Below are 122,724 nucleotides of genomic sequence, written 5' to 3' on the forward strand. Positions count from 1 at the left end.
GTGTTCTTTTTCTTAGAGGGCTCAGTTCCCACAAAGTCCAGGTCTAACCCTGGTGCCATCATTTGTTTTCTGTGTGACCTTGGGCAATTTGAACCATTTCCTCTTGGGTAAAACGTAAATGACGGTTTGCACAGGTGAGGACTCAGAATGCCTCCTGCCCTTATTCCATTTCTGAAACCATTACTAGAGGAAGTAGCCCAGCCAAATAAAAATTAGACCAGAATATACAGATAGGGGAAGATGTAATACACAAGAAATATGGTGAGCAGTGAATCCAGTAAAACTTAAATCTAAATAATGGGAAATAATGCGGTTGTTGCAAATTCTAATGCAGTTTGTAAGAAAGGATTTTTGTAATAGGAGAGACATTGTGCAAGGACAAATTTAATAACAAGCTGTATCTATAATTCCAGGTTATTTTTGCAAAACCTGAGAAACAAGAGGGAAGGAGAAAGAATATAAACATACAAACAGCCTCATCTTGTTGGAGACTTTGAAATTCTTGACATTCATAAATACAGGCTCAGATATTTGTTAAACGTTTAAAAGTATCAACAAATAGTGGAATAAAATGGAAATCAGAACCTCTGATCTTCCCTCTTCTTTCACGTGAGATAGTCTCAAAGTCTGCTGCTGAGAGCTGCTCAGGGGCCCCAGCCAGTTGTGTTCCCTGTCCCCTCAGCTTCTCCCAGCCCCCAGCACGTGGCTGGACACAGCGCCTGGGAAGCCACTGCTGATGGCTCCCTGTCTCCTGCCTCTGGGGCAGCAGGTCCCAGCCAGGTCAGATAGGTGAAGGCAACAGAATGGGCTGGGAGCAGATCAGGAAACTCCCTCCTGATCCATCCCAGGAGGATAACCGGGCCTGGACATAAAATCAGAGAAGGCCTGGTGTGCACAGGCCCAGTTCATTTAGATCCAAGCATTCCATGTACTGACTCACTGCACGGAGCCGAGCGTCACTGCTCCCAGCATTACAGGCTGGGCATTACAAAGAGCTGGTCCTTATGCCAGCCCAGGCATCGCGGAACCAGGCATCCATAGAGCCCCAGGTGGCACAGACTCAAGCACCTAGGAGGAAATGGCAAAATTAGGATTCTAGTTGCAAAAGTCACAGTGACTTTGGGGGCTAGGGGGCTGGCCAAATGTGTGAAATCTCCGCAATGCACAGGGTACCAGTGAGTGTGCGTTGGGTGCTTTTGGTCTTTGAAGTTGGAAAATGCCCAAGTGAGGGGCCTAGTTCTCCCTCTCCACTGGAGCCCCTTGCCCAGACTGTGGCTACCTGAGGGCAAGGTCTGAGACTTCCAGAGTCCAGAGAGTGAGTCTCCCCACTAAGCTAAGACCTCTTGGGGCCCTCATACCAGATTTCCTAAAGTCCCTGCCCAGCCTGGATATCCTGAGTGTGAGGCCACTTCCCTCCCCGTGGATCTCTCCTCAGAGCTCAAAGCTCTGCCTCCAGGGGGCGCCAAATGGACACTTCTTGACGAGACTGTCCTGGCCCCACCCCTAGGCTGAGTGGCGCGGGGAGGAGACCTGAGTCCATCCTGACTGCACAGATGGACGCAGCTGGAAGGGGTCTGAAAGCTGGTAAACCCATTTCCACCTGATGGATGGTGGCTAAGGCTCAGAGAGGGTGCTCCAGGCAAGCGGCAGAGCAGGGCTAGGATCTGGTGTGCAGGGCAGCCTGGCTTACTGTTGTCCACTTCTCAACTCTAGGGCTCTGGGGAAAAGATGCAGCCCCTCCACCCCACCCAGGAAAGCCTGGTTTCAGGTGAGCCTCTCTGGCTGGGGGTGAAAGAGGGATGACCTTCTTGCTTCAGAAGTGGCCAACATAGCAAACCCCCAAGTAACTCCTTGGTTTAGATGAGCAAACCACACCCAGAGAGGGTCAATGACTTGCCTGAAGTCACACAGCAAGTTAGTGGAGGAGTCAGGATTGAAAAACATGGCTCCTGACAACCAATCTCAGGCTAAGGGCCTAGAGGAGGTACTTGCCGTGGCACCACTCTTGGCCAGGGTGGGGTCCTGGGACAGCTCACATTGTGGATTCGACAGACTTCTTCTCTGGTCTGGGAGTTAATAGCTGCTCCTGTAGGCCAGGGCATGTCACCACCTTGGTCTCCTCCTCTTTGTCCTGCTGCCTTAGGATAGCCAAAATCAAGGCGAAGCAGACCAGGGAGCCCATCTTGAAGAAGAACTGGAGGCCAATAAACCTGGGAAAGAGCAAGTGACCCTTGGGATCAGGACCTCCTCCTGTTCAGGGCTTGGATGTCCTTGGACTGGAAGCAGAACAGTGTCAGTAATCATCACCCATTATGCAGTTGAAGCCATTGAGGCCCTGAGGGGAGAAGAGGCCCCCAGCCCCAGTGGCATCGATGACACCTTAGCCTGGAAGAAAGGGATAGACTATGCAGGAGGAACCCTGGGTGGGGAGCAGAAGCCTGGGCACCCTCCCTGCCCTGTCCCTGACTGCTCTGTGGCCTGGGCCAGCCCTGCCTCTGTCTAGGTCTCTCTAAGGACCCAAGGGGGCCAACTTCGGATCATCCCCCTCCCCCCCACCACCACCAAAGGAAAAAGAGGAGTCCTTCCCCCCCATTTGTCTAACTCAGTGATGATTTTCAACCGGTCTGCCATAAGAAATTTTAAAACATGTAACACTTGACTGTTTAGTCAGGGGAACTGACCTCTTTTCCATTAGGTTGTCAATTGAACACATGACAGCAGCCAACACAGCAATAGCCATCTGGTGTGAATGAATCAAAATTATACCTATATTTTTGGTCAGCTCGGCAAAAAATATATTTTTTGGTGTGCCACAGAATTTTAGTAATTAGTTTATGTGTGCCATGGGATGAAAAAGGTTGAAAATCCCTCGTCTAACTCACCACGTCTCTCATTCGGCTTTTTCTGCCCTAGGAAGTCCCTGGACAGTCCCAGCCCACAGGAAACATGCCCTCCTTAGAGCTGGAAGTGACCAGCTCCATGCTCCCAATCCTGCCAGCAAGTGCCCCTTCCCCAACCTTCGCACCCATCCCAGGGCCAGCAGCCTCTCTGCCTTCAGGTCCCTTTGGGCTTCCCATTGTACAAGTGGGAAGACTGAGCCCTGAAAAGGCAGGTCTCACAATGAGGGAGAAAGAGCTGGGCCTGGATCCCAGGCCTCCGGTGTTACCGATAGGACCTTCTTCCTACCCCACCCCAATTTCCTTTCTCTTGCAACCGGGCTGCTCTGGTTCTCCTCACACTCAGCCATGACAACGCATGTTCCTGCACTGACTGCTGTCAGATGGCTTGGGTTCAAGGCCCAGCTTCGCCTGTTATCAGCTGTGTCTTTGAACCACTTTAACTCTCATTTTTCTCTTCCATAAAAGGGGGAGACAGTGTTGAGCTGGCAGTACTGGTGAGCACAACACTGGATATAGCATCTGTCACCAGCAGGACTTGCCCTCCCTTGCTGATGTCCTGCCTGGGACTCCTCTAGTACTTTCAGCACCCTTCCCACAGTCCCCTGGCAGCCCCCACCCTAGGTCTCACCGGTTTCGGAGCAGGTCATGGTCATAGTAGCGGCAGACGGCCCGACGCCCACAGCTCTGGGCCCAGTACACACAGGTGGTGTCGATGGCACTGCCGTGGATCACAGGGCTGGGCATCCAGGCTGGAGGAGGAGATGTTCAGGGGACAATAGACCTGGAATTCCTGCACCCCCACCCCCTTACTCCCTGCCATACATAAGCCCTTAGGGGCTCTGAGCCACTGGAGGCCTCTTGGCCTCTATGTCTTTGGCTCTCAAACCCACCCCTCACCCTGGTATCAGAGGCTGCCTCTGGATAGGCTGTCTAGCTGCTTACACACCCATCTCTGGGTACCTGGGTCGGATCTGTTTCCCCATGGGTCTGTGAACCCCAAGGTCAGGGACTGGGTCTCACTCATCCCTGTGCCCCCAGCCCTGGCACACAGTATCTGGACCAGTGGTCCCAAGTAGGTCCTTTACCCAAAACTCTCAGGAGCATGAACTGGATTCCCACAGCCAAAGTCTTGTCTTCTTTCTTCACTCCCCTAACAAGCAGGGATATAGGTGACATGAGGATCGAGAGGGTTCCAGCCCTCAAGAGGCTCTCACCATTCCTTTTCTCCCACCATCCAACACCAGCCTCCCCCCCCCAACCCCCCAAGGTCCTATGGCGGGATGGGACCAGGGCCTCAGGCTCCACACTCCATTTCTGATCAACCTACAGAGCTTGGTCCCCATGTACCAGGCACAGCCACTGACCATCAGGGCCCTGTGCTGACCTCCCTGCGTTTGTGGTCACAGGTGCCTCCCTTTTCCCCCCACCCATGGCTCCACCAAATTCTCCCTCCCTCTTACACTTGAAAAAACCTGGAGCTGGGCAGCCAGACATGACTTCTAACTTCCTCAACCACTGTAACGCTGTAGCCCAGACACTCTGAAAAGCTCTGGCTCCTCTCCTAAGTGATACCAGTGGCTGGCATTTACGGAGGGCTGACAGCGAGCTCAGTCATTATTGCAGCTCCCACCTCACCCTGTGAGGTAGGTGTATCATTAGCCTTGTTTTACTGATGAGACAGCTTCTTGGCCAAGTTAAGTGACTTAGTAAGGATTCCACGGCTGACCGACGCCAGGAGTTAGAATTTGTGCAGCACGTTGCCTGCCTGAACTCCTCTTAAGCAGAATGCCTGCTGGGGTGTCTGATTCCTCTACTTTCTTTCTGTGGCCAGACTCTTTAATGAATCTACATGTCTTCTAATATTTGTAAGGGGCTCCATCTCCATTCTAATTTTCTAGAAAACAAATAGGGAATAAAAGAATCCCAGCATAATGAAAAATTGATATTATCCTTCTATGAGGTCCCCTTATTGCAGCCCCCCATCCTGGGAGCTGCTGACTTTGGCCTCAGGTGACAATTTGTCGGTCCCAGCAGGCACCTTCAGGACAGTAGGCAGAAATATCTTGGACCAAGAGGCAGTGCTCAGCATAAACTGATTCCGCAGTGGGCACTTAATAAGTGGACCACACTGATAGGGTTCGGTTTTCTGGATGCACCTCCTATGGCTCGCCCCTGACAGATAGGGAGCAGAGAGTCAGGTGACACTCCTCTGCTTCCTCACCCTTGGGTCTGGGAGGCAAAGGCAGGACCTAGGGTGAGGCCTCCCCTCCCCTGGGGCAAATAGGGGCCTGGGCTCTGGGCTCTAGCACCAGTACTATTCCACTTGCTGCCCAACACATGCTACAGGACCTGGGGTTAGCTCCTGAATTGCTCTGAGCCTCAGCTTTCTTATCTGTAAGATGGGAGAAAACCTCATCTCAGTGGTTGCCATGAGGATGAAGACAAGACAGTGGGAGCCTGGTCTGTTGCGGGGCCCACCTATACACTTTCTTAAAACTCCTGCCTCAGGATTCCTTGTCCTGCCTGTGGTTAAGGACCTCTTGGAACCCACCAGCTCTGGCCCGCCCCTGCTTTCACCTTAGGATGAGCATGAAGGAGGGTGTGTGGGTGACACTGGCCATGGCTGCACCCATGCCAATCAGGAACATGAAGGGTAGCACCAGGTGGCTGCAGGTCGACTCGCAGGAGCCCGCAGGCACAGGGCCACCCCCCACCACGCAGCTGCAGTTGGTGTAGAAAACCTGGGGGGACGGGGGAAAGAGCTTTCAGGAACCTCCAGGAGCAAGCAGCTGGCCAAGGGCCTGAGGCCCCAGAAGGCTTGAGAGACCCAACCAGCTGGGGCAGAGCTGATGGGAGGCTGGGATTTCTGACCCTTTGGCCGTCAGGATGGCTGGAGCAGCCAGGCAGGGACCTGGGCTCAGGCTGTCCATCTGCACACAAATGGGGGAGCGTGCGCCGAGGCGGTGGGGAGAGAGGCAAGTGGAAAAGAGAAAAGGGAGAGGGGCCTAGGAGAGTGTTACCCCAACACATCACACATCCACAGACACACACACACATGTTCACACATACATGCCCACACACATCCACACATCCTCACATCGACGCTCACACATATACATTCACACACACCATACATACACACATTTTCACACACCATATACACACACACATAATTCACACACACCATACACACACCATATACACATATACACATGCATATTTGCACACACACACACACACACAAACTCATTCTTTTACCTGGTGATGTCAGAATGTTCCAAATTCCTGACCATATGTGCAAGGAATCAAAGCAACAAAGAGTTTTGGGGAAGGAACTATGATTTTTCAGCTCAGTGTCCTCCCTCCCCACTTTCCTGCATCTCCCAGGGTGCTGCGCCCTACAGTGGACTCTCAAGGACAGACTGAAGCAGGATGGAGATGGAGTCAGCCCTGCAGGAGGAAGGCTTTACCAAAGAAGGGTATTGGATTTGGGCTTTGTGGAATGAATAAGAGTTTGCCAAGAAGAAAATTGGAATGAGTAGAGGGAGGGTCACATGTAAAGTCACAGTGGCATGAAAGATCCAGCAAACCTGCCTGGAGCAGAGAGCGCAGCAGAAGGCGTTGGGGAAATGCTCGGAGGGTGCACTGGGGTGACGCTGTGAGAGAGGAACCTGGAGTGCTGTTTCCAGAGACACAGGCGACCAGGTGCCCTGCCAATCATACTGCTGACAAGTTAAAATACTGGATAAGGTATTGAATGTATTTTCCTGAATGCACTCACAAGCTGGCAGAATGTGAAAATACTGGGGTTCAGTACTAAGTGAGGCCAGCCCAGAAAGATGAGCAGAGTCCTAAAACAAGCTTTGGCAACGGAGTATAGCTTTCTGAGGTTTGGGGGACTACAGGGCCAGAGCACGAGTCCCAGCCCTCCCTCCTGCCAGGGTGAAAAGTCTAATAGGGGACCCCCAGAAAACTGGGACCCCTCTAAGGGCTGAAGTAGGAGTAAAAGCTGACTTCTTTCCAAACTGCAGGGAGCCATCCCAGTCTGGCTAAGGGTGCGTTTGATTGCAGCCCGCATTCCTACCCTCTAGTGGCCTGGAAAACCTTCAGCCAAAGATTCTTTCAGAAGTGGTCTAGACTGGCAGTGCCCTCAGGAACCCAGAAAAAGCAAAACTAAGCCAGGAATCCCAGGCTTTTCTTTTGTTCCCCATATACCAGAGTTTCCTGACCAGTGTGCCCCAGGGACCTACGGGCTGCAGCCGGTAGACAGGTGTGCAGGAATCGGTCCCAGTGTGGCCTGGCTGGCCTGGGGCAGCTGGAACGCTCTGGGCCTCTCACCTTCAGCCCTGGCAGCCTCAGTCACTTCCCAGTGTGAAAAGGGTTGGGAAGCCCTGAGGTGGATGCTGGGAGCCTTGGAAAGATTTTAAGCATGGAAGAGAAACGACCCAATGGTACAGAAGCTGCTCGGGCAGCTGCAAGGGGATGGGCATGGAGAAAAGGGTATTGATTTGAGGGGGGGGGGGGACACCCAGGATTCAAGCTTGGGGAAGTGGGTGCTCTGTCCTGCTCTTTCCATTGCTCTGCAGAGCTCCTATGCATGGTGAGGCTGTGGCACCACGTGTGTGTGACCCCCGGAGCACACATCCTGTTCCTCTAGTGTATCCACAACCCAGTGAGTCGCTTCACCTACAGGCTGAGCGACTCACTGGGTTGTGAACACACTAGCGGGACAGGAAAGTGGAGAAATCAGCCAGGACAATTTCACTGGAAGAGAAATACCCTGCCCTATTCTTTTTCTGAGAGGCTGGGGTGGACATAAAAGCTAGAGGCCTTTCTCTTGGGGATTTTCCCAGCCCCTCACTCACATTCATCTAATTCTATGGCAGAAAGTTATTCTTATAAATGACTTCAATCTCTCCATCTGCCTCTGATTCAGCCTTACTCCCTGAGCTCTAGATCCCACCAGCCACCACCATTCCGCATCTTTCCCCAGTCACTCATAAACAGTTACTGAGCACAGCTGTGCTGGACACAGACCCACCCACCCCTGGGCCCAGGAGCTCACAGTTGGCCAAGGAGGCAGGCTCACCAAGAGACGATTCCAGGCCCAAGTGACAGTTCCTGAGTGCCGACCAGGGCTGGGCTGCACCTTCCTCCAAGTACTATACCAAAACACAACCTCTGAGGGTGCTCTGGCAAGGGGCCTGGGCTGGGAGGTCAGAGCCCTGGGCTCTAGTCCCAGCTCTGGCACTAAGACTTTGAGTGATGCCTAGTCCTTTCCTGGGCCTCCATTTCCCATCTGTTTAATGGGCATAAATAAGAGTGGGTATCACTGAGTGCTTAAAATTCCCCAGGCACTGTGTTAAATGCTTTTCATGGATTATGTCACATAGCTCTTCACTTGTTATTTAATGAATGCATCTGGGGAAAGCATTTAGCACAGTGCCTGGCATATAGTAGGCAATCACTACTATCACTTCCATTTTATAGACCAGGAAACGGAGGCCCAGATGAGTTTGCCTAAGGTAACAGAGGCAGAGGCAGAGCAGGGATTCGAACCTTTGAACCATGTGGCTTGGCCTCAGTGCTCAGGGGCCCATATTCACAATTCACTGTCCCCTTGGGGATCCAGCCCCAGCCACTAGGGCCTGGAGTCTCTTGGAGTGACCTTGGGGAGGTCAAACCAGGTCAGGACAGTGAGTGATAGGAGTCTCCAAAGGGTTGTGTTGTGATTATTTCGAATGCAAACAGTTTACACAGCCCAGGTGCCACCTGTCTGGCTTCTGAAGCGCAATCAGCAGGTGCTTCACTCTGCACCAGCCAGTGCGGACCAGGCCTCTCCCCGGAGGAGCTGCAGGCTTAGATAGTGGTGCCAAGTAGGACACAACAGTAGCTGGGGGACTCTGGAGAGAGGGAAGTATTGTAACAACAAGCCTGACCCTACACACACATTCTTTACAACCTGGGGGCTGGATATTGTCCCCTTTGTCATTTGGTGAGACTGAGGAGAAAGGAGAAGAGGAGCCAGCTGGCCTCGGTGGCCTTTCCAAGGTTCACACAGAATGCACTACTGCAGGTGACACTGCCCCTTTCCCACCCTGAGAGTTCCTTGAGGGCAGGGCCCCTGGGGTCTGGGTCCCTGACCCAGAAGATGGCTGACTGTGCAGCCTCCCCTCTGGTCTTCTGTTTCTGGGCCTACACTCTGCTCACCTTCCTCCACACCATGGCCTCAGTGTGATCAAACACAGGTCTGACTGTCACTCCCCTGCTTAAAGGTCATCCAAGGCTCCTCATTGCTCTCTGGATAAAGTTCCCACTCATCGTCTGGCATTCAAGGCCTTTCTTGGTCTGGGCCTTGCTTTCTCTCTGTGAACCCTAGCTTCAGCTTCAAAAGCTCTTCGCAGTTTCATGAAACTGTGTGTGAGTGTGAGTGTGCACGCGCACGTGCGCACCATGTGAATGTGAATGGGCTTGCTTCCAGACTCGGCTTCTGCTCTTCCCCCTGCTTGGAAAGCCCTCCCCCAGTTTGCCTGCTCATCCTTGAATATCCAGCACAAATGCCACGTCCCGTGAAGCCTCTGGGACCCTCCCAGGTGGCTGAATCTCCTTCCATCCTTGTCTGTATTTGCGGGCACCACTTCTGCCCAGCAGCACCCCTGGCATTCCTGAGTTATTTCCTTTTGCATCTCTCCTGCATGGACAGCTGGAGCCAGATCTGGTTCCCCTGTGTTCTGGGCACTGGCACATGGCGGGGCCCAGGCTGGCAATGAAAGCTTATTGAGAGAATAAAGTTCTACATCTGCCAACAGAAGGAGACAGACTTAAGAGCCAGAGAGTGAGCACATTCAGAGTTAGGGAGTGTGACAGGCACACACAGAAATGGAAGGGCAGAGCCCATAAGAGGTAGAGGGAGCAGCCAGAGGTCTGACCTACCTGGCTTTTGTCCAGAGACTCCTGGACCACCCGGTTTGTGCAGCCTGCGTGGCAGGGTGTGAGGTACTCCACATGGGTGCTGGGGTCGCAGACCGGGTTAAAGTCATCTGAAGGGCAGGAGCAGGGCTCCATGCAGTCTGGAAAGAGCTCCAGCCTAGGCTGGACACTGGTGGGAGAGAAGACCAGAGGGTTGGTCTGGCTCTCCCTCCCTCAGGCCACTAGCTAGATACACCTCAGCCCTCAGCCTGGCTCCCCACCCCAGAGAGCAGTGGCTAGAGATTTCCACCCCATATGGGTTTTTCACTGTCAGAGCTGCTCTACGACTTGGTGGTGAGCTCCTTGCAGTGGAGGTGTGCAAGCAGGAAGGTGGCTGGAAACTTCGGCGACCTCTCGATGGGAGTGATGGGGCATAGAGTCTGTCTGCTCCAGAGGCCTCTGAGATCTCCTCCAGCCCCAAGAGCCTGTGAGTGTTTGAACTGCTTCAGTGAACATCTCTGCTTTTCAGTGGCCCTTCTTTAGGGAACATAAGATAAATTCCTTTCAGAATCTGGTCTTAGATGAAAACGTGCCTTATCTCGATGTAGCTGGATTACTTCATTTTCTTCGGAGAGATGTGTGTGGAACTCAGGATACCGACTAGCTGTGGGGGCTCTGACCTGCTCCTGCCTCTCTCTGGGCCTCAGTTTCTTGGCCTGCCACTTTGGCTGAGGATCCCCCGCCCCATCACCATCATTTGACTCATGACCTCTCACTCTCACTACCCTGTTCACTGTGTCGAAGGCACGTTTTTGTCCCAGGAGAGCCCGTACTTTAGTCAGCCAGGGCAAGATGGGGCAGGAGATCAGGAGAGAGGCTGAGTCCCAGGCGCAGGTCACGCTGGGAGGGGGGCAGAGGAGCCCGTGGGACAGCTTGGAGGGAGAAAACCTGCCAAGGAACCAATGGCCCAGCTGAGAGGAGGAGGCCAGAGGGGACAGCTGGAGGTCTTGCGGGCTTGGGGAGGGTGTGGGCAGAGGCCCAGGCAGCGTGGCAGGTCTGTTCAGCTTAGTGAAACCTCAGTTCCCTGGAGAGGAGTGTTAGCAGGGGCCGGGGAGGTGGGTGGGACAACAGTTGAAATGACCTGTCGCCAGAGTTGGTGGGGAGGTGGGACAAAGGTGAGCTCTGCTCTCCCTCTAAGGTGGGATCTCCATCTGAGGGGGCAGAAAATCATGGGCCAGCACAGTCCTCTCCTCCTTTCCCCCTGCGAGGTGGCGCTGTGAGTCTCACACAGTATGGCACTGTCTGAGCTGAGGGCCCATCAGGAGGCGGCACCAGGAGTCTCTGCCCAGGGGGAAGCACTTTTCAAAGCTTCCCTGCCAGCAGCTGTAAGGCTGAGCAGGTGAGAACTGGGCTGTTCCTCAGCCCCTTGCTCCTATGGGGAGAGCTCTGGCTCCAGGCCCTGTCCCCTCCCAGCCAGGCAACCCTGGGTGCACAACTTCACCTTTCTGAGACACACTGTCCTCATCTGTGAAGTGGGGATAATGGCAGGACCCATCTCAGAGATGCTGTGAGGGTGCAGTGAGATGGAAAACAGGGAGAGCTGGGCGGGGCGTTGGATGAGAGGCTGGCCTCTGTTCTTGGCAGCCATCAGTATCATTAGTTGGGCTGGAGTATGAGAAATTCCACTCAATTTGCTCAGTTGGTCCTGAAACGCTTTCTCAGTGAATTAGAACCCAAAGTTCAGTGAGTAAATTGCAAGAACACAGATGAGAACACAGGCAAGATGAGATGTCAGAGTCAAGGTGAGAGGGAGAAGAAGAGAGAAATAGGCTGGGATGTGGTACAGGCTGGCTTTTTTGTTTTAAATCCTCACCTGAGGACATGCTGTGAGAGAGAGGGGGGAACATGGATGTGAGAGAGAAACGTCACTTGGTTGGCTACCTTATGCTCCCCAACTGGGGACTGAACCTCCAACCCAGGTATATGCACCAACTGGAAATCGAACCAGCAACCTTTCAGTGTACAAGATGACACTCAACCAACTGAGCCACTCTGGCTGGTATAGGTTGATTTTTTTTTTTCCCAACTGTGGTAACATATTCATTTACTTTTTATTCCAAAAATCAAGTCAAGGCCCTGACTCCCTCCTCAGACCCAGGGCCTGGCTGAAGCACTGCTGCTGTGCCTAGAACAGGGCTCTGCACATAGAAGGCCCCACCCTGGACAGCAGAGATTCTTCATTGTTTGGGAAAAGAGAAGGAAAGGAAGGGGAGGGGGAGAGGCAAGGGGAGGGGGAAAGGAAAGGGACGGGGGGGGGGGGGGGGGAGGCAAGGGGAGGGGGACAGGTCAGTGAGGTGGGACCTGGGACAGAGAGGGCCAGGGCTGAGCATTTCTGCAGCCTGAGCCAAGCCCCCACCCCCACCCCTGTCACACCGAAGAAGCCCCAGGTGCAGAAAGCTGGCACCTGGGTGGAGGGAGGAGATGCCCAGGGAGAGGCAGGTACAGAGAAAGTTGGGGAATTCTAGCTGAGTGCAGGCCAGCTCAGGCCTGGAGCAGTTCCCAGAAAAAATGAAATCATTCTGGAGAAGAGTCAGCAATGTAACTTCCAACATCCTCTCCAAGATGCTCCCTACGGGGTATGTGTGGGGTGGGGAGCGGAGTGTGGGAGAGGGAAGGGAGATAGGCACCAGAGGATTTCCTCCTGGGGGGTGGATGCAGGTGCTCCCACAGATGTGGGAAAAGAATTCTGGAATTTTAGGGCCATGGAACAACAGAATTTAGCTCCCAGGCTCTAAGAACCAAGATCTCCAAGGTCTCCAGGCCAACCCCTTCCCAAAGCATAAGTCTCCTCTGCAGTGTCCCTGATAGGGGCCTCCCAGCCCCTGCTCACCCCTTCTTCCCCCCTCCCCACCCCAGGGATGGAGAGCCTGCTCCCTCCTGGGTAGGCCTTTCCTCTGCCTGAGAGCAAAGCCTTCCTTAGGCTGATCGAGGTCCTGCTCCTGAGATGCGCCCCACCTTCACTGGCACACAGCGCTCATCCATTCTGGAGATGCCATGCCCACAGGCGGCTTTGCCCTGACTCAGCCTCCCTCCCTCTGCAGGCCTGAGCTGTCCTGCTGGTGAAGTTCCTTCCATCCCTGCCCCTTCCAGTGCTGCCTGACACTTTCACTGGAGTCCCACTGCTCACAACTGAGGCCAGTGGGGAGGGGAGGAGACAGGGCTGCAAAGGAGGTGAGATTGAGGTACCCCACTGACCTGGCCTTGTCTGGGCACCCCCTTCCTTGTCCCACCCTCTTCCACACTTTTGCTTACACGCTCTCGCACATACTCACCGCGGCTGGTGGATGATGCCTGCGATCTGGTGGGTAGGGCAGCCCATGAAAAAGAGGGGCAGGTTGAAAAGCAGGCAGAGCAGCGCCCCCAGCAGGCAAAGGACACTGCAGCGCATGGGGCCCATGTGGAGACGCTTGACCAGGATGCCCCCCACTACGATGCCCACGATGGCTGAGGGGATGGTGAGGCAGCCAATGAGCATGTTGGCGTAGGGCGCTGTGACGGAAAACTGGCGCTCTAGGAACTTGGGCAGGAAGGTAGCCATGCCCGCCACCATAGACGACGTGCACACCTGGGACAGGACCACCAGCAGGAAGATGGGGTGGCGCAGGGTTCGCAGCAGCACCCTGGGGAAGACTGTTGGAGTGAATGGGGGGAAGGTCAGGGTGCGCAGCCAACCACGTCATTCGTTCCCGTCCCATCCTGCCCTGTTCGGTTGACACTGTCTCATTCCTTCCATCCCGTCTCATTCCATTTAATTCTGCTACATTCAGCTCTATCCTATTGCATATGATTCCTTCCCACTCAGTTCCAGTCCATTTTTGAAATGCTGTTTCATTCTATCCCATTGGGTGAGATTGTATTTTATTCAACTGTGTTTCTTTCCATTCAGTTCTGTTCACAATTCCAGTCCATGTGCTTGTGCTGCGCCGTCCCGTCCCAGTCTAGTTGTTCCCACCGCCCCATCTCATTCCTTTCGAGCTACTTCTCTTCGTCTCTTTCTTACACGGCCCTTTCATCCTGTCCTGCTCTAGCTCTTTCGAAGCCAACCAGGCCTTTGTCTTCCCCCTTCTGCGTCCCCAGCACAGGACAGCATCCCCTCCCCTGAGCTCCCCATCCGTAGTTTATGTTTCTCTTCTCCACGGCACTTTACCTAACATACTGCACATCGTACTCGTTGGCCACTTTTTCTGTCACCCCACCAGCAAGCAGGCTTCACTTAGAGCGGGGATTTTTGTCTGTTGGGTTAACTGCTGAATTTCCAGAGCCTGGGGCACAGTAAGCACTCAACAGATATTTATAGAATGAGTGAGGGAATGAATGAATGGACATACAGACTAATAGGTGATCAAATATCAAAATGTTGGGGCAGAAGCCGAGACCTCCAGATACGGTGAAACCTGAGCGGGCCGGGTGTGGGCGGCTTCCCGGAGGGGAGGCCTGAGGAATGGGAGGCTCGGAAGAGCTTGAGTGGGAAGGAAAAGGGATTCCTAATAGGGGCACAGCAGAGACAGATGCATGGAGGCAGAAATGGAAGTGAGGAGCTCCCCAGTCTCCTGCTGGCCCCTAAACTGGTGCCTGGGTACAGGTTTCCTCACTGCAAGCCTGTTAAACTGAAGGGCACATAACACTGGGTAAGTCCCAAGCTCTGGGCTTCAGGGCTTCATCAGCAGGGGCTGCCAAGGTCACAGCCAAGAATGCTTCTGTCTGACCTGTGTGACTCTCTCCCCACTAATAACAAAAGAGAAAGAGGTGTGTTTCTACCAGCAGGAGGTACGGTGGAGAGAGGAGGAAAGGCCTTTCTAAGAACAGGTATCAGATAGCAAGCCACTCTCCGGGCTGGGCTGGGCTGGGCTGGAAGGATGGCCATGGGGCTTCTCTGAGCCAAGTGGGTGGGGTGGGTTCTTTCTCTTCCTGCAGCAGCAAGACAGAGGGCTCTGTCATGGGAGATTTCTGCTTGTCCTCAGAGCATGGTCAGAGTCCAGCCAGCTGATTCCCCTAGCCCCCTGGGACGGGCCTGGAGCTGTCTTCTTGGGAGCCAAAAAATAAAGACTAAACAGTCCAGGCAGGGTAGGTGGGAACAGGGCCTGTGGAATTCCCCCTCCTTTATGTCCCAAGCCTGCCTCCTGTCCCTAGTTCCTTGTCACATACAGAGTGCATTTGGCCAGGATTCGAAGCAAGGAGATGTGACGCCAGGTCTTCACCTCCCGTAGCTGCTCCAGCCTCCCTCTCTCCATGACCTGCCCTGTCCAGGATTGGGCTGGGCTTGGCCCAAGCTGTACAGGTGGCAGGGACTCATCCAAGTTCACCTGTAGAGGCTGGGGCAAGGCCAGGAGTTGCCAGGAGGTTCCTAACTCTTAGTATAAGGGCCTTTCACCCTTCTACCCCCCACCCCAACCCACATTCCTCCATCTCTAGCTCCCTGACTCCACCTATTAATGGTCTCCGTCCTACTCTCCTGCACTAATCACTGTGGCCCCATTTGTACTTACTCCCTACCTCCAGCATCTGAGGCCTGTCCTTAAGACAGAGGGAAAATTCCTAGAGGGCAGGGCGGTGCCTTTCACTTGGATAGGTCGTACCTGAAGGGCAACTCCAGGGTCCATCTCTAGCTTAGAAGTGTGTCTTCTCTATTAGACTGGGGCTTCCCTTAGCTTAGCGCAATGTCTCTCCCATCAGACAAGCCAGGGCCTCCCTCAACTCAGACACTATGTCTCCCTTATGAGACAGGGGCCTCCCACAGCTCAGAGGCCAGGTACCCTCCCTCAAATAAAACAGGTCCCCCTCTGTTTAGGGACTATGTTCCACTTGTCAGGGACCTCCCTTAACTTAACGACCATGTTTCCCCCATCAGACAGGGGTCTCCTTCAGCACAGAGGTCAGGTCTCCTCCATTAGGTAAGGCAGGTAGGCTCTCCCTCATTCAGGGACTCCCATGTATCCTCCATTGGAGAGGGACCTGCCTCAGCATAGACACTTGTCTCTCCCCTCAACCAGAGCCTTTCCCAGCTCAGGAACTATGTCTCCCCTATCAGACAGGGGCTTTCCTTAGCTCAGGGACTGTCTCCCTAAGTCTTTAGGGCTCCTCCAGCTGAAGGACCATGTTTCCATCTCCCTCTGCTTTCCCCATGGTTCCAGATGGTCAAGGCCAAGCCTCAGGGTCAGACCTGTCCCTCTGGAGCTCAGCGGAAAGCCCAGAAGCCAGGTTGGCTGATCAGCCACAGATTTGTGGCCAGCCCTGCCTCGGCTTCCTCTAAGCTCATATGGAAGTTGAAACTACCAGAGACAGTCTGGCCCAGGACACCCACTCCAGGATTCAGTTTCAGTGACTGGCTCCAGTTTCTCTCTGGGCAGGAGCCAAAGCAATGATTAATAAGATCTTCCATGGAACAGTGGGCCAGCACCCTCCAGCAGCTGAGGGTGACTTGAGGTTAAGGACCAAGCTCTAGTCCCAGCTTTATGGGGTCTATGTCCCCTTTCCCTGTAGATGCTGGAGAACTGGGGCCTAGATTACCAGTATCCCAACATCATGTCTTAGGAAACGTTTCCCAAGAATTGCGCTTAATTAACTTCCTGTTGCAAAAGTCCTCAGTGGAAACATGATGCAAACCATGTGGTTATCACCCCTTAAACCACAGGCAGCTCAATTTACGGTCCCAAGACACAGTCAGAATAATAACTGTAGGGCAGGAGTAATAATTGAAATAATAATTGTACCTTATATAAGTACAGTTGTTTTTTTTAAAATAATACACAAAGGGCTTTCCATTCATCATCCCATTTGGTTTTTCTAATAGTCCTTGAGAAAGGCAGAGCAAGGATTACAGACCCAATCTTTCATGTGAAGAAACTCAGGTTAGGGGAGGAAAGGAACTTCCCTAACACTGTATACGGGTCCGTGTCGGGGCGGGCCTCTAATCCAGGTCTCTGACTTGCTGTTCAGGGCTGTACAAGAGCCTGGCTCACAGAAGGGAATCCATCAATGGTCAGAATATTTAGAAAGAACCTCCTGGTTACAACATGGACCCTGGTTACTGATCAATTGAGCTCATAGTCTCAGGATCAGAGTGACATGAATCTTAGATCATTGAGTCTACCCCTCACTGCACAGATGGGAAAACCGAGGCCCAAAGAGGAGCAATCACCCTGGACAAAAGTCCAGGTTTCTGCACTTTAGCCCAGAGCTCCCTCTACCCATACCACAGCCTAGGAATATAATCAATATTTACTGAGAGCCGCCTGTTTGCAGGCTTAGTGGTAGCTGGGAGAAGGATCACAGATGAGCCAGCACATGCCCTGGCCTTTAAGAGCTCACTGCTCAGGGGAAGGACTGGACAAGTATGCAACACAGGTCTAAGCTGATCTAGAAGCCCTAGGGTTCGGAGCCCTAGAGGAGGAAAACCAGGCTAGGTGAGCGAAGAAGAGAAGTGGCACTTGATTTTGACTTGGAAGGACAGGAAGATTTTGATGGATGGCAATGAAAAAAATGATGTTCCAAGCAGAGGAGATCATATGAGCAAAAACTCACAAGGAGTATGTATGGTGCTCATAAGGGACCTGTAGGTACGAAAGGTGGATCAAGAAAGGCAGGAATGGGCTAGATCTGGTACAGTCTCAAATGTCCCTCCAGCTGCACCTACCCATAGTCTAGCCTGAGCTCACCTACCTTTGATGAACTGGGTCACCGTCAGGTCTGGTGCAATCTGGGCTGGGCTGTCTTGCTTCTCTGGGGACCCCTCAGGGCTCTGCTCAGAGGAGAGATCTTCACACTGGGAAGACACAACCAAGGGAAGTCAACTGGATGAGACATTCTGCTCAGAGATGCTTGTGGGCTGGGGAAGGGAACTCGGAGAGAGGAGAGGGTGGGGTTCTGTCACTTCCTCGGGAGCAACAGGGGCCAGCAGTGTTCCATTTGTTCTTGACCTATAGGTACTTAACAAATGGGTTTTTTGTTGTTGTTGTTGTTGTTTTAAGAAATCAAATTTTATTGTCCAGCAATTAAAAGTATTCAAACATGTATTTTCTACATAATTTATTGTTAGGTGATCAATGTTAAATAAAATATTAATTTTCTTCATTTGCTTCAACTCACGGCTGCTTTGTTTTTTTCTTCCAAAATGTCACATGAAACACCTCTGAGGCAATGAAGACTTTTTAAACACCACAGCTAAGAACTTGATCATTCATTCATCTGTAGTTACTATATGCTTGTCACATGCAATTGTCTCCTAGTGGTTTAGTCATCCTCCATGATAAATTTGTGGAAAACATTCATCATGCCAAGTGGTTTTGAAAAAAATGGATATGGAATTCCTGTGGTTAAACTTTGTCATCACTGGCACTAACATCATAATAATCACCAACATTACCATGAAAATTACCACCATAGCTACCATCATCATCTCTATTCCCATCATCTTAAATATCACTCCATTCACATCACCAGTATCATTATGAATAAATGAGCAATATTATTCTTCTATTATCATGGTTTCTGTCATAGTCCACCCACCACCAGCCAGCACAATCATCATCATCATTGCTGTCACCTGATGCTTCAGAATCACTAATGAAATCATGGCTATAAGAATCACCAATACCACTATCATTGTCTCTAACATCATCGTTTTCCCTGCCACTGTCCTTACCGCCATCAGCATCAACAGCCTCTATCCGAGGTTAACGCCACACTGCTCTCCTCAGTTATTACGTCACTCATGGCTATCATCACTTGGAAAGCCACCCTAAGCGAGAGCCTCCAGTGAGCTATGCCTTCTTAGGGGCTGGAGTGTTTGGGGCCTATAGACTTATCTGTTCTGTACCGGCTGCTGTGACAGGAAGAGAACTGTGTCCTGTGTCGGGGGAGCAAGAGGCAACAGCTCCTGTCCTCCTCTTGGCTGAGTCAGGCCACACGCGGAGAGGATTGCTCAGCTCTACCTCCACGCTAGGAGGAAGCTCACGGACACCCTGGGGTGTGACCTTCCCTCTGCCTGAGGAGGGCCTGGAGTGTGACCTTCCCTCTGCCTGAGGATGGTCTTTTATCCTGCGAAGGAAAAGACTTCAGAGCCACAGCCACAGTCTTCTGATTGCCAGAAAGGAAGGAGGAAATAATGATAATGATGGATGGTTACTGAGCACCTATTCAAGCCCAGTGCTATTCTAACGACTGACTAACACATTAACCCATTGACACCTCATGGCAATCTTCTGAAGTCGGTGCCATTATCATCCCTATTTTTAGGGAGTAAAAGTGAGACGCAGAGAGATGAAATAACTTGCTTGGCTCCACAACTAGTAAGTGGCCTGGCTGTGATCTGAACTCAGATAGCTTGACTCTAGAGCCTCTATGCCTTGGCTGGTTCACCCTGAGGGAAGGGGAGACCAAGGTCACTGAGTGCTGGGTGTTCGACCTTCCTTGCTCTAATACAACATTTTCGTGCAGGTATTAGTATTGTGCACATTTTTATTTTATTTTATTTTATTTTATTTTATTTTATTTTATTTATTTATTTATTTATTTATTTATTTATTTATTTATTTATTTTTAAATATATCTTTATTGATTTCAGAGAGAGGAAGGGAGGGGGGAGAGAGAAATATCAATGATGAGAGAGTCGTTGATCGGCTGCCTCCTGCACAGCCCCCGCTGGGGATCGAGCCCGCAATCCGGGCATGTGCCCTGACAGGGAATCGAACCTGGACCATAGGTCGATGCTCAACTGCTGAGCCACGCCGGCTGGGCATTGTGCACATTTTTTAGATAAGGAAACTAAATCTTGGAGAAGTTGTTACTGGCACAGGATCACTGGAATATAAGTGATCTAGGGGGTCTGATTTTACTACATTTTTTTATGTAGTCTAAGACCAGAATTTGAAGAAATAAGTTCTTTGGAGGAAGACTAAAGCCTAACGTAAAAAGCACTCTGGATGAGACGACCCTGGGAGGGAGTGAGTTCCCCATACCTAGCAGCATGCAAGCAGACGCTGACTTCTTCCTGGTCATGGGGGAGGGCAGGCTGGGCTGTAAAACTTCTCTGGGGGTCCTCTGGTTCTGCCTCTTATGGGCAAAAAAAAAAAGGTTCTGTAATAAAACTGACAAGTCTAGTGATGTAAAGTAACCTCACAGGGTGATGTGATCATAAATTCCGAACTGGGCAGGTCATGTGGACATTCATGCCCAGGCCTATGACATTTTTAGTAAAAGATTTATCTCTGCCTTAAGCAAGCCCTGTCCATTGTTCTTGTGCAGCTAGGTTAACACACCTTTGAAATGCCAGAGTAATCCTCTTTTTCAGACCCCTCAGAGACATCCTCAAGAGAACACATAATCTTGTTAACTATCTTGTACCTTGCTTTCTCCCACCTTTATTGCTCCCTAATTCCAAATGTATAAAGAAAACCTCAGAACTGTTATTCTCTGGAGCATTTGAAATCTTGCTTCCCAGCAGTTGTCATCAGGTTGGCTCAAATAAATCTTATAAAGCTCTTCTGTTCCCATGGAGCCTCTTTCTCCACAGACTTCACCCTCTGGTCTGTGTCTAACACTTTCTCTTTCCTTTCTCACCTTTTTTATTTTTAAGGGAGCTTCTGGAGGCAAATACTGGATTTTCCCACATTTCAGAACCTCATGCCCGCCCCCACCCCAGGGGTACCCTGTTCCAACCTTCTTCCACCTGGCTCCCTGGTGCTGGCTGGCTCAAGGCTAGCCTTGCCCAGCAGGGAAATTCATTCAAACGTCAATTCCTGTGTGTTTTCCCCTTTTGGGCCTTTCCCTTTCTCCTCTCTTTTATTTCAGCAGCTAACAAGGGCTCTGGGTTTCCTGGCTTCAGGGGAGGTTTGTGGTAGGACAGAAAGCAGTGCTTTACTGCCAGATTTTCCTTCCCTGCGTTTGTTTCCAAAGCCTGATTCCATTGGAAAATTATGCTGGGTGTTGTGGGGGATGGGAGGAGAAAGGGAGACCTGGGGAATGGCCGGTGAAGGGGTGGGGCCTAGCAGTTGGTGGGTTCCACGAGCAGCAGAGCCACATAGCCTCTGAGACTGCCCAAGGAAGCAGTTCACCTCCAGGGGCAGTCTGCAGGTTGACCTAGGGAAGCTGAGTTCCCTTGTCCTCAGCTACATCAAACTCCTTTGCCCCAAGCATGCTGAGTGGACCACGTGGGCCAGGATGGATTTAAGCTGATGCCTGCTGAGTGGGGGTGGGTCTTCCCTCATGCCTGGGCACCCTGTAAGACTGCAGGACCTTTTTTTCGCCCTGGTGGAGGAGCCCTGAGAAAGGCCAAGGTTGAATTTCTTGCTGATCTGGCAGGATAGGTGTTCTGAGTGGAAGGTAATTGTCAGAGAAAATAAAGAACTGTCTATCTTACAAACACTTGAGTGTGAGTCACACTTTGTTTATTGTCTCTCCTCTGCTGGTCTCTGAGATCTGCAAGAGCCCGGACCATATTTACCTTGTTCTCTGTCAAAATGCTGGTGTTTAGCCGAGGGCCTGAGGCAAAATAGCAGATATCTGATAAATACAGAAAAGAAGGAATGCAAACAGACTCCTGGACTGCTACTGGTTGGGGGAGGGGCACAGAGGGTCCACACTGAGCACCCCAGGGGCCTAGCAGCATGGAGATTCCAGGCATGCCAGTAGGTTCTGCATGCGGGCTCCTGCTCAGTCCTCACCAGGACCTGCAAAGGAAGGAGACTGAAACATTCCACACACAGCAAACAAGCTGTGAGGTTAGGTAGCTTGCTCAACAACGCAGAACTGGAAAGTGGCAGAACTAAATTCTGAGCTCAAGCCTGCCTGAGTAGAAAACTCATGCTTTATCTGCTAAGCTCTGTGAGTCAGAGGCCCTGGTGCAGGACTGGCAGAATTAAGAGGCACCTTTGTGGTGTGATGTAAAGGGGCCTGAAATCCACCATTCTGTCTCAATGCTCCTGGTGAGGCACTGAGGGGTTATTACTCATTTATGCCTTAGAGCGGTACTGTCTGGTCCAGCACCGCCAGTCACGTGGCCACTGAGCACTGAAAACATTGCTAGGCCCAACTGGAATGTTCCGTAAGTATAAAATACATATTGAATGTCACAGACTTAGTATGAAAAAAAGAATGGATAATATCTCATCATTAATGTGGACAAAAAGGAAGCTCAGTAATAAAACTGGTAAGTCCAAGTAAACTTACAGGGTGATCTGATAAAAAATTGCTAACTGGGCAGGTCATAGTGCGCAATCATTCCCCAGGCATATAACTTCTTTAGTAAAAGTTTACCTTTGCCTTAAGCAAATTCTGTCCACTGTTTCTGTTCATCTAGGTTAACACACCTTTGAAAAGCCTTTTTTTTTTCAGACTCCCTGGGAAGCATAACCACCCTTAATGGAGCACATAACCTTTTTAAAAAATATATGTTTTTATTGATTTTAGAGAGAGAGGAAGGGAGAGGAGAGAGAGAGAGAGAGGAGAGAGAAACATCAATGTGAGCAGGAAATAGAAAACATTGATAGGTTACCTCCCACATGTGCCCTGGCTAGGGATGGGATCAAACCTGAAATCTGGGTATGTGACCTGACTCAGAATCAACCGGCGACCTTTCAGTGTAGGGGGCGGCACTCAACTGCCTGAGCGACGTGGGCCGGGGCAAAGGAGCACATGATCTTGTTAACCATCCTGTAATCCAGTGCCTGCCTTCCTACCACCTTCGTGTAATCTTCCTTACATTCCCTCTTTAATTCCAAATATATAAAAAACCACAAAACTGTCATTCTCTGGGCCTTTGAGATCTTGCTTCTGGGCATTGTCATCAGTTTGGCTCAAATAATCACATAAAAATTCTCTACAGGTTTGGAAGTTTCTTATGCTGACACTAATTTTTTATATTTATGATATGCTAAAAAAGAGAATATTTTAGATATAGTGGGCTAAATAAAATATATTATTGGGGAATTATTGATTCTCCAAGCAAATAACACCCACAGAAAAGCAGGTGTAGCCATGTTTATATCTAACAAAATAGATTTTAAGATAAAAAAAAGTAACAAGAGACAAAGATGGACATCTTATAATGAAACAAGGGACACTACATCAGGAAAACATAACACTTTTTAATATATTTGCACCCAATCAGGGAGCACCAAAATATATAAAACAACTACTCACAGAACTAAAGGGAGAAACTGATAAAAATACAATCATAGTTGGGAACCTTAATACTCCATTGACAGCTCTAGATAAATGATCCAAACAGGAAATCAATACAGAAATATCTGCACCTTAAATGACACATTAGACCAAGTGGACATAATTGACATTTACAGAGCCTTTCATCTCAGAACATCAGATTATACATTCTACTCCAGTGCACATGGAACATTCTCAAGGATAGACCATATGTTGGGTCACAGAACTAGCCTCAACAAATTCAAGAAGACTGACATTATACCAAGCATAATCTCTGACCACAGTGCTTTGAAATTAGAAATCAACTGCAAAAAAGGAATTAAGGAAACCCACAAATACATGGAGATTAAACAGCATATTACTAAAAAATAACTGGGTCAAAGACGAAATGAAAAGTGAGATCAAAAGATATAGAGAGACAAATGAGAATGACACCACGACAATTCAAAACTTCTGGGATGCAGGGAAAGCAATAATAAGAGGGAAGTTTATATCGCTACAGGCCTGTCTCAAGAAACAAGAGAAATCCCAAGTAAACATCCTAACATCACATCTTAAAGAACTAGAAAAAAAGCAAAAGCAACCCAAAGTCAACAGGAGAGATGAAATAATGAAAATTAGAGCAGAATTGAATGAAAGAGAGAACAAAAATACTATACAAAAAAAAATAATACAACAAAGAGCTGCTTCTTTGAAAAGATTTATAAGATTGACAAACCTCTGGCTGGACTCACTAAGGAAAAAAGGGAAAAGACTCATATAAACAAAATCAGAAATGAAAGAGAAGTTGCCACAGACATCACAGATACACAAAGGATCATACTAGAATATTATGAAAGACTCTATGCCACCAAATTCACTAACCTAGAAGAAATGGATAAGTTCCTAGGAATATATAACCTTTCTAGACTGAATCAGAAAGAACTGGAAAATCTAAGTAGACCTATCAGCAGTGAGGAAATTGAAAGAACCATTAAAAACCTCCTAAAATATAAAAGTCCAGGACCAGATGGCTTCGCCAGTGAATTCCACCAAACATTCAAAGAAGATTTAAAACCTGTCCTTCTCAAACTCTTCCAAAACCTTGAAGAAGACACAGTACTTCCTAACACACTTTATGAGGCCAACATAACCTTAATACCAAAACCTGGCAGGGACAACACACACACAAAAAAACTACAGACCAATATCTCTGATGAGTACAGATGCAAAAATCCTAAACAAAATACTAGCTTATCGAATACAATGATACATTAAAAAATGATACATCACGATCAAGTGGGGATCATTCCAGGGGCACAAAGACGGTTCAACATACGCAAATCAACCAGTGTAATACACCACATTAACAAAAAGGGTAAAAATCATATGATCTTATCAATAGATGCAGAAACAGCATTTGATAAGATACGATATTCATTTATGACCGAAACACTCAATAAAATAGGCAAAGAAGGAAAATATCTCAACATAATAAAGACCATACATGACAAACCCTCAGCCAATATCATACTCAATGGTGAAAAACTGAAAGCTTTTCCTCTAAGGTGAGGAACAAGACAAGGATGCCCACTCTCACCACTCTTAACATAGTTCTGGAAGTCCTAGCCAGAGCAGTCAGGCAAGAGAAATAAATAAAAGGCATCCAAACTGGGAAGGGAGAAGTAAAACTGTCACCTTTTGCAGATGACATGATTCTATATATAGAAAACCCTAAAGACTCCACCAAAATACTATTAAAAACAATAAACAAATACAGCAAAGTTGCAGGATACAAAACCAATGTAGGAAAATCCACTGCATTCCTATAGACTAACAATGAAACTTCAGGAAAAGAAATGAAAAATACAACTCTTTTTGCAATTGCAAAAGAATAAAATACCTAGGAATAAACTTAACAAAGGCTATGAAGGACCTATATACTGAAAACTACAAAACCTTATTAAAAGAGATTGAAAAAGCCCTGGCTGGTGTGGCTCATTTGGTTGGAGCACTGTCCCGTACACCAAAAGGTGGCAAATTTGATTCCCAGTCAGGGCATATATGCAGGTTGGGGTCAGATCCTGGTCAGGGCGTATAGGGAAAGCAACCAAAGGCAACTGATTGATGTTTCTCTCTCTTTCTCCCTTCCTCTTTCTCTAAAAATCAATAACAATATATCCTTGGGTGAGGATTTAAAAAGAGAGAGAGAGAGATTGAAAAAGACACAATCAAATGGAAAGATATTCCGTGAAAGACATTTGGTGTTCCTGGATTGGAAGAATCAACATAGTTAAAATGGCCATGTTACCCAAAGCAATATACAGATTTAATGCAATCCACACCAAAATCCCAATGTCATTTTAAAAAAGAAATTGAACAAAAAAATCATCAGATTTGTATGGAACCACAAAAGACCCCCAAAAGCCAAAACAATCCTGAGAAAAAAGAATGAAGCTGAAGGTATCACACTACATGACTTCAAATTATACTACAGAGCTCCGAGAATCAAAACAGCATGGTATTGCCTGGCCTGTATGGCTCAGCGGTTGAGCATCAACCTATGAATCAGGACATCACAGTTCAGTGCACATGCCCTGGTTGCAGGGGCATGCAGGAGGCAGCTAATCAATGACTCTCATCATGTTTCTATCTCCCTCTTTGTCTCCTTCCTTTCTCTGAAATCAATAAAAACATATTTAAAAACAAAACAAAAACAAAACAGCCCTGCCCGGCTTGGCTCAGCGGTTGAGCGTCAACCTGGGATCCAGGAGATTGGGGTTTGGTTCCTGGTCAGGGCACACGCCCGGGTTGTGGGCTCAATCGATGACTTTCTCATCATTGATGTTTCTATCTCTCTCCCTCTCCTTTCATCTCTCTGAAATCAATAAAGATATATTTAAAAAAAACAAAACAACAACAAAAAAAAACAAACAAAAATAACATGGTATTGGCAGAAAAACAGAACAATGGAACAGAACTGAGAGCCCAGAAATAAAACCACAGGTATGTGAGCAAATAATTTTTGACAAAGGAGCGAAAAACACACAATGGAGAAAGAAGGCCTCTTCAATAAATGGCGGCGTTGGGAAAATTGGAAAGCCACATGCAAAAGAATGAAACTAGATTACAGTTTGTCTCCATGTACAAAAACAAATTCTAAATGGATCAAAGACCTAAATATAAAACCTGAAACAATAAATTACATAGAAGAAAACATAGGTACTAAACTTATTGACCTTGGCCTTAGAAAACATTTTATGCATTTGACCCCAAAAGTATGGGAAGTAAAGGCAAAAATAAATGAATGGGACTATATCAAACTCAAAAGCTTCTGCACAGCAAAAGAAACTGCCAACAAAACAGAAAGGCCATCAGCTGAATGGGAGATGATATTTGCAAACAAGAGCTCCAACAAGGGGTTAATATCCAAAATATATAAAGAACTCATACACTCAACACCAAACAAACAAACAATCCAATTAAAAAATGGGCAGAGGACCTGCACAGACACCCCTTCCAAGAAGACACACAAATGGCCAACAGATATATGAAAAGATATTCAACTGCACTAGCTTTTAGGGAAATGAAAACTATAATGAGATACCACCTCACACTTGTTAGAATGGCTATTATCAACAAGACAAGGTTGTGGAGAAATTGTGGAGAAAAAGGAACCCTCATTCACTGCTGGGAATGTAAACTGGTACAGTCACTATGGAAAACAGTATGGAGTTTCCTCAAAAAACCAAGACTAGAGCTACCATATGGCCCAGCAACCCTTCTTATGGGTATCTACCTGAAGAACTTGAAAACATTTATTCACAAAGATATATGCACCCCTGTATTCATTGCAGCATTATCTATGGTGGCCAAGACATGGAGACAACCAAAGTGTCCTGTAGAGGACTGGATAAAGAACATGTGGTACATATATACTATGAAATACTACTCAGCCATAAGAAAAGATGAAATACTTCCATTTGTGACACGGATGGACCTATAGAATATTATGCTAAGTGAAATAAGTCAGAAAAAGCTAAGAACTATATGATTTCACTCATATGTGGGATGTAAAACTGTAACTCATAGACACAGACAATAGCATGGTGGTTACCAGAGGGCAGGGGGTGGGGGAGTAGTAAATGGTAAAGGGAGCCAAATATATGGCGACGGAAGATGATTTGACTGTGGGTGGTGGGCACACAATGCAATATACAGATCATGTATCATAGAATTGCACACTTGATCATCAGAGAGATGCAAATTAAAACCACAATGAGGTATCACCTCACACCTGTCAGAATGGCTCCATCAACAAATCAACAAACGACAGCTGCTGGCGAGGGTGTGGAGAAAGGGGAACCCTGGTACACTGCTGGTGGGAATGCAGACGGGTGCAGCCACCATGGAGGTTCCTCAAAAAATTAGAAATGGAGCTGCCTTTTGACCCAGTGATCTCACTTCTAGGAATATATCCTAAGAATCTTGAAACACTGATCAGAAAGACTATATGCACCCTGATGTTCATAGTGCAATTTACAATAGCTAAGATCTGGAAACAGCCCAGGTGCCCATCAGTAGCTGAGTGGATAAAAAAGCTGTGGGACATTTACACCATGGGATACTATGCAGCCGTAAAGAAGAAGGATCTTGTGCCCTTTAGGACATCATGGAGGGACCTGGAGAATATTATGCTAAGTGAAATAAGCCAGGCAGAGAAAGACAAACATCACATGATCTCACTTATATGTGGAATCTAAAGAACTTAATAAACCGATGAACAGAAGTGATTCAGTGACATGGAAGCATGGATCAGACTGATGAATCTCAGAGGGATAGAGGCGGGGGGGTGGAGGGGGAGAGAGTAACCAAAGAACTTATATGTATATATGCACAAATCAAGGACACAGACAATGGTGTGGAGAGGGATTGGGGAGGGGGGTGGAAAGGGTTGGAATGGGTTACTGGGGAGAAAAAGGGACATCTGTAATATTTTAAACAAAAATTAAAAAAAAAAAAGAATTGTATACTTGAAACCTATATGATCCTATTAACCAATGTCATCCCAATAAATTTAATAAAAAACATATATTATTAAAATTAATGTCGTTTACTTTTGAATGTAGCTACTAGAACATTTAGAATGAACAGATGTGGCCCACGTGATGTTTCTTTTGGACGTGCTGCCTAAAGAGAGTGAGAATCTCTGTCCTGTCTCAGTCCTGGCCGAGCTGTGGGAGAGCAGCGGGGGAGAGCCATCCCAGGTGCTAGGAAGGTCCTGGCACCTGAGGGAGAGGGTGCTGGGAGCGGGGTGCTGCCCCAGGAATGGAAGTAGGAAGGGCTGGGAGAGACTAATAACTTCCCAGCTTTTCTTAGCACGCAGGAGCAGGATTTCTCCTTAGAAAGGCAGAATCTTGTGAGTTCCTTGCCTGGCACTCCTCGCCCTCAAGTAAACAGTAAAAACAACACAACGTCATCTGCGGCCACATGTACAACCCTATATGGTCTACACTGCACTTTCACTTCCACCATGTCGGTTAATTCCCACAATAGTCTGGGGTAAGGGTTATTACTGCATCTATTTCACAGAAGAGGAAACTAAGACCCAAAAAGGGGAAGTGTCTCCCAGGGAGTACTTGGAAGAATGGGCTCTTGAACCCAGGTCCTCTAGGAGCCTCACCTCATTCCAGTCTCCTGCTGTGAAAAGGAACATGGGGACTGGAGATGGAAGGGGAGGGACAGACTTTCAGGGGCTGGGGGTTCAGGGAAGGCATCCAGGGAGAAGAGAGGTTTGAGATTTGGATAGACAGGGAGGGAGAGGTTATTCGAAGCAGGGGCACAGTGGGACAGGCTAGTAAGCCAGGACAAGTGGAATAGGGAAACTGAGACAGATAATGAAACATCCTAGCAGTTTACAGCCATCTAGTAAATTACAAAATCCTATCTTCCCTAACCAAGGACACTTAAGAGTAAATGGTTTAGCCCTGGCCAGTGTGGCTCAGTTGGTTGGAGCATCGTCCCATATACTGAAGGGTCTAGGGTTCAACTGTCAGTCAGGGCACATCCCCAGGTTTCCTTCGGTTCAATCCCCGGTTGAGGCTCGTGCAGGAGGCAACCAATCAATGTTTCACTCTCACATTGATGTTTCTCTCTCTTCCCCTCTCCCATCTTCTTTATCTAAAATTAATTTAAAAAGCATGTCCTTGGGGGAGGATTTAAAAAAAAAAGAGTAAATGGTTTACACATCTCCCCCTGGTAACCAGAGGGTAAATAGCTTAAATCACCCAGCTCAGGATGATAGATAATAAAAATCCAATTAGTGCCATTTGTGCCAACCCCACGCAAGGACGGATGAAATCAGGTGAATAAAGCTCATTTTGGCTCATCAGTATAAAGCTGAAGACTATTCTATTGAGATTCTCCCCTAAGAACCTCCCCTAAACCCCCAGCCTTTAAAACCCTCAAGACCAAGCACCCAGCATGTGCCTTCCCTTGCTGGAGCATGCCCGCCCACACCTTTCCTTCCCCCACTCTTCCTCCCCCAGGGGAGTTACCTTTGCCTTTCTCTCTGCTAAGCTCCAAAGGCCCTTTTGCTTCTGTAACTCGTTTCCTGAGCCTCTGCAGCTCAGCTGGCTCAACTCTACTACCTCCGTAACTTTCTAAGTAAACTTTCTCTTATAATTTGAGTTCCTGGCTCTGAATTCTTTCTTTGCTAAACTCATGAACTGAGGTCTGCCCTAGCTGGTTTGGCTCAGTGGTTAGAGAGCTGGCCCACGGACTGAAGGGCCCCGGGTTCGATTGAGGCCAAGGGCACATAGCTTGGTTGCAGGCTCAATCCCTGGCCTGGGTCAGGGTGCGTGCAGGAGGCAACCAATGGATGTGTCTCTCTCAGATCGATGTTTCCCTCCCCCTTCCACTCTCTCTGAAAAGCAATGGAAAAAATATCCACCAACATCTCCAGTAACAACTGTACCTGCAAAAGTGTGTGGGAGGTAGTAGGGAACTAATTTGACTCCGGCCACGAGTCTCTGAGGCAGGAGCTGAATGGTTTGGAGGGCCAGTTCTAAGGCACTTCGGCCTTATTTGTCCCTTGGGTAGCAGGAGCACTGTCTGTCCGTAGGTCCTGTCTCTGTGCTCTCCACAAATTTTCACCCCCCTCCCTGGAACTGTTTTGAAGACTCTTGACTAATAGTGGGCTCCAGAAAAGGAAACGAGCCTCTGCTCAGAGCAGGGCTTGGAGTATGACCCATCTGGCTGTGGTTTGCCCAGGTCAGCAGGCTGGGCTGAGGAAGCTGGTTAGAATTCCACCCCCCCCCCCCCCCCGGGCTATGTGCTGACTGCTGCAAGCCTGCAGGACACAGGACACTGTGGATTGGTGCATGGAAGGCCCCACTGTCTGCTGGGCCACCAGGGATCCAGGAGCTGTCCTCAGAGGAAGCTGAATTCCTAGAAGGCTTGGACCCAGAGCTGTGTCCCCAGCCCCAAGGAGCCAGGGCTGACCCTGGCGAGTGTTGTGGAGCTCTCTGCCAGCCCTCAGCTTCCATCACATGTGGCCACGGAAAGCAGCCACAGGGATGAGCTTCCTGTCCACTACAGGAGGGAGGTGGTGTTTTGTAGCAGAATGCCAGCGGATCTGAACTTCTGCAAGGAAGGTGACATGCTTCTGGCTCTCATATAATGAGATTCATGCCACTGGCCATGCCTCTCTTTCCCTTTGGCTGCCAGAAAGCTCTCAGAACTAAGTAAGAGGTTCAATGGTATCAACTGAATTTATCTTTACGGCACACGCTTTGATGCTTCTTTCATCCTGATAACATTTTTCTGTGATTTCTATTTTCCTGCTTCTTGGCCTTGATTGAGTGGTTCAGCACAGCTCTAGCAATGCACTTCCTGGGTCTGAATCCCAGCTCCAACATTCACTAGCCACTTGATCAGGTTATTTAATCCCTCTGTAACTCAGTCCCTTGGGTGTAAAATGGGAGTAATAACTAAACCTACTTCATAGGTGGGTTACAAAGATTAAATGAGGTGCTTCGTCAAGGGCTTAGAACTGCACATGGTGCAGAGTAAGCAATTCCCGTTAGCCTGATTTCCCACTCCTTTACTAGTACTGTACATGTGTTTGGTGTAACCGTCTTAAACCTTTTATGGAATATAGTGAAAGTAGAATATAGAAAAGCATATGAAAAGAAAATTTTTCCTCTTAAGAGTTGGCTTGATGAGAGAAAGATACGAAGAACAAGCACTCCTGGTTATTGAACCTGCGTGTGAGGCATTAAACCGCCTACCTCAGCACTTTGTCTCGTTTCATTCTTACAAAAAACTCAAGATGCAGATTTTATGATTATACCGATTTTACAGATTTCAGAATTAGTATGTGGTAGAGCCAAGATTCACACCCGGGCCAGTATGGTGCAGACACCGTGCATCTAACTTCTGCAGCTGTTGGTACCCCTTGGGCCACATCAGCTACCAATTACCTCTCTTCTTTCGCCTCAGTCTCTTCCTCTGTCAAATGGGGGTATTGGACTAGATAAGTGTTTTTAAAACTGTTTCTTTAAGTAACAGAACCCTTTTCTTAATTGAAATCTCACTCAAAAGACTGGAATAAAACCCATAAAAGTAGAACTTGTCTGACTGAAATGTATGTGTGTGTGTGTGTGTGTGTATGCTCACACATGCACTTGCACTAGTCTAGAGGGATAGATGGCCCTTAGCCTTGCTGGGGACCACCTTTACTCAGTCTCCCTACACTTGGGGTTCTGTGGGGAGCAGATCACCTCAAAGGGTCCTCCAGCCCCCCCGGAAGCTCTAACATGTACCAGGCTGGGGAGGAGTAGCCTCTCCTTAGCCCTTTGGGGCCAAAACCTGGCCTTGTACATACTGGTTGGTACGGGGGAGGGTGCTGGCCAAGCTCTGGGCACAGCCTTGACCCTCTCTGGATCTCAATCCCTCCATCTGTAGATGGAAGGGGGTTGAACTGAATGATCACACAAGACCTTTTATCTTAGAGAGTCGAGATGGGGTCAGGGTGGAGTCCCAAGGCCTAGAGGGCCAAGCATAGAGAAGAACACAGAGGTTCTTTCAGGCCAGCTGAGAGGGGGCTGGAGGGAGTGATACGAGGCACAGGAAAGACCTGAGTCATATCGGACTTCACAGGGCCTACAGAGGGAGCACAAAGTCTAAAGGGAACAGGAGCCTCCTGGCTGGGCAGACCTCAATAGACCAGTCATAGTCTTGGGTTTTAAGGGCCATTGTAACTGTCACTGCCCACTCCTGTTCCCATTCTTGACCATTCTTCCAAAGAAGCACATTGAGGTTAATGACTGGGAGACAGTGGATTTCACAAACTCTTTGGCCAAAATTCTAGTCATTTAGAAATGTGAATTTTGGGAATCACACACCATTTGAATCATAGAATCTTAGAATGATAGAACACAGGTACCTGAGAATCTTCAACTACTAGAAACAGAATTTTTAAAACATAGAATCCCAGCCCAGCCGGGCGTGGCTCAGCAGTTGAGCATCGACCTAGGATCCAGGCGATCAGGGTTCGAATCCCAGTCAGGGCACATGCCCAGTCAGGGACATGCGGGAGGCAGCCGATCAATGACCCTCTCATCATTGATGTTTCTATCTCCTTCTCTCTCCCTCTCCTTTCCTCTCTCTGAAATCAATAAAGATATATTTAAAAAATAAAAACAAAACAAAACAAAAGAACATAGAATCCCAGATTCTGGGAGATAGCCCAGAATAACAGACATGGAGACTCCCAAGAAATATAAACCACAGGAAGGTGGCAGAGACCAGTGGTGCTTAGAGGCTGGGCAGGGACAGGGAATCTCAACAGAGGAAGCCCTTCCCAGCCCCAGCCCAGCCCCAAGGGCAAGCAATCAGAAAGACCTGAGGGTGTGGAGGGCACAGGAGGGTTGCTGGCTGAATGGGGCCCTACCACCACAAAGCCAGATGGGGTCAGACGCCCTGCTGGGGAGCCCCTAAAAGACAGTCTTTATTCCACAGGTTCTGCAGAGCCATCTGCCAGGAGTCCTGGGGCTTGACAGGACCTTAGAGACTGGCTGATTGCACACAGGGAGACTGAGGCTTAGAGAGAGGTAAGACCTGTTCTGATTCACTCCTAGAAAGATGTCTGGTGGCCATCAGAGCTCTAAGGTAACAGATTCATGGACAAAGCCAAAGGCAGGAAAGCAGAGCTCCTGTCCCCTCCCATGCTCTGTATGCCCCGCTCCCCTCCCTCATCTCATAGTCTTCTCTGTGGAAACTAATGTTCCCCTTCCCCCAGGCAGAGAACCCTAAGCCCTGGTCATGGGAGAAACCGAGCTGTCATTCAGTCACACCCTGCTTGTCTGCACCTGGCCTTCCTTCACTACCTGAGAGCTCTTTGGGGCAGGGGCTGTGGGATGCACCCTTCTGTCCTGCTGTGAAAATGCTCTAGAGACAGGGAGCCATTTAGAGGAGACATCATTGAGCCTGGCAGGCCTTGTCCAATCTTCTGCCCACTGTACAGACACGGAAACTGAGGCCAGAGACCTTCTCTGGTCACACAATCCTTGTGTTACATACCACCATCTCCTGGATACCCTTAGAAACTGCATTGACTACTAGGAGGGTATTTAGGGGACCCCTGGGCCAGGGAGAGGGTGCTCAAAGGGATTTCAGGAGTAGTCCCTTCTTTCCTTTCTCCCCCTGCCTGTTCCCGCTCCCTGCAGAAGATAACACATCCCATGTCTGGGGACCTGCACTTTCTGGCAGCCGATTCCACCTCACTAGCCCTTCCTCCTGGTCCATCCACCCCCCCCATCAGTGGCCTGAGTGGACTGGGCCAGCCCGAGTAACTGTAAGCACACACCGTCAAGGCAGCCTCAGGAGGCAGGGGAACAATTCCTCCCACATCAATATTTATTGCCTGAGAGCTGCTGGAAGCAGATCATCACGTTCTTAGCCTTGGGTTCTTTTTTAAGAACCTCTCACCCCCTTCCCTCCCCACTCCCCATCCCCAATGTGCTGACAGAATGAAGCCAGCCAGCCAGACAAGTTCACAGCCCGAGAACCAGGGTTTCAAGGCATCACGGAGACACAGCTCTTAAAATCTGAATCTCTGCATCACAGCAGCTTCCACTCAAGGAATCACACATTCTCCAAATCCAGCTGCACAGAATATGCTCTAGAATCCAACCTCAGCATCTTACACAACAGAACAGAATACAGAAGTGACTTGCTCAGGGTCACATGACTCACATGTGACGGAGCCCAGCACAGACAAATCTCTTCCACCTACTCTACCCCAAGGCCCAAGTGCCTGTTCTTTCTGTTTCAATTTAAGACTCAACTTGGTAATTATCCATGACCAGCAACCCAGGCTCTCCCCTTCCTCTATGACTACCCTCACTTCTAAGAACTCTTCCCCAAGTTCTAGGAATTCTAGCTCATTCAGATTTTGGCCTGAGCTGGGCAGAACTGGGAAGGATCATCTGTGGTTCTAAGCTTTCTTTTCCCCTGAAACTGGTCCCTCTCCAGTGTGCCTCCCCCTATCTCTGATCCAGCATCACTCCAGCCCTTCTCTGTCTTTGGGATGTCCCATACCAGAGCAGCCCCAGGTCTGTGCAGTCCCCCTCTTGGGTGGTTCCTGGACTCATTCCCATGCCCCACCTCACTGCCAATCACTGGTTCCTCCCTGGACCAAGGCCATAGCTGCCACTCAGTCTCCCTGCCTCCAGCTGCTCTCTGCACACTCTACCATCTATTGCAGTCCAGTCTCTGCACCTGGTGATAGAGCTCAGGACCCCCTGCTTACCCTCCCTCCAGGGCCACCAGCTGCTGTTGGAGCTGGCGGGCAAGGCTTTTCCTGTTCTGGCCCCTGCTGGCTGTTTCAACATCATTTTTCTTTGATCCCTGCGTATACACCCTGTGTTCCAGCAGGGGGATAAAGCAGCCTAGTCTGGGGGCAGACAGACTTGGGCTCAAGTCTCAGCTTTTCTAGGCAGAGACCTTTTCAGTCCTTTCTCCTAGGCCCAAACTTGCTTGCTCTAAGAAGGAGGCCATATCATATATTACAGCAAACATATTTAAATGCACCAACCTGCCACATTGAATAGAATTATTCTTGCTGCAAAATATTCAACATGATTTTTATAAATGTCCCTTTGAAATTAGAACTACTTATCAACAACCAACTTAATTTATGCTTGTGATTTCTCAACAACGACTTTCCTGCAAAATAATTATATATCGTATATTGTATATAATATATTAAATATTATACATATGCAGGTCTCTGCACCCGGTTCCTGACAGAGAACTCCTAAAATTTTTTTAAATTGTTATTTATTGATTTGAGCGAGAAGGAGACATCAATTTGTTGTTCCACTTATTTATGCATTCCTTGATTGCTTCTTGTATGTGCCCTGACTAGGGATCAAACCCACAATCTTGGTGTATGGGGACGATGCTCTAACCAACTGTGCTACCGGGCCAGGGCCTAAAACTCTGGTAAACAGGTGTGCTAGGAGGATTTTTTGTTCTGGACACAGAGCTCCTAAGATCTCTGGAACTTCCTGAGTGATAGGAGCATCTTTTATTTTGAATAGGAGATTTTAGTGGACTCCTAGATGAGAGCTGGTTTCCAGAAAGACCAAGTTATGATGACAAACTTGGAACTTTCAGCCCCATCCTTCCATTCTTTAAAGAGGAGAGAGGAGCTAGAAATGGAGTTAATCACTGATTGTGCCTAGGTAATGAAGCCTCCCAACAATGTGGGACTTGGGAACTTCCAGGTCAGGGAAAACAGCCTGTAGGTGACCTGCCTGTAGGTGACACACCCCAACTCCACAGGGACAGAAGCTCCTGTGCTCGGGATCCTCCCACACCTTGCCTACGTATCTCTTTATCTGGCTGTTCATCTGTATCCTTTATCATATCCTTTATTATGTAATAAACTGGTAAACGTAAGTGTTTCCCTGAGTTCTATGAGCCATTCTAGCAAATCATCAAATCCAAGGAGGGCATTGTGGGAACCTCCGATTTGTAGCCAGCTGGACAGAAGTTGTGGGTAACCTGGGACCTACTCCTTGAGGTTGGCCTCTAAAGTAGGAGCAGTCTCATGGGACTGAGCCCTTACTTTGTGGGAGCTGATGCTATCTCCAGGTAGATAGTGTCAGAATGGAGTTAAGTTACAGGACACTCAGCAGATGTCAAGGAGAATCTGGTCATGGAAGTGTTGCGTGTGTGAGGTGAGGAGAAACACAGGAGTGCTATCCCTTTACACTCCCATACTTGGGGAAAGAAAACACCTAATGCACAAATTTTCAGAATATAATAAAATTTGTATGATTATTAAGGAAAAATGAATGAAATTGACATTCATGGTGTAATTGAGCATTTATAAAACATTTCTATTTTGCCATTTTCTTTTGTATTTTGGAGCCAATGTATTGTTTTTCAGGCCTTATGTTTTCGTGGGTATCTGGAAAATTTGAAGCCTCCTGGCCTGGAATCATCCTTTCTGCCCAGTGACACACATGGTCCTGCCCTCTCTTACCAGTTGTGACATTGGGCATATCCCTGTACCTGCTGGGCCTCAGTGTCCTCCTCTGAGGAAAGACCACCCACCCCCACAAGCCGAGCAGGGGCGTTCAGTGAGATACCCCTGGAGTACCCCACCTGTTGACCTGTTGCCACTTATCAGTGAGTCTTCGTCCTTACTAGGCTGTGCCTGTTTTAAGGGTGGAGACCACGTACTGAGCTCCAGTGTCCAGCCTAATGCCTGGCACAGGGGAGGCATTCAATACATGTTTATCCCCTCACTGTCTCTAAATCTGTCATTTCTATCGCAAGTCTTTTGCCCAAGCTGTTTTCACACCAGGAATGCCCCTCCGTCTCTTTCCATGCTTCCACATACCCTCCTCCCAGTTCTCCACATGGCTACAGTATGTTCAGAATTTACCAAAAAAATTGAAGTGACAGGCAGAGAGGAAGTAGCGTGGTAGTTAGAGCTAGAGCCATGGGCTCAGATGGGCTTGGGTTCTCGTCCCAGTGCTGCCTTTGCTGGACTTATGACCTTGGGCAGGTCACGTCCATGCCCGGCCCTTGATCTCAGCTGTGGGAGGGGCAGGAAACGCTCCCTGCACCGTGAGGCGCAGTGTCCAGGAGGGATGAAGTGTAATGCTACAGAGGTGGACACGGTGGGGGCTGGAGCCTGGACGAGGGTGGGAACAATGGGGGAGCTTACTTTGCTGACAACTGCCAAGACCTTTTGCCGGAAGTGAAGCTCATCTTTCTCCTTGGCCATCTCCCTGGGAAAGAAGAAGTAGGGGACAGCAGCCAGGGCCACGGCGGCAGCAGAAACGAGGAAGCCCAGCCACCAGGCACCCACCCATCGGGGGTCCTTTGAGGTCAGGCTGATACCACCTGGAAGAGAAGAGCATGGTGATGTTAGGTCCAGGATGCGCTGTCAGTTCTTGGCCACCCCCCTGGGATTGACCCTTGAGACATAAGGAAGCCTGAGTGGGGAGTCAGAAGACCTGGGTTATGATCCTGGCTCTGCCATTTATGTCCTGCATGACCTTGGGCAGGTCCCTGACCATTTGTGCACCTCGGCTTTTTCAACTAAGGCAGCGTGTGTAGTGATCAAGGTCATGGACTTTGGGAATGGACTGCTGGGTCTGAATTCCATTACTAACATAACTTTGAGCAAGTTATTTAACCTCTTTGTGCCTCAGTTTCTTCCTATGTAAAACACAGATATTAGTAGTACTTACATCAGAGGGTTGTTGTGAGAATCACAGAAAGGAATACATGTAAAAAGCACTTAGAATAGTACTGGAACATAGTATGTTCTATATAGGTGTTAGCTCTTCTCCATTTTACTGTTACTAGTGTGCCCACCTCCCCCATCAAACCTCTCGACCCCAAGGCTGAGTTAGGTACCTCCTCGGTCAATCGCTACAGTACCTGCAAACACTTTATAATAATATGGACGCATGATGACACCAGCCCCGTGGGACAGACCGGTTCCTAGGAAGTTGGTCCTAGCTCCTCCTGGGCAGAAGCCAGAGTGCACAGTCAGCACTCAATAAATGTATTTGTAAAGCTGGGGATGGAGTTGGCTTTAGCACTGATTCCCTCCTCCACTTATTCTTCCACTTCTGTGCCAGGCTGGTGACAGCATCGCCCCAACTCCTCCACTTCTCACATGCCAGTCTGTGCCTACAGTAGGCATGATCTGCCCACCCCATGAAATCCCCCAGAGGGAAAGAAAGACTAAGAATGTCACATCTGCCTGTGGAGGTGCCACATTTGCAGGATGATGCCAAAAGAGGCAGAAAACATGCCCTCTTGCCCTGAGCTGGGGTGTGTCTTAGAAACCTAGGGAAGCCTTGACTCCCAGGAGTTGTATTTCAAGGGAGAGAGAGGAGTTACTGCCAGAGGTCACATTGGGCTCCTAGGCCCAGCTTTCTAGAAGAAAGGGAGGTGGAGGTGGGGTGGGGCTGTCCCTAGTGACGCTTGTTCAGAGCTGCCCAGACCTGTCCTAGCTGGAGGCGCCGTTGAATAAGACCTGAGACCAAGAAGCAAAACTGCATGGTCACCTCTTTGTATAGGTGTCATCTGAGGCTTCTAGGGCTTTCTGGGAAATCTCCAGGTGAGGGACAGGACTTCTGAGCAGCTGAAGCCAGAAGGCATAGTTGGGGGCTTGGTGTCACAAGCAGGTAGCTGAGATGCCACAGTGACCTGTTCTAAAAGGAATGCTCTCTCACTCCCCGCAGGGCGCCAGAGCACCAAGACCCACAAAACTCCTCCCTTTCGACTGCCTTCATACCAAACTTTGGTCCCACTCTTTGGCTCACTCTGACCACTACCTGGATCAGAGACCACTGTTTTCCAAATGGTGTCCTCGACACAGGTTCCCAAATTTTGAGGTTGTCAGAACTAGAAGGGTCCTTAGAGGTCACTCAGTAAATTCTCTTTGGAGAGAAGCCCAAGGGAACTGAGTCCTGCTCCAAACGCTTTCTCTGACTTGCCAGTGTCCTCTGTTTCACCTGGGTCTTTTCCCCCTAGAGATGGGAGCTCCCCACAGGCTAAGAGAGCATTGCCCCTGTCTGCCCACAGTGTATCCGGGCACAGGACTGGGAGCCTGGGGGACTCAGGGATGGAACAAGGTGAAGCCACAATAATAACAGTGATGACAACCACAGCTCCTCATCTGATGTCGCTTTACAGCTTATCTCCATTATCTCACTGGATTCTTGGTTGAGCCTTTGGGAGGTGGACGGGGCAGAAATTATCTCAAAGATGAGAAAAAAAAAAGAGGTTAAGAAGCATGTCCAAGGTCAGTGGGATTGCTGGGATTTGAACATGGACCGCCTGGTTCAGTGTCTCCTGTGAGATCAGTGATCAGTGAGCTAGTATCTGTGTGCCCTGGGGACAGTTGTGCCCTTGGGGCTCACCTTCTGGCATTCGGTCAATGTCCACATAAAGGCGAAGCATGAGGCCACCCAGCCCAAAGGCCATGCCTGGCCCCATCATCGTCACTGCAAACAGGATCCCTGAAACACAAGACCTAGGTTAGGCCATCTGGCCCTGGTTTCCCTCAGCAGGCCAGTGCCTGCCCACTGGGCAAGAGCAGCCTGTCTCCCGGGTTGGGTCCTGGAAACTTTCCAGGGCTTCTCCGGATATTTATTGGCCACGTGGGACAGAAGCCAGCCCCCCTCACTCCAGGCCTCTGGTCCTCCCTGAGCCGGGCCCTCCCTCAGAGCCGAGGGGTGGGACCATTCCTCACCAAGGTAAAGGGGCGAGTTGTTGTTGTGGGCAAAGTCATCAATATAGGAGATGCCGAAGGGCTGGATGGGGACACTGCCCACACCGAGCAGAGTCTGAGCCACAAACATGATCCCCACCACGGTCAGATGCTGGGTCTCCGTGTAGCTTGAACAGCTGCTGCCGTTGGAGTGGGCCAGGGCCCGGGCCGAGGTTGCGGGCAGGCACAGGGAAGACTCGAAGTCCTGCGGCGCGTCTGCTGAGAGGCGATGAAAAACATGACAGTAGCTAAGACTTATACAGCGCTTCCTGGACGCAAGGGACTGTTCTAAGTGCTTCCATGTTTCAATCATTTGTCCCCCCTCCCCCACAACAAGCCTCGGCGATGGGCACTCTCATTCCTCTGATTTCACAGATGAGGAGACTGATGCTCAGGCAGCAACCAGCAAGGGTGGGGTTAGGACTGGGACCCAGGCAGCCTGGCGTTGAGCCCGTGCTCTGAAACCACCCTGTGCTGCCTTTCTGGGCAGAGGTATGTGCTCTTGGGTGGGGTGGGCTGTCAAAGGAGGTCGATTTTGACCCGGGGCAAGAAGAACAAACAAGATTTTCCCAAAAAAGGTAGGGAGGGCTATTCCAAGAAGCAGCCACGGTACATGGCAAACCCAGGGACTTAAGGAGTTCATCACTGAGGGCCCCGGAGCGTGAGGGGCAAGGCCAGGGCTGGAGGCGGGGATGGGCAGGGCAGGGGTGCTGGGCCTGGGTGTGGAGGGCTCTAGTGCCCTTGGCCTTCATTCTGGGGAGGGCGCAGTGTCAGCTCAGGACACAGATGCAAAGTTCAGTAAAGGGGCACTTCTTAATTTAGTACCAGACATATGTTCCCTGTAGCTCACCAATATTTAGTGAACAAACTTAAGGAGACCCTCATGCTATTATTATCCCAAATGTGAGTCTAGAAGTGGCCCTCCCTCTGTGGCCTGCCAGGCCCTTTCCAGGAGCTGGGCTCTAAGGAAAAGCTGGGTGAACCAAAGTTAACAACCCGGACCTTCAGTGGAGGCTTCCTGGGCTGAAGACTGTGACACTTTCAGCCCCCTGGGCCTCTGTTTCCTCACCTCTCAAGAGTCTCATGGAATTCAGAGACAAGATAATTCAGTGTTCAGAGCAGGGGTTCTAGGACCAGGCTGCCGGGTGCCTTGGGGAAGTGCTGCCCTCTCTGAGCATCGGATTCCTCACTTGTAAAATAGGATAATCAGAGGATAACACCTGCTCAGAGGGTTGTAAAGATGAGGAGTGGTGAGTGGTGGGTGGGTGGTAAACTGGTGGATGGGAGAAGGAAGGAAGGAAGCAAATGCTCAGGCCATTCTCTGAGGGCCGGGCCAGGCCTCCATCTGTCCAGTAGGGCCTGGGCAAAAATCCCACTGAACTGAGCAGGGGCTTCACTATTCCTGTATGAAATTCTTTCATTTTTAATTTGTTCATTCACTCATTCATTCTTTCTTGCATCAGCATCTTAGCTTCTTGCGAGGACTAAACCCATCAGTACATGCAAAGTGGTTAGAACAGCACCTAGTATGTAGTAAGTGGCGTGTGACACTGTGACTACGCCAAGGACATTTCCTGACGACCTACTACTCCCAGGCCCCAAAGTGGGCTGTGGTACAAATTCACCTCCACCTCACAAGAAGCAGTGACATACAAACAGGCCCTCACCAAGACTGGCCCACAGAGCCTCACCCCAGGCCCACACCCTGCCCCACTCCCAGGCCCACTGGAGCTGGACTGAGGGAGGCAGTGGGGTGGGAGGACTGGCCGGTGTCCTGGGAAACTGGGCCAGGATGAAGGCCTGGGCCCAGGCCCGGCGCACAGCGTGCTGCTCCTCATGTCCGCCTCCTGCCCAGCCCCTCCGGCTCTTACCGGGGCTGGTGCGGTCGTAGCGGTACGGCTCCGAGATGAAGTGCGGGAGAGTCATGAGCAGGCCCGCCAAGGCCACAACGATAGCCCCACAGCCGATCATTCGGGGTCGGTGTACCCTGCTGCCAAAATAGCTCACGAACACAATCAGGGCTGTGTTCCCCACCTGCAGAAGGAGGAAGGGACCCATTAAAGTAGAGCAGAACCCAGAGCTGGAGGCCTACACCATCCTTGCCTCTATTGCCAGCCTCAGTGCTCCCATCTGTATGGTGGACTAGCAGGCTAAGTAAGAAGCAAATTCCGGGTCCTCCTAGGAAAGACCCCACTGCCCCATTAGGGGAGAGATATGAGGGCAGAGTGGACAAGGTTAGAAGTTCAATTTCATTCTGGAACATGGGTTGGATCCCATATTACAGCAATTTTCAACCGGTGTGCCACAAGAATTTTTAAAACATGCAATATCTATTTAGTCAGGGGCACTGACCTCTTTTCCCTTCGATTGTCAAATAAAAAAAATGACAACAGCCAACAAAACAATAGCCATCCCATGTCAATGAATCAAAATTATGCCTATTTTTTGTTAGATCGGCAAAATATAATCTATATTTTGGTGTGCCGCAGAATTTTAGTAATTAGTTTACGGGTGCCATGAGATGAAAAGGGCTGAAAATTGCTGCCCTATTAGAATATGAAGACGGGCAGTCAGGAAAGGAAAGGGGTTTTGAGTTTCTGGGATGTCATGAGTGAGAGAGACAAATAACGAAAATCTGAAGCCAGATGACAAAGGCTTGGAATTTTGAGCCTTGGAATAAAAATCCTGGGATGTGAGCACTGGAGGGGACTCGAGAGCTGCAGGGAAAAACAGGCTCCTCCATCAGCAGCTGGGGTGTGGCTCCCCCTGCACTGCTTACTGGCTGCTGACTGTGGATGGGGTCCTCACCCCCAGCCCCACGCTCCTTGCTGGTGGAGTGGGCCAGTATCAGCAGAGGGGTGGGAGGACGACTGGCCCTGGGAAGGACCGTCACTCTCCATTTTATAGACAGGACACTGAGTCCCAGAGACAGGGAGTGACTTGACCAAGGTCCCAGAGCTAGATGATGATGTTCCTTTCCCACCCCTGAGATCTGGAGGTGGGGTCTAAGGGACATCTGGGAACTCTCTGTAGCTGGCAAACTTTGGTTTGGGAGGAATGAGGCACATCACCCAGAGGGAAGAGAATTTCACAGAAATCTGCTGGGGGTGGGGAACGAAGAGAGTGACCTTTGGGCAGTGGCCTTCTCCAAACATCTGGCGGGGGAGGGGGCTGGCACAGCTGGACTTTGATCTCCAAATCCATCCAAAGCAGTTTATCTACTCCTCCCTGACTGTTGGCCCCAGAGGCAGGGGCTGTGGACTCTTAGACAACTCTGAGGACAATAAATTCTTCCTGCTTTGGTATCACACCCTCCCCAACCACCCCAAGGTTCCAAAGTTCTGCCTTTGATCTAATGTAACCCTCTCTGTTGAAGTGAGTTCCTCTGATTCCTTCCTGTGCCGGGCAATAGCCAGGTGCCTGAAAAGGAAAGGGAACCAAAGGGAGAGGGGGTGGATATGGGGACGCTGGCTAGCTCTAAAATACCCTCCTCCCACTAAAGTGCCCCCAAGGTCAGGATTGCCAATACTGTGACTTTACATGGAGGGGGGGCTCTTCTCATTAGCCCCTGTCCTAACACATGGCTTGTCCCTTTACTGGCCAAGACAATGCTGAAGGAGCCGGCTAAGAAGGTTTTGGGAGGCAGCTGCGATGGGGTAGCCTGCAGGCACTTGGAGGGGAAGGATTTATGTTGGAATATGAGGGGGGGGTTGGTGGGGCTGCAACTGGGGCAGGGCCAGTACCTCATTGAAGGCAGCCAGCAGCCCAGAGGTCTGGCTGGAGAGGCCAAAGCGTTTCTCCACCGTTGAGATAGAGCTCTTGAGGTAGCCGGAGATCATGAGCTGTGCCAGTTGCAGCAAACTGTGGCACAGGATGAAGAACTGCCGGAGGGAGGGCCGCGGCGATGGCAGTGGGCAGAGGGACAGGGAGACAGTAGGCAGTCAGTCAGGGGAGTGGAGAGACAGAGATGGAGTTGGGGAAAGAGGGAGAGTAAGGCCATAAGAGGAGCAAGGAACAGAGATGGGGACACAGTCAGGGAGACGTACACACAGGAGGAGACAGAGCAAAGGAGAGTCAAGGACAGGAGAGTGGGGGGAGAGGGAGAGGGAGAGGGAGGAGGAGAGAGAGGGAGGGAGAGAGAGAGAGAGGGAGGGAGTTATTGGAGTAGCCATAGCTTCTCACACAAATGAGAAAAGCTATCAGAGTATCCTCAGGGGCCTGGGAGTTACCTGAGGCCCACATGACTGAAAGCAAGGCCTTCATAGGCCTAGAATGATGAGAGCCCCCTCTGACCACCTCCCTGCTCCACCTCCCTCCCCTTTATCCAGGAAGCTATCACAGATCCTTCCTCACCCCCCCATCTTCCCCCAGAGCTCCCTTGGGAGACAACCTGTAAACACAAATCCACAAGCTGCTCACCCCACCCTACCCAGCCCCACCTCAAACATCCCCTCCTGCTTCCTAAAAAAATACAGAATTCCTAAGAGAAGAAAAACTAGCCTCAAAGTATTAAAAAATAGAGTTTTTATGCCAGAGCTTAATAACATGCACTCTGTTCTTCTAAGTCTCATCTTCTCATGTACAAAAAGGACATTGTTCCGACCCCCAGGGTTACTGTGAGAACTAAATAAGGTCATGTGGGAACAGCACTTGGCACAGGTGCCAGTGGATACTTGCATGTTGAGGGCTGCCTGTGTTGGAGCCAGAACTTCCCGTGTTCACACAGGCTCAGGATCCCTGGGGCCCTTCTCTTTCCCTCTAGGGAAATGAGAGGTAGAGAGACTAGTCCCTCCTGCCACAGAGCAGCACCCTTTTCTGGAAGGCAAGAACATGGGCTAGGCATCTTCTATGTGCCCCAAACCAAGCTAAGTGTTTTCATAGATCATCTTTTTGATCTTCACAGCCACCCATTCTACAGATGAGGAAACTGAGGCCCAGGAAGGCAGCAACTTTCTTGGTGTTACACAGCCAGTTAAGTGTCAGAGCTTGCTCTGCTGGGCTTACATGGCCCTGCAATAACCAGGCCCTGAGAGGTACCTTGATGTTGTGGAACACACTTGGCCGCAAGTCCTGAGAGTCTGGGCTGGCTTTGTTTCCAGGTGTGTCTTCTGTGCCCATCATGACCTTGGTGTCCTTGTCTGGCACCTGGGGCTCTATACCCACTGGCCCTGTGGACAGATAGCCAGGGGGTGAGAGTGAAGATGGAATTCCAAAGAACGGCCCTGATCCAGGTAGCCCAAGTATTTCAGGGGTTGATGAGGATCTGAGAGTCAAAGCACCTTCAGACTTCCCGAGTCCCAGGTGCTGGAACGGTCCTTCATAAGAGGTTGTGTGTTTCTTGTGCACACTTTGGCCAGATCCTGACTGGGACCACCTATTTGACACTTTCATTCCATTCCTAGCATAAACTTGCCTTTAGGGAAAAGCTGCTGACCATGACACAACCTTCGAGCAGTGGCCCCAGTGGTAGGGACGCACAGTCTCAGCCCGCCTTGGGCCTACAGCAGTGAGAGATTGGTGCTCCTGGAGGCTGAGTCTGGGTCTGGGTCTGTCTGGCTTAGCCTAGGGTCAAACATCTGGGGTCAGGTGCAGGGTCAAGGCTTGGTGCACAGTCAGGGCATAGAGACTTTTCCTGAGGATAGTCTGAAACAGATAGCAACACCCCCATAGGACAGCACCTTGTGTATAATCACAGAGTTAACCAGCTCAGTCCCCAAAATCATACATCAAACCATGTTGCTGATTAGCGCAGAGAGGGCCCTCAGAAGTCATCTTATTTACACCACCCCCAAACTGAGGCCCTATGTCAGGTGATGACTCAGGAGGCAGAGCTGTGGTAGAACTGGACACTGGCCCCATTACATACGCCAGTTTTCTCCCATGGCAGCCACTCACTGCAGTGCGAGGAAAGATGAGTCCCTTCAGCCCAGCTGGCATGGCTCAGTGGTTGAGCCTCAACCTATGATCCAGGGGATCATAGTTCGATTCCCAGTCAGGACACATGGCTGAGTTCAGGCTGGATCCCCAGTGGGGGGCATGCAGGAGGCAGCTGATCAATGACTCTCTCATCACTGATGTTTCTCTCTCTCTCTCCCTCTCCCTTCCTCTCTCTGAAATCAGTAAAGACATATTTTAAAAAAAAAAAAAAGATGAGCCCCTTCAAAGGCATCTCCTAGGGTCTCCTGACGTTTAATCTCAGTGAGGAGCCAGAAGTCCAGCCTTGGGAGACTCCACCCTCCACTTAGATGGAAACCCTCTGTATCTTCTGGCAGCCCAGGCCTCTTTGACCTTTTTCCCCTCCTGGGGCCCCACTTCCTGCAGAAGCCTCCTCCATTGTTTTGCATGCCTTTTAACCTGGCTGGAGTTTCCTCTCATTCAACAAGCTCCTTCTGGAGCTTGAAAGCTGACCTGAGGACACTCTGACCACACCTGGAAGGCAAACTCAGAGAGGGGGCTACAGAGGCTGGGAACTGCCACTGCAAAGGGTGTGTGTTCCTTGCACTAGGTACCTGGGAGCCTGAGGAATTTTTTTAATTGAGCTATAATTCACACACCATAAAATCTGCCCTTTTAAAATACACAATTCAGAGGTTTTTAGTATAGTCAAAAAGTTATACACCATCACCACTATCCAATTTCAGAATGTTTTCATCACCCCAACAAGAAACCCCAGACCCAATAGCAGTCACTTCACATTTCTCTCTCCCCCAGCTCCTGGCAACCACAAATCTTTTTTCTGGCTCTCTGGGTTTGCCTATTCCAGATATTTCATATAGATTCATATCAATGAAATCACACACTATGTGGTCTTTTGTGACTGGCTTCTTTCACTTAGCATAGCTTTCAATGTTCATCCATGTTAAAACATACAACACTTCATTCCTTTTAACAGCTGAGTAATATTCCATTGTATGGGTATATTTCACATTTTTTTTATTCAGTCATCTGTTGATGGACATCTGAGTTATTTCAGGTACTCTGAACATTCATGTACAGATTTTTACTTAGACATATGTTTTCAGTTCTCTTGGGTGTATATATATAGCCAGGAGTAGAATTCCTGGGTCATATGGTAATTTTACATTTAACTCTTTGAGGAGCTGCCAAACTGTTTTCCCAAGTGGCTGCTCCATTTTATACTCCTGCCAACAATGTAAGATGGTTCCAATTTCTTGCCAGCATTTGTTATTGTCTGTCTTTTTGATGACAGCCATCCTCCTGGATGTGAAATGTTGTCTCATGTGGTTTTGATTTGCATTGCCCCAAGGACTGCTGAGGTGGAGCATCTTTTCATGTGCTTGCTGGCCATCCTCAAAGAAGAAATATCTGTTCAAATAGCTAGAGGAGCTTGCCTGAGGAAGTGAAAGTGTGTGTGGCTGGGGAGGAGTCCCTTTTGGGGACATAAACACTCAGAAGAAACAGGAGATATTGAAACAAAAGTGACATCTGACAGGGAGGAGACAAGGGGCTGGCATAGTGAAGGAGAACAAGGGAAGCCCTGCAAAGCTCACTGAAGGGTTCCAAACAAACTCTCCCAGATGATATCTATGGGACCGTTTCTAAGCCCCAGTACTCTCACCAGCAGAGACTGGTGAACCACTATTGCAGATGCTGTGCTCCACACCCCAAATGCTGGTGCGGGCTCTCCACAACTCCCTGCCTTTGGCGCTTTCGTTGTCTCTGTGCTTCCACTGAGGACGCCAAAGCTCAGAGCTAACTGGCTCTGCTGGTTGACACTGGTACAGGAACTCAAGCTCAGGTGTTAACCTCAACATCACTCGAAGCTCCTTGTGCAGGTTTGATGAGGGCAAGAAGCACAGTGCTCCAGCCCAACCCAACCTAGCCAGGCCACCCCGAAGGCAGCAGTGCCCTCCAGCCAAGGGGCCGGGCCAGCCAGATGGTGGGGCCGGAGCTGAGGTTGGGAAGGCAGAAGTCACTGACCTGGAGCCGCAGCTCTGGGAGAAACCCAAGGGATGGATGAGGGAGAGGGACAGAGGATCAGGACACAAGCTCAGAACCTTCCACCCCCTTGTGGCCCAGTTCACAGCCTGAGCCTCTGAGCAGAAGAGGGAAGCAGTGGCCCGACCCCCTGCTCTGGGTTCTGAGAGCAGCCATTAGTCAGTGTATTGAGTGGTCAGCTGGTCACTGAATGGAGCTGGTCAGGCAGGTTGTCAGTCCTCTCTGAGCCCTTCCTGTGGGCTGAGGCCTCTCCTGAGGGACCAGCCTCAAACTCCCTGATAGAGATCAGAACTCCCCTTAGAAGGAGGACCCCCAGTCTAAGGCTGTATGTCCCCCTCGTGTGACATCCTTGAGGTCCTTCCCATCCCGTGAAGACTGTCAGGGGCCAGCCTTGACAGGAGGGGAGCAGCTGTGGGAATGAATCTGGGCTGGGCCAGGGTGGCCTGTAAGAATGAAGGGAGAGGCAGGGAGCCAGATCCCAGGGAAAAAAATCCCAGCCCCTTTCTCTCCAGGTAGGAAAACAAGTTTTGGGGCTTCAGGTGGTTCCAAGTGCTGGAGCCCACGGCCCCAGGGCTGGCAGGCAAGGGGCCTGCGTCCCTGTCAGTAGATTGCATGGCTAGTCATTCACACAGACCCATGCATGTCTATCAGCTGCAGGTCACCAGTCTGGCTGGCCTTTCAGGAGATTAGTCCACTTGGGCTGCCTGTCAGTTGGCAACTTGCCCGCAGCTGCTCTGCAAGCTGGTCAGACCATCGCCCTGAGACCTTGTTTATCAGTTCAGTCTGACTCCAGAGGGAGGTCCACAAGGCAGAGGGTCTGTCTCTAGCTATCCCCTCCAGGGGCAGGAATCTTTCTTCACACCAGCTGAGTCTGGAGTGACTAGGGCCAAGTTTTCAGAGAGCTGTGTGAGAGGGAGAGCTACCTTTCCCACCTGCTCTTTGCTGGAAAGGCTCAGGAACCAGCTTCCTCCATCACTTCCAAGCTGCCAAGAGCAAATCCCAGGCAGATGGTAGGTTTCCAAGTCCTCAGACCTGGGTCTGAGCCCCAGCCCCACCGCCACTGGCCTGCTATATGAGCCTAGATGAGACCCTTCATTTTTCTGAGCCTGTTTCCTCATCTGTAAGGTAAGGATACAGCATCTACCCCAAGGAGATAAGGCATCTAGAGCTCCTGGCACAGGCCAGGCCCCACTGAGGGCCACTGCCCTCCCCTCTCCCGATAAACTTCAAGACCCCCAAAACTACAAGGCCCACTGATCTCATCCCCTTCCATGCACACCTGACTCCTCCAAATTAACACCATCTCTGGATTTTCTCTCTCCCTCTCATTCTAGTCCCAGTCAACCATAAGACCTGAGGACCTGGACCCCTTCCTTCCATGCACACTCACTGTCTTTGGAGGCAAATGCCCAGGTTCCACTCCCCCAGCTGCAATCTTGCTGCGTGGCCTTGGACCAGTGGCCCTTTGGCCTCTTCATTCACAATGCAGGGGTGAGTATCCCTACTTCCCAGTGCAGACAGCGTCCGCTGGGAACCAGGCCCTTCCACCCCATAATCAGCCAGGACACTAAAAGCCCCAAACTACACCTTACAGTCCACGTTAACCTGACTTTGATATTCCACTCTCTTCATTAGCATTTTTCTCCTTACTCTTCCCCTTTTGACCAGACCAAGCAAATGGCTTGATTGTTTATGACAGGAATTTCCTGAAAGACCCACCCACTTTTCAAGGGAAACCATCAACAGGCTGTGTACCCGAAAATTCTTTGAATCTCTGTTCCTAAAATCCTTACCTTGCTGCTTGCACCCACAAATCTTGCACTGTTGGATCATGATTCTTACCCAATCCCAGTCAGGCTCCCCTCACCCACCTCCCTCCCTGCACCAAGGACCTCCTTAAAACAAACTTCCAACTCTCAGCAAATGCAGACCTTTCTTCCCACTCTGAGACACTGCCAAGGCTCTGAGAAGTGGTGTTGTCATTGGGTTGTGTCAGTAATGGGTGGAGAGCCAGCACAGATAGATGCAAAGCAGGTATTCAGTAGACTGTTTTCTTCTCAGTCAGGCAGCAAGACTTTATGTCGGCTCTCTCCTGCCATGAGCACCTATCAGCTGTCTGTCCTGCTACAAACACCCTGCCTGCCTCCATACTGGCTTTGTGACAGCAAGGAGCATTGTCACTTCTAGAATCTGAGAACTGGAAGAGTTCAACCCGAGGGCTGGAAGGTGGGGGCTGGAAGGCCCAGCTCTCTGGCTCCCCTCACCTTCTACAGGAAGTGGCCTGGTTGGAGGAGCTTGTCCTAAGAGCTTCCATAGTCAAGCAACACTGTGTACCAGGCTAAGCTGGGCACATTCACCCATCCTCCTAGCAGTCGTTTCAGGTAGCTGCTGTGACTCCACAATACAGACGAGGAAACTGAGGCAGAGAGAGGGGAGGTGACTTATCCAGGGTGTGGTGAGAAGGACATGCGGGCCCCAGTCCAAGGGACCTGAGTATGGTGGGAGTTCAGGACTCAAAACCAAGGCCCACATCTGAATGTGGGACATGTTGAGCAATGCCTGAGGATGAAGGAGGTCTTGGATCAAGTAGAGACAAGGCAATGACACGTTCTCTCTAGAATGTTCCAGCCTGCCCCTCAGCAGAGAACAAGACCTAGGATCACTTAGACTGGGTATGGCCTTGGGCCAGTAATTAGACCCTTCTGAGCCTCTAACCTAGAATAACAGCCTTGCCTCTCAAGCCTGTGTGACGATCACACAGGATAAGTCCTTTGTCAACTCCAAGATGCCTCATAAATGCCAGTTTTGTCAGCCTTTGCCTCAAACTCACCAGGGAGTCTATTTCCAGGTCTGGCCACCATGCCTCAGAATAACTTTTTTTCCTCCCTGTGGGACACTCAGCCCCAGCACTGTTTTCCCACCTCCTTCTGATCCTCGAATTGATACCAACCCCTCTGGATGCCCCCCTCTGCTGTCTCTTATCCTAACCTCACCCCATCTCCACCATCTGCATTCCAAGACCTCCCCCCACCCGCAATCATTTCTCTGTGCAAGAGAAGGAAAAGTCCCTCCCCACACTTGCCACCACACACTTTGCCAGAGCCATCAAAGAAAGGACATGACTGAGATAAAATATAAGGCCGAGGTTACAACGAGAGGCCCTGGCCCACGTGCAGCTGTGTGAGCTGTGCACCATGGGGTGAATGACGCCCCATGGAGCTGTGCAACGCATAGCAGTCCTGCCTGGGGGTACATCTGACTCCAGATATTTTTTGAGGGCTTGCACAATGCTTGGCTTGCTGAGTGCTTTTAAGTTAGTTTCCAGCATTTAAAAATCAGGGAATTTCACATAAAACTCCAGATTTTATTTTATTTTTTAAGATTTGCAGATCTGGGAACAATGGGCCCACATTCCCATATGGCAATATTCAGCAGTCCAAGCTGCTGGTCCTGCCCGAAGCAATCAGCCCTGTTGGAGCCTCTTTGAGGGTGCCTGCCTGGCCTGCTTCCTGGACCCTCTTCACTTGCCTGGAGGATTCCCCGTCTTTGACCCCACAGCAACACTATGCCTGGGGAGTCTACTGGACAAGCAGCCAGGGCTGGGTTAACCCTTTGCAGAGTGAGGAAACAGAGCCAGAGAGGGCCATGACTTGCCCAGGGTCACCATGGTGGGGACAGAGCTGGTCTCTGCTGGTTTAAGAGTGAGAATGAAAATTCATTCCACACACTGACAGCTTCCCAAAGCAAAATTGCCCAGTGAGCCTGAGGAGTCCCCACCATGTGGCCCAACTAAGGAAACAAAGCAAAAGAAGGAACTATCTTGGAACTCTGTTCAGGTGCCAAAGGGGGGGCAAAATGTTTCTGGAAAGTCCACCAGCCTCCAGCACTAACACACTCAAAGTCCAAGCCTGCAAATGGAAACATTCCTGGAAGCAGATATTGGTCAATCCATCCCTCATAATGATGGCACACACCTCTCTCTGGAGGTGCCTGGGTGGAAGGAGGCGGCCTCATCATGGCCAACGCCTGCCCTGAGCCTTTCCTACTGCCTCGACTGCCGGGGTTTCCTCAGCCTGCTGGCCCTCCTGCCTCGCTCCTGTGGTCCAGGCCAGCTCTCTCCCTTCATAAAACTCCCCTTGGGGGCCAGTTCCCTCAGCCCTTTCTCTGGGCTTCAGTGCTAATCACTCCCTTGTATTAGTTATGCCCCCTCTTATCTGATTAGGCAATGATCAACCCAGCAGGGCAAAGGCTGTCCTGAAGCACCATGTTAGGTCCCTGTTGAAACTCTCTGGGTCAAAGACTTCGGGTTCAAATATTTGTTTTGCCACATTGTGGCTGTGTGATCTTGAGGTTTATTTAGCTTCTCTAAGCCTCAGTTTCCTTCTCTGGAAGTGAGAGAAGTGACTCACATGAAAGTGCCCTGCCAGTTACACAGAAGTCCTCAACAAGGGTCAGCCCTGCCTCCTTCCCACCCCATCTGCAAAACCTGAGTACAGAAGCCACAGCCTCAAGGAGGTCAAGGCCACTGGGAGCCACTCTGTCTCATCTCCCCACTCCTACAAAACATTTTTCTCTGGCCCCAGTAGATGCTTGCCGCTCCCCAAGTTCATTCTGTTTTTTTCCACCTCTCAGCATGTGCACGTGCTGTACTCAGCCTGGAGTGTTCTTCCTCCTCGGCAAGCCACTTATCTTTCAAGGCCTGGCCCAGCTTAAAAACATGATTGCTGAATGAGGTAAAATGAATGAGGGAGAAAACGGGGGAGAGGGGGGGTTGTAGGGGAAGCCTAGGGTGGGGTGGGGGCTCTGTGGGGGTCCTAAGTGCTCCAGGTCCCAGTGTGGAGGGCCGGGTGTCTGGAGGGGGAAAGCTTAAAGGCAGGAAGAGGAGGCATAGATCTTGGCTGTCATCTTTGGGAAATTCCTCCTCCTACAGGACCCTTGGGTGGTCTGCTGGGAGGACAATAGCCTGCTTGAGGCCCAGCTGTTGCAGGCCTCCCAGCTGTTGCTTCTTGAAGGAGATCCATGCAGGGTGGGGGAAGGAGTCAAGCACTTTCTGGTGGTTTCCAAGCCAGGTCAGGGACCCTGTGCTGGGACTTTCTGTTCCCGGTTCTGGCCCCAGATACCCATCTAGACTCAAGATGACCCTAAAAATAGTGATGAGGGCTTAGGAGGAGGGGGAGCCCTGAACCCAGTTTCCTTAGGCTTAAAACACGGAGCCTGAGGCTCAGAGATAACTGTCATTGGCCCAAGCCATGCTGCCTTCTCCAACCACTAGTCCCAGCTCATTTCTCTCTGTGCTTTACTCCCTATGAGCCCTGCTGCACCCCACCTCACTCCATATCATGAGTCTCCAGGCCTCAATTAGAGTAGGCTTTCAAAACAGATTGGAGGGAGGGAAGGAATGTCATGAGCGGAGGGGGAGCATGAAGAGGAAAGAGGCCAACTTAGTACTGAGCCTTCCCCAGTACGGCCTTGGCCCAGCCTCTGCTGAGTTCTGAGGCCTTAGGAATGGATCGAATCAAGCCCCCCGGGAGCTCCCAGTCTGAGGCGAGTGTTCTTTATCATTTCAAGCCTTAGTGCTTAGGGCTCTGGGCTGCAGCCCATGAGGGGTGGCAGGAACCAGGTTTACTTTCTTTAAATCACCAGGGTGTGGCTAAGGCCCAGACTGGCCTGGAGATAGCCAAGCCTCCTAACACTGAAGGGAAGATCTGACCCTGCCCCTCAGCAGAGGCCTCTGCTCCTTCCAGAGACAAAACACTGAACTTCTCAGCACAGAAAGGGACCAAGTGACCACCTTGGCCAGCACTACAAATAGAGAAAGTAAGTCCTAGAAAGGGACAGATGCAGACTGAGCATTGGATGCCTGGCACATGATCATGGGGTCGAAGCAAGTTCTCCATTTGGTTCACAGCTGCCTAATATCTGGCCCAGCAAGCAAGGCCCGACCTGGAAGAAAATATTCCTCTGCTCCCACACACTACCCACTCCTCAGTCACTAGCACCCAGAGAATAGCTTGCTTTGTCTGGAGCCAGCGGAGAGGTGCCCAACGTGGGTGGAGGCTCACCAGTGTGGGGTCTGTGGAAAGACAGAGGAAGCTCCAAGAGCACTGACACAGAGAGGAAAGGGTTTTGGCATCAGGTAAAGCTGGCTTCTGGCCTCCACTCTGCTGCTTTGCTTGCAGGGTGACCTTGGGTGAGTCACTTTCCCTCTCTGAGCATCTGTTTCCTCGACTATTAGAAAGGGCGTGAGCATGTCACTGCATTCTCATAGAGCCAGTGATGCAGAGCTGAAATTTGAACCTAAGGCAGCAGGTGCTTTCTCTTGCCCCACCTATCTGCCCTGGATTGCCTCACATTTGAACCCAGAAGAGCTGGAGAGAGCAATAGAAGCAACACCAGGAACAAGGAAGGGTCAACCACAAAGAAAGGGTTAACAGCATACGGAAGAGAGGTTGCTTCTAGCTGGGAGAATTGGTCTTTCAGACCAGTTGGTTTCCTGGAAGAGCTGGTGGTTGAAGGAATTGGAAAACAGGGCAAGTTTCAGCAGAATGGGATGTGGGCGGGGCACGGGGTTTGCCGGTGAAGGGAAAGCTGAGCAAAGGTGTAGAGGTGGGACAGTGGCTTCTCTAAATCAGAAAATGGGCCTGGCCTTAGGAGAGCATTTCCTCCAGCCCCTCCCCCACAGACAGGGACGCTCTGCCTGATGCCTAAGGGCACATGGTAAGCTAGTGGTGGGTCTGACTGAGAGCCAGGTCAGACCATGACCCTTTTCTCTTATGTCTGTCCCTGGCTGGGACAGCTGGCGCCTCTCCCTCCAGCGAGCTGGGACAGAGTCTCCTCAGGATCCAGGCTCTGTACCTGTCCCACCTGCATCCCCACATCCCTCAGAATGCTCTCAGACCAGAAAGAGAGCCTGGGGGAAGCCTGGCAATGGCTCAGGTTGGGGCTCAAGGAGATAGGCCAGGTGTGGCTTCTGGTGGCAGAGTGGGCAGATGCTGAGATCAGCCTCCTGCTGTGTGTGTAGGTGGTGGTAATGGTAGTTGGGTGTGAGGGGGAGGGAAACTAGAAAATATTCCAAAACTGAGCCTTGCAGGGGTCAGAATAACAGGGATAGGGCAGGGCTGGGGGGCAGGTGCAGTATAGCAAAAGTCTCTAATTTAGTTTCTTCCCGTACCTATAGGATCACCAACCCTCCCATCCCATAGCTTGCCAAGGCCTATTGGGAATTTGGTTTGTCAGTGGCCCATCTCCAAACCAACCTATCCAAATCTGACCTCATTGTCATTTATCCTGTGAGACCCCAGAGGAAGTATCTATCCCCACCCTTCCTGCCTCGAGATGGTCCCCAAGCCATGGCTGTGACATAGTCTTAGTCTGCCTGCTGGGCCCACAAAGCCCTCCCTACTCAGCCCACACAGCTCTCCCTGCCATGCTCCAGAGAGCAAGCTTGGCCTTGCCTGAATGGGTATGAGGCTAACACAGTTAGGCGAAGACAGACAGCTGGAGGGAGGCCAGAGGTGGTCGCTGCAGGGTATCTACCCAGTCTGGGCCACGCTGTCCAAAGATCCTTTGTTTCTTCCACCTCCATCGCCCTGCCTAAGAAATGCTGAGCTGGGCGTTCTGTTCAGAACCACCGACCTCTCCACTTGGTGCTTCAGCCACTCTCCAGGCCTGGCTTCTCAGGCTTCAAGACATTTCCCCTCTGGCATCCTCCCTGCCCCACAGCCAGTGCACATCGGTCTCTGCAGTCTTGTCTGTGCTGATCTTTCTGTTGCTCCGTCTGCAGATCTGTATGTCTGTCCTGTATCTGTGTCCGTCTCCTTCTCTCCCTCTCTCTTACTGCCTCGCTTCTCTTTATTTCTCCCAGTCTCCCCTGCAGCCCTCTCTGGGGCCGGTCTCTGCATGCTTCCTGGTCCCTGCACGTTCCCGCAGATACCTGCTAATCTCTGTCTTCTCCCTCTGTCTCTGTCCTTCCGTCTTGGCCTTTGTCTGACGTTGCATATCTCTGGACTTGCTGTCTCTGACTACACTTCTCTCTCTCTTTTTCTCTGCTGTGTTTGTCTCCATCTTTGGCTGCTTCAGAGAGGGGAAATAAGGCTTGGTGAAGGGTCCAAGGGGGCTACCTTTCCATTGCCCTGTTGGTCGCTGTGTCTGTTAAGGGAGGTTAGGCTGGCTTCCCTGTCTCCAGCTGAGTAAACAGAGTCTCCTCCTGCCCCTCCCGCAACTCACTCATTCATTCAACACACTCTCACCAGGGCCAGCCATGTGTCAGGCTGTGTAAGGAACCACAAGCCCCCCCTCACCCCAGCACACTCATTTTGTCTCAACAGCTGCACCCTCCACATTGAGAATGTGGCCCCCATACTCCCTCCCGATACCCCCTCCTTACTTCATCCAGACTTACCTATCCTGGGTCCCATGACTGCTAGGGTGCAGTGAGTTCCAGCTCCTATTTCAATCCCAGGACTGGAGCTTAGCAGGAAAGAGAGAGAGAGCCCTTATTGGGGACTCCCAGAGACAGCAGCCTCAAGCCGCAGCAGAGATGCAGTAACGTGGGGACTCCGAGCACTGGGCCAATGCTTTTTGGACCACACTGCACGGCAGCTCCCTTTCCCAGGTGTGGGTTAGGAAGTCCTGCTCAAACCTGACCCCACTCTCCAAGTGCCTGTCTGCCTTGTTCACTTGTTTCTTCTCTCTCTCTGCCCTGGGCCCCTCTCTGTGCCCCAGCTTGCAAACTCACAATCTCTCTCTCTCTCTCTCTCTCTCTGGATTCCTCTGATCTCTGACTGGGACAGCCCAGCGCCAGTTGTGTAGGAGGCTGGGTTTGTTTAGATCCAGCCCCGCTGATGGGAGGAGGCTGCTGTCTCACAGCCCTTCAGCCGGCCTGTTCCTTCCCAGCCTCTTCTCTCAGCATTTCCCTAGGATATTTTCTCCTACTCTGTTAGCAGTGGAGAGGTGTGGCCAAAGGGAATGTCACCAAGCCCTGGGATCACTCAGTCCTGACTCTTCTCCCCTCACTGTGCTCCCTGATCCACTAACCTCTTGTCCCCCTCGCTGAACTTGTTACTGTCCATGAGCCCCACAGAGAGCCCCTGTTTCCCCACTGTCCTCCACTGAACCCCTGTCCTCCTCAAGCTCTGGTTTCCTCTCACTGACCCCCATCTCCTCTCTGAGCTCCAAGGATTTAGAGCAATGAGGGACTCTGCCCACTGGGAATCGTAGTGGCCAGCCCGCCTGGCAGGGACTCACGGTAGCAAGGTCCATAAAGCATGGCCACCTCGATGTGGGGGTGGGGTGGGGGTGGGGGAGGAACAGAAGCGCAAATATGAAATTCCCAGAGTTTCCTGGACTAGGCTGAGGATGGAGGACTTGGAGCCAGACAGACCTGGGTCCCATCTCAGCCCTGTCATTTGCTGATCAAGTGGCCTTAGGCAAGTCTCTGCACCTCTCTGAGCATCAGTTCCTTCATCTATGAAGAAGGAACAGCATTCCTCACTTGCAGGGCTGCTGTGAAAGTTCAGCGAGCAAGAAAGAAGCCAAGTCTGAAGGCCTGGAGCTCAGTGAAGGGGGCGGCAGAGGAGGCTCAGAGCCCGCAGCTGGAGGGAAAGCAAGCCCGCCTCTCCTCTTCCCCCTTACTCAGCACTCAGCCCATCGGCGCCCTGCTGTTGAGCTGTAGGCCAGGAATTTGTTCCCTCAGGTGACAGATAAGGGACTGAGTCTCTGGGTCTGCCCAGAGGTTGCCGAGCTAGTAGGTGAAGCCGTCCCAGTTCCAGGAATGAGGTCTTCGCAGGAAACTGGAATGTGGGTTTAGAGTCTGATTTTCAGGGCGCAGTGACTGAGAAATACTATCGGTGCCACGTGGCTCCTGGTGGCTGTCTAAGGATGTTAGGAGGAAGTGAGGAGTATTTGGAGTAATCACAGATCGGCCTGGCCCGTGGCAGACATCGCGAGTCCTAGTAAGATTGGCGGAGGTGCAACTTTCCAGATTCCAAATGGAAGGTGCACGGCTGAGAGAGGGAAAGTCCCTCCAGGCTTTCTGGAAGTCCAGCTGCCCCCATCTTGGCCTTGGGGGATGAAGGAATTGTACACATGCATTAGTCTGGGTATGTGCTGGGACTACATTGCCTGGAGAAGTTCACCTCATCAACACACAGCACCCCACAGGGCATGGTGAATGCAGGAACTGTCTTCATGTATCACCTCAGCCTCCCCAGGCGGACACGGCCTGGGCCAAGAATGTTCCTGAACTAATTTGTGGACTTGAAGCAAGGGTCATGTACCAGGGAGCCTCTGGGAGTTAGTCAAACAGGCTCTCAGATGGCTCTTGGGCTAATCCTGCAGTGAAGTCCCACTGTGGGTGGCCCAGGCTGAGGTTTGACCAACCCGTTTGCATCCCAGCTTCGCTACTCGCCAGGGTGGCATTCACTGAGCCCTGTGCACTTCACAGAGCCCCACGATGAGTGTGGGTAGCAACACCATCTGCCAGTTCCCCAGTTTGCAAACTTGATACTTTTTCTGAGTCCGGTGCTGTTGGCAAAGCCTGGCATGGTTTGCAGCTCACAGGGCCCCGTGATGTTCGCACAGTCTTGTGTGTTTGTGCCAAGCCTGAGGCTGTTAGTAAAAATCTCAGGCTGTTTGCAGAACCCAAGCCCTTCTCCTCTCTACATCTATCCATATAGGGAAGTGCCTTTTTGCAAACCAGGCAAAATAGGAGACTTCATTTTACAGAACTCTCTAAATTTGGGTGGAAGGGAAGAATCCTGGGCTCCAGACTCAAGACCTCAATTCTGGTCCCAGCCCTGTCACTACCTTGCAGTGGGACTTTGAGCAAGTCCTTTCTGCTCTCCGAGTCTCGGTTTTCTCATCTGTTTAAAGGCAATTGTGAGGTCAAGCTGCCCATCCTCTGGACTGTTATAAGGATCACTATGAGGATGCCCAGAAGACACAGAGTGGAGGGAAGGAAGAGTGGCCAGAGGCTTCTTCCTGAAAAAGGTTCCAAACTGCCACCTCAGCACCTTTGCTACCACTTCCCCCTGGCCTGGCAGCCAGGGAGCGGATATCTATAAATGAGCCCTCTTCCTGTCAGACAAGTGAGAACCTCAGTCAGAGCCTCAGCCTTCCCCACTCCCCAGATGCTGCCTAGGGGTTAGACGCCAAGCTGTGCAGACATGCTTCCATGCATGGCTCATTAAATCTGCCCAAGGAAGGCAATGTCATAGTTATTTCACCATGAGGACTCTGACATTCCGAGAGGCCATGTAACTTGTCCAGGACTATAGGTCAGGTATATAGCAGAGGTTGGGATCTGAGGAAAGGACTCCAAGGATGGATGTAGACACTCAGGAGGTCAGAGCACGAAGGAACCTGAAGCTCATTTAATTCAACCCTCCCCTTTTTTAGATTGGGAGACTGAGGTCTGAAGAGAGGCAGGCTCTGCTGTGTGTGTTGTGACTGTCTGTCCTTAGGTTTCGGTTTCTCTCTCTGGTGAATGAGATACAGACCCCATCCTGCCAAATATTCAGGACTTCCCCATCTTTGTTGGCACGGCTCTTGGATCAGAACACAGGAAACTTCTCAACCCTGTGAGGAGAAGCTCAGGTAGGCAGGTGGATGTGTACGTAGCCTGGCTCCTCAGCCCTACTGTTGTAGGCGGCGGAAACAGCACCAGGTGTTAGACATGTTGGGTCAGACTGGACCTGGGTTCAGCAACCTCGGTACTTATGTTCTGGGTAGGAAAGAATTCAGAGTCAATACTCAAACTATAAGAGAACATTTATTTATAAAATCACAGAGATGGAAGAAGTAATTCATAGAAGAAATGGGCTGAGGAAACAAGTTACAGAAGCAAAGGAAGGGCCCTTGAGAGCTTAGGAGTGAGGAAAGTAATGGTAATGTGCCTGAAGGGAAAGGGAAAGGAAAAGGGTAAGGGAAAGGCCCAGGCATGCTCTCGGGAGGGACAAAGCACTGGGTCCTCTGTCCTAAGGGTTTTTGGAGATTTTAGGGGAGATCCCAGGGGAAGACCTCAATAGAAATCTTCATCAGCTTTCCAGGTGTGTCCTTTCAGGGTCTAGGTCTCCACTAATTGATTGGTAGGTGCCCGGGCAGGGGGTCATTATCCATTACAGCTGGTCAGGTCAGCTGTGAGGTTGCTGGTCTGATTTTACTGCTTTTCTGGGCCTGGAGCTGAAATACAACTGAGGCCTAAGTGTTATCTCTAGAGAGGAAAGATCAGGGGGTCCAAACTGCATGACTAGGGGAGGAAAGGTCCACCCTTGGGGCAAGGTCCCACCTTACAACCGTCCTTGACTAGGCACCCGGGCCTTTCCACCCTGGTGACCTACTGTACCTGGCCCGTCGTCCTTTCTCTGCTCATGTCTGTCTAACTGCCTACCATACCACCACCTTGGCTCAGCATAGCCAGCTTTGCACAGCTCATGCTGAACTCTCTCTACAGCTTAAACCCCTGGAGGTTCCTCCACAGGAAGCCCTTCTGCCCCAACTGCAGCCTTCCCGTGGGTCCAGCTGCCTCCACTTCCCACCAGCCTCTCCCCCCAGCCTAGAGAGAATACATACCATGCTAGAAGCTCTACACCCCTCCCTGAAAGTGGCAGCCCTATGCCCCAGAAAGAGCATGAGCTTGGGCATCAGATAGTTCAATCCTAACCCAGTAAGAAGATCTCTGAGACGCAGTTTCCCATCTGTAAAATTGAGATGACAGGAAACCTCCCGGAAGAACTGCACTAAATCTCATCATCTCAACTTATCTTCAACTCAGAATGTGCATAGGTTCTCTCTCCCAGGAGACTGTAAACTCCCCCGAGGCCTAGCTGGGTGACCTGAGGCTAGGTACTTGCCCTTTCTGATCCTCAGTGCCCTGGTCTGTGCAATACCTTCCCATGGTTGTCATAAGGCTCAGATGAGCTGATGGATGAATTAGTCCTTTTAAGTTCTGAGAGCTGAGCAGACACAAGCCATTATTATTATGGTGATAAAGGTAATGGTCATGACTTATAGTTCTGATAGCAGAGGGAAGAGAGAAGTAAATTAGGTGTGTGCCAGGTTGGTCTGACCTGACAACCCCATGAAAATAAAACACAGGGAAAGGCCCCCTGAGCTGGGAGGGAGCTCCAGGCAAGATTGGGGTTCAGCAGGCAGGTGGAGTGTTAGAAGGCCATTGTTAGCAGCTGTTGTTCTGTGAGTACGACAGAGCTGGGCCCTCTTATAGGGTCCAGACTGGGCATTGGCTGGCTCATGGCCCCCTGCTCTGGCTCTGCTACCAGTGCCAACACACTGGCATTGGTCAGGTACCTCAGTTGGCCTGGCCCTCAGTTTCCTTATTATAAAATGGTGGTGGGGAAATAAAAGAAAGTTCTCATTCTGCTCCATCCCTGCCTTTTGGGAAGGACCACATGAGATAATGGATGTGCCATTGCTTTTGTACAGTGTCAAGTGTAGGACATGAGGGATTACAGTTATTAATAATTAGGCTCCTGGGAGAGAAGACATGGGGGAGGGGATGCCGGGAAGGCTAAGAGAGAAGACAGGGAGCCAGCATATGCCCCTGGCTGCAGGTTGTTTGGAGCAAAGCCCCAACTTCCTGAAGCCTTTGCAACACTGCCCCCTGGGGGCCAGAGAAGAGGTCTGTGCCCAGGTGATCAGGGAAAGTGGGCTGGAAGGACTACTGTCAGAGGAGGCTGAAATGGATAGGCCAGGAGACATCCTGTGAGAGCAATCGCTGCCTGCTCCCCCCTCTCCCTCCTCTCCCTCCTCTCCACATAGTCTCTTCCACTTCACAAGTCTCTCAAACCGGCCCACTTCTTCCCAGTGTTATCACCATTCTGGGCTCTGTCACCAGCAGCTCTGGCTGGGCCCTGCCCCAGCCTCTCCCCACCTCCGGTCTCACCATGCCCCTCCTCCCTCCTTAAAACCCTGTCCCTGCCCCAGACCCCAGCCCTCAGGATAAACCCACCCTTCTCAGCCTCATATAGAGCGCCCCTGTCCCTCTGTCGCTGTCTTCTGCCAGTTCAGTATCCTCACTTGCAAGTGAGATGAAATAGTGGGTGGTCAAGGACAAGGCTTTGTGGCAGGACCGTGTGGGTGTAACTCCTGGCTTCTCCACTTGGGGGCTGTGCTACTTAATTCTTTGTTTGTAGGTGGGATCTTTTTTGTTGTGGTGGTGGTAAATATTCATAATATCAAATTTACCATTTTAACCATTTTAAGTGTACACTTCAGTGGCATTAAGTACATTCACAGTGTTGTGCAACCATCACTGCCATCCGTCTCCAGAACCTTTCCATTGTCCCAAACTGAAACTCAGACCCACGTGTTACTTCGTTCTTCATGCCTCTGTTTTCTCATCTGCTGGATGGCGCTAAAATGGGCATACTTGGCACAGTTCCTGATAGGTAGGTAGGTCGTCCACAAATACCACTATAATTTTTTCTGTCTTTTTTTTTTTTTTTAGACAAAAAAAACTATACAAACTAGACAAAATAGACTATATTTTTAAATTTTTTTATTGAATTTATTGGTTAATAGAATTATATAGGTTTCAGGTGGACAATTCTATAATACATCATCTGTATATTGTATTGTGTGTTCACCACCCCAAGTCAAGTCTCCTTCCGTGACCATTTATCCCCCCTTCACCCTCCTCTACCTCTCCGTATGCCCTGTTCCCCCCAGAAATCACCATACCTGTCTGCGTCTATGAGTTGCTCTGTTGGTTTTGTTTTTTTGCTTCATCCCTTCACCTTTTTCACCCAGCTTTTTTTCTCTAGAGGAAACTGCTCTGGAAAGGAGGTGGGTTATCTGTAGAAATCCAAAGGCCAGTCCTGTCCAACACTGGGATGCCAAGACCACTGAGCAGACCCTCGCTGACCATGCTCTCTGGGGCGCTGCTTTCTGCTCTGAAGAACGCCACCCTCCTCAGTCCAGGGGTTTTGCAGGCAACAAGGATCTTTCACGCCGGGCAGCCAAGTCTTGCCCCTGTACCACCTCTTCTCGAATGTGGAGGCAAGTTCATCATGGGCTGACCCCTGAGGAATTCTTCCAGTTTCTTTATCCTGACACTAGTGTAACAGGGCCCTATGTGTTCAGAACTGGGCTTATCCTAAAGAATTAATTGTGACTACTCCGGAGACCAGCTCTGCCATATCAACAATAGGGTTGATTGTCTACCTAATTAAAAAAGTATGGTGCCTCTATTGGGGAATTTGCTGATAAACTCAATGAGCAAAAAATTGCCCAGCTAGAAGAGGTGAAACAGGCTTCTATCAAAAACATCCAGGATATAACTGATCTAGAGAAGTCACAGCAGGCACTGTTCAAAAGCGCCATTACCTTTTTGATGTCCAGGGGAGTAACATTGCTATGGCCTGGAAGGTTACTCACTGGGAATGGCTGCATAGAGTTTACAAGGTGGTAAAGAGTCGCCTGGAATATCATATCTCTGTGTAGAATATGATGCGTCAAAAAGAACAAGAGCACGTGATAAATGGGTGGAGAAGCACGTGGTGCAGGGCATCTCTGCACAGCAGGAAAAGGGGACAACTGCCAAGTGCACTGCAGACCTCAAGCTGCTTGCGAAGAAGGCTCGGCACTGCCAGTTCTGTAGATGCATTTATCCCCATGGAGATGCTACAAACAGTTGACTGACTAAATGGAAATTAGGCTGTAGTATCATCTTTCTGATGCGACAGTTTTCCCTACCTAAAAGTGAAAAGCTTAGTTTCAGCTAGTGAGAGAATTAAAACAATCTATTGGCCAGTGAATAAAGGGAAAAATAAATAAATCCATAGGCCATTACTGCCCCGATTCGTTTCTGTGACTGGGCAGAGTTTAGGACAGCTGCTGGGGCAGCATGTCCACGTGCTTCACTAGGAAGACGAGTCGCTTCCGCTCCAGGTGGGGCTCCGAGCCTGACATGGGGAAGGCAGGGAGCAGAGTGAGTGTGGGCAGCTGCCTCTCAGCCAGGCTGTCCCTCCGCACATCTCCAGTGAGGAGTGCACGGGCAAGGAGAATTCTGCCTGGCATCAGGCCCGGGCTGGGCTGGCATAGGACCCCTGGTTTGCCTCTGTTCTAACTCTTTTGGGAGGGGCTGGAACAAGCTAACTTGTTTTCATCAGTGTTGTTATTTGGAGCATTGTCAGCTTGCATTTTGCTTGATTCTCTCCTTTTCATGTCCCACCCAAACACGACTACTCCGTCCACTCCATGCACACTTTTTCTAGATTGGCTCACTCCAATCAACTGTTCCTGGCACTTGTGTCTAAAATTCTGTCACCATTCCAAGTGGTGCTGTCCGTATTTACATGCCTGCCCTATCCCCGCCCCCCCCCCCCCCCCCCCCGGTGGAACACAGATCTGTCTACCTAGGGGAGGGGAGAGACCAGGTCTGAGGTGTCCCACACAGAGCGGGCCTGGCCTTAGGCAAGGGCAGCATACAGGCTTCATAGTGGTGTTGTTACCAGATGGGAACAGGCCCTGAGTTGGTCTGCCTTGGGCTGGCCTATAGTGTGTGGGTTCTTGACTTTGTGCAGGAAAGATTTCACAACACAAGTCCAGATCATTTTGAGAGTACATTTATTAGAGCTGGGGACAGTGAAACAAAGGAGGAGCTTAGGGTAGAAGAAGCAACAGAAGAGAGCCTAGACTGCTTTGGCTTTCTAGAAACGTTGTAGGAGAGAAGTGAGCCATGCTGGGCTGTGTGAATTCCCTGAGAAGTAAAAATTATAGTGCAGAAGTGAGACAAGGTGGGGCTGCTTTTAGCTCACTGGAAAGTCAGAGAAAAGGGGGACGGACCTTGGAGACAGGTTCAGGGGGTTAGTCTGGGATGAGCTGCCACTATCTGCTGCTCCCCTGGTTGCAAGTCTTGTGGGGATTCTTAGTGTTTAGGAGAAAGAAAGTAAAAGTTCATGCCTGAGAAAAGGCATGCGCATGGTCTAGAGAGAGCCCGCTCTGGGTCCTTTGTCTTGAGGCTTTTATCTCTCTTCTGAAGGGCATCCTAGGTGAGGTCCTGGTAGAGGGTCTTAACAGAATATTTATTAGTTTTCCAGGTGTGTCCTTCAATATGTTGATTCATCAAAATGAGTGTATAGAGGAGTCAGGGTCATTCTTTGGTTAGTTTTATCTTTAAAAAATGTCATTGAAGAGGGACCGGAATGAGATTGGTCTGTCCCTGCAGTGTCTGAAATATGTAAATCATTTGCTACTAAGTATCTTTGTTTAGGGAAGATAAGACCTTGTCTCAGTTTCCCTCATTCCACTTGCCAACGAATTTTCCTAGCTTCTTACTGTCCTGCCTCAGTGTCAGAACCAGAGCTGGGCCCAGACAGGGAGCCTAGAGGACCACGGGGTCTCCTCTAAGGGCTTTAAGTTGGGTACTCCTGTCTCTTGAGTTAAAAGCATCAACCATTTCCAGAAATAACTGCAAGAGAAGGCACTTCAGCATAAGCAAACCAATGCAATATTTGGAGTCATGCAGGCCTGAGCTGTGCCAACAACCAGCTATGTGGCGTTGTTGCCTCAGTTTCCTTAACTATAAAATGGATATGATAATTAGGACCAACATTCATTACATGTCAAGCACTGTTCTAAGTACTTTACTTGCATTAATTCCATTAACATTACCAACTATCCATTATAATCCCCAGTTTACAAATGAGGAAGCTGAGGCACGCAGAGGGTAGGAGACTTGCCCAAGGTTACACAACTGGTAAGAGACAGAACCAGGATTTAACCTAGATAGTCTGGCCCCAGAATTCATGTCCTGAACAATGGGGCTTAACTGTCTCAAAGGGCTAGTTTGATGTCTCAGTCATCTGCCCACCAGTCCCTAGGCCATGGGGTTGAGTACAGAGTTTAGTACTAAGCTAAGCACCTTAGAATGGATTCCAGGCCTTTTCTACTGATGACCATCTGAGTGACCTTCATATGTCACTTTCTTCCTCAAATCTCAGGTTTCCTTCCCACAGTAGGAAGAGCCTAAACCCCAGCTGGTGATCCCTAGGTTCTGCTCTGAGCTCTCCCTCCTGATGTTCACCTGTTCCTGGGGGTCCCCCAGGCACCTCCAGCTCAGCAAGGAGGTCATCACTGGCCTGGAAACCTGGCCCTCCCAGGTCCCTGCTCTGAGTTCCCAGTCTCACTGGAGTCAAGCCCATCCCTGACTCCCTTCCTTTCTCCCTCCCCATAGCCTGTGGCAACTCTAAGGTCCTTCACATTCCCATCTCCTCCTCCATCCTTCAAGTCAGAGTCCCCTCCTCATCTCTCCTAGACCCTTGCACAGTATCCTTACTCTTCTGTGACTCCAGTTTCCCTGTCTTAATCCATCTCCCACATTCTACTGGAGTCATCTTTCCAAACCCTGATCTTACAGCACCCAGCCCTGCTCTTCAGAGCAAAATTTATTTCTTAGCCTAACATTTGATGTTCCTCATCACATATCTATAACCTACCTGACCAATTCTCTCCCCTCCCTTGGCCTGATCCCTCCCAGAGCACACCAGGCACACTCATGTCCTGGTGTTGATTATGCAGGTCCCCCTGGTCAGATGCCCTTCCTCCCTTCATCACAGGATTAGCACTCACCCTTGAAGGACCATCTCCAAGCCTCCACCAGTCCCCTCTTCATCCCAATGTTTACTGACTCCCCCAGAAAGAAAATGGACGAGGTCAGGATCATATCTTAGTTTTCTACATGGCCTTGGTCAGTGAGCATTGTATAGGCTGGCCAGACCCTTGAGGAGCTTTCCATCAGCCAGTTCCTCTGCCTCCAGCCAAGAGGCAACTTTGAGGGTGAAAAATCACAGAGGGGAAGACATCCAGGGGATGGCCTCTCTGCAACTATGATGATGATGGCAATGGAAATCTCCACAGCACTTCACAGTTTGCAAAGTACTCTCACCAGTATTGCTGGCACTGTCACCCCACTTCACAAAGGGGAGACAGAGGCAGAGACAAGTGAAGTCACAGTTGTCGAAGTGGAGCTGGTAAATGGAGGAGCTGGAATTTGAACCTAAGTGTATTTGGCACCCAAAGTTGATGCCACTCTGCCTCCTAGTGTCAGGAAGGCTGGTGCTGGTGATGAGCGTGTGGGAGGCCCCAACAGTGGGCCCTGATTCTGGACTCTCCCCTCCAGAGCTCCAGGGGCCTCCTGCCCATAGCCAGGAAGGCAGCATGGGCTCTCCCTGGACATATTTATAACTTCCCTTTCCTCCTTGGTACTTTCCTTTTCCAGTCTCTCGTGTCTGTCAGAGCTTCACACCGGTGAGGGTGAGGAGCAATGGGGGCGAGATGGAGAGAGACAAAGCGTCACTGATGACTTTCCAGGACAGGCAGCTGGCCTCCACTCTGGTGGGACCTTCAGAGTTGTTTTCTGTTCTGAGCTCACAAATGTTCCTGAGATACACGGGCTCCTCCTAGAGATGTTTCTGAACCTCCTCATTCTCTGAGGAGGGTGAGATCTGGACTGTGAATGTTACGGACCTTCTGTGGTACCAGGAGAGAGGGACAGGGCTTGTGCAATCTCGGTGGGAAATGCTAATGACACCTGCTGGTGTCCTTCACTCTTCTCAACCTGCACCACACTAGCACAGAGCTTGTCTCAAGAGATACTTATTCAATGAACAAACCCATTTTACAGAAGAGGAAGCAGAGTCTTCAAAAGCTAAATGCCAGGCTTGAATTCACATCAGTCTGGCACCAAGATCCGAGCATGTATTTACTATATGGGCACCCAGTCCCATGAGGAGAGAGAACAAACTCTCCCGCAATCTCAGCGGCTTCACAAAATCCTCCCACCACTTCTGTCTACATGAGACTTGTCCCCGACTTGGGCCACTAGATCTGCAAACTTGTCTTTACCCCCTCCCCTTTTTACCTTCTTCTCTCCCACATGACTCACGAGGAGATGCATCGATTGGTTGCTTCCCACAGAATCCCTGACTGGGCTGGGGATTGAGCCTGCAACCAAGGTATGTGCCTTTGGCTGGAATCGAACCCAGGACCCTTCAGTCCAAGGGCCAACGCCCTAACCACTGAGCCAAACTGGCTAGGGCTCTCCTTCTCTGTTAACCATCCCTTCCTCTCCCATCCCTTCCACCTCTCCTCCACTAGCTAATTCCCACCAACAAATGGTGGGAAATCTGCTCAAAATCTCCAATTTAAAAATTCAGCAAAATCCTCCCTGACCCCTCATTACCCTCCAGTCATCAACATCTCTTCACAGCCACACATCTTGAAAATGTTGTCTACTCTACCTACTCACTCCCTAACCTCCCATACCCACTTCCACTGGACCTGCTCACCAGTGACCTCTTCCCTGCTGGATCCCCTGGGCACTCGTCGCCTCTCATCATCTGGTCACATCAGCAGCTTTTACTGCTGCTGGCCACATGTTGGGGCTCCTCTGGGCTGTCATCCTCTCCCGGGTTTGCATCACTCTCTCCCGCCACTGTGTCACTTTCCCGCCATTGTTTTCTCAGCATCATTTACAGACCCTTCTTGTCCTGCCTGAGCCTCGTGCTGGTTTCCTCCAAGGTTCTGTCCCTCTCACTCTACACTCTCTCTAGGCTCCACAGAGCATAGACCTCCCAGATTTTTGTTTGCAACTCAGTTCTCCCCTGAGCTCCAGACATAAACCCATACACATCTGCCAGATATCCCCACTTGGATGTCCCACAGGCTCCTCAAATGCAACATGTCCAAAAACAAACTCAACCTTCTTCCCATCTACACTGCCCACCGCCCACCACCATGCTCTCCACCTCAGTCAGTATCGCCACCATCTGTCTGCCTTGTCATCCAAACCAGAATGCTGAGCGCTGTCTTGGATGCTTCCAATGATCAGTTCTGACCGTTCTGCCTCAAACATTTCTCTAAGCCTTGATAGTTAAGAGGTGTGGGCCGTGGAAATAGATAGGATTCTAACAGCGACTCACTGTTGGCCCAGAGGAAGGTCCAAAGCCGGCTTAGTTACGTAACCTCTCTGAGCTTCCTCACCTATAGAGCACAAGTAAGCACCGAGTGAAGGGCAGCAGCTCTGTCATGACTGTCATTGTTACTTCTCACTCCTCTCCTTGCTATCCAGCTCCCTGCTGGGTCTCCCTGACTCTAGAATCCTCTCCCACTCGAATCCATTCTCCATGTGGCAGCGGATGTGATCTTTCTGAAACATGCAGCAGACTGTCAGTCCCCTGCCTGAAGGCCAGCCCTGGCTCTCCCATGTCCTTGTACTGAGTTCCTATTCCCTGGCCTAGAATTTGAGACCCTGCTCACTCTGGACCCTGCCGACCTCTTTAGCCTCATCGTTTGAGACTCCCAATCTCTCCCTCAATATTGCATCCCAAACACACTTGGATCTGCCCTTTAATACGCCTCCTGCTTTTTTTCACCCCTTCCTGACTTTGTCCCTGCCTTATTGGTCTAGAGTGCTTTCCTCATCTGCTTATAATTCATACCCACCCAAAAGATGTCTTCCATGATGCAAGCCCACTCTGTTACCTCCTCTGAGCCCTTCAACTCTATAGTAGTGACAGATCATACTGGATATAATTGATGGTCAGTTTATTCATTGGCTCTCCCACTAGATTGTGTCAATTCACTCTGATCAGGCACTCAGCAAACTGACAGCTTCATTCAATGTAGAATGGATGTTGAACCTCAGTTCTCCTAATCTTTAAAATGGGCAGTATACTCAGCCAATCTGGTTAATCCAGAGATCTGTGCCCCAGTGAGGACAATTAATCTTGTTCTAATATCAGCAAAGCCCAGTGGTAGGTAGCTCTTAATCAGTCACTTGGGAATCCCTAGAAAAACATTACTTGGAACCCCAGTAGAAGGGAACCTCAGAGGACAGGGCCCCAGCAGGTAAGGATAGGCAAGGCCTGGGAGTTGAATGGAACCAGGCTCAGCCCCAGTCTGGTCCTCCCCATTGAGGCAGTGCCGGCTTGGGGAGAGGAGGGAGCAGCTGGAGTGGCCTGGGTTGCAAGTGAACTGGGCCACCTTGCAGAGGTCTTGGGCATGGAGGCTATAAGAAAGTGCCCAGAGCTGGTCAGAGCCCAAGGAGGGACAGGTTCTGGGAAGGCAGGGTTTAGAGGGGCAGGCAGTTAAGGACCCTTAACCCATTGTGACAGGGGCTCTAAGAGAAGGGAGATGGGCTAAAATATTTCTACCCCAATTATAGCATTCTGGGCTGGCTGGCTCTGCTGCTGACCTGCTAACTGTGTGATGTTGGCCAGGTCATAGCCCCTCTCTGGGTCTCCCTCGCCCTTTCAGCAACAGTACAGGAGCAGGACCAGAAGCTCTCCATAAAGTCAAGTATTGTCTGACTCTGCAGGAATACTAGAGAGAAAGGCCTGAGGTGTCAGGGTGGCCATGCTCCAGTCTGTGCCTGTGGAAACACTGAAAGCAAAGTGCTGGGCCCCACTGAGACGCTGGTTTTATAGGAAAGGAGTCAGAGCCAACCTCTACCCTGACAGGCAAACCCCCAGGCAGGTGAGGGAAACAGAACAACAACACTCAGAATGATCTGGGCTGCCAGACAGGGTCGCTTCAGTGCCTCTCCCATGGTGGATTCTTAGGAGCTCTAGACAGGCGTCCTGGGCAGGAGCCAGGAGTCTGGCTTCTAGTGCAGCTCTGCCAACAACTCCCTGTGTGACCTTGAGCAAGTCACTGCCTCCCCTGAGCTTTTTTTATTTGAAAAATAGGGGAAATGGGGATTGGGCGACATTGCTTGCATTTTAAGGACAATTCTGGCTCTGACATTCTGTGATTGCCCAGCAAACCCTGCACAACCAGCTTCATGGGCCCGGTCAGTTGGGGGAACTGCCTCTCAGGGAAATGCAGTTTGTATCAACTTAGATGCTAAAATAAAAGAAAATAAAAATCCCTTCTGACTAGTCCATTATGCAGAAAAGTTCAGTTTAACCCAGGTTGACCCATTCATTTCTTAATTCATTTACTTAAAAATATTTGTTGAGCGGGTTATTATGAGCCTAGTTTCCCCAGGCACCAGGGGTACCACACTGCTGCTCAGGACGCGGGGCCGCTACCATGACCCTTTTCCCCACAGATGTGCCCAGCCTATCTCTTCCTTAAGCCATTTCTTGAAAAGAGCATTTTTTCTAACCACGTAGAGCCTCTATTTAGTAACCAGCCCACCTGAAACTGAAAGTGCCCTCAGAACAAGAGAGAAATGTATAGTTGTCTCTGACATCAGCCTAAGAAATGGAGAGAAGAAAATCAACCCTTTCGTCTCATTCCCCCCCCCCCAAGTGGAAACCAGAGCTCCCAAATTCTCCGGGTGGCCTAGCTTGGTGGGCAGAGTCCAAGGCCAGAGCCAGGAGGCCTGGTTCCCAGGACCAGCCCCAGCACTGACGGCTGCTGGCCCTCGGGGCTGCTCCCCATCCCCATCCCCACCCTGATTTTTCATTTGTGAAGAAAGGTTCAGGGCCTGAACTATCTGCAGGGCCATTTCCACTGTTATATATTCTGTGACATGAGAAGGGTTTTGCTAGAAGGGGGAGAAAGTGGAGGTGGCTTTTCAAAACCAAGTAGAACTGCTCCGGGGTTTGCGGGGGCAGAGAGGCTGAAAGTCAGCAAAACCTGGCCCTGGATCGCTTAGTCACGGCGCAGAATGATCGGCACTTCCTGCCGCTCAGTCTGTGGGCTGGGGACCCTCGCTTCTGGGGTCCTGGGCTGCCGTGGATGCGCCCTAACCTCTCCACTGCAGGGCGCTTGGCCTTCTCTCCGACACTGGCTCTGAGACCTCAGTGCTCTGTGGTGCCCTCCGAGCTGGGGCCAAAAAAGGAAGGCTCCAGGGCGTGGGCGTAACATGGCTAAACAGTAGCAGCTGCCGGGCTGCAGCGGTCAGGAAAGGGAAGACACATGGAGTGACTCAGGAGGTACCTAGAGTCTGTTTTTCCCCAACAGGGGGAGAATCTGTCTTCAATATGGATTCCATTCAGGAAATGACTCCTACCAAAGGCATAATGTCTCTACCTTCCTGGGGTGACCAACATCTGGGTTTTCTGGGAACTGAGTGATTTCCTGGGATATGGTACTTTCAGTGCTAAAACTAGGCAGTTCTGAGCAAATCAGGATGGTTGGTCCCTAAATATGACTAAGAGACAGACTACAAAGATAGGTCACAGGGCACCCAAGTTAGACTGAGGCAGACAGAGAGCCCCAGCAGCAGGTTAACCCATTCTTGGGTTAAGCACACAGCATCCTGGAGTGCTCCGTGGAGGAAGAGGCACCCTATCAATATCACAATAAGATATCACAGAAGGGGAATCCTCAAGTGAATGGAAATGTACACACAGAACACTGATTCAAGAAACACAATATCCCAGCTCAGAAGGAATGAATGAGAATGGCGTGGGGCATAGAAGAGGAACCAGACAAAGCTGTACGGAGTGGTTCTTCCAGCCATCCCTGAAGCAGGGTCCCGTCAGTTCCTTAGAGCTCATGAGCTGAAGTCTTTATCAGAGGCCACTGGCAATCATCTGGGCCCAGAGGTACATAAGCAGAGTCAACGGAACTTTAGAGTAAAGTACACGGAGTTTTCACTCCTGGGTTTAGCTTAATCACTCTCAATCAGTCACCCTGTTGTCTTCACAAGGCCTCAAGTTAAAGGCCTCCACCCAGGAACTGCTGTGTAGAGATACCTGGACAGGATGGGCTTGTGCCAAAGGACAGCAGTCAAGATTCCCGTGCTGACAGCAGGCAAAATCTGGCAAGTGGATCATCAACATTACCATACCCAGGGTGTCCCCAAACCTGTGGTAGCAGGAACTGGGCTACTACATCAGACATCCTTAAAGGGAATGAACTAATAAAGAAGCTACTTGATTTTTTGACATTTGAACATAAATGGATGCTTCTCAAGAATATTTTTCTTAGGTAGAATAAATTTTTCCTCCAGATCCTACAATCTGATTGATGCGGTTCTTTTCTGTTGCTTTTTTAAAAGAATCAATGGATCCAGGTTTAGAAGGTTGCTTAAAGGTCTTTACTCTAGCTCCTATCCAAATATTAAACTTCCTCTGTAGCATTTCAACCAAAAAGACCCCAGTTTTAGCATACCTCAGTTACACGGAATTCGCTAATTTTCAAGCCACTCTTTTTCCTAATGGGATAGTTCTGATTATAAAAAAACTTATTCCATACGTGGGGCTCTCTTCTCTACCAGACAAGACCTGCTCGTTCAACCATTGCTCATTAGACACCTCACCATCTGGGCATCTTAGTTGTGCAATGAAATTCCAGGCACAAAGAAACCGTCAGGATTGAGATCCATGATTGGAAAGAAAAGTATGCATATTCTAGTTAATGTTTCCCTGATTGTTCTGATTTCCAGATGTGCTGATGTTCCCAGTGTCTGTCTGCAGACATCCAGCCGGGACCCACTATGGAACCACTGTAATCGATCAGAGGACTCCTTACCTGTCTTCTACCTACCTGGCATCCATTCTCTATAAAAGTCCCTCTTCCTCCCTGTCTTCTTCATCTTCCTGCTCTTCTACCTGCTCATCTTGATGGGTGACAGCCTGATCCTGGTGACTATGGTGGCAGAGCCCAGCCTCCACAAGCCCATGTACTTCTTCCTAATCAATCTCTCAGCCCTGGACATCCTTTCCAATACAACCACCGACCCCAAGATGCAGTCCCTAGTCCTGCTTGGGAACCTGTTCCTCAGCTTCTCTACCTGCTTCCCACGGATGTACCTCTTCATGGCCTCAACTGCTCTGAAGCCTTCATCCTGGTGGTCATGGCCTATGACCGCTATGTGGCTATCTGCCACCCACTACACTACCCTGTCCTCATGACCCCACAGACCAATGCTGCACTGGCAGCTAGTGCCTGGCTCACTGCCCTCCTCCTGCCATCCCAGCAGTGGTGCAGACATCCCACATGGCTTTTGGCCCAGGTCTACCACTGCTTCTGTGACCACTTGGCTGTGGTCCAGGCCTCCTGTTCTTACACCACAGGCCAGACCCTCATTGGCTTCTGAATCACTATGGTAGTGTCCTTCCTGCCCCTTCTGCTGGTGCTTCTCTTCTATGCCCACATCTTGGCCTCAGTGCTTCAGATCAGCCCTTAAGAAGGACACTTGACAGCCTTTTCCACCTGCAGCTCCTACTCCCTGGTGGTTGGCACCTATTCCTCCTCCATTGCCATAGCTTACATGGCCCATGGGGCTGACCTGCCCCTGGACTTCCACATCATGGGCAATGTGGTGTTCACCATTCTCACACCTGCTCTTAATCCTCTCATCTGCACACTGAAGAACAAAGATGTCAAAGCAGCCATCACCAAAATGGCATGTCCCCAGGACCCAGGGCATTCTGGGGCCTTAATCCTTGGATGCAACCAATCCAGTTCCCTGGATACCAATGACAATTCCTAGCACCAAATAGAAACACAAATATTTTTCAATGAATTACAGCAGCCTAAATTGGCTTCATTTAGTTGAGCAGAAAGCTAAAACCTGGTCTTCAAATACTAGTGGATCAAGAAACCTTCCCACTGATGCTATAGAATAATTGTAGTCTTCACAATTTTTACCAGTTGTTAATGTAATGAATAAAAAGTCGATCATGCAATCATTTACAAAAATATTTACTAGGTGCTGGAGACAGAAATAAACCAGACACAGCTGATGCCCTCAAGGTATTCATTGTCTACTGAGGGAGTCAGACTCAGAGAAATAATATAAGGTGATAGGAGAGAGAGAAGCAAAGGGGTTTGTGGGAGTCAAGAGGTTAGCATTTAATTCAATGTCAAATTTTTTTCCTGTAAGTTCTTATAATTTTGGCATTGGTATCACTTGTTTGTTAGTGAGCACTCATGTATCAGCAGTATAGTTGGGGGCAGGTGGAGGCTTGAAATGACTGCATAAGAAAACCACTAGCTGCTCCAATTGGGGAATGGTAATGGGTTCATGTTCCTGTCCAATGGGAAGGATCCATTTTCAGCATGACTGCCCATTAAAAAAGGATGCTTCCTGCCAAGAATCACTGGGTGGAAATTAGAGTGGCTTCACTCACCATTACCCACAGTGACCCATTTGGGGGAATTTGTGCTTCAGTCCCAATGACTTTAGACTTTGTGGATTAAGCAGTCCTGATACCACAGGAGACACAGTAAGTCTCACTAAATGTGTAAAAAGAAAAAAAGTTACCATATTTGCAAAAGTAATTAATTGACCTCAATCTTCAAGAGAAAGTAAGACTGCTCTTCTACAATGAGGGCTTGGATGTTGGCACTCAGGCACAGAAGCATTTCTTGTTTCTTCCATGACAGAGTTGAACTGTAAATGGGCAATTAAAGCAACCATAGCCTGGTGAGGCATAGTAACCAGTGAGGAGGGCATGAGCAGGCTAGAAGGGAAGCCATCTAGTACAGCAATTTTCACTGGTGTGCTGTAAGAATTTTTAAAACATGTAACACCTGCCTATTTAGTCAGGGGCACTGACCTCTTTTCCCTTAAATTGTCAAATAAAAAATGACAACAACCAACACAACAATAGCCATCTAGTGTTAATGAGTCAAAATTATATCTACTTTTTTTTGTCAGATCGGCAAAAATAGGAGGGGAAAGAATTAATCCCATCAACTCTTCTCTTAGAGATTTTCCTTCAAATTGTGGAAACCCTGTGTCCAAATGGAATGAACGTCTCATGATAAGTGAATGAATCTGAGGGGTTCAAGGGGTAGACTGTAGTAGACGCAATTGTTGGCTGGCCCTCCAGCAGCTGAGTGTTAGATGCTAACAGCTCACGCACATACATCCTAAGATATAGTATAATGGCACTAACCCTATTGCTTTCTTTTTGGGGGAGAAGGAGCAAGAGAGTAGCTTCATAAGCAGAACAAACCGACTACTGAGTACTAAGTAGTCTAAGCTCAGGTGCCAGCTGTTGACTGCAGTTCCTGGTAAAGCCAGATGTTTGGCATCTAGAGACCATAAGAACCCATGAAAGTTACATCTTATCTTGCAGGAGATGGACAGCCACAGTCCCCTGGGAAACTGAATATAGCAGGAAGCACCTCCTCTGTGCCAAGTGTTACAAACAAAACTCCTGTAGTAATTTTCAAATAAGCATGTTCCACTCCAAGTACCCTCTAGCCCTTATCTTGTAAAATCCTCTCAGAAACTCTCTGAGATGGGTAATATTGTTCGGTTCCATTGTACAGATGGAGGAACTCAGACTCAAAGAGGTTAAGCAATGTACAGATGATGTATCGTAGAATTGTACACCTGAAACCTATATAATTTTATTATCCAAGACCACCCCAATAAATTCAATAAAAAGTAAAAATAAAATAAAAAGAGAGAGAGAGAGATTAATTACATAAGGTGACATAGCTAAAATATACTAAAACTGGTATTCAAATTCAGGGCTTTTTACTTTAGACCCTATGCCCTTACCCACGGTGGAATAGTGCAGAGCACAGGCCTGGGGATGCAGCCCTGGGTGTGACCTGCGGTTCCGACACTAAACGTCAGCGTCAGCACTGGCAGGTCATTTCACTTCCTGGACCTTACTTTCCTCCTCTTGGGCTGCTGTCTCCCCTGGCTGTTCTGAGGACCAGATGGAATAATGTCAATAAAAGTTGCTCTGTTGGTTGTAAGTTCTGGAAGCACCAAGGGTTGTTAACAATGCTCTTCTCATTATCAGTAAATCCCCAGGGCAAATCCCCTCCCAACACATGCTCTGGTGGGGCCAAAAGTTAATCCTGCGTGAAGGGGTGGAGGGAGCACAGTCCCCAAGGAGCCCCATATTGAGGGAGAGGGCCCCAGCAGACCTGGCTGAAAGGAGGGATTAGAGGGTTTAATGGGCCACCGCTCAGCACCCGCCTGGCTCTTCTCTGCCAGGCCAGGTTGGAAGATACAAAGGAGACACCACAGGAGAGACCAAAGTGGACAGGGCTTGGCAGGTGAGTGAACTTGGGGGTAAAGTGCCAAATCTCAGCAAAGACCAGAGTGGAGAGACAGGAGCAAGATGTAGGGAGGGGAGGTGTAGAACCAGGGTCAGGTGCCCAGAAAAACTAATTGCATCCTTTTAGGCTCTAAGCACAGGGCTGCACCACTCAGATGTAATTCAAACTAAAACAAGAACCCTAACCTGTAAAATAAGTGTAAGAAAATCCAGCCAAATTCAAATATTTTCTATGATCTAGTTTTATGGTGCTTTGAAATATCCAATGTGAAATTCTTTCAGGAAGTCTTTTCGGTGCCCCTGCCTTGTGGTGACCCAGCATGTACCTGATCTACCTGTTGGATAGTCCAGCACCACCTGCCAGGGAAAAGCCATGTGCCACCGCTCCACCCGAGTCTCAGCATCCCTACCTCCATCTGCAAAGCAGTAAGGCAGAGGAGGCAGGAGAGGGGCAGCTGGACCTGATGGTCCCTCAGGACCCCTCTAGCTTTGGCTCTTTATGTTTCTGCCCTCACCTGGGACCATCAGCCATGACTGCTTCTCTGAGAGCAGAAATGTCCAGGGCAGTGCAGTTTGCATCCCTTCAGGTGTGAGAAAAAAACCTGGTGACAAACTTGGAATGGGATTCTGGTTAACTAGGGGATAATCATTTAAAATGGAGACAATCAGGTTTACCCTCTTGCCCAGGTCATGGGGTGGGGGGTGGGGGTGGCCTCTGAAGTTTTCTTTCAAGGAGTACACACCCAGGCTGGTTTCTCCTAAGCTCATTTTAAACAAAGCATTTGCCATTCATCACTTCCAAATCTAGAAGCCAGACTACACAATCCAAATCAGTATCAGAGCAAAACAGGAAAATATTAAAAGGTGGCGAGGAAGTGGAGAGGCAGGGGAACTGGGTTAGAACTGAAGATTTAAAAAAACCTTTTTTCGGTTCTGATATTGTATGATTCTGGGACATGAAAGGTGGTTTTTGTTCATTTGTTTTACAAAAGAAAAAAAGATAGATGTCGTTTTAAAGAACTCAAAGGGAAACTGCTTGTGGAATCACTGGGGTTCAAACAGCAGTGATGCAGATGTAAATATGAAGCTGCCTGGGCCACTCATCAGAGGCCATTGGAAGTGGGACCTAGCCAGTATTGCCTCAGCCCAAGTCTAGCAGTCCCGGTGTTGACCCCAGGACAATTTAGTGACCAATCTCTATTTTAGGGTTCTTTTGTCTTTGAGAAGCCACAGCTTTCAGGTCTCTGGGTCCCTCCTAGCAGCAATGGCTCTCACAACAACTCCCCGTGGCTTCTTCTTGCTATTACAGGAGCCCAGGGCAGAGTGGGCATAAAAGAACTAAACGGAACACCCATTGGGCCATAGCAGCCACGAGGAAGGAAGATAATAGAGCCAAGGTGTGCCTGAGCAGTGGGAGATGAACCGTCAGCTTGGGCTCCATCAGGAAGAGAGTTGTCCTACAAGAGGGCATTTGCCCCTCCTGCCACTGAAACGTGAGTGGGGGGGGCACCCCGAGAACTCAGAGGCAGGCGGAGCTGCTGCACCTGGACATGAGAGAGGAGCCACTCCCTGGGTAATAAGTAGACTGAGCAGCAGCATGTTACAGAAAACCTTGGGAAAATCAGCCCTTGCTAGTGGTGTGGTGATAGTGATGTCACTTAGTAGAACTTTAAGCAAGAGCAAAAGAAAATACAGTAATGTAGGGATTTAAGAGCTCATCTAAGATCTGATGCCCAAAAGATACTATGGGGCGTGGAGCAGACAAGGGGCAGAAAGAAGCCCTTTCAATGCACTCAGCACAGTTGTTAACTAGATAATTAACTGTGGGATTGGATGTTAAACACATCACCCTTTTAGTAGAATGTAAGCCTTGTGAAGGCAGGAGCCTTGAGACCCTTGTTTTCCTTCTCACAGCCTTGCGCATGGCAGGCACTTGCTAAATAATTGCTAGAAAGAGGAAGGAGTGAATTGTGAGTTCAGATGAAAGAATCAATATTGAAGGGTACCACCAATTCTCTAAACTTGGTCATAAATGATTTAAACTGTACAGAATTCTCCTTCCAAACTCCTGGTTTTTCCCATTTCCAGATGCTCTGGCTGCCTGTCACCCTGGCACACAGCTCGGTGCTACCATGGAGGCCACAGCCTGTAATAGATCAAAAGACTCTTCGCCCGTCTTCTACCTGGTGGGCATCCCCTCTCTACAGGAGGCCCTCTTCCTCCCTGTGTTCGTCGTCTTCCTGCTCTTCTACCTGCTCATCCTGGCAGGTAACACCCTGATCCTGGTGGCTGTGGTGGCAGAGCCCAGCCTCCACAAGCCCATGTACTTCTTCCTGATCAACCTCTCAGCCCTGGACATCCTCCTTACCACGTCAACTGTCCCCAAGATCTTGTCCCTACTCTTACATAGGGACCACTTCCTCAGCTTCCCTGCCTGCTTCCTGCAGATGTATCTCTTCCACGGCTTCACATGCTCTGAAGCCTTCATCCTGGTGGTCATGGCCTATGACCGCTATGTGGCTATCTGCCGCCCACTACACTACCCTGTCCTCATGACCCCGCAGACCAATGCTGCACTGGCAGCCAGTGCCTGGCTCACTGCCCTCCTCCTGCCCATCCCAGCAGTGGTGCAGACATCCCACATGGCTTTTGGTTCTGTGGCCCAGATCTACCACTGCTTCTGTGACCACTTGGCTGTGGTCCAGGCCTCCTGCTCTGACACCACGGGCCAGACCTTCATGGGCTTCTGCATTGCCATGGTAGTGTCCTTCCTGCCCCTTCTGCTGGTGCTTCTCTCCTATGCCCGCATCCTGGCCTCAGTGCTTCGCATCAGCTCCCAAGAAGGACGCTCAAAAGCCTTTTCTACCTGTAGCTCCCACCTCCTGGTGGTTGGCACCTACTACTCCTCCATTGCCATAGCCTATGTGTCCTACAGGGCTGACCTGCCCCTGGATTTCCACATCATGGGCAATGTGGTGTTCGCCATTCTCACACCTGTCCTCAACCCCCTCATCTACACTCTGAGAAACAAGGATGTCAAAGCAGCCATCACCAAAATGGCATGTCCCTGGGACCAAGGGCACTCTGGAAACCTTTGATCTTAGATTCTGCTCCCAGGATACCAGTGTGCTAAGAACAGAGAATGACATCAAAATGTTTTTTGAGGGAAAGAATGACTTACATAGCAGGGCCAAAAGTATAACATTGGGACTTCTATTTCCATTAATGATAAGTTGGCTATGAAATCAACCCTTCCATGGAAAGAAAGACAAATATCAAATAAACAAATATCCAATAAATATGGAAAAAGTTTTCAACCTCTTTAGTAATAGAAGAAGTGCAGATTACAACAGCAAATAGATACCACTAGAAACATATTAGACTGGCTAAAATGTCAGATAAAATATAAGAAGTATCTGCTTAAAAGAATCAAATAGATTTTTCAATATTAATAAGGCTACATGGTAATAAAGATGAGAATACAGAGAGGTTAGTTATTAAGACATGGATAGACATAGAGATTAATGAAACAGAATATAGAGCCCAGAGACAGACCCTTAAATATATGGACAATCAATATATAAAGAAGTGACTCTGTGATCATGTAGAAGATGGACATATAATAAATGGTGTTAGTACTATCTGGTATCCATATGTCAAAAACGAAATTTGTCTCTTACCTCAAGTGAACATAAAAATCAATCTCTCCCCCCTATTCTTTTTTTAAAAAAAGATAGAAGTATGAGTCATCATGTTGAGCTGGTATTTTAGGCCCCATTCACATACAAGATTGGACCAAGTTGCTGATAAATAAATATATCTAAGGCTTAAATAAATTACTTGAAAAATGCCTGATCGAGAAGATCATGGCCTCTTCCTTCACTTTAGGGAAATGACCTTCTGAATTTTTATGAGGAAGTTTCTGGAGACCTGGGCAGAGGATCCAGCTTAGAGATCTTCATGACAGATCATCTGGACCATGGTTCTTATGTATGGTTCTTACGTATCTATTGAGCTCACATGCCACCTTGAGAATTTGAACACACTTAGACACTTCCACATGGTAATTTGCACTATCAGCTACCTGATCTGGGGTCCAGACTTTAACATTTCACCTAGTCTACCTCGCTCATTTTGTAGGTGAGGAAACAAACAGACCCTGTTGCTGTCCTGGGGTGAGGAGGAGCAGCATTAGAAATGGATCTTCTGACTGCTGGGAAATGCTTCTTCCACCAAATCAACACAACTGCCATGGACTCTGTCTCGAAAATATGTCCCTACACTTGCTCACTGTCTACTGTTTTCACTTGTTGGGTTTCCCTGATCCCATTCTTACCTTGTTAAGTCCATTATCTATATAGATCCTGGCATTGGCTTACTAAAATATATATCTAAGTCAATCCTGTGCTTATAACAAAACAAAACAAAAAAACAACCTCATTAAAGACCTAAATATGAAAGGTAAAACTATAAAACTATATAGGAGACTATAGTACTGATCTTGGGATGGGAAAATATTTCTTAAACAAGATTTTGTTTTAAAAGCTCTAAGCATAGAGAACAAGAAAGTATAAATTTGCCTGCTTTAAAATGTAGAATTTCTGTTCACCAAAAGACACCCCTCCTTCCCCCCAAAAGTGGAAAGCTATGCTACAGAACAAAAGAAGCTATTTACAATGCATGTAACCAACTAAAGGACTCAGGAGTCATAGCCAGAATATATATAATGAATCACTTCAAGTCAATCAGAAAAGGCAGTGAAGCCACTAGAAAAATGAGCAGAATAGTCATAAGAGAGAGTAAACAAATGTCCAAAAAATATATAGGAGAAAGTGTTCAACCTCATTTAGTAATAGGAGAAGTGCAAATTACAACAAATAGATACCACTAGAAACCAGACTGGCTAAAATGTCCAAGTCTGATGATACTTGGGTTGACAAGGTTGTGGGTCATCAGAGCTCATACATTGACAGTGGGAGCCTTCGCTGGTACAAATACTTTAGAAAACATTTTATCCCTATCTTATAATGTTGAAGATACACATACTTTATGATCTAGCACAGCAGTATTTCTCTAATTTGTGAAATGTTCATAACTTGTAACACTATATGTCCATAAAACATGAAGGAATTACATATACATGCAACAACATGGAGGAATCTCACATCATGTTGAGCAAAAAAAAAATCAGAATCCACATAGATATATATGGTAGGATTCCAGTTATAGAAATTTTAAAGACAGGCAAAACCACAGTATTTTTTAATCAATGCATGCAGATGTCATACACTGTGAAGAAAACAGAAGGCATACTTATTATAAAAACCAGAATCATGGTTATTTCTGTAGGAGCAGGAGAGGGTTGTAATCAGGGAGGGGCAACAGGGCCTTAGGAGGTGTCAATGTTTCATTCTCTCCTGAATGATGGTGACATGATGTTTCCTTTACAATTAAACTTTTTGCTTTACAATTAAATATGTAGGCTTTATATGTTTTTGCTCTGTATGAATACAAGATTTTATAATAAACTCTTAAAAGGCATCATTCCATTGGGCACATCTGCAATAGTCATTCCTGATGGTTGGTCCAAGTCTTCCCCTGGTACAGTGGACTGTGGTAGTTTTCACATTCATGGTAAGCGTCAAGCTGCTGAATATAATCTTCCCCATTTGGTCATTCATTTAAGAAGCCTTGACTAAGCATCTAGGAGGTGCTAGACCATGCAGTAGAAGGCAGAGACATAGAGATAAATCAGGACAGTTGCTGTCCTCAATTTGTTCACAGTCTAGTGAGAGAGACAGACGTGGGCAGAAATAGCAGTGTGTTGGGTGCCATTTCAGAGGGAAGCCCAGGGCATGGTGGGAGTACAGAGGGTGATATTTAATTCAAGGTAAAAATACCTTCCATAAGTATTTTTAATCTATGGCACCTGCTACTGTTTGTTTGGGAGTCTTCGTGGAGTTCACAACAGGGTGGATGTGGACTGATTTAACAGAGATGCCCTGAGCAGCTCCCGCCAGAGGAGGAGAGGTATTTTTCCAGCACTGATGGGGTGTGGTGTGACAGTGTGGCATCCTTTTGCTACCTGTCAGGGGGGACTAATTTTTTGTGTGTGCCTTTATTGATTTTAGAGAGAGGAAGGAAGAGAGAGGTAGAAACATCAATGATGAGAGAGTCATTGACTGGCTGCCTCCTGCACGCCTCCTACTGGGGACTGAGCCCGCAACCCGGGCATGTGCCCTGACTGGGAATTAAACCACTATCTCCTGGATCCTAGGTCGATGCTCAACCGCTGAGCCATGCCAGCTGGGCTGGAGGGACTAATTTTTAGCACTGAGAAATGGAGTTTACACTCAGTTAAACCAAAGGACTTTAACACTCAGTTCCCTACAGGAATCATCTGGGTCAAAAAGGGGCCAGGGATGGGCAGAACTACAGTGCTCCCCAAACAGGCAGAAAGGAAGCCATTCTCCAAAAGTGAACGGGGCAGGCAATAACCTTGTCATGGCACATGTAACAGGGAAGAAAATCTTCCACAGAAAATTGTGATAAAGATGCAGAACTTATAACCTTAGGTAAAGGCGTTAGCAGAGAGTATTTCAGCAGGTAGTAATGAGAGTCTTCATACATGACTTTTAAAGTCCCAATTATAATAACTTTAAACCAAAATGATAAAACAAGGCATTTTTAGTGAATTCTCACCTCCATTCTGTTTCCTCCGCCTGTGTTTTGGTTTCCATGAAGTTTCGTACTCAGCGGTCACTTAGTGATCTCACATCCTGTGGTTGTAAGTCTATGGTCAGTCATGATGCATTATGGATGGATCTGAATACATTTCTCCTGCGTGGTTTTCTCCTGGTTCTGGGTGCAGCATCGGGCACCGGTGCAACAGGGTCACCTCAGTCATTGCTGTGGTTCGGTGTCCTCACAGCCTTGAGGTCTGGAGCATCGGTCACTGCACATACACACTCTATTCCATTTGAAAATGTGCTTATTGCTTGGCCCAGAAGTTCTACTTCTAAGGATCTCTGTATCTCAGAGGAATATTTGGGCACATGTGCCCTAAAATATATGTTTAAGAGATATTAATTATAATATTCATAAGAGCAACAATCAGATACAACTCAAATGTCCATCAACAGGGAAATTTTGGGCAAACTCCGTCATATCCATACTACCAAATACCAAAATTCAGATGAAAAGAATGAAGAATTAGATCAGACATAGAAAAATTCCAAGACTTGTTAAGTTAGAATGTGACAAAATAAATACAAAATGATTTAATTTGTGTTAAAGGAAAAACAAAACAAAGCCCCCCCCCCCCCACACACACACACAAACGCTTAGAGGAGGCCTGGAAGGACCACACCAAATCAGTGATAGTGATTACTTCTGGGGAGGGAAGGGGAAATAGCATGTGAAATTAATTGTTTACATTTTACACATATTAGTGAAAGAGTGACAAAGTCAGGCACAGAGAGCTTTGGAGCCCTAGGAGGGAATCAGGAAGGGTGAGGAAGGGACAGGCCATCTGTGACTGGGCTCTGGTCCTGCCTGGGGTTGGGGCACAGCCACCACCTCACATTCTTTCCACAGAGCCTTTGCACGTTCCTCATGGCACACAGCAGCAGTACATCCCAGCCATGCAGCAGGGGTTATGACTTGGGTTTATTAAAATAATAGCTCTGGGCTTATTGTTTCTTACGCAGGAGGCACTGGGCAAAGCACCTAACCCTTCCCAGGTGCCTGTGAGATAGGCAATGCTGTTACAGGTAAGAAAAGAAAGGCTCATTTCGGTTACAGAATTTGTTCAAGGTGACATAATTGGAAAGAACTCAGGTCTCAGCCATTAGACCATGTGCTGCTGAACCGCTGAACCGGAATCAGAGACTTGGGTCCAAATCCCAGCCCTGCCTCCAGCCACTCGTGTGACCTTGGGCAAGTCATGTCTCTTCTCCAGATCTTGGTTTCCTCAAATGTCAAATAGGATAAACAATTCTGACTCTGCCTGTCTTCCTTGGCTGTTGTGAGACCCGATGGGAAAACAGGAGTACAACTGCCCCATTAGGATAAAGTTTGGAACCCATGGGGGTCGTTAATAACACTGTTTTCATTATCTGCAAAGCCCAGGGCCAAGTCCCCCACTCCACCCTAGGAAATTGTTCCCAGTTGGCGGGGGTGAGGTCCCATAAGAGAGCCAACTTGAGGGTAGGGTCCCTAGTGGGCCCTGGCTCCAGTGTTTAATGGGCTGTGGCTCAGCCACCTACCTGGCTCCTTTCCCGGGGCCAAGTGTCGTGACTCCACAGAAGACACCAAGGTGGATCAGACTGGTAGGTGAGCTGGGCCGGGGAAGCAGGGCCCAGAAACAGTCAAAGGCTGGGGCGAAAAGACAGGCTCGGGAAGCCCAGGGGCATGGAGAGCCAGGGTGAGGAGCCTGGGAGCACACACAGGATGTGTGAACATCAGGGTCCCAGTGTGCACACACAGTCTGTGTGACCCTGGGTCAGACACCCTGGCAGGGATGTGCAGTAACAAGCAAGAGGCTGATGAGCTTGTAAGAGTTTCTTACAAGGGGGCAAGGCCTGTGACAGTAAAGGAAATAGAAACTTTTAATAAGGTCCCTGTCAATATTATGAGTCACAGATGAGGGAACTGCAGTTCAGAGAGGGAAAGTGGAAGGTGGTGGAGCCAGAACGGAAACCCAGGTCTTTCTAACTCCAAAGCTAATGAACCCGAACTCTGTAATTCACACATATCCTGCTCCTTTTCTATGGGAACAACACAGTGTGGTGAAAATATGAGAGAATGGCATGGATTTGGGAGTTATAGTGAAGTGTAATGACACAATGACTGTAAGGAATCAAACATGCAATAGAGGCTTAAAAAGTGGGGGCATCCCCCCTCTCTCTCCTCAGAGGCTTGGGCCATGAGATGTCCATCTCTGGCCCCTCACTGGGCCAAAGACAGAGGTGACACTCAAAAATGTTCTTTGAGCTGGAGGAGATCATCTCTTCCAAAGCCCTCATTTTATGGATGGGAAAACTGAGGCTCAGAGGCTCAAACCACAGCTGGTCCAGGAGCCGGGTCTGTTGGTTGCCAGGCAGGGCTCAGTCCTTGCAGTAGGCTGACTCCAGAACAACCTTTGCTCTCACAGCTTATCAACCATGGCCTTGAACAAGGGTTTGACCTTCTCCGACCTTGTTTCTCATTTGTTGACGGGCATAACCACTGCCTGCAGGTTGGATGATGGGAGGAGGTGATAACAGGAAGTGTGGCATCAGGTTGTGACTCCGGATGGGGACTGGACCCAGAGTGGACTTGCCTCAGACTGGCCTGTAGTGTGTGAGTTCTTGACTTTGTGTAAGAAAAATTTCAAAATATAAGTCCAGGTGATTTTCAGGGTACATTCATTAAAGCTGGGGACAGTGAAACAAAGGAAGGACTTAGGGTAGAAGAAGCAACAGGAGAAAGCCTAGGCAGTGCTCTGCTTTGGCTCCTTAGAAACATTATAGGAGAGAAATGAGCCATGCTGGGCTGCATGAATTCCCTGAGAAGTAAAAGTCACAGTGACAGAAGTGAGCCAAGGCAGAGCTACTTTTAGCTCACTGGAAAATCAGAGGAAAGGGGGGCCTTGGAGACAGGTTCAGGGGGTTAGCCTGGGATGAGCTACCGCTGCCCACTGCTTCCCTGGTTGCAAGTCTCATGGGGATCCTTAGAGTTTAAGAGAAGGAAAATAAAAGTTCATAGCCGAGAAAAGGCGTGGGCATGCTCTAGAGTGAACCAGCACTGATTCCCTTTGTCTTGAGGGGTTTTATCTCTCTTCTATGGTTATAATCTTAGGGGAGGGTTCGGAAGAAAGTTTGCCAGGTTTATTTTTAATATGCTAATGTATCAAAATGAGCATATAGGGAACTTTGGGATTATTCTTTGGTCAGCTTTACTGTTTTACTTCTATCTTCGGTCTGTCTGGCTCTAATCTGTTTTTGTTATTTGTTCCCCTGACTTTATCCATCCTTGGGCTTGGCTGGCACAAATGGCATTTATTGGGTCTCTGTGCTCTATCTCCCAGACCAGGGTGATTTAAGCTACGTATTCTCTGGTCAGGGAGGAGAGGTATAAACCATTTGTTCTCAAGTGTGCTTGGTTAGGGAAGATAAGGCCTTTCAATTCACTAGCTGGCTATAAATCTGTCAAATTATTTGGCCTTCTTTAATTAACTTGTCTCAGTTTTCCCATTCCACTTGCCCAGGAATTTTCCTAGCTTCTTACTATTCTGCCTCAGTTGAACATTCAGGTGATTGGTTTTTCTGTCTTCTCTGTGTCCTACCAGCACTATAACTGGCTGGTAGATAATCCTGACCAAGACATTGTCCCCTAACAATACTTTTAGTGTTCTTATGCACTGAAAACGTCCCTGTAATATGTATTCAGAATAAAGTCAGTTAATCTAAACCACAAAATAAATGTAAAGTCCAGCGACTTTCTGATTTTTGCTATGATGCTACATCAATCCTTTTTTAAAACATTGAATACTAAATTCTTTCAAAAACATTTCAGTGCTCTTATCTGGCGGGCACCCTAACCACATGCTTTGTCCGTTACATAAGCCCAATCTGCCAAAACAGAAGGTTAGAAAAGGAAAGGTGTGAGCACATGAATCTCAACTGGTTGGTCTTTCCTGTGGCCCCAAGTAGGTGGGACAGCCTGGTTTCATTGTGGAGTTATTCCGGGTTCAACGTGATAATCCAGCCCTGCTGATAGTCTAACTCTGGTCCTGTGGCCCACTTACTGTGTGACCTTGGGTAAATCACAGCCCATTTCTGAGGATCCCTTTCTTGTCCCCCATCTGTATAAGAAAGGCATCAGACTAAGACTATTGAATTGCCGATGACCCCTTCATTCTCATTTTATGATTCAGCAGCAAAACGAAGCCAGGTAGGGAAGCTGCATTCTAGCTCCTGCCTCTGGAGCACCAAGCTTCTGGGAGGGGTGAATGCGTTGTTAAATAGAAACCACCAGGCCCCACGACAGCCCCGTGAGTGCTCCCCCTCTGGTGGAGCCATCAACACATACATAGACGGGGACAGAAAGCCCAGCATGATCATAGTGATGACAAAGGAAAGCACAGGAACTGGGAGAGCCCAAAAAGAGGCCCCTGAGCCTGCCAAGACCTCCTCATTGGAGAAGGAATATTTGAGCTGAGTTGGGCAGAGGAATGAGGCAAGAGCAAGGAGTACGGAGAAGCATGCTACAAGAAGACAGGCTCTGAGTGGCAGACTGAGGAATCACCTTCACTCATGAAAAGCCTATGAACTGGGTGGGAGCGAGGACACTGTGTTCAAGACACACTCTGCCATGAACTTATCGTTTGGCCTTGAGAAGACACTATTTTTGGAGTTCAGACTCAGAGTCTGTCTCCCCTCTCTTTAACAGAAGTGGGCAGAGGAGGAAGGGGGAGGGTAAAATTGGACTTGATTGTTGCAAGGTGCTGCCCCGCACACCCCAACTCAGCTTAACTCAATGACATTTAATCCAAAATTGACTTCTCTGAGCTCTAAAAACATGCGGAAAAATGTATTTTGCATCAATCTGGGTATGAGAAAAACCTGACAATCGACTTAGGCAGCTTGGGTCTGGTTAACTGAAGGTTAACTCTTTTAAGTTGAGATGCAATCATTTTGCTTTCCTTCCTAAGTAATGGGGGCTGACCTCTAGAACAATTTTTTTTTTCTTTCAAAGAAGTATTCACAATGAAGGGGTCTGTTCGTTCCATGTATCTTTTTATAAACTGAGTTTATTAGGGTGACATTGATTAATAAAACTATATGTTTCAAGTGTACAATTCTATAATACATCATCTGTATATTGTATTGTGTGTTCACCACCCAAAACCAAGTCTCTTTTCGTCACCATTTATCCCCCCTTTGCCCTCGTCTACCTCCCCCCTTTCCCTCTGGTAATCACCATACTGTTGTCTGTGTGTATGCACTGGGTTTTTTTTTTTCTTAATCCCTTCCCTTTTCACCCAGCCCTACAACCCCCCTTCCCTCTGACAGCTGTCAGTCTGTTCTCTGTATCTATGAGTCTGTTTCTATTTTGTTAGTTTTATTTTGTTCATTAGATTCCACATATAAATGAAATCATGTGGTATTTGTCTTTCTCTGGCTGGCTTATTTCACTTAGCACAATACTGGTCCATCCATGCTGCTACAAAAGGTAAGGTTTCCTTCTTTTTTATAGCTGGTAATATTCCATTGTGTAAATGTACCTTAGCTTTTTTATCCACTCATCTTCTGATGGGCACTTGGGCTGCTTCTAAATCTTGGCTATTGTAAATAACACTGCAACAAACATAGGGGTGCATATATTCTTTCCAGTTAGTTTTTTGGGTTTCTTGGAATATATTCCCAAGAGTGGAATCACTGGGTCATAAGGCAGTTCCATTTTTAACTTTTTGAGGAAACTCCATACTGTTTTCCACAGAGGCTACACCAATCTTCATTCCCACCATGTATTTTTTTTAGAAGGACACTTGCCAGCCTTCACTCCCTAACACATACCAGGTTACCCACCACACTTAAGAGACTAAAGAACAAATTGAAATTTATGGTTGTTACTGACAATATCAGCTTAGAAATAGAGGGGAAGTGGGAAGAAAACCTTTGCCCCAATCTCTCCCTACATAAAAACTTAAGCTTCCAGATTCTCTTGGGAACATGATACAGAGAAAGAGCCCTGGTCTGGAGGACAATGGTCTTAGTTCTGGTCCAGGCTCTGTGGCTGACTGGCCATGTGATCTTAGGCAAGTCTTTGCCCCTTTTGTCTATAAAGAAAAAAGCTGACTGGACATTTCCAGTCTTGGTATTTTTATGCTTCAACAGCATGAGAAATGACTTATCAGAAGTAAGAGAAACAGGACAGTTCTAGAAAAACCAGAGAGGGAGTACTCTTAGAATCATCAAGGTTGAAGAGGCAATGATATAAATGTGACCATGGACTTGTTCCTGGATTGCTTATTCAGAGGGACATCCCCAGCGTTTTAGAGGGTCATTACTCTCCCTCAGTTGAAGACCTCTGGCTCATTGGTGGACAGAAGCACACATCTCCCATCCTTGACAAGAAGAGAACCACTTCTGGTGGGGGGGGATTTTACCTTTTGCATTTGTCACAAGAAGAGTTTCTCTCTGGCAACAGTGGCTCACAAGACTCCTAAGGTTCCAGATGAATGTAGTACCTTCTCAGCTGGGGCAAGGGAAGTCTACAAGCTAGCGATTCATCAGGAACATCGGAGCAGCAGTAGCAGCTAGGGGGAAGACCAGCAGAAATCTTTCAAAACCAATTTTCACCATCATAATTCAATAATCAACTGTTTAGATCTAATTTTCCCAGTAAAACTTAACTCTAAGGAGTTGGATCTTTGTCTGCCTTCTCCACTTTCCTCACTGTATCACCTGAATGCAGCATTATTATTTAATTAATAATTAATATTTGACCAAAGAAGAAAGGTAGAAATTTGGGGTTCACATGATAGAAGTCAATACCACAACTCATTATCAGTCTCTAGAGTTGGTTGTAAATAATTGTGCTTAGCACGTAAACATTATAGAATCTCTCTCTGAAATCCTTTGTTTCTGTGGTTTTCAGATATTCCCAGTATCCAGATGTTCCAGCTGCCTATTTCCCAGAAATCCAGCCCTGTCTCACTATGGAGGCCACAACCTGTAATGGCTCAGTGGATGGCTCACCGGTCTTCTACCTGGTGGGCATCCCCTCTCTGCCAGAGTCCCTCTTTCTCCCTGTGTTTTTTATTTTCCTCCTGTTCTACCTGCTCATCTTGGCAGGTAACACCCTGATCCTGGTGGCTGTGGTGGCAGAGCCCAGCCTCCACAAGCCCATGTACTTCTTTCTAACCAACCTTTCTGCTCTGGACATCCTCTTTACCACAACCACTGTCCCCAAGATGCTGTCCCTATTCCTGCTCAGGGACCGCTTCCTCAGCTTCCCTGCCTGCTTCCTGCAGATGTATCTCTTTCAAAGCTTCACATGCTCTGAAGCCTTCATCCTGGTGGTCATGGCCTATGACCGCTATGTGGCTATCTGCCACCCACTACACTACCCTGTCCACATGACCCCACAGACCAATGCTGTACTGGCAGCCAGTGCCTGGCTCACTGCCCTCGTCCTGCCCATCCCAGCAGTAGTGAAAATCTCCCAGATGACTTATAACAACATTGTTCACATCTACCATTGCTTCTGTGATCATCTGGCTCTTCTTCAGGCCTCCTGCTCTGACAAGACCCCCCAGACCCTCATGGGCTTCTGCATCGCCATGGTAGTGTCCTTCCTGCCCCTTCTGCTGGTGCTTCTCTCCTATGCCCGCATCCTGGCCTCAGTGCTTCGCATCAGCTCCCAAGAAGGACGCTCAAAAGCCTTCTCTACCTGTAGCTCCCACCTCCTGGTGGTTGGCACCTACTACTCCTCCATTGCCATAGCCTATGTGTCCTACAGGGCTGACCTGCCCCTGGACTTCCACGTCATGGGCAATGTGGTGTATGCTATCCTCACACCTGTCCTCAACCCCCTCATCTACACTCTGAGAAACAAGGATGTCAAAGCAGCCATCACCAAAATGGCACGTCTCAAGACCCAGTCTGGGATAGGAGCCCTTGGCCTTTAGATGCAGCTAATCCTGCTCTCAGAACACCAAATAACAGTGCCCAGCACAGATTAGGAATTCAGGAAATACTGTTAAATGAATAAATTAATGAATATAGTATGGCAAAAGAAAAATCAGTTAAGCAGACATCTCTAACAGTGGTTCTCACACTTTGGTCCAGGGCTTTCTCCCTGGTGCAATGGAATATGTTAACCTTTATAGGAAATCTTAAATTGTTATATAAGAATTTCATGGTGTTGTGACTGAAACCCATCAATATGGCAATGATAGGCTGTGGCCTCTTACTGAAAAACCTCCAAATGCAAGAACCTGGTAACTTAAGGGAGATTATTTAAAATGTGACCAAATTGCAAAGGGTTTCAAATATGAGAAAGCTGAGCCATTTGAATAGAACTGCCTTATGACCAAGCAATTCCAATTCTGGGTATATATCCAAAGAGACCCAAAACACTAATTTGAAAGAATATATGTACTCCTATTTATTGCAGTGTTTTTACAATAGCCAAGATATGGAGGCAACCCAAGTCTCCATCAATAGACGAGTGGATAAAAAAGTAGTGGTACATGTATACAATGGAATATAACTAGGCCATAAAAAAGAATGAAATCTTACTATTTGCAGCAGCCTGAGTGGACCTAGGGGTATTATGCTAAGTGAAATAAGTCAGTCAAAGAATGACAAATACCATATGATTTCACTTACATGTGGAATCTGAAGAACAAAAAAACAAACAAAACAGAAATGGACTCATGGGTACAGAGAAAAGATTAATGGTTGCCAGTGGGGAGGGAAATGGGGGGACTGGGTGAAAAAGGTGAAGGGATTGAGAAGTACAGGTTGGTAGTTACAAAACAGTCATGGAGGTATAAAGTACAGCCTAGGAAATATAGTCAATAATATTGTAATAATTATGTATGGTGCCAGGTGGGTACTGAAGCTACCAGGGAGAACATCTTGTAAAGTATATGATTATCTAACCACTATGCTGTACAACTGAAACTAATACAAAATAATATTGAATATAAACTGTAATAAAAAGTTTTAAAAAACCCAATTAAAAAAGAGTTTTATATAAGTGGAGTCATATAGTATGTACACTTTTGTGTCTGGATTCTGCTCAGTATGTTTTTAAAATCACTCATCTCGTCGTATGTATCAATATTTTATGCTTTTTATTACAGGAATTATTTCCTTATATGGATATACATATTCATTCATTGGTTGATGGACACTTGGGCTTTTTCCCAGTTTTTTGCTTCCCTTTACATTTTCTTAGTGTTGTCATTTGAGGAGCAGAAGTTTTTAATTTTGATAAAGCCTAACTTTACTAATTATCTTTTTCCCCCTGTTATGTGTTGTGTTTTGGGGGTCATATTTAAGAAATCTTTGCATACCTCAAGCTTTCAAAGATTTATCTTCTGTTTTCTTCTGGAAGTTTTATAGTTTTAGTTTTTAACATTTAGGTTTATCATACATTTTGAATTAATTTTTTTTACATGGTCTGAGCTAAGGATCAACTTTCACTTTTTTCTATCTGGATATCATGAAAATCACATTGTATATGTCCTCCCAATTTTTCTTCTTTTTCAAAATTGTTTTGGTTCTTCCAGGTCCTTTCCAGTTCCACATCAATTTAGAATCAGCTCTGCAATTTCTACAAAAATGTCTGCTTGTATTTGATAGGGATTGCATTGATTCCATAGAACAATTTGGGCACACTTGACCTCTAAACAATGTTGAATCTTTCAATCTATAATTATGGTTTATCTCTCCATTTATTTAGTTCTTGTTTAATTTTTCTCAGCACTGTTTTATAGTTTTGAGTACAGGTCTTGCATATATTTTATTAAGTTTATCACAATCTATTATGTTTTTGATGCTGTTACAAATGACATTAAAATTTTAAATTTCCAATTGGTTACTTTTTGTATACAGATACTTTGTTAGTGATTTTGTATATTGTTATCTTACTAAACTCACCTATTAATTCTGGAAGCTATTTTAGGTTCCTTAGGATCTTTAACATATATGATCATGTCATTTATGAATAACGACTTTTATTTATTCCTTTCCAATATTTATGCCTTTTATATCTTTTCTTGCCTTTTGGCACTGGCTCAGATGTCCAGCATAACATTGAATAAAAGCAGTGAGAGAAGACAGGCTGACTACTTTCTGATCTTAGAGTAAAAGGCATTCAGTTTTACACCATTAAATAGACTAGCTGTGGATGCCCTTTATCAAGCTGAGGATGTTCTTTTCTATTTCCCATTTTGCTGAGAGACTTTAATATGAACACTATTTTGGAACTCTAATAGGATTTTTGGTGAGTATAAAATTCTAGGCTAGGAGGTTTTTCTCTTTTAGCACTATAAAGATGTCATCCCATAGTCTGTGGGCTTCCAGAGTCTCTATTGAAAAGACAGCTCTCAGTCCTAGTGTTGCTACATTAAAAGAAAAGTTTCTTACTTTCTCTGGCTATTGTTTAGTTTTCCCTTTAACATTGGTTTTTAAAAGTTTGGCTATGATGCAATGTGGTTCCTTTGTGGGTTTTTGTTTTTTGGCTTGGGATTTGCTGAGCTCCTGAAATCTGTAGGTTGATTTGTTAGCAGTTTTGGAGAGTTCTCAGACATTATCTCTGTACAAATTGTTCCTGTATCACTTTTCTCTCCTACGTTTGGGACTTAAATTGCATGGATGTTAGGTCTTTTGAACAGGTGCCCCAATCATTTGTGCTCTTTTTAATTTCTATTTATTTATTTATTTTTAAAATATATCTTTATTGATTTCAGAGAGAGGAAAGGAGAGGGAGAGAGAGAGATAGAAACATCAATGATGAGAGAGTCATTGATCAAGTCCACAACCCGGGCATCTGCCCTGACCAGGAATCGAACCCCGATCGCCTGGATCCCAGGTCAACGCTCAACTGCTGAGTCACACCCGGCCGGGCTATTTATTTATTTTTAATTTATCTTTATTGTTAAGAGTATTACAGGTGTCCCATTCCCCCCCCCCATTGACCCCCTCCACTTCGCTCCCACCCCTTCCCCAAGCCTTCACCCCGTTATTGACTGTGTCCATGGGTTATGCATGTATGCATATAACTTCTTTGGCTAATCTCTTTCCACCCTCCACCTCTTTTCCCTTTTTCCTCTGAAATATGACCGTCTGTTGCATGCATCAGTGTCTCTCGACCTATTTAGTTCATCGGATTCTTTTGTTCATTAGCTTCTTCTTAAAGAAGACCCTTCAACTTTTCCTGTAGTGCTGGTCTGGTGGTGATGAACTCCTTTAGCTTTTTCTTATCTGTGAAGCTCTTTATCTGACCTTCAATTCTAAATGAGATAGCTTTGCTGGGTAAAGCAATCTTGGTTGTAGTTCCATGATTTTCACCACTTTGACTATTTCTTGCCACTCCCTTCTGGCCTGCAAGGTTTCTGCTGAGAAATCAGCTGACAGTCATATGGGTGCTCCCTTGTAGGTAACTAACTGCTTTTCTCTTGCTGCTTTTAAGATTCTCTCTTTGTCTTTAACCTTTGGCATTTCAATTATGATGTGTCTTGCTGTGGGCCTCTTTGGGTTCCTCTTGTTTGGGACCCTCTGTGCTTCCTGGACTTGTAAATCTATTTCTTTCCCCAGGTTAAGGGAAGTTTTCTGTAATTATTTTTTCAAATAGGTTTTTAATTTCTTGCTCTCTTTCTTCCCCTCTGGCATCCCAATAATACAAATGTTGGGCCTCTTGAAGTTGTCCCAGAGGCTCCTTATACTATCTTCATATTTCTGGATTCTTTTTTCTTTTTGCTCTTCTGGTTGGGTGTTTTTGGTTTCCTCATGTTCCAAATTGCTGATTTGATTCTCAGCATCCTCTACTCTAATGTTGATGCCCTGTAAATTATTCATTTCAGTTCATGTAGCCTTCATTTCAAATTGGTACTCTGTTATTGATTTTCTCAGTTATTTCCCTAATAATATGCTTAAACATCCTTATAAACAAAATTCTGAACTCTATCTGTTAGCTTGCTTGGATCTATTTCATTTAGTTCCTCTTCTAGAGATTTCTTCTGTTCTTTCCTTTGTGACATGTTTCTTTGCCTCCACATTTTTGGTGTCCCAGCCTTGTGGTGCCCCAGCACATGACTGGTCTACTTGTTGGACAGTCCAGCCCTGCCTGCCAGTGCAAAGCATGTGCCACCTCTCCACCTGGGTTTTAGCATCCCTACCTCCATCTCTAAAGCAGTGGGACAGAGAAGGCGGGAGAAGGGCAGCTGGACTTGATGGCCCCTTAGGACTCCTCTGGCTTTGGCCCTCTTTGTTTCTGCCCCATAGATCCCCTACTCTGCCTGACCTGGGACCATCAGCATGACTGCCTCTGAGAACAGAAATGGACAGGGCAGTGTTATTTGCATGCCTCCAGGTGTGAGTAAAACCTGGTGACTGAATTTGTTGGATGGGGTTTGGTTAACTAAGGCATAACTCTCTCAATTTGGGACAAAGCAGATTCACTCTTTTGCTAGGTCTTGGGGGCAGATTTTGGATCATTATTTCAAAACAAGGATTTGCATTGCCAGGTACCAATTCTTAATTTAGTACTTACCGTACACAGACTCAGATAAAATTCTGAAATGCAGATTTGTCTCATGTTATCAATAAAAAATAAAAAAATAAAAAACAGAAAAAGCTTTGGTCCTCTATTTTCTCCCCTGGTACTTGAACTTCTGGATTCTCCAGGAAACATGGCATAGAAGAAAGAGTCCTATCCTGAGAATCAGAGACCTGAGTTTTGGTGTCAACTCTGCAACCAATGCCTATGGCACCTGAGAAAGCCCCTGCTCAGTCTCTGCCCTTCAGGGGGGAAATTGGTTGGCCTTGAAAATAAAAAAATATTTTTCCCCCCAGTTTTTACATCTATGATTTTATGCATAAGAGGTGTTATGAGAAGAGAAAGAAATTAGAGGTGACTTGAGGAAAATCACAGGGACACTGCTCATGGGATCACCAGGATCAAAGAGGCAGCCAAACCAATGTCAACATGAACTTGCTGGGGAAAGGGGGGTTGCTTAGTGAGGGACAAGTCTAAAGTGGAGGGTGGATCAGTACTTCCTTTAGGTCCAATCCCCCAGGTCTGTGGGTTGAAAATATTCCCTTCTGATTCCACTGAGAAGAATTCTTTGGCTTTGAGCAACTACAGCAAGCAGATCTCTAGTTCCTATTAACCACGCTTCCCAAGCCTTCCTGAGTCACATGACAACTTCTGACCAGAGGCTAGGGAAGCCTGCTGGGTAGTGGGCACCCAGTGGTTAAACAGGAGTACCTGCTGAGCTGCAGCAGCCAGTAGGGAAGTGAGTTCAGTGGAGTAACACAGACATTGTCTTCTCTGTTGCTCTCCAACTGTGGAAGAATCCATTATGAGTTCAGACTCAAGTCAGGAATGGCTTTTCCCACCAAGAGCACGTTCATTGTCACTTCTCTCATTGTAACATGACAAAGAACCCCACACCCAGAGACAAGATACAAACTACTCAACTTAGATGGAAACAAGCGGAACCACAGCACCAAGCAAACGAGAGAGAAAGGAGCCATCCCCTGGTTAATAACTATGTTGTTGTAAACCTTGGAGAAATCAGCCCTCCCTAGCAACATGGTGACAGAGATGTCACTTTTTTTTAAAACTTAAAGCAAATGACAAAAAAGAGAGGAGTTTAGAGGCCTTGTTTAAAAGATCTGATATCCCCAAAAGGATCATATGTGACATGGAAAAGAGGACCAGCAGAAGTTCTTCCATAACACTTAACCCAATTGCAATTAAATAATTATGTGATTTATTGTGTAATATATTTCTCTACCACTAGAATTTCAGCTCCATGAGGTTGGAGACCATCTCTGTCTTATTCAACTTGCCTGCTACATACCTAGCATATAACACATGGTTTTGTATATCATAGGTACTTTTTCCATACTCGATTATAAAAGGAGAGAGGGAATTCTGGGATAAGATGAAGACAGGGCCCGTCATCTTTCTTTTAAAGTCATTGTAAATACACGTGGTTACATTAACTATACAGTGATCATTGTTTAATTCTCACTGCAGAATTACTGATTATTCCGGTTTCCAGATGTGCCTGGTTCCCACCTTCTGGGCATCCAGCTTAACCCACCATGCAGACGGCAGCCTGTAATGGATCAGAGGATTCCTCGACCATCTTCTACCTTACGGGCATCCCCTCTCTGCCAAAATCCCTCTTCCTCCTTATCTTCTTTGTCTTTCTCCTCCTGTGCCTGCTCATCCTGGCGGGTAACACCCTGATCCTGGTGGCCGTGGTGGCAGAGCCCAGCCTCCACAAGCCCATGTACTTCTTCCTGATCAATCTCTCAGCCTTGGATATCCTCTCCAATACAACCACCGTTCCCAAGATGCTGTCCCTATCTTGCTTGGGGACCACTTCCTCAGGTTCTCCTCTTGCTTCCTGCAGATGTATCTCTTCCATGGCTTCTCCTGCTCTGAAGCCTTCATCCTGGTGGTCATGGCCTATGACCGCTATGTGGCTATCTGCCACCCACTGCACTACTCTGTCCTCATGACCCCGCAGACCAATGCTGCACTGGCAGCCAGTGCCTGGCTCACTGCCCTCCTCCTGCCCATCCCAGCAGTGGTGCAGACATCCCACATGGCTTTTGGTTCTGTGGCCCAGATCTACCACTGCTTCTGTGACCACTTGGCTGTGGTCCAGGCCTCCTGCTCTGACACCACGGGCCAGACCTTCATGGGCTTCTGCATCGCCATGGTAGTGTCCTTCCTGCCCCTTCTGCTGTGCTTCTCTCCTATGCCCGCATCCTGGCCTCAGTGCTTCGCATCCCAAGAAGGACACTTGAAAGCCTTCCCACCTGTAGCTCCCACCTCCTGGTGGTTGGCACCTACTACTCCTCCAGTGTCATAGCCTATGTGGTCTACAGGGCAGACCTGCCCCTGGACTTCCACATTATGGGCAATGTGGTGTTCACCATTCTCACACCTGTCCTCAACCCCCTCATCTACACTCTGAGAAACAAGGATGTCAAAGCAGCCATCACCAAAATGGGACGTCCCCAGGGCCGAAATAATGAGGGGAAACCCTGATTCATAGGTGTAACTTGATCTACTCACAAAAATCAATTACAATAAGAGGGAAAGTGGACAATTGAAGCAGCCAGATAGTTAGAACAATAGCTCTCCAAATACAGTCTTAAGTATTCCTCCACTGTAATAAAACAATAATTTCCTTTTCTTAATGCACAGACAAAATGGATGGGAGTGTTCTATTTAATTTATAAGCTGTGAATCCCAATTTCACAAGACTGTGAATACAATTGTGGTCACATTTCCTCTAATTCAAACTATTTTTATTTTCAGAGACTCCAAGTATTTGATCAGCAGTAAATTCAGTCTTTTTCCTTGTATTTCTTCCAGTATTTCTAAACATCCCCAGGATTGTTGACACCTAGATGTGAACCAGTCTTGCCCCTATGGCTAGAACTGTAACTTAGAAACCCTTTCAGGGATAAAATCTGACACTGCTACCATTTCAATCCTTGTTGCTAAAAATTCACTGCCTCTACCAATATTTCAACACCAGTCACACAAGAAATTTACCTCTGGTATCTAGTCCCTCATGGGGTCATTAAAGAGCACGCCCTTCCTCTAGCTTATGTTTAAGCAAGTGGTGTCCCTTACCAAATCTGTATGGGCACCAAGCATTCCACTAATTCGGTCCTCAGCCACACCATAGTTTTCCCATCCATGACAACGGGGCGCTAAGTAGAGAAGTTTCCCCTAATCATTAGGATCCTGTGTCCAGGACCTCTACTCTTTCTCAAAATACTGTCCTAGGAATTTCTCTTTAGCCTTAAAAGCCAGCCCAGGCTCCTTATTCCCGCCCCCTATGCCACATTTCCTCTTGAAGCCCTGCCCATTTATCTATCCAGGGACATGTAGAACATATAGTTGGAAGTGTTTTGGGGGAACCTGGGTGACAGGTATCCTCATCTCTGACTCATTACAGATATTCCCATTCCAATTTCTAGGGTCCAAGTTTTTGCCGGTTCCCAATGCATAAACCCAATGTCAATGAAAATTCAATCGATGATGCAATTCAGCAAACGACAGGACTTGCCCCCGGACTCAGCTTTCAGCAGGCTTGGAGATCTTGCTATAGTCAGAAAGGGCTTCCTGAAGCAGAATGATAAAAAGGCTCTAAGTTTCCTTGCTTACCGACTCTTGGCAACTGGAATTGGAACTCACGCCCTTTTATTCAAACCTTACTCAACCTGCAGCACTTCTATTCCCCAGTCCTTGAAATTGACATCGGGACCTGAGTAGGACTACAGTCCTCAAGGTCTAAAGGAGGCCTTCATAAATTGCCTTGCCTCTGACTTCCATGAGCTATTAGAATTTAACCTACGGGCTTGGAGAGGAATTTTTTTGCTCTCTACTCCACTACTATCCAATAAACAACTCCAAAAGTACCCCCATGTTACCACTAAAGTTCTGTTTTGTGCAACTTCTCTTCTGGTTTCAATTTTTGTTTCTGTTCAGGACTTTAGTTTCCTGTATCCTTAGATGAGCTTATGACATCCTTTAATGTTCAGTTCCCCTTCTAGATGGAACAATGAATTAATCACATGGAGAGTGGATCATAGCAATATGGTATCCCAGCCTAGTTCCACCCCACCCACTATTACCTTGTGACTCCTCCTAAATATTTGTCATGAGAGGATATGAAATAACAATGACAACAATAACAATAATAATAATGTTTTTCACCTGTAGCCTTACCTGCTAATACAGTCTCTCTGTATTTCCCAATTAAAAAAATAGTTTCAACTTTCATGCATCAAAGGACACTATCAAGAGAGTGAGAAGACAACATGCAGAAAGGGAGAAAATACATCTGATATATTTTCTTGCAAATCATATATCTGATAAGGGATTAATGTCCATAATATATAAAGAACTCCTACAACTCAACAACAATGAAAAACAAATAACCCAATTCCAAAAATGGGCAAAAGACTTAAATAGATACTTCTACAAAGGTGTACAAACGTCAAATAAGCACATGAAAAGATGCTCAACATCACCAGCCATCAGGTAAATTAAAACCATAATGAGATACCACTTCAATCCCATTAGGGCGGCTATTACAAAAAATAGAAAAATAGCAAGAGGATGTGGAGAAATTGAAACCCTTGGGAAAAATGGTGCAGGCACTGTGGAAAACAATACAGTGATTCCTCAAAAAGTTAAACATAGAAATACTAGATGATCCATCAATTCCTCTTCTGGATATATAGTCAAAAGAATTAAAAACAGAGTCAAAAAAAAAAAAGCAGGGTCCTGCACACCTATGTGTATAGCAGCACTATTCACAATAGCCAAGAGGTGAGACCACCTGACAGATGAACAAATAAACAAAATGTGCATACAATGGAATATAATTCAACCTTAAGTAAGAATAAAATTCTGATACATGCTACAACATGAATAAACCTTGAAGACATTATGCTAAGTAAAATAAACCGGATACAAAAGGACAGATATTATATTATTTCACTTATATGAGGTATGTGGAGTATCCAAAGCATAAAGATGGAATGGGAAACAATGGTTCCCGGGAGCTGGGGGTAGAGGGAAAGGGAGAGGTATTGTTTGGTGTGCAGAGTTTCTGCTCCGAATGACGGAACACTTCTGAAAATGGACAGTGTGATGGCTGCAGGACATTGTGCATGGACTGAATGCCACTGCATATTACATTTAAACCATGGTTTAAAATAGTAGCTTTTACATCATGTTTATTTTTCCATAATCAAAATATATTTAAAAAACAGCGTCACCAGGCCGTAGGTCAGAATTCCCAGGGTAGCCAGGGGCCTGGCTGCTCTTGTCAGATGCCCATCTCTGGATCCATAAGCTGCGGCCGGAGGGAGATGCATGTCGTTCAATCACGTGGTTTAACACGGACACAAACATTAGTGGAGCAGTTTGCCTTAAAATGTGGGGTGGGGGGCCAGGCATTTGACAGCCGGCACCCTCCGAGGAGTTTCCCTGTCTGTATCAGGCGGTCGTGGTGGGGATTTGCGCGAGAGAGGTAATTTCCTCTCCCCAGCATCTCCACACCGCACCTGCCCCCTGCACGCCCTCGGCGGAGCCTGGCGCAGGTACCCCACCCCGCTCCAGCCCGACGCTCCGTCGGGGCGCCGTGGGCTTCCCACCTGCAAACCTGGTTGCCGCCCGTGACTTAAGGCCCGAAGCGACCTCTCGGACCTCAGATCTACCGCTGCCCCGCTCTTGGCCACTCTGAAGGCCCTTCAGTCTGGCAAACACGCCGCGCCTCTGCGCTCTTCCCGCAGCCCCCGTCCTCGGCCCGTGCAGCTGGGGCCTCACTCGGCAGGCTCCTCCCAAACTCCGCCTTCTCGGGGAGCCTGCCCCCCGCGACGCCAGGCGGGCGCCTTTCACAGGTCCTCCCTCCGCACTTTCTCGCGCCCCCGCCCTGCCCTTCTTTACTTGGGGGCCTCGGCAGAAGAGCCCTCCGAGCGCCGGGGACCCAGGAGCCCGAGCGCGCCCCTCGCTGCGCCCTTCACCTTCCTCTTCCCGCCAACCCCCCGCTCCCAGCCCAGCCCCCCTCCCACCCACGCATCCACTCTGATGTGCTGGGTGTGTGTCTGTAAATATAAGCCTATCCTTGTAAAATACGTAATGTTGTTTTATGTATGTGTGTACACTTTTAATTTATATAAAAAGAGTTGTTACACATCTGGGTTTATTTCTTACATTTGCATTCAGTCCCATGTTTTAGATCTGTCTGTGTAGCTGTTTGTACATCTAGTGTCATTGTTTCCAATTGATGTATAACATTCCATAGTATGATTTCATTGCATCTTATTTTGCTCTTCTCCTAGTGGAGGACACATAAATTACACCAACTCTTTGCTACCACAGTGTCTTCATAAATGTCCGTGTGTATGTCCTTCTATGGGCCCCTGGAGGCTTTTCCCCTAGAATATATAACAAGGAGTCGGGTTAGTCATGAGGTACGCATCAACTTTAGCTAAACATAGTCTGTGCTCATCATTTGCAGACTCTGTATCTGCAAATTCCTTTACTCACTAAGCCCCAAACCAATACTAATGGCACTTTCAGGGTCACTCACGGACATGCCCAGAGCAGCAAAATATCTGAGTCACCCATGTGCACGCCCCCAGCTGAGGTCTAATAAGGCAACACTCTGCTTTCTTGATTCAGCTTCTACAGCACCCAAGTGTCCTTTTCATGGCCTATTTAGTGCCATGGGTTTTGTTGTTGTTGTTTTGCATTTTTGTGCTTTTGGGGATCGGGTAATTGTGCCGTTTAAAATGGTACCCAAGCATAGTGCTGAGGTGCTGTCCAGGACTCCTAAGCACAAAAAGTGTGCGATGTGCCTTATGGAGAAAATACATGTGTTAGATAAGCTTCATTCAGGCATGAGTTCCAGTGTTATTGGGCGAGTTCCATGTTGATGAATCAACAATATATATTAAATAAGGTGCTTTTAAATAGAACACACCTAAAACAAGGGTTTGTACTTGATCAGTTGATGATGATGTGACCAGAGGCTCACATGACACTAACCCTGCATTTCCCCTAGAAGAATGATTCAGCATTTGCTAATTCAGTGTTCGAGCTACTTTCTAGAACTTAATACCACAAGTAATGAGAATGGACTGTACGTTAATATTGTTTCCTAGAACAGTTGTACCATTTACACTCTCAGCAGTAATGGACTATGTAGCTCCCATCTCCCCACATACCCAGTAACATTTGGCATTGCCCAACTTTCTAATGTTTTGCCATCCTTAGCAGGCTAAAGTGGCGCCTCATTCTGTTTAATCTGCATCTCTCTGACTTAATGTATCATCTCCGTCAATACTTGTTAGCAACTAGCATTTACCCTTATGTGAACTGCTTATTGAGAACATTTGCTCAATTTCTCTGGATTTTCAGTATTATTGTATTGCTTTCAGGTCTTCTCTATGTTTGTTCCTTGACAACTTTAAATATTGCAAATATATTTTCAAATTTGTGATCCATCCCTCATGTAGCAGAAATTCTTAATTTTGAAATACTCAGATCCATTGCATTTTTAACCTTTTGATACGTGAGTTTTTAGCCTTTTTTTAACCACTATTGCACCAAGGTATTTGCCAATGTTTTCTTTCATTAGTGTCCTGGTTTTATCTTTCACATTTATACTGGAATCGACGTGGAATTCCTCTCTGTTTAACATGTAAGGTAGGAATTCTGTTTTATTTTTCTTCATGTTGAAAGCTATTTCCCCCCCAAAGCTATCTAAAAAAAATATCAATTCTTCCTCATTGCTTTACAGTGCCATCTTTGTTAATTTTAGATTCCTATACTCCTTGTCTACTTCTGAGCTTCTATTTCTATTATCTACTTGCCTGTGGCTAGGTGGCACCATATTATTTTATTAACATAGCTTTGCACTTTGTCTTTTTACCTATCTGATTCAGGACACCTCTCTTCACCTTTTATATACATGTTAAAATTGAATCAGCTATTTGTCTTTATTCTTCCATTTAAATTTTGGAATATATTTGTAAGCTCTCTCAAAAACGTAGCAATACATTTTTTGAGATTGCATCATGCTATCCCTCCCACTTATTTCATATAGCTCCCCATTTATTCAAACCTTTTATGTCTTTCATTTAAATTGTTAAATTTTTTCAGCAAACATGATAGTCATTTTTGACAGTATAACTTCTGTTACTGTTTTCAAAGGTATTAAAATTTTTGTTCTAGTTGTTATGCTAGAAAAAGAACAACAGTTTCTAGCTAGTATAAGAGGTTCCCAATCATACCCTTATCACACTGAATTAAATTACCCTGTTATTACTTGTATGTGATCTTCATTGGACAACAAGCCACATGAGGATTGGCACTGGGTCTGCCTTTCTTTATCTTTGTATGCCCAGCACCTCTCACAGGGCCTGGCACACAGTGGTAGCTTAATAAATGGCTCAATCCTTGACATGTGGTATCATTCAGCATTAGTTCCCTCCCACTCGCTGAACAATCATCTCATCAGATGTCACGTTGTAGAGATGGATGGCCTCACACCCGGAGAGAGAGGGTATATTTCCCAAGGACTCGGAGTAAATTAAAGAAAAACTGGAGCCACAGTTCAGGTCTCCTGGCTGAGATCCATTTCATCTCCATTTAGCTGTCTCTGCTCATTAAGTGCCCCTCCTCTTAATCTCACTGGAAGAACAAACAGCAGATTTTTTGAGAGATGGAGCAAAGAGAACTAAGTTATCATTTGAATGCCTGGATCAGCCTTATCAAAAGCCAAACTATGGCCTTGGACTTCCCAGTTAAGTGAACAAATAGATCCCACGTTTTACTCAAGCTGCTGTGTTGGATATTTGTCATTGTGTTGGACAGCAGAAGACCACAGTTCCAATCACACTTCATTGCAGCCTTGCTGTGTGTCCCTCACCAAGTCTTTACCATCTTTTCTCTCTCTGTAAAAGGAGGGGTTTGGACTCTCTAGGATGCTAAAAGTTGCTTATAGATCAGGGGATCTCAAAGCTTTAAAAAGGGCTGGCCTTTTGACCCAGTGATTCCACACCTAGGAATGTATCCTAAGAATCCTGAAACATTAATCAGAAAGAATATATGCACCCCGATGTTCATAGCAGCGCAGTTTACAATACCTAAGATCTGGAAACAGTCCAGGTGCCCATCAGTAGATGAGTGGGTAAAAAAGTGGGTGGGACATTTACACAGTGGAATTCTATGCGGCTGTGAAGAAGAATCTCGCACCCTTTGGGACAGTATGGAAGGGCCTGGAGAATATTATGCTAAGTGAAATAAGCCAGGCAGAGAAAGACAAATATCACATGATCTTGCTTATATGTGGAATCTAAAGAACTTAATAAACTGATGAAGAGAATAGATTCAATGACATGGAAGCATAGATGAGACTGATGAATGTCAGAGGGATGGAGGAGGGTGGGTGGGTGGAGGGGGAGAGAGTAACCAAAGAATTTATATGCATATATGCACAACCCAAGGACATGGACAATGGTGGGGAGAGGGACTGGGGAGGGGGATGGGATGGGGTGGAACGGGTCATTGGGGAGAAAAAGGGACATCTGTAATATTTTAAACAAAAATAAATTTAAAAATTAAATAAATAAATAAATAAATAAATAAATAAATAAATAAAAAATAAAAAGAGCTGTGCTTCCCTGGCTCGTGTGGCTCAGTGGTTAGGACATCAGCCTGCACACTGAAGGGTCACGGGTTTGATATCTGGTCAAGGGCATATACCTCGGTTGCAGGTTTGCTCCCCAGCCCAGGTTGGGGTGCATGCGGGAGGCAGGCAATTGATGTGTCTCACATTGATGTTTCTCTCTCTCTCACTCGCTCTCTCTCCCCCTCCCTCCCTTCTACTCTCTCTAAAAATCAATGGAAAAAATATCCTCAGGTGAGGATTAACAAAAATTAAAAGCTGCCTTCAGTGGACATTCTGAATTAATTACTTTCCCCACTGCCATTTCCTTTGGATTAAATTGGTAACATTCATTCATTCAACAAACATCTATAAAGAAAAATATATAGCTAGGCATAGAAAATAGAAAGGTGAACAAGAAAATATTCTTGTCCTTGTGTAATGTACATTCAAGCACAGACAAGAAGTAAATAAATAAACGAGATAATTACAGCTTATGTAGCGCTATTAATGAAATAAACCATCAGACACGTAGGTGGCAGACCTAGCTAACAGCGTGACTTCAGGTAAGTCACTTTCCCATTTTGGGTCTGATTTCTTTTTCTGGAAGGGGGGTGATGATCCCGGGGGCCAGGGGAGGGCATGACATGAGCACAGGGAGATTTTCCCGCTTCACAGCTGTAACAGCGAGAGAACCACGGTTGTTGGAGGGAACACACCCGTGCTGCGGTTAAGGAGAGCAGACTCACTCAGGGCACAGAGGGAAGGGAGAATGCTGGGGAAGGGAGGAGAGAAGGGGAGAGAACCAGTAACCAGTGTCACCGAGCACTTGCTCTGGGCCATGCACTATGTCCAGGGCTTTAGGTCGTTGTTTCTAGGTCTCACGACAAACCAGCCATGTAAGCATTGCTGTCCCCATTTTACAGAGGAAGAAGCTAAGGTTCTGAAAGACAAAGTAGCGGAGAGGATTCAAGATCAGGTTTCCCTGATGCCAAGTTCGATGCTGATTCAGAGCATTATTACTATTTTTAATGAGATACAAAGAAGTATAATATTGAGACTTTGCATTCTGTGGGAAGGAAAGAGAATAGATGTGTGAGGGCTGACACGTTAGGAAAGCCTTCCTGGAGCAGGTGTATTGTCAGCTGGACCTTTGAATGTGACTGAGTTTGAGAAAAAGAAGAAGAGAGAAGCAGAGAACATGGTGCCTTGAACTGAGACCTGGCCACTGGGTCAAGCTAGGGTTACATAAAGGTGGTTCAGGAAAGATGAGACTGGAAATGTGCACTGGCCCGATAAAGAGCCTGAGGAGTATGGCCTTGGTTCTTGGACATTTAGGAGCTGGTGTGCTAACAGGGGAGAGACTTGGCACAGGACAGTTGATTTGGAGTCAAAAGACCTAGAGTGGATTCTCCCATTTATTAGCTATGTGGCCTTAGACAGTTTACTTCATTTCTCTGAGCCTCAAATCCTTCATCTAAAGCGTGCCTGACTTAGAGCGTTGTATTCAACATTGTATCCTCAAGCACCGGGATCCATCATTTAGAAGGTGTTCCACAGATGTTTATTAAGTGAACTAAGATTAAAAACTGTCTATCCCAAAGGCCTAAACAAAAGAGCTAAAAGTGTAAAACTCTTAGAAGAAAACATTGATGAAAAGCTTAAGACATTGGATTTGGCAACGATTTTTTTTGATATGACAACAAAAGCACAGGCAACAAAAGAAAAATATAGATAAATTAGGCTTCATCAAAATGAAAATCTTTTCTTCATCATAGGATGCGATCAAGGGAGTGAAAAGGCAGCCTACGGAATGGGAGAAAATCTCTGATAAGGCATTAATTCCCAGAATATATAAAGAACTCAACAACAGAACAAAATAATCCAATTTAAAAATGGGCAAAAGACTTAATACACATTTTTCCAAAGAACGTACATAAGTGGCCAATCAGCACATAAAATGATGCTCAAAATCATCAAAATGCAAATTAAACCATAACAAAATACCACTTCACACCCATTAGGATGGCTAGTATCAAATAACAGAGAACAACAAGTGTTGGTCCTCAAGATGTGGAAAAATTCAGACCCTGTGCATTGCTGGTGGCTCATGCATGTAAAGGGCTAGCCTAGGGCTTGGCCCCTAGTGAGTGCCCATTACAGGACAATTCTATGGAGGGGACTGTGATTTCTGTGATGAAGATAATGTATTTCATACAGTTCTTAGATGATGAAACAGTTCTGTGATTATCTTTGCACTTGTACTTTTCCTCTAAGTCGACGGGGTGTCCCTGATGCCTACTCTCCCCCTAGAGGTACCCAGCCCAGCGGAGTGCAGATGGGTCTTCTTCAAGCACATACACACATACCTACCTCTGCTCTCCCCACCACCCAAGTTTCCAGATATCCTAATTGGCCTCCAGAGAGGAAACAGATCTCATTGAAGGGCCCTAATTAATCCCTAGGAATCTGGGTCCCACATTCTCTTCTCATTCCGCTCCAATTCCCCAGTTATGTGCTCCAGACAAGAGAGGGACTTTGCAGACTCCCCAAGGAAAGAGATGCCTTGGGAGGGTCTCATGTGTGGCCTGTGCCAACTGCCATAATGAGGCCCCAGGAGAACCTGCCTCATCAAGGCAGACCCAGAACTTGGAGAGGGAATGTTAAGTACCCTCCCCAGCACCTGTTCTGGCTGCACATTTACACTCACCTTTGCCCTATGTCATAGGCATGTGTATTCTCTCACCTGGCTTCCCCAGGGACATCTAATTTGGGCATCTCTGTTCATATAGCTTTTTCCATCCTATGGTTCTGGATCCATGGTCTGGGTCACTGCCCTGGCTGGGTGTCACCACTGGAGGTGCTGTCCTCACAAGAGCTATTTCTGCTCATCCTTCAAGGCCTAGAGCAAACACTTCTCTGTGAAGTGTTAGCTGAATGACAGATAGGCCACCTCATCTTCCCTGGAGCACCCATTGTTTCTGGCTCCCTGTAAAGCTCATAGCACTGCAGGCCCTGGAGCAGAACTGTCACTTGCATATCACTTATCCTGGCCAGACCCCAGATCCATGAATGAGTAGAAGCTGGATCTGAGGCAGAGGAGGTCTCCGTCTCATTCTACCCTACTATCGTCTTTACGCCAAAGTTCATGTCTGCCTTGTATTCATAGCTGTAATTTAAAAATGGGTTCAGTTATTAAATAAAATTAGGAAACAAGACATAAAGGTTTACTTCCTGCATAATTCCTCAGAGCTTTTACTATGTACATGTCCATTGTGAATCTCTAACAAGGTTCTGGAATGCAACAGTTCTTAAACTTTTTTGACTACAGATCTTTTTGACTCCTGAGAATCTTATGGGACCAGTATTCTGAAAATCACTCTGGAAAATTCTGACCTAGATTACAGTTCAGATGTACTCAGTCCAGCTAGGGGGAAAATCATCTTAGAGCTTCACTTTATATCATATACCCAAGTAAACCCAAAGGGAGCTAAAGAATGAAATGTGAACATGAAATGATAAAAACTAAAGGAAATGTAAGCTTAGACTGTGGATCCCCCAAGCCTGGCGCTGAGTCTAGCCCACAGCACTCTCATTATCTGTGGAATGAACACAGGGTTATGATGTCACAGACAGACATGCTCTGTAGGTAACATTTGATTTTGCACCTTGACTAGGCTGCTTCAGCTGTTAAACTGACAAGGTTCCATTCTGGCCATATTCTTCCTATGAAATTACATCTAGGAAACTAATAACCTCACACTTGGAACAGCTCCCTAATGGTGTCGCTTAATGCAACCATCACATTGGGCCTGCATAAAATAGCCTTTCATGCAAAGCAGTGACTTCCACCCTGGCACAGTGGTTCCCTGGAAGGTGGAGAGGGGCCTGGGGAGAATCTGCCAGCCCTTTCCCTGGTGGCCAGTTTGGGGAAAGCCCAGGCCTGGTGTCAGAGCTGAAGAAGGTCAGGGAACGGTGTGAGAGAACAGCTTGAGCAAAGGCAAGGTGCAGACACTTGGCGGACAGGAAGACAAGACAGGGCCAGGTCATGCAGGATCTTAAATACCAATCTAAGGAGCTCGACTAAGGACAGTGAGTCTCTTAGGAGGGGTTTGGCACAGCGAAGGGGGCGGCATGGTCAGATCTATGCTTTAGAAGGGTCGTTCTGACTAGAGTATGGAGAGAGGTAGGTGGAGACCATTTGCTTTAAGACCAGCAAAGAGGCTACTGTACTGGTCTGGGAGAAAAGAGGAGTTCTGAAGTAGGGCATGGCCATAACTGAAGAGAAAAGGGCTGGATTAGGGGACACTTGAAGAAACAACAGAACTTAGTCATTGACTGATTCTTAGGGTCCTTGATTGCCTCACAGATCCCATATAGAAATCTTACAGATAGAGAAACTGAGACCTGAAGATTGCCCTGTCCAAAGTCACACAGCAAGGTAATGGTGAGACTGGTCTAGACTTAGGCATCCTGTCTTCCAGCCCCAGCCCCTTTCCCCACAACAACACAAATAGCAGTAGGATCATGCAGGTCTCACAGAGCCTTGAATGCCAAGCTTGGGAATTTGGACCATTCCCATGAGCAATTGAGAGCTATGGCAGGTTCTTAATATTTAGTAGCATTTCTTATTTTTTTGCCTTCCCCTAACAGAAGCCTTCCAGTGCTGTTGTTAAAATGAACAATCTGGCTGCTTGTAGGTCAACTCAAGTCCCTCAGTCTTTATATAGAAGAGTCACCCTCTCCTCTTTACAAGGAGAAAGCACAAAACCCAGAGAAGTAAAGAGATTCTCCTAAAGCCTACACAGCAAGTTGGTGGTCCAGATTTCCCCAAATCCCAATACAGCTCTCCTATAAGCTGGTTACATAAATAAATAAAACACCCAGAAGCCTGAAATTATAGGCTTGGAGAAGATAGGGTCTGATTAAGGTCATCACAAGTGGGTGGCAGAAGCAGGACCTTGGGTCTGGGACAGACGCCTGGGGCCAGCGCAGCAGCCAGCTAGGTGCCTCTCCTTCTCTAGCCTCCCCTCAGTGGCTGCAGTCTTGTGAGGCAGCCTTTGTCCTGACTCCCTCCTTCACAGTCATTGTACTCCCATCTGTCTTGATGGGGGCCAGTGCTGGGACATCTCCAGACTGCCTTCAATTATGAGCCAATAAATATGAGATGTGCTGTGCCATGAGCAGTGCCACCTCCACCGCATCCCTGCCAGCCTTTGCACCAAGAAGATTGGATTTTGTGTCGTTCATTTTTCATCTCGAGTCCATGTCAGGTGGGAAGCTACAGGGCATGGGCAGTGGATAATTTTATTCTTCCCCCACTTAACAGTCAGAGCACCGAGATGAGGTGTGTGATGTCCTCAGGGCACCTGCTGCCCTCACGTGGAGAGGTCCTCCACCCCAAGCCACCAACCCTGGGCTCCTGCTCTCTGCTGGGAGGAAAGAGTACTGGGCAGGAAGACAAGGCACCTGGGTTCAAGCCTTGGCCCTGTTGCTCACCCACTGTGTGACCACTGGCAAGTGTCTGAAGATATTCTGTGAGGCCCTTCTCTGCACCAAGCCCTGTGCAGCCAGGGAGGGGCCACAAAGAAGAATTCTACCTATTCCCTGTCCTCAAGGAACTGACAGCCAACTCCAAGTAAACACACATCCCATGGAAGCAGAGGTGGTAGATGCTGGCACAGGGCATGAAGGGTGGGGATTTTTCAGGTAGGGTGTGAGGAAATGGACAGAAAGGACACATTCAGGCAGAGGCAGAGGGAGTTGAATAAAACATGGCGGAAGGCAGTGAGCGACTGTGTGCTTAGAGACCTGAGAGTAAGGCTGGGGCACAGAGCAGATGGAATGGGGGAGAGAAGAGTTTTAGGCAGGTACGTGTCATTATCATATATGCATTTTCAAAAAAATATCTTCAACTACTGTCTGAAATGCAGATTTGGGGATAGTGATGGATAATGAAGGTGGGGGTTCAATGAGGAGGCTGATGCAATGGCCCAGGGGAGAGAAGACAATGCCCTAGATTAGAGCAGAAATAATAATAACTATCATCATCATTATGATGAATACTATTATTAAGTATTACGATAGGACAGGCTAAGTGTTTCCATTACTGCTTCTAATTCTCACAATAACTCTTCAAAGTGGTTATTGTTCCATTTTGTGGATAAGGAAATTAAGCCCTGGGTGAATTAAGAGAGTCACCAAAAGTCATATAGGCAGTAAGTGACTGGGGCAAGGTTTCAAGCCAGGTCTGTCTAATCCTAAAGCCCACACTCTTTCTACTGTGTTCTTCTTCCTAGAAAGCTTCCAGAGAGTCTAATTATGGAATCCATCTGACTTCTGCTATTGACTGGATGTGGAAAGCAAAGGATAGAGAGGGTGCAGGGAAGCTGTGAAGGCTTCTGACTAGGGAGGCTGGGTGGAGAGAGGGAGCACAGGAGGAGGAGCAGGTTTGGGAGCAACAGGCGGCTTTGGTCTTGGCCAGTTGAATTAGTGGGTAGTTGAATATCTGCATGTGGAGCTAAGACCTAGTCTGGAGCGAGATTTGGAAATCATTGACAAACAGGTAGTCACAGCTATGTGAGTAGACTAGGTTATTAAAGGGAGTATGTACAGTGAATGGAAGATTGAGGCTGGAACTTCAGAGAATTCCAATCCTTAGAGGATGAGCAGCAGGAAGATAGACAGGGAATCAGAGTGAAGCAATATGATGTCAGCCCAGGAGGAATGGAATTACTTCAGGAAGGTCAAAGAGTAAGTGGCCCCTGATGAGTGGTAACATGAAAGCTGAAAACTGGGGTTAGGGGCCAGCAGGCAGCAATTTAGTAATGCTCCATGCAGCAGTCATTGGGGACTTGGCAAAGTAGTCTTCAAGGGCACAGTGTAACCAAATGGTTGGAGGGGCCTATACAAACCCTACCCATGGCCCTGAATTATCTCTATGCACTAGGCTTTGGGAGTGGGGAAGGGTGTGTTTTGACCCTGGCTCACTAGTACTCCTATATAACCTCTCCCAGAAATCCCAAGCCAGGTGAAGAAAATAGCAGTGCTAAAAAGAGAGATAAAGATGTGAAGGGAAGGGAAAAAAAGGATGGTAAGAGGAAGAGAGAAAGGCTGAGAAATGCATAAAGGCTGTTAGGGAGGTATGGTAACCGAGAAAACACAAAAAAGAAAAGGATACTTTATTTTGGTGCTATTTTCTAATAATTGTAGTTACCAAGAAAGAAGCCACAATCCACCATGGCTGAATGTTAAAATAAGTAAAGAAGAGTAATAACTATGTGTACGCAGGGAAATAAAACAGTGCAAGTGTCAGTTGTGTTGCTTTTAAAGACACTTGGGCTGTTGCCTTTACACTTGAATGACACATTGGCTGGGTATAATATTAGAGTGCATGTGAGCAGAAAAGCAAAACACTAGTTGGAAGGAGAAGACTTGACTCCAATCATCATCATTTGGGTTATGCCAAAGTAATCGGTGCTTGTCTTTGCAATTCTTTTCAATCTCGATTAAAAATTTGTCTAGAGCTGTAACATGCTTTGAACTTTACATAGCTGATTTCATGCTTGATTGACAGGGTTTTTTAGGTTGTTGGGCATACTTTTTTTTTTCCTCTGGGAAGGTTAGGGCACAATCTCCACATGCTTAGGATGGAGTTTAGGTGAGGAGTGGAAGAGGGGTGAGGAAGTATAAAGAGTATGTAGAAAAAACAAGAAAAAAATGGGCTGGGCTGTGATAGAGAGGAAAGAGGAGTAGAGTAACATGGGATGTGGGACATTTTGAGATGGGAAAATCATAAACATGTTGAATACTAAGGAGCCAGTGGAGACAGAGAGCTTAAAAAAAGGAGGCAGTGATTGGTGGAACCAGTTCCTGGAGGAAATGGGCAGAAAATGGGCTCCAGGGCCCGAAACTGGAGTTGGGGCAGCTTTGTGGCCACTATACTATACACCATCGTAAGAGCTTGGGGTCTATAGCGAGATGGTTTGGCTTTGAAACCTGGCTCCATCAGGATGGAGTGGCTTTGGTCAAGTTACTTAACCTAAGGCTGAGGTGTCAGTTCCTCATTTCCAAAATGGGGATACTGACAGTGCCTATCCCATAGACTTATTATAAAGATCAAATGAGTTGACACATCTAAAGTGCTTAGAACAGTGCATGGCACATATTAAGTGCTTGATAAAAGTTAGCTGATAGTGAACAGCACAAGTTAGCTGTTAGCAAACTCATCTTGTAAAACCAGAGAGAAGGGGGAAATATTGGTGTGGCCTGTGGAAACTCCACTTGGAAGGGAGGAATGATGACAGAGCTGACACCAACAGTTTTCCTCCTGAGCCAAGTTTTGGAGTTAGAGCTGGGTTCACCTCATTTTACAATGCCAAACCTCAGTTCTTTCATCTGGACAAAGTACATCTGAAAGGGGATTGTGAAGGCCAAGCACTTAGAGGTGCTCAATGAATGGTAGCTACTTAGAATTATCACCTACTTCCTTCCCAATGGCATAGGCCTTGACAGGAGGTCTGCTGAGAGGGAGAGCAGAGCTGGGGTTCGGAGCTTTGAAGCACAAGAAAGTTTGCTGGGGTTTCAGGTGGTGAGTGCTGGGTGCTGCAGAGGTTCTGGATGGGATGACCTCTAGGCTGCCAGGAGGAGAAGAGAGGCCAAGAAGAGTTTCAGAGGTGAGGGGATCCAAGGCTCAAGGCCTTCATGAAGATGAAGGCAAGAGGAAGGACCATGAGAAAGATCTATAATGTGAGAGGAGGATTGCTGAGTTTCATTCAGTCAATCTTTTCTGAGCACTTACAGTACTCCAGGAGTCTGTACAGCACTTTACTTACATCAAGTCATCCAATCCCAACCCCCTGCCCCCCACGCAGTATGAGGCATGTCAGCAAGTCCAGGGGCCTGTCCCTCCCACAGATCTGTGAGGGCCTTGTGACCCCCAGATCAAGTGCAGAACACAAAAGATTTTATAATGTCTGGCAAGGTTGGGGAGGAAAATGAGCAGGGCCAATCAGATTCCCTCTGTCACACATATGAATTAGGAAGGTTGGGGCACCAGATAGTATGAAGTGAGAACTACAAGGTGGCCCAGTGGAAGGAACCATGAGTTGAGCTGGAGCCATGAGAGGTCATGGGTAAACTAAAGTTGTGGGAGTATAGGGCCTCTGAGGAAGGAGAAGCTGGGAGGCAGGGAGGAGAGGAAATGAATCAACCAAAGAGTAGTGTGAGGTAAGCAGATAGCAACAGAGACCCACTGACAAAGAGGTGGGAGAGGCACCAGCTCCCAAGTGTCCTTGGTTCTTCTCAATTGTTAGGTACAGTTCCAGTCCTCAGAGCTGGCTCCTTCCCTAACTCCCCTTTGTCTAAATGGACTCAAGTGCTTTTCTGTTCTTTGTAACTAAAAAAATCCCCATTATTATTTTCAAATAAAGTATATCCCATTATGGAGATGAAAAGACTAAGGGAGAGACATGAAATGAGTTGTGAAGTCACACACAGCTAGCTGACTAATTGGCAGAGCTAGAATTAGAATCCAAGATCTTTCTTTCTCCAGAGCCCAAGTTAACCCCAAGTAAGCCAGGTATCTCCAGCCCTTACCCTCAGACCCTGTGACCCCTGAAAGAGAGGGATGACAAACCCCTTAAAACCCAGCCAGAGTGCTACTAAGATGCCAGCAAGAGGCTCTCCTAGTTGGGAAGGTGGCTGGACTCAGGATTGATTTGTTCTCCAAATATGCCTTCCCCTCAGGGCCTCTTCTTGGGATCCCCCAACCCCTAGTCCCTTTTGGGTTTCCCCAACCTTCAGGGGACAGTTGCCATTCATGCAGAAATTGCCCACAGTGGCTGGGCATCACATTTTAGGGCTCTGGGGAGGGGTGAATGGGCTTGCAGGCCCCAGGCATGGGGGAGAGGGCCAGACCTGAGCAGTAGGGCTCAGAATAAGTTTCCCCAGAGTGGATTCCAGGTCTACGTAGGGCCCAACAATCTCCTTGGATCCTCACCACTTTCTGGTATTAGGACCATCATCCCCATTTGATAGATGGGAAAATTGAGACTCAGAGATATTAAGTCACCTTCCTAAGGCTGCATAGCCAGTAAGAGACAAAGCTGGGATTTCCTCTTGGGCCTCAGGACTCCAGTCCAGGCACCCCCTGGTGCTGTAGCTGCCCATCTTTCCCAGGAACCAGCCACACTCAGAGAAGAGCTCTCACCCAGCTCTGCTGTGGAATGGCTTGGCTCTGGGCCAGTTGCCTCCCTCTTGGGGTCTCTGCTTGAGTGGGCAGGGGTCCATTGATTTCTGAGGTCTGCTCACCTGCTCTCCTGATGGGTGACAGTCTCCACTGCCTGTATCATCCATCCCACTCCCCCTCCTCCCTAACAATCTCCAGCCAACAGCCCCAGCTGCAGTGCCTTCATCATCCAATTACCGGAGTAGCTGGCACAATAAATCTTGGTCACACAAATGCAGGCAAATCTGCAGCTATTTTCATGGCCATTACTGTGCATAGGACATTGAGGCTCAGGTCATTTGCCTTTTTTATGTGGAGTCTTGCCTGCCCCATCTTCCCTGCTTTCTTTCATTTCTCACTGGTAGCTGCCCCACACCCCCCTCCTCCCTCCTCCCCGAGCACACACGCCTCTCTTCCCTTCTCCTATCTGTAAGCAATGAAGCCAAGATCAGAAGACTCTGGGTGACCTCGGCCAAGTCAATTCACCTCTCTGAGCTTCTATTTCTTCACCTGTAAAACAGAAATCACATTACTCACCTTGCAGGGTTTTATGAAAATTAAATAACCCAAGTGTGGTATACACCTCACTAATGGTACATAGGATGTTTGTTGGTAGACTCTGCTATTTTTAAAATACCTACATATTTATTTTAATGTGTATCAGAAAAAATATAACTAAGATAGCAAGCCTGTGATCTCATGAGTACTATTACCTAAGAGACAGTGGCATTGGGTATATACATAAAATATGTTAAAGAAAAAGATGAAGAATAATACACGGATTTAACAAAAATCGTGGAGGAGGAATGAGACTAAGAAAAGCTTAGAAACCTTGAAATAATGGTTGTGCAATGCTCACCTCAATAAATATTTGTTCTGTTCTCCACCCCCGCTTCCTGTGGAAGGGAATGTGGAGAGCTATAGGGGGAGGGAGCTCTTCCTGCCCTGAGATGTGACTCAATCTAACCTGAGGTGGTGGGGTCACCTCAGGGACCTTCATTCATGTGAGAAACCTTCCCTGATGCCTGCTCCATGCAGGCCCTGTGATGGATGCTGGGGACACAGAGCTCAAATGGCAGGTCCCTGCCCCACAGAGGGGCCCCCAGCTTCCCTCACTTCTGAATTGAACCCTTTCAGGGTCCACCAAGGTAGCTGTTGTGACCTTTACTTGACAGAAGGTAGAATAGGACTTTCCCTAAGGCTACTGATTTGTGGAATAGCAATGAAGCCCCCATGCTGAGGACAAGAGGCTGTAAGACCACAGGCTGTAAAGAGATACAAAGGAGCACACACACACACACACACACACACACACACACACACACACACAGGACTTATTTGGGAAAGGGAAATCAGTCATAGCCTTGTGAGGCATGCCCTGCTCACACTGAGAAGCTACTACCCTCACAGAGAGTGGAGAGTGTTCCAGAGCTCCTCACAGACACTGGGCATGCCAGCCAGGAGAACCTCACCCTTATCCAGGCAGAAAGCTTGCTGAGCTGGGAACCCAGGGGCATACTCTAGGGCTGCCGCTGAGCAGCACAGAGCCTGGGCCCGTTTCCAAGAGAACTAGCCCGTGGCAAGACTCCTACTGGGAGGTGGGGGGTCCATTCCTGCCAGGAGCAAGAAAAGAGCATGGTGAGGTATTCCAGGAGATTCAGAGGGCCCCCTCCCAGTTTTTCCTGGGTGCAGGCATGTATGAGAGATCACAGTAGTTCCCAGGCTCCACACAACACGCAGGAAAGCAAACACAAGGAAAACTCAGCTGCCATCTCCGAGCACGGCATTGGCAAAGGAGGGGACATAGGGGAAAGGACGCTGTGCCAAGAAAACCATGCCCATCATCTCTCCACTAACCAGTGGTCAGCAGGTCCACCAGTCTCAAACAGAACTGGACTGAAGCAGACCGTGTGCTTATGCACATACACAGAACTCTCTCCTCCGGAAAGCCATGGCCCCTCTCTGCATCAGTTTCTCCTTGGGGACAACAGAATTAATGAGTGATGCCTCAGGGCAGTGTTGAAAGACTGATGGAGATTGCTGCTATGTCACCAACCCCAGGCACTGCTGTTTAAGCTTCCAGGTTGTCTGTGGCCAGCAGGGGTGGGGAGAGATTGCCACCTGGTGGTCAATGTTGGCAGTGCCATGGAGCTACTAGCAGAAACCCTGGTCTGGGAGCCCCCCCCCCAGGCTCAGAGCCAGTCCGGACTTCAATTTGGGCAAGTCGCTCCCACTCTCTGAGCCTCACTTTTCTCATCTCAAATGTGAGACAATTATGCCAGCCTCATAGGGCCACAGTGAATGTTAAACTAAACAGTCGCATTGATGTACCTGTCGCGGGCAGGCCCTCTGAGTTCCAGCAGGATTCAGCAAGGCTCTGCCCCAGCAAGGGTCAACCCCAGGAGACAGAGGGGAAGGAAGGCGCTCACAGAGATCTCGCTCCTCAGGTTTCTCTCACTGGCCCCATCTAGGATTGTCGTTCTGTTGGGGGGGGGGGGGGGGATGTGTGTGCTGTTCTTAACCCACACCTGGACAGTTCCTGGGGCTATAGTAGTTCAGAAAATTGAAATGTCAACCCCAGATGGTCTCTGGACCACCTGGTTCCATCTTCAGTCCACCACTAAGTTGTGTGTGACCTTCATCAAGGCACCTGGTCAATGCCTAAGCCTCTACTTCCTCTTCTGTACAAAGCAGCTAATCACTCCTGCCCAGGAGGAGCAGTGAGGAGAGATTAGGCAACGCTGACAAGACACCGTGGGGCCCTCAGCCTTCTGGCGCCAGGCCCCTACTCAGGCAGAGAGAGGACAAGCTCTGTCCCATTGCATCACATAAACACACTCTGAATCCTCATGTTATTGAGTCCACTTTACAGAGAACGAAGGCAGGCTCAGAGAGTTTAATAAATTGCCCGAGGTTTCACTCAGCTGGGTATTTTTTTAAGTTAGAAAGGAAGGAGGGAGGTAAAAGAGGGAGGGCTAAAAATCAAAGAGCTAATTAGGACTAAGACCCTTTACCTCCGCTCCAAGCTGCCTTTGATTCCCAGGATAACCCTAATCTCCTATCATTTTGGCTCTAGTCAATGAATTCTATTCTCCTAAATGTCACTGAAGTGTTACTCTGCCTACCTCTTAGTCTTCATGGAAAAAATGTTTTACTCATCCCAACCCACAAGCCAGAGGTCCCATTATCAAGTACAAAGGCCTCTTTTGAGAGTGGTCTAGAGTGTCCCACCTTTAGATGCAAGGCAGGCATATCCCAGGCCCAGGTCAACCTCAAACATGGCAGAGAGGAGAGCTAGCCTTTGGCCTCTGCACCCCCCAAAGCAGCCAGGCACAGGCTCCCCAGCCAGAGCTTAGCCCCACCTTAGACACTCAAACCCAGGTTTTCCTGTGGTTTACCCCATAGTAATTAGAAGGTGCACCCTCTGGGCCTTTGCAGCCTTACAGATGTATGGCTTGGGAGCTCCATGTGGCGGGATTTCATGCCCCAGTTGTCCTTTGGCCAGGCACTTTTGTATGGTACACCTAAAGCAGCAGCCCTCCCCAAACACATCACCTACCTGAGGCTCCTGATCTGGAACCCATCTGTCCCTAGCTGGCAGGATCAGCTTCAACTCCCCAGCAAGTATAAGTGTATTTGCAGCTGTGGATTCCTATCAGGCCCCACTGGGCTCAGGGAGCTCTGACGAGGATCTGCCCCATCTCCTGACTCTGGGCTGTGCCTTCCATTTGCAACTTGGAAGCACTGGGATATGGAAACTTGGTTCCACATGGACATTAGTAGTAGAAGTCTATATTCCTCCTATCCTGTGGGCTGACAAGAGCTTGAGTAAGTGAGGAAATAGATGGAGAGGTAGGTACTGTGACATAGTGCTACTCAAAGAGCAGTACATGGATCTGCAGCACCAGCACTACTTACAAGCTCGGTAGAAATGCAAATTCTCAGGCCCCACCCCAAACCTACTGAACTGGATTCTTGGGGAGGAAAGCAGGAACTGAATTTTTTTAAACCTCTCCAGGTGATGCATATGCACACACAAGCTTGAAAAGTACTGCTAGCACTGTCCACTCGTGATGGGCTAATATAATTACTACAGGGAAAAATCATGGCAGCTCCCATTTTTTGACTATCTACTATGTGCCAGATACTTTCAGACTTTTATCTAAATTTAAATACAGCATCTCATATAACCTTCACAACATTCCCAGGAAAGACTTTTATTTTCCTAGTTTTTATAGATGAAGAAACTTGCCCAAGTTATTTAATCTTTCCAAGGCTCCATTTCCTTGTCTGTAGGTTAGGGACAATAATGTCTTGCTTCCCTTGTTTTTGTGAGATTTGGAGACAACTGTATGAGGAGGGCAGACCCAGCCACTGGGTGCAGCTTCAGGGCTGGTCCACAGCGGGGAAAGACAGAGGCAGTGTTGCTCTCTCCAACTTGTGGCTCAGACACCTGCCCAGTGCCTACAGGCCCGACCTTCTCACTTAGCACTAAGTGAGCTTCACCTGCTATCAAGTTCTATGTTTACCTCTCAAGGGAATCTATGCTCTCATTTATGATTCTATTCCTAGTTGATGACAACAAAATCTATGTTTAGGATAATTCTGGGTCTTACAAGGCAGATGCTCTGAAGGTTGGAAGTACTGGAAAGTCATCTCCAGCTAGATCTGGGCTTCCAAGGAAGAGAAACTATTTCTCTTGGGTGAAGTAAAAGGGGAAGATCTTTGGTTTGTGAGGCCACTCAGCGCAACTGTGAGATATGTTACTACAGGGATTTTCACCAGTCTCTTACCAGCTACCAAATGTCCACCATATTTCAAGGACTTAAGAGGCACTAACTCTTCCTCATATCAGTCTTCAAGGTCTCTCCCCCAGTTCTGCCTTTTAGTTGCCATATGACAAAAATGTAGGTTTGGAATCAGATCCAACTTCATCACTTACAGGTATGTGACACTGGGAACATGTAACCTTGTTGAGTCTCAACTTTCCTATCTCTAAAATGAGTTTTTTAATTAAATACAAGTATATATAACTCAAAACACATAGTAGGTACTTTTTAAATGTTACTCCCCTCGCATCCCTCTTTCCTATCCTGTGCTATGTATGCATGGCTTTATGGTGGGCACAGAGAACAGAAATGACTCAGACCAAGTCCCTTCCTACTTGGCCCTAAGGTTTCCCTCTTCTATACAAACCAGACTGGGTGATTCCTCATAGTAAGGGAGCAAAAGGTCTGGGGGAAATTCAGAAGGCTGGGCAAAATCATAAGGCCTGCAGTTTTGCTAGGGACATGATGGAAGTGAGGTGAGATGTCTGTCCAGCCTTAGAGTGCCCTCCTCAGTGGGCCCTGCCTTCCTCCTGTCCTATCCATTACCCTCATTTTCATCATTCAACTGTCAGGCGTTGCCAATGCTGATGGATAGCAAATGGAGATCAATGGTTAAAAGGTACTTTATCTGCTATTTACATTACATTACACTGTCTCCTAGCTCATCAGATCCACACCACTCCCTGGTGAGTGGCAGGGTAAAGATCATGCTCCCATTATAGCTGAATATATGGGTTCCCAGAGAGGGCCAGTGACTGGCACAAAGTAGCCCATCACATCAGTGGCAAGCTCTAGGACAAGGACCCTGGACTCCTGACTCCTCCTAGTCCCACCCTTTCCCCATTTTATACCAAAGTCCCTCCCGTTAATGTACCCTTTAGATAATACTGTTGACCAAATTTTAGTAGACTGAATTAAAAGTTAATTTCTCATGGTTGTAGTGCTGCTCCACATCATGACTAACAGATTATAGTACTAATTAAATCAAATTTTCTGTAAAAATGTGTATCTTCTTTTGGTGTCAAGTTATATACATCCAACTCAGACTAGCTTAAGAAATAAAAATTGAAGTTTGGGGTTTATAGGTTCCCATAAGACAGGGACCCCAGTAGATATCATAAGGACTGTTTCTGCAGGGCTTCATTCTTTCAGGCTTCTACTTATCCACCGCTGAGGAGGGAAAGTTGGCTGTCTTTGGTTCCAGGCCTTCAACCTCCCAGTTTAATGCTCCAGTGGAAAGAGTTTGTCTAAAATGTTTTTTCTTTTAGATCTGCTATTACTGAATCCCTGGGAGGGTGGAGGGGAAAACCTGGGGAAGTTACTAAAACTCTAAAGAGGTTTAAAAGCTAGAAGCCCCAAAAGGTGTAATGATAATGAGGAACAAAGTTAAACCCATGGCATTGGCTCTCTTGGACTCCATTTTGGTGTAAGGATGTGCTTTATAATCACTGAACTTATGTTTTATCTACCGGGGTGTTCGAACTGTTGTTCAAAAGGATCAACTATACTAAATTTGTAACTGGTATTTATGTTTAAGGCAGTTTAATCAAATGTTAGTGTTTAAATACTCAAGAGGTTTTCAGTGTTTTACTGAATGAGTTTAATAAACTAAGTGGCGCATATTTCTCTCATACCCACGGGTCCCTCAGGGATTAAGCAATCTGACAAAACATAAAAGAAATCATCGGGTTTAGAAAAAAAAGATTCTATAATTATTGTACAACTATTTTTAGAGGTAAATTCCCAGCTCTCCAAGCTCTGTTTATTCCTGCACCATTATATGACCAGGTGTGTCCACTTGAAACCTGTTCAGTTGTCAAAATGCTGTTTTTAAAGCAGACCGAGCCACTGACAGGACGGGGCAGTTACACTGAGACCTTTGGCAGGATCAGCCGTGCCTGAAGCACCCCAATGGAACACAGAGAAAGTCAAGCAGAAAGCTACCGCCCCACTTCATTGCGGTAAATACTTGTGGCCTCTCCCACTGCAGTTTGAGAGTAA

General features: G+C 47.8%; 3 protein-coding genes and 3 pseudogenes across 7 annotated transcripts; 5 read left to right on the forward strand and 1 right to left on the reverse strand.

Annotated features, from left to right (window-relative positions):
• Positions 1 to 227: 227 nt before the first annotated feature.
• On the reverse strand, positions 228 to 56,573 carry SLCO2B1 (solute carrier organic anion transporter family member 2B1). Of its 2 annotated transcripts, none has more exons than XM_081155568.1 (16): positions 56,516 to 56,573; positions 56,180 to 56,247; positions 44,857 to 44,987; positions 43,563 to 43,700; positions 41,691 to 41,853; positions 39,802 to 40,035; positions 39,470 to 39,568; positions 37,255 to 37,433; positions 17,529 to 17,631; positions 13,142 to 13,499; positions 9,834 to 9,999; positions 5,478 to 5,641; positions 3,986 to 4,050; positions 3,529 to 3,649; positions 1,993 to 2,210; positions 228 to 1,068 (listed from the first exon to the last, which is right to left on the reverse strand). In XM_081155568.1, the coding sequence occupies exons 2-15, from the start codon at positions 56,193 to 56,195 to the stop codon at positions 2,033 to 2,035; spliced, it is 2,115 nt and encodes a 704-aa protein (XP_081011694.1). In that variant the 5' UTR covers positions 56,196 to 56,247; positions 56,516 to 56,573; the 3' UTR covers positions 228 to 1,068; positions 1,993 to 2,032. The 2 variants fall into 2 exon arrangements, with proteins under 2 accessions (XP_081011694.1, XP_081011695.1); XM_081155569.1 differs by having other exon boundaries at positions 39,802 to 40,038; positions 56,516 to 56,563.
• Positions 56,574 to 62,660: 6,087 nt separating this feature from the next.
• Positions 62,661 to 63,431, forward strand: LOC308565005 (ATP synthase F(0) complex subunit B1, mitochondrial pseudogene; annotated as a pseudogene). Its single transcript has one exon. The product of its transcript is annotated as an ATP synthase F(0) complex subunit B1, mitochondrial pseudogene (transcript).
• Positions 63,432 to 72,151: 8,720 nt separating this feature from the next.
• LOC308565006 (olfactory receptor 2AT4-like) lies at positions 72,152 to 74,188 on the forward strand (annotated as a pseudogene). Its single transcript has 2 exons — positions 72,152 to 72,187; positions 73,263 to 74,188. The product of its transcript is annotated as an olfactory receptor 2AT4-like (transcript).
• A 4,668-nt stretch (positions 74,189 to 78,856) lies between these two features.
• On the forward strand, positions 78,857 to 79,822 carry LOC308564699 (olfactory receptor 2AT4-like; the record flags this gene model as incomplete). The annotated part of the gene is made up of 1 exon (XM_081153219.1): positions 78,857 to 79,822. One exon carries the CDS (start codon positions 78,857 to 78,859, stop codon positions 79,820 to 79,822), a length of 966 nt encoding a protein of 321 aa, XP_081009345.1.
• Positions 79,823 to 90,429: 10,607 nt separating this feature from the next.
• On the forward strand, positions 90,430 to 91,401 carry LOC308565095 (olfactory receptor 2AT4; the record flags this gene model as incomplete). The annotated part of the gene is made up of 1 exon (XM_081153900.1): positions 90,430 to 91,401. One exon carries the CDS (start codon positions 90,430 to 90,432, stop codon positions 91,399 to 91,401), a length of 972 nt encoding a protein of 323 aa, XP_081010026.1.
• Positions 91,402 to 97,558: 6,157 nt separating this feature from the next.
• Positions 97,559 to 98,516, forward strand: LOC308565007 (olfactory receptor 2AT4-like; annotated as a pseudogene). Its single transcript has one exon. The product of its transcript is annotated as an olfactory receptor 2AT4-like (transcript).
• The last annotated feature ends 24,208 nt before the right edge of the window (positions 98,517 to 122,724 follow it).

The sequence above is a fragment of the Miniopterus schreibersii genome (assembly GCF_964146895.1).
Source record: "Miniopterus schreibersii genome assembly, chromosome: 12".
Classification (NCBI taxonomy): Eukaryota; Metazoa; Chordata; class Mammalia; order Chiroptera; family Miniopteridae; genus Miniopterus; species Miniopterus schreibersii.

Bases quoted from the DNA above. Each gene is read 5' to 3' on its own strand.
- SLCO2B1 (XM_081155569.1), bottom strand. The intron at 43,701-44,856 runs GTACCTCTCAGG...TCCCTCCGGCAG, and splicing joins GTGTGTTCCACAACATCAAG to TTCTTCATCCTGTGCCACAG. The intron at 4,051-5,477 runs GTGAAAGCAGGG...CCTGCTTGTTAG, and splicing joins TCCTTCATGCTCATCCTAAG to GGGAGTGAAGAAAGAAGACA.